The following is a 119,194-nucleotide window of genomic DNA, read 5'->3' on the forward strand; positions in this document are numbered from 1 at the left end:
GCCAGCCGGGCCCAGGCACCCACGGGGGACCCTCCTGCTCCGGGGCTCGGCCGGACCCCGTTGGCGGGGCCCAGGCCCCGCGGGCAGGTCGTGCCTCCATGCGCTTGCCTGGGCAGACCCCGAGTCGGAAGGCAGCCCCACGCTCGGCTGGACAGAGTTTGGGGTGGTGCAGCGGGGCTCCGAAGCCCGGGATGGCTGAGCCGGGGAGGGAGGCGGCCAGGCTTTGGCGAGCCGCGGCAGCGCGGCGCGTGGGGCTCCGCACCCAGATCACCATTTTCCTCCCAGTGGTCGGTTCGCTCTTTTGGCGGGAGCCAGGGCCCCGGGGCGAGGCGGGGGGAGGGAGGAGAGGAGGCGCCCTGCTCCCGGGTAGCGAGACCCCGGAGCCTTTGTGTATTCGGAACCGGATTCCCCACCTCCCCTCCCCGCCTCCCATTCCCGCTTTCTTCTCCCCTAACCCAAGTCTCAGTAGAGTATCCAGCAATTAGCACGTGAGGAGGGGGTGGAAGACGGCGGGCGGGCGGAGGTGGGGGCGGCGGGACCCCTGCTCCCCTCTCCCCACCGAGCCCGGATCAGCCCCGCGTTCCCGCCTGCGCTGCCTTCGTGCGCCACCTACCGGCTGCTTGGGGCCACTGCGAGCCCGCCAGAGCTGTTCCTAGGCAGATCTTGATCTCCGTGGACAATAGACAATGGAATTTTTTTTTTTTTTCTGAACAATGATTTATTTTGGGGGGTGGGGATAAGGAGGAAGGAGGGAGGGAGGAAGCAGCAGTGTGTTTGTCATCGATTTAGAAAATATCTCTGTTCTGTCATTGTTTCTGCATATCCATTATATTGAGGACAAAAGAATCCCGTTCTGAAACAACAAAGCCAAGGGAAATGTTTTCTGTGGCTGACATTTAATTGTGTGCACAAGGTGCTACATTATCATGCGGAGAGATTGTATAAAGGAATAGGGCACAGCTTCAGTTCAAAAGCCTGACTTTTCTGCTTTAAGGTGTGGACTTTCTTATACGAGTCCCATTTTATATTGCCTCATAGACCTCCGTGCATGGTATACACTGCACACAATTCTATGTTTCTGTATGGTTTTCCAACCCATCACAAGGCTTCCTTGCGGGTGATTTTCACACCACCTCCCAGCTCTATTCTTTTACAGCTAACAGGGATAATCATACTTTGCCTCACAACCTCTTTACATGGTCCCTACCAAGACAATCTTAATTTTTAGGAGCTATTAGCTTGGGGAACACTTAGTCTAACCTCTGGTTTTACAGATGAATGAGGGAGAATGCGTTGACCAAAGTCACACAAATAATTAGAGATAGAGGCAGGACCAGGACCCTTGTGTCCTGAACCCTGATTTCTATTATGATCTACTGTTTGATGTCCTGATGCCCAACACCCCTGACTTGCTCACCCTCATGGCCTCTTTTCCCCCGGGGGGGGGGGGGGGCGGTGAGGTGGGGAGAAGCCCACACACAGTGAGCTGTGTTGCACAAAGATGGGTGATAAGTTGGGGTGGTCGTGGGGGGATGGACAGAAGTATAAACATCCTTGCTTGGCAGTCTCTTTCACTCCCCCTCTTTAGTACTCCTTTCTCTCTGTACAATGAAGCAGGGGGCAATGTGGATATAAATTCATTTGTTTATTTCATTATTTTGCTGTAAGTTAATATATAAAACCTATGGTAATTATCTAAAACTCTCCAGAAAATGATTTTCCTTGGTTTCATGAAAGTCTTGAACCCCCAACCTGACCCAGGTCTAAACTGGTTACTAGGAACACAAGAAATGTTTTACATCTTTGAAAACCGCTCAGTGGTCTCTTGGCAAGAGTGATTTGCCCTTGGGAACCCGAATAATACAGATTTCCTTCTAAGGTTCATGAAAAATCCTTGGGGAGATGCAGATACCTGATCATGCTGTAGAACAGAGGCATTTTTCTTCTGCCGTCTTCTAAAACATGCAGACAGCGCACCCCCTTTAAACCCTTAACTGTGTCACGCTGAGAGAAGAATCAAGTCTTAGATGAGAAGCTCAGTAAACATCTTTGCACATCCAAAATGAGGCAGCCCGTCATAGAAGTCTGCTTATTTTAGAGGTTGTTCAGTCTGTTTAAAGCAAATAGACCAATCTCACAGTCTGCAGACAAGGAGACAACAAGCAGAGGAAGTTTCAAAACAAAAGGCCAGAACATTCCCTAACTCTCTTTAAACTGTCTTCTGAAAGCATAGAGAAGAAGAAAACACACTTAGCTTGCAAGCTGGGTTTTGGCACTTTAAGAACTTGGGTTTGTATGGGGGCCACGCAAAATGTTAACAGGGAGCTTAGATCTCCAAATCCCCTAGTTTTCATTTGTTTGTTCCTTTTTTCCCTTCCCACAGCGATTCTTCCTGTCTCTACAAAAAGCCCCACGGTTCAATGATATTTTAATATGACAACCACACACTTACAAACACCTTGCCTTGAGGATTTTGTGAGCATCGAATGTGATCAAATGAGGTGATGTAGGTGAAAGGACTTTTAAAAGTCTAAGGTACTCTTCAGATGTGAAGTGTTAGTCCCATATATGTGAGGTTCTCAAAGTATTGAACTCATTCATCAGAGCAGCAGCCTAACTATTCTGCAAAGTCGTGATTCGGCCCATTTTTCCGAACTTACGGTTACATGTCTCGGGGAGGGGGGGGCTTGGTGTTGGAAGCTTCATGTAAATTTTAGAATGTCCAAACCTCATTTTAAAGAATACCCTCACAGCATGTTGGAATCTGGTAAGTGCTAGAACACTGGTGACTCACTGCTTCCCCCGTGTCCTTATTTGGTAGCATGCAAATAAAAATGATCATTTTCAGATTTAGATTTTCTCAGAGCATGGTGTGAGCAGCTATTTTTGCTTTTGCTCCAGTCACCATTCTCTGTAGTAGAAAGTGCATTTAGAGTTGTAAAAACTGTTTTTCCACTTGCAGCCTAAATTTAAATAGGGAATAGAGCAGCTCAAGTACTCCCTTGATTGGATACAGGAGGCACCACGATGCAGTCCAGAAGTTCCAGCACATGGCCCTCATTTCTACCCATGCAAGGCCTTCACGTTGCTACTTCACAGGATGACTTCCGTGGCACCTATGCACGTGGCATCTCTCTTTAGGACACCCCAAGCGATCTGCGGGTGTTTGGTAACTCATTCTCTTAATATCTGTATTGGAGAGATAGGGATCGACTGCAATGACGCTCGGTTTGTGCAAAGTGAAACCTAAAGCAGTCAGCGGGCTTCTATATCACAGACCCATGAGGTGCATAGCCCTGTGCTGAAGAAATAAATGATTGATGCCACCCAAGATGAGCAAATCGGGGAACCCCAATTTCCCTAATAGTTGCTGTCCTGGCTTACTAAAACCAAGACTACTATCAAGTTTCTCCAGGGGTGCCTGGGTGGCTCAGTCAGTTAAGCGACTGCCTTCAGCTCAGGTCATGATCCTGGAGTCCCGGGATCGAGTCCCGCATCGAGTCCTGCATCGGGCTCCCTGCTCGGCAGGGAGTCTGCTTCTCCCTCTGACCCTCCCCCCTCTCATGTGCTCTCCCTCATTCTCCCTCTCTCAAATAAATAAATAAAATCTTAAAAAAAAAATAATGGTTTAAGAAGAAAAAAAAATCTATATCTGGGCGCCTCGGTGGCTTTGTTGGTTAAGCGACTGCCTTCTGCCCAGGTCATGGTCCTGGGGTCCTGGGATGGAGTCCCGGGATCGAGTCCCGCATCGAGCTCCCTGCTCAGCGGGGGGTCTGCTTCTCCCTCTGACCCTCCCCCTTCTCATGTGCTCATTCTCTCTCTCAAATAAATAAATAAAATCTTAAAAAAAAAAAAAGTTTCTCCAGAGGTCAATGCCCAAATTTACTTCCTGCTCATGAGGATGGCCACTGGACCCATTACCTGATGTAACCCCAGGCCCCACACAGCCCGGATCTTGGACCTGACTCAGCAGCCCGAGTCATGACCAGCTTCCTGTGAGCAGGCCTTCAGATGTTAGTGTCGATGATGCCCCTTCGAGGATAACCCGTCCAGGCTGGCGAGCTGCAAGGCTGATTTCAAGCTGGTTTCAGTTAAACCACATTCCGGTGTCTATTTCCTTTCTCTTTTAAAAGGAAACCTTCCGTGGCTCCTTGGGGCCAGGCTGGCGGCCCTAACTTCTTGGAAGCTTCTGTTTATGGGCTTTGGGGGGCAGGTAGATGAACATCATCTTGTTCTCCTTGTGCCTCCTTCACCGCCCTGGCCGCTGTCTCACGTTCCAGATCTTGGGGTGGACCAGAATCTGACACCAAATCCGGATGAAACACAGGACAGGGTATTGCCACCAAAATTGCCCTAATCGCAGGTGGCTAGAGGTGGGACAGAAAGAGGATGCTGGCAGGTGTTGCACCTTAGGCAGCTTGGGTGTGCTGTCCACACCTAAAGCCACCTGCCTTCCCCAGCCGTCCCCACCTGGGGCTTGGCCACTGGGGCCCCCGCCTTGGAGGAGGAGCTGGGCATGTGGCTGCTCACTCTTCCTCATTTCCCCTCCAGCTCTACCATCTGTACTGGGGACTTCTGTCCCTGTAAATTCCTGCAATGTAGGAAATGCCCAGTGGAAATGCAAAAATAATCATGTCATCTTTCACACATTTATGGTATTTTGGCAATGTTTCTAATAGCCGCTAAGGGACAAGAGTTTATCTTTTTATCTTACATCTCATAAATCTTTTCTTTTTCTCCCATCACTAGCGTAAATTGTGCTTAGTCCAATAACAAGGTTAAAATTATGGTGCTTTTCATCATTACAGAGATGGTCTTGCCTCTGATGGAGACAACGGCTACATCTAAAGCTTCGCAAATTTATTTTTTTCCCTTTGCCAGCAACAGGATGTCATCTGGACGACAAGATTTTCACTTAGCTGTGCATGGGCTTTGGTCAAGGCCTCTGTTTGTGAGTGTACACACTTATGGGAGAGGCCTGTAACCTGCAGGAGAGTCAGTTATGTGCCTCCGGTCTTCCCCTGAGTGTCTTTTTCAGACCAAAAAAACAAAACAAAACAAAACAAAACAAAACAAAAAATGGGAGCGAGTCACGAGGTGTCTGGCAGTGTTGAGGAACCCAGGCTATACATATAAACAAGCTATTTAACCTCTCTGAGCCTCGGTCTCCTCATCTGGGGATAATAATAGTGCCTCTTAAGTTTAGTATGGGGATTTAAAGGAACAGAATGCGTAAAGAGCTTAGTATGGTGCTTGGCACATAATAAGCACTCAGTAAGTATTTGCCAGCATCATCCTCATGACTGTTTCTACCCTCCTGCTTCCACGTGACAGCCTTCTGCCCTGCAGGACCCTAGAGCTGCCAGAAGAATCCATGTCCCATTGCTATCTTGTACCTGTGGCTGTGGCGTCGTGACTCCCCATTTCGGCTTCTGCTTCCCCAGGTAGAGAACATTCCTGGGCAGAACTGGCGACAAGCTCGTGGAAACTTGAATCCCAGGCAGGAACGAGGTCCTCACAGACTCAGCCTCTCCTCTCCACTAGTGACGGCTCCTTCTCCCCATGCAGGTGGTCATGCTGCTCTCCCTGCCAGCCCACACGCCCACCACGTAGGGGTCTGTCACAGAGGCCACCTGTGGGAGATGCTCTTTCCACCCTCTGCCAAACACTTCGGCCCCGTAGATGCTTTCCTCCTGCCCACATAGCTCCAGGAGGCCCAGACCCAGGTGCGCAAATCACCCCCATGTTCAGGCTGTGATAAGATGTTTATTAGCAAGCTTCCCTCCAGTTTTTCCTCATATCTGAGCTAAGGTTTCATCTTGTCCCCTTTTCCGGAAGTACGTCCTCATCGATCACTTTCTGCAGTTTTCTGTGGTTCTCCTGGAGGCCAGCGTCTATTGCCAACTGTCTAGGAGACCCCTCCCTCCCATCTCCATCACATGCCTAATTTTTGACTGAGGGTTAGGTTAAGATGTTTTCTGCATCTCTCTGAAGAAGACAATCCATCTAATCAGGCTGTCATCCCTAACGGAGGCACTAGCTCTTCTCTCTGGAATACAAGGCCAAGGCCATGCCGACCTCTCTCTCATTTGAGCTCATTACTCCAAGTTCCTTATTTCCAAACTTGGTCAGACATTCATTCACTGTAGAAGTGGAAGAGCCCTTCTTCCACTTTAGCCCTTCTTTAAACATCATCCTAAAACTGCCGTCTTGTTAAAACACTTAATCTTGTTAAAACACTGCTTTCTCCAAACTGCACTGACTCCCAATCCTCCAATTTCCCTGCAGGACAATGTCTAAAATTCTCGTGGCATGGCATTACAACCACCCCCAGAGGCAGGTCTCCAACTTACTCATCTACTTCCCACCTTTCTCTGTTAACCCCCACCCCTCCTAATCTAAAACACACTCGTGCCATTCCCATTCCTGGACACACCTTTCCTTTACCTTTCTGCTTTTCCAAATCTTCGCCCGTCTTAGAGAGGGGGCTCAAATGGACTCCCAGCTTGAAATGATCACTCCCCTCAGAATATCCTGATATGTTGTTTGCATGATTATTCACACGTGAAACAAATACTTTCTCTTGACTTTTCTCCTCATGTTTTGAATTGCTCCCCAATTTTCATGTGCTTATCTCTCCTAGCATGTCCTGGGTAGTGAACTTCTTGCAGACGGTTGAATTGTATTCCAAGTTTCTTCTAAAGTATCTTGCCCAGGCCTTGCACTAAGTAGGCATTCAAGAATATTGGATGTACTGCACAGAAGAAAGAGCAGCTGAAAAGGAAAACAGTCGAGCCATTTTCATCACCGGCACAGAAATGACAGGTCCAGAGTTTTGTTCCTGTGCATGTCGAATTTGAGGGGGATGATAGAGAATCTGTTTTTCAAAGTATCCAGAATCTTGTGAGGCCACCTTGCCCCATTTCCTGGCTCTATGCCATCTAAGACAAAGAGATCTGTCCTATGCTTCAGGACCCCAGAGTGAGAATACTTCTTGGCTCTTTTCCATAGCTAAGTGTCCGCCTTCGGCTCAGGTCACGATCCCAGGGCCCTGGGGTTGAGCCCCGCGTCAGGCTCCCTGCCCAGCAGCGAGCCTGCTTCTCCCTCTCCTCCCTGCTCTTGCTTTCTCTCTCTCACTGTCTCTGTCACTCTGTCTCTCTCCCTCTCAAATAAATAAAATCTTCGGGTGCCTGGGTGGCTCAGTTGGTTAAGCGACTGCCTTCGGCTCAGGTCATGATCCTGGAGTCCCGGGATCGAGTCCCGCATCGGGCTCCCTGCTCAGCGGGGAGTCTGCTTCTCCCTCTCACCCTCTTCCCTCTCATGCTCTCTCTCATTCTCTCTCTCAAATAAATAAATAAAATCTTTAAAATAAATAAATAAATAAATAAATAAAATCTTCAAAAAAGTGAGTTGCCCATGCTCATCTCAAAGAAGAACATTCAGTCATTTGGGAGTGGGGGCACATGAATCTGATAATTCTGATACAGGTGGTCTGGCGAACACACTGTGAAAGAGGAGAACTACTCTGATTTAATTTTTTTTTTTTTTAATTAGTTTAGGCCTATTACTTCTAGGACCATTTTCTGCAAACCTTAAAAAAACAGCTGATTAATAGTTTTTCTTAATAATTGAGTGTCCTTCTAGGAGTATTTTTAACCTCATCTATATTAAGCTCCGAGAAACATTTGCTGTTCCACACATATTTATTGAGCACCAGTGTGCCAGGCATCATGGTTATAAAGATGAATGAATTAAGTAATAAAGAAGGTAGATCCTCATTCTTAGGAAGCTCATGGTATAGTGAGTGGGAAAAGGAAACACTGTGATAGGGATGGCGCTGACCTATCACCTTTCATCTGAAGTTTGTAGACATTATATATGTCTGTGGCAGTTCAGCAGGGGCAGAAACTTGGGATCCATTGTGCATAACACTTGCCAGAAAGTCTATATAATATGTCCCCTTGCTTGCTCCTGACTCTGTGTCCCTGGGGCAAATGAAAAGAAAATGCCATCACCCCACCACTCCAACTACTTTCCAGAGGGGATGAACCTTATTCGTCAGTCAGTCAACCATGCCTTATTAAACATTTAGAACGACTAGCACTCTGTAAGGCATTTGGAAAGGGCATTGTTCCTCCTTCCCCCTGCCCTCGACTTTGCCATAATCGTGTTACAGTTCTTCTCCATTCATTTGGGGCCCTTTGATTTCACTGCCACCAACGCTGAAGGCTGAGTGTTCACTCCATTCATGAAATAAATATTTAGTGCGTATTCCAACGGGTAAGGCACTTGCTATACGATGTGATGATTATAAAGAGGAATCAAACACAGGTCCTACTCTGAAAGAACTTGCATCTAGTATAGAGATACATTGTGTACATAAATACCTTGTCCCAAAGTCAAATATAAGCAAATATACCACAGGGTTCCTTCCAGCAGTATTGGGATGGAGAAGACTTGGAGAATGGGAGGGAAGGGGAGTGAGTGGGTTGTGCCTAGGGGAGGCAAGTTCAGGTTTGGGTGTGTCAAGCCGGAGGTGTTGAGGGGCATCCTGGGGAAGATGACCAGTGACTAGTTAGAAAACGTGTGCCCAGTGCATGGAAAGAGGGAGAGGCAAGAGACACTGGTGGCATATGAAACTACAAGACTAGGTTTTATTATGAAGAGGCTTGCAGGAGGCAAAGGGGGAATTGAAACATAAGAGGTATGTCTCGGACATAGCATATTTTCTTAGTAGACAGCACTGTAATCGCTGAGAGGTTGAACTTGTACAATCTGAAAGATGAGTTTAAATACTTTATTTACTCATATAACTAATAAAATACATTTGATTTTTAACCCCTTTTTTCCCCCCCAGGAGATGAGCTTAAAATATTTTCTTGTAGTTTGACCAATTTCTCTACCAAATCTGTGAGGGGGAGACAATTTAGTATCAGATGAATACCTTTGTGTTTATTTGACTCGGGAGAAAACAGAAGGAAGGAGACATGGCATAAAAAAGAGACGAGAACAGGATCTCTTTCTCATGGCCCCTATATTTATTAACGACTGAGGAAAATATCATGTATTCTGATTGTGATGTGACTGGGATTATATGCTTTTTAGAAGGCTGGGTTTAGTCTCAGGGTCTCAAATGCTGGATATCGAAGACCCCTTATCTTTGACCTATTGAGTTAAAACTGTGATCTCCAAAAATCTGCCCCACAGTCCTCATGAGCTTTGCTTTTGGTTCTATCTTCTTTCTTGTCTTTTTATATCCTCTGCTATCTTTCTTTCTTTTCTTTTTTTTTTTTTTTAAAGATTTTATTTATTTGACAGAGAGAGACACAGCGAGAGAGGGAACACAAGCAGGGGAATGGGAGAGGGAGAAGCAGGCTCCCCACTGAGCAGGGAGCCCGATGCGGGGCTCGATCCCAGGACCCCGGGATCATGACCTGAGCCGAAGGCAGACGCTTAACGACTGAGCCACCCAGGCGCCCCTCTATCTTTATTTCTGATAAGGAGTGTCGGGTAGCAGAGTGATAGGAGCAGAGGAAAGTGGGGAAAATAGCCATTAGAGAACAACACCAAAGCATTGATTTGAGGACTCCCTTAGAGTCACTGTTATAGGCACATGCGAATTAAAGCCACGTGCATAATCCTGTTTGAATGCATGTGCGCCTTCAAAAGATCCCATGCAGCTGGATGCTGTCCTCGGAGGAGATCCTAGCGGGGGATCCTTGCCAGAGTAACCAGTAGATTTTCAAAGACCTTGAGACTTCAGTTTAGTTTCTTGACATCAAGTTCCCCCGAGGAAAATGAGCCCTTGTCTTCCACAACTTAATTTAGGACCATCGGTGATGCGGGGCCCACAGCCGCGCTGCACAGGAAGCCGACTCGAACGTGCTAAGGCAGAGCTGAGGGAGGCGTTGGCGCTGAGCAGGGCACTCTGCATTCTAGATCTGCTCGCAGACGCTCCCACTGAGCCACTCGCTGAGCAGCCGGGGGTGAGAGGCGAGCTCCTCGCTTCTGAAACACCCCACTTGGCCAAGCCGGCCTTTGTTTGCGATGACTCTGGGAGGAAAAGCGGGTTATCGTCGCTGTACCGGCTGGTCTGACAGAGCAAACGGAAGAGCTCCGCGAGGTGAGGAGAGGTGAAGAGAAAATTAGCGAGGCTCAAATGGGATAATTGGAAAAGCAGAGGGAAGCCAGTAAATGATGCCTCTTTGGCCTGGCTTAGTTATCATATCGCAAGAATGGATGAAGTGGGTCGGCGACCCGCAGATGAAAAGCAAGACGAGGAAGGGTCTCGGGGTGAAGGGAGGCCTGAGCTCTGAGCGCCCCGCCAAGGGCCAGCCCACACCGCTGGAGCACCACGCTCCGAAAGACAAACAGGATGCGGTAAGTAAACAGCTTTCTCTGATGATCCGGAGGCCTTTTTCATGTGGTTGGAGCCTAGACCTGTCAGTAGGAAGCAGGCTGGAAAAAGAGGTCTCACAAATGAAGACGCGAATCAAGAAAGGGAGTGGTAATGGTTCCTGCCGGTTCTGGGTGGCTTATGGTCCACCTCCACCCCCACGGGCATCCTTGTTCTGTGACCTTGGGAAGTTATGTAGCCTCTCTGTGCCTCAGTTTCCTCGCGTGTGGTAAGGAATAATTATGCCAATCACGTCATACGTCTACGGTTCTTAGAACCCTTAGAAAACACTCCCAAGGCTAGCTGATTAACACTTGAGAGCATGGTTTTCAAGGCTCTGGAGGGCATGCTGGAAATTTGGGGAAGCCTTTTGGGGTTGTTACAAGGTAGGGGGTACTACTGCCATTTAGTGGGTGGGGGCCAACAACAACAAAATTATCTTGCATCCCACATGACTTCTGACTGTTCCACGGGATAGTTCCATACATGAAAAACTTGACAAACATTCTGGTAACTTAGAACTTGACTCCGTTTTCAAAATTTACAAGAGGTCTTTGTGCATTGTTTTAGTATACACTGAATTTTATACAACCATATAAATCAAGAAGATGATTACACTCTGCTTTGTTCAGAGAATTGTCAAGAGTTGTTCATCATTTCAGAAAATCCCATCTACACATGTGGACAAACAGCCACCTGTATGGGCTGCATTTGTAACTCTCACGCTCCTGGGGCCTCTTGGCATGCGCGAAGCCTCATGACTTGCCGTGGCTTCCAATGCCACGGCGCACAGTGGCTGAGCGTTGACACATTGAAATACCCGTTATTTTATGATAGCGTTGTGTTTTTCTTTTGTGTCCGTTGAGGCATTGCATTGCTATCTTTCTGAAATGTGTGAAGATGAGTTATGTTATTAATTTTATTCTGGGTATTAAAGGGGCATTACAAAACAGTTGCTATAATAAAGAGGTGCTAGCTCTGATAGGTTTGAAAACCCCAGGTTTTTAGAGCCAAGCTCAGCACAACTATAACCATTGTACTTCCCAGCAATTGGCCCCAGAGACAAGGAAATCGAAACCCAAATAGAGGGCATTGCACTTGCTCTGAATTACCCCTGTCCTCTCTCCGTTAAGGACTTAATGCTTGTTTGGAGGTCAGAACATTTTGGTGTTCTGCCTACACTTGCCATCTTCTTGCCTTCTTGCCTTCATGATTAAGATGGGGTGATCTGTTGAGTTTCTGTAGAATACTTACCTTCAGAAGAAAAGACCATCTTTTCTTCTCCACATGTGACTTTTCTCTACTTCCTCATTGTGGGAGCTAGATCACTCCAGAAGACCTCTTCCTGGGTGTTCTGTCCCCCTTCCCTTTGGAAAGAGCAAGTCAGGCCAGCAGAAAGGACTGGAGGACTGACCCCCTTTTACTATGGCGCCTCTTGATTTGTCAAGAGCCATCTCCCCACCTGAATAACAGTCCCAGTTCCCTCTGAGTAGGCCTAATCAAATCAATTCAGAGTTGCTTTCTCTGACTTGCTCACTGTAAGGCTTGTCATAAGGGGAGGGAGTGAATCTGGTTACTCCCTGACGTGGGCAAAGACAAAGAGGAGCACTTGCAGGGAAACTCTACGGTGGAGAATGTGTTATACATACCGAGAATATGGTTGTGTTGCCAGACAACCATAGGGAAGATGGCAAGTGGAGTCAGTTTTCTGAGGGTAGGTCCTGATTGCAGTTTCTTTCTATTAATATATTAGAATATGTTAGTGGTGAAGGTGTTTGAGTCTAGTCTGTTGAAATCAAGAAAAAATAAAGAGCCATTATAAATATTTCAAGGTGTATTCTGTGATTAAGCTGTATGCAGAGATGTACTGTTTCCCAAAGATTAAGTTTTCCTGTCTCTAGGTATTATAAGAAAACAAAAAGGAGGAGAGGGAGGAAGAGTCAGAGGGAGGGAGGAAATCTTTGAGAAAAACTATTAATTAGGATTGAGGAGATCTATTAAGTCTCTGCCTGGGGCTGGTTGTATTTCCCAAGATGGCCGCAAAAATATCTCCCATCCCACAAGCTCTTCTGCAAAAAAGTAAAATCTAACCCCCTTCTCCCTTGAATTGGGCCCACCATGAGAGCAAAAACTCCACCTTCTGCTGGAGGAGAGAAAAAGTAGTTAAGATTTCTATGGTGAACAAGAGGATTATGTGACACCAAACCCAGACCATGCCCACTGGACCTGGGGATCAGCTTACAAAAATGGATCTTTGACACAAATTGGCAAAGATGCTCAAGAGACAGTGGGAACAAGAGTGAGCTAGGAGGCAGCAAACATGTAAGCAAGGAGAAGAAGCCCTCAGGGACCAGGGAGGCTTGGGGAGCAGTTGACCGAAACTAGAGATCTGACCAGGTTGGGGCCTTACAAAGAAAGGCTATTTGTTATTGGACAAGGTGACATCAGTGTAGTCAGAATAGATGTCAGTGGCTGAGACCTTCAAGAAGCTGACAATGACCTTGGGCGGAGGATGGATGTGTGCAGGGTCCTAGAGACACCACATAGAACTGAGTGCAAATAGTTTCATAGGGTTACTTCCGTGCACATTTTCCTGGCTGTTTTCCTCAGGTCTGTTTCTTGCTCTTTCCCTATCCTGTTCTGAATCAAAGGGTCTGACCCTTGTCGGTTGCTTTTCCAAGACTGGAGGATGGGGAGGCACGGACAGGTGAAGGTGGAGGGTGAGGAGAGGGAGAGAAAAACAGGAATTTCTTCCCTTCGCTCTCTGCAGCTGCTCAGCCCCTCTGGTTCCAGTTGTTGCCGGGCAGGTCCTGTCCACTATGGTTCCAGCCTCCAGCTGGCGACAATGCCCCTGAGCTCCAGAACTCCCTCCCCTCTTCCCACTGCCCTGTGGCAATGTCAGCTTTCGGTCTTTATGGTCTCTGGATTCCTCACTGTCCCCTCTCTGGCCTCTTGGCTCTCCCATCCTTGTATAACCAACCCCTACATCCAAGCCCTTCTGTTTCAAATTCTCTAGTGGTTTCTGTTTTCCTGTTGGATCCTGACTGACACACTGGTCTCAGGAGCTGGTCAGCTCCGATTCACAGTGAGCGCTGCTCAGGACCTGCAAGAGAACACCTTGCTGGAAGAGATCTGTTGGAAAGTGCTCGGTCTTCAGGACTGTGAGGGTTGTACCTGCCTCTCCAGAACCAGATCAGCTGCTGCCTTTAGAGACTTTAACAGACGTACTGAGTGGGGAAGAGAGGCTAGCTAAAAACTTCACCCAAATAGAAGCACCAAGGGTACCAGCAACAGGAGAAAAGTTATGTCAACTCAGTTTAGAAATAACCAAGGTGCTCTGGAGGAGGCTCATGAATTACTGAATTACCGTGGCCTCCTTGGGCCCCATATATTTGTATCTTGAGTCTCGTTTCAAACAGAACAGAGACTAATGTTGAGTGCCTCTAATTTAATATTCTGATAATATTTCCTCCACATCAAATTCCCACTAGGACAAATGTATACAAATGAATCATTACAATCTACCCCCCTTACCCCAGACAAGTCACTTGGGCCCCTGCTAAGAAATGATGATAAAAGTGATGAAAACAAAACAAAGCATACATTAAAATGTCATTTAAAAAAAAAAAGATTTCCAGGAGATCCTTTGTTGTACTGGAAGAGCACAGGTTGCCTTTTTAAATGACTTTTTTGTTTTCGCTTTTGGATAATCAGAGAGAAAAATGCAACTGAAATAACGAGCGGCTGCTGCTGAGGTCATCCTCGAGCTCCTGCTGACCTGTTGACCGGTCAGAGAGCCCAGGGTCTCCAAGGGGTAAGTGCAGCCCTGTGAGAGGAGGCGTCATTCAGAGAACAGAAGCATTACTGTTTGAATCGGGTTGTACAGGACCCGGTCGCCACGCTGGGGACGAGGACAGAGCATACCTCTGCTACAGGCACGCTGGGGACGAGGACCACAGTGGGAGAGAGAAATGCCATGTGAGACTGTATCCTTGGGGGATATGATTTTTCATGCTGTGTAATGAGCCTGCAGTAGGGAAGGGCATTTCATTGTGGGTTTTACTGCACTAGGCAATTCTGACAGGTATGGATACTTATTCCAACTCGCAGTCATGAGATGAAGACAGTAGTGCAGGGAAGCTGTCTGGCTTGCAATGATATATTTGGAGAGAGGACATAACATCAAAAGCTCAGTACAGAGATTAACAGAGTAAAATTATAAAGTCCTAGGGTCATTTGCTTATGTCTTCTACTCCCTTCACTAGAAACAGCGCTGTAGCCAAATATCATGTGGTAGTTTGAAAACATGGCCAGTAAATTCTTTGGCATTCCTCCCATTAAGATATGGGATCCATATGTTGTCCCTTGGAACTGGGTTGGGGGGCTTGTAAGTGCTTTCACCAATGGAGCACAGCAGAAATGACAAAATGGGACTTCTGGGGTGGGGTCAAAAAGGCCAACTTAGCTTTTCACCCTGTTAGCTGCAACACTCTTCCTTAGGGCCCTAAGCTGCCATGTAAGGAGTCTGACTGCCCTGAGGCCACCCCATGGAGAGGCCACCGGCAGAAAGCCACAGGAAGGATCTCGAGTTGACAGTCCCAGTGGGGACCCACCTTCAAGCCATTCCAGCAAGGTGTCAGACGTATGAATACATTAACCTCTTGCCCAGATAAATACCGTTGAGGAGCTTCAATCAATACCTCAGGTAACAGAAGATCAACCTGCTGAGCCCTGTCCAAATTCCTGACTCACAAAATCATGAAATATAATGAAATGGTTGTTACTTTAAGCCACTAAATTTTGGCGCAATTTGTTATGTAGCAATAGCTAACTACAACATATTCCTACCTAGACCAGTCTCTAATCTAGTCCCAAATGTATACTTACTAGGTATAGTTTACCACTTAGTAGTGCTTCAGTGTCAAATAACCATCAGCATCTTTAATTGAGTGCCTGTTGCAAACCCCAGTGATGTACAGGATATGAAGTAGAGGGGCCAGTTTCTGACCTAAAGGATCTGATAAAATAATAATTATGGGATATCATTTATTGAGCAATTCCTATGAATTAGGCTATTAATTCTCAAAGTTGGTACTGACATATCAGTGTCAGCATCACCTTGGAATTTGTTAGAAATGCAAATTCTCAGGTCCTTCCCCAGACTTATTGAATCAGAAACTCTGGGAGTGGGCCTGGCAACAGGTGTTTTAGTCAGTCCTCCAGGTGATTCCAGTGTGTGGTACAGTCTGAGAATCACTTCAGGAAGCATATGACTTACTTTATCTCACCGAATCCTCACTGAATCCTAGGTTTCTCACCCTTGCCAGGACTGACATTTCGGGCGAGAGAATCTTATTGTGGGTAACCTGTGCATTGTAGGATATTTGACAGTATTCAGGCCTCTACCCACTAAGTGCCAATAACACCTCTCACCCCAGTTGTGATAACTAAGAGTGTCACCAGGTGTTGCCATATGTCCCCTGAGGGTCAGAAATCACCTCCAGTTGAGAATCATTACCTTAACCCTATGGGTAGTGTTTGAAAATGTACCCAGAATTGATTTTAATTGGGTATGGTAAGACAGGCAGACATGGAAAGGACTGTCATAAAGAAAGAAGTTTTTATTCACAGTTCCCTAGAAACAGGAGGTGGTATGACACATCATGGGGAAGCTACATGGTGGAGCACCTGGGTCAGTAAGGAGGCAGAGGGAGCAGGGGAAATCGAGGGGAAAGAGCCTTTATTATGGCTTCTGTGCAAAGGAATGGATGAGGCATGGTAAGTGGGCAGAGGCGTAGGATTGGCTGGTTTGACTCATTTTAGCAGGCTCTGGGGCCAAGGTTCTATTCCTAGTTGCTCTGGAGTAAATAGGACATGGGCTAGTGGCCAGAATATGAGACCCCAATAAAAGAGGTGGTTGGGGGTATGGGGTTTGGATCAGTTGGCTCACACATGAAAAGTATGCTTGCAGGCTGGTCCCTTGCCAATTCTAAGAATTAGCTAGCCCTGAGAGGGGCAGTCTCCTAGAAGTCAGCAAGGCCCCAGATGTCAAAGCATCAGAATAAAAAGGCATGCTTGATACAGGTAGATACGGTTGCCCTACTTTATAGATGGCAAAGCTGAAGTCCAGAGAGGTAACCTGTCATAAGTCATCTCTCCCCCAAGGAGAGGACCTATTTTGAAACCTAAGTCTAAGTACCCCTTGAACCATGCTGTTACCTGTGTGCTATCCTGCTATTCATCTAGCTAATTAAACATACATGTTTGCATCTGTAACTATATAAAAAGATAACTGATGCAGCAAAGGAGGATGTTGAATCATTTCTACATGAAATAATTACACGAAGCAATGAGGAGAAGCGATGGCTTGTAGTGGTCGAAAAGGCTTTGTGGAAAATATGCCATTCTGACTGCTGGTACTGTTATGCTTGCTGGAAGGTCTTGAAAGCTGGAGAAACTGAAGCTAGGCAAAACTGTGGAGAAAGAATATTCTGAAAAGATGGGAAATGATGTGATCACAGGCTCAAAGGCTCCTAGGAATGTGCAAGTTCTGATGAAAACACCAAGTGTTAATAGGCTGCTTTAGTAACTTGAAAGTAGATTAGAAGGAAAGAGAAGAAAAGGGAGTTGCAGCTGGATGCCACCCACTTTAATAAGCTAAATCCATCAGAAGCAGTGCATGGATGCACAAAATATTCAGCACGATGAACTAAACATCGACCAAAAAATCCCCACTGAAAAGTAGTACCGTAATTCCAATACCTGGGCTCAACGAAATTTAGAGTAAGAATCAAGCTGGAAATTTCTACTCTGACATCTTGCAAGATAACAAGTCAGGCTGGGAATCTGTGACCAACAGAGAACACAACAAAGAAAGTTCTTTCCACTGAGACCGAACAGAGCGTCAAAGATTTTGGGAAGTGCAGTTGCCAGCCATTCATTTATTTAGAGGTTTCTGAGTGCCAATGCTGTGCCAGGCACTGCGCTGGACGATAGGGAGTTATAAATCATGAGTCATGTCACTAAAACAGGATTTCTGCCACTGGGAGACTAACAAAGTAGTGAGCTCATGGTTGCGGTAGCACCAGGCAGAGCAGAGGAGGTTTCTGTGCAGCCGGGTGTTGGAGAGGTACACAATGATTGGGCACCTGTCCATCCCGTGGACTTTCAAGAGGCACCTGCCAAGATCAAACTTCCCCCAGGTCGGCCGCTCTCCCCCAAGGCAGTTGTACCTGCCATCATCCCTCTCTTGATCTCAGAAGGTCTGAGTCGCCAGGGGAGTTTAACGGTGCACGCTATCGTGGGGCCCGCCCCCCCCAAGAGGTGCTGATTCCCTGGGTGACAAAGGGAGCACTACTTTCAATCCTTGATAACTCCATCAATACCTGTGTTATCAGTTGACATCTCCGCAGCAGGAATTAGCAAGAATTTTTTTTTTTAAGATTTTATTTATTTGACAGAGAGAGATACAGCAAGAGAGGGAACACAAGCAGCGGGAGTGGGAGAGGGAGAAGCAGGCTTCCCGCGGAGCAGGGAGCCCGATGCGGGGCTCGATCCCAGGACCCTGGGACCATGACCTGAGCCGAAGGCAGACGCTTAACGACTGAGCCACCCAGGCACCCCAGGAATTAGCAAGAATTTAACTGGAATGCAAGCTCCCAATGGGCCGAGATATTTGTTTCGTTCATTGCCATTTCCAGAGTGCTTGGCCCCTATTAGGTACTCAGTAAGTCTTTCTTGAATGAAGGGATTGGACACATACACACGGTGGAGGTAGGGGAAGGGAAGAAGTCAAGAAGAAACAACAAGAAAGGGGTACTTTTAATAAGGAAGGTGCAACGGTATGAAGTAAGAACTTGGCTTTTACCAAAGCTCTACTGTGTTTGCGGAGACGACTCTGGTCTTCACTCTGCTGAACTAGAATTATGAATTGAATGGCTCCTCCTAAACAATCATCCTAGGAAACACTGTGTTTATGGAAAAATAACCAGCCAATGCCTTTCAAATCCTGTAAAGGCTCCTGTCTGTGACTATTGCTAACCCTCAGCCTGTGCCACATTCAGAGGACACAACGCCAAACATTTCTGAGGTATAAGAGTTCTCCAATGGGACTCTGCATGCTCATTGCTCACATCCACCAGCTCATGTGGACTCAGGCCCCAGGAACAGCCCAGGAGCACCCTGCCATCATCCTCCTTCCTGAGGCCAGCAAGCCAGCTGGAAAGCACAGCTCTCAGAAACGGTGGAGGAGGAAAATCAGGACATCCCACCAAGTTAAGCAAACACCTAATCAAATGTATGGTGCGTTACCAGATTTTTATAAAATTATTTTCAATGGGAAAAGCTGTTTTGCTCCCTATGTACCAAACATTAGGTTTTCAATAGTTCCCCATGCCCCCACCCAACCCCCCACCCCTGCCAAGTCCTCTAAAAAATTCTCAGTACTGGTTTTGACTTGAATTCACGCCTTCTATTTACATATCTTCTTGGGAAAAATATTCTTTCTTTATACACCTTTTCTCCTTTCTTTTCTCACTTATCATTTCTGTATTTGGCCGAGTTCTTTTACTTCGGGCCAACAATGGGTGGGCCTCTAGAGGCAGGCAGAAAGGGAGTGGGTCTCTTTAACAGAACCAAGCATATCACAAAATGTCTGTCAAAGGAACACGTCTGCCTCAAGCTTCCCACACTGATGGGCTCAGTGCCGAGCTCTGATTTGCTCTAGTTAAAAAAAAAAAAAAAATTCCCCTAATTTTACTGTCAAGATTTTGAGAAGCATTCTCATGGTTTTAAAGAGATTATTGCATAATTTGTTCATGTTTAAAGAATTATATTGTTAAATAAATTTAGCTCTCCAGATTCTAAATGACAAAAACAAGTGAAGTTACATCATTTGAATTATGAAGTGATAATGTCTTCCAATTCTGCCCCAATCAAAAGTGTAACAGTTTAAAGCTTATAATAATCATGTTCAAACATATTCAGATTATAATTACTTTTCTTCTGATAATGATAGCCCGTCTGATTGGATGATTACCTATTTGACTTTGATAAGTCTCAGAGGTCAAAAAAGGGATAATTGCAGACATCTGTTTTCTATGGAAAATATAATCTCAGAAAATAGTGTTTAAAGTGACATCTGCAAATATGTGTTTTAGAAAGAAACTCGTTGCACATTTAAAATCACAGGGAAAAGAAGCAATTCCTAAGCTACTATGTATCACACTGTCTATGTAAATAGATGAACAAGTTTAACTTACTAGTATTCATGTATGCATAAGTAATTACAAGCAGGCATGATTATATTTTGTGCAGGTAGAATTAGAGATGGAAATAGACTATGAGAAAGGAATTTGAAAGGGTCTATGATATGGAATGATACAGAAGCTTTTTCTCTTTACTTTTGTTTAATTCAGTCATATATAAAGGTGCAACCGTTTTCCTGGTTGTTTTTAATTTGCAGCTGGAAGATTTTGTCCCCTGGCTATCTCTTTGTAGACAGCCTTCTCCACCTAGGAGATGGCTCTTAGTGGGGGGGGGGGGAAGGTTCACTCATGGCCGCCATGATTCTCTCTGCAGAGGAGATCCCAGTTTCTCCCTCTGCAGGTGCATCACCTTTCCAGCCCTTAGGGAGATGCCAAGAATCTCTCCCCCGCTCCAGCCAACAGCTGCATTTTGCAATAAAAAGGGAAAAGTTTCTTTAATATTCCTTTCCACACATGCTAAAACTCCCTTGGTTTTAAATCATGAACTTGGAATCTTTTCTAATTCATATAAGACCTGGGTAATCACTTTTGCCAGACTAAGCTTCCTAAAATAAAACTTTCACCATAGCATTTCCCTTCTCAAAAGCCTTCCATGGCTCCCCAGTGTCTATAGAAGGAATTCCAAACTTCACAGCAATTCACAAACCTTCATCATCTGACCTTAACCTATTTTTCTCAACTTTATCTTCTATGTGAGACTCTTTTGTTAAGTCCATCTAACACCAACGGGTGTTAAACTTTCTTGCCTCTAGTCTAAATTTCCCCCTCTACATCATCTTTGCCTAATAATCTTTTGTTGGTTGTGGTTCTTTAGTTTTTGCACCTCAAGTGCACAGAACTAGATAAATCATAAACTCTGGTTCATAACATACTAGTATGATGCAAGTGCCATGCAAGAGCCTCTTTTGTATTTATTCCTGCATTTCACAATTTTCCCAAGTGTGCCTTAAATCCTGTCTTTCCAGTAAGGTCTTCCTCTATACACATAGGGATGATCACTCTGCCAAGAGAGCTCTTTCTCTCCTCTGAACAATTACAGCATCTGTTACCTAGAGTCTAGACCTCCATTTGCATATCACATGCAGCATAGCACCATTGTTGTGTCTAGACATATCTGCAGCTGGAATTAGCTGTGTCCTGCTATGTGGTATGTGCTCAGGAGTTTGTCAGAGCTCTATAATAGCTCTTACCAAGTTGTGTTGTTTTTTTATCTGTGCCTGTCTTCACAGAAGAGTTAGTTCCTTGAGGCCAGACTCAGTTTCTCATTCATCTGAGCACCCCAAGCACCAACCATAGTGCCTGACAAGTTCTGTTTAGTAAGCAGCCATTGAGTATTTTAGGGAAATTACCTTATAAACTCCTAGGAAGCAATGAAGGAGCCACAGAATTTCAGGCAAGGGAAGGACCTCCTGAGTCCTATTCCTTCCAAACTCTCACTGTGCCTAGCAGGGTACTGAGCAGATGTAAGTATTCCGTGAATACCAATGATTGACTGATACTTAAACTTCTTCAGAAAATTAATGAGCCCTATATATTAGGGACGGTGGCCAACTTATCTCAGTTTCCCCTAACTGTCCTGGTTTTAAAACGAGAAGTTCCATGTCTGGGAATTACTCTTGGGCCTGGGTAAACCAGAACAGTTGGGCAGTCCAGTTAGAGTCTCACACACACACCAACAACATAAATGCTAGTAATTATTCTCTCTCCTAGTTAAAGACTTTTGAGGACCACTTTTGCAAACTTAACTGGAATTTCTGTATATTTGAAAGTGACTTAAAAAAAGTTTCTTGAAGATTAAGTCTAAAATTCAGGCTCTTAGAGAGGGAAACAAATCACAAGAGATTCTTAACTATAGAGAACAAACTGAGGGTTGATGGAGCGAGGTGGGGGGAGGATGGGTTAGATGGGTGATAGGTATTAAGGAGTGCACTTGTGATGAGCACTGGGTGTTTATGTAAGTGATGAATCACTGAATTCCATTCCTGAAACCAATATTGCACTATATGTTAACTAACTAGAATTTAAGTAAAAATAAAAAATAAAATAAAATTCAGGCTCCTCAGAATTAAACACTTTTAAATGTATTGTTATTCCCCTACTGTATTGCTATTCCCCTACTCTAAATGAGTAAGATTTCTTTTCTTTTCTTTTTTTTTTTAAGATTTTACTTATTTATTTGAGAGAGAGAGCATGTGTGAGAGAGCACAAGGGGTGGAGAGGGAGAAACAGGCTGCTCGTGGAGCAGGGAGCCAGATGCTGAGCTCCATCCCAGGACCCTGGGATCATGACTTGAGTTGAAGGCAGACGCTTAACTGACTGAGCCACCCAGACGCCGCAAATGAGTAAGATTTTAAAGGTAACTGGTACATTTCATTGCTGAGTGGGGGTTCTCTTTTGAGAGCATAAAGACACAGGGCTCAACAGAGATTCAAGTGTATGCCTTTTCAGCCAAGAATCAGGTAAGCAGAGGCCACACCCCACTAGGCTGCAGACCTCTCCCAGTGGGGGGCGCTGTTGCAAGTCAACCAGTCCCTTTTGTGTAAGACCAGCTTCCTTGGATCCTCTTGGAAATCTTTTATTAAATCTCTACGAATTTTCATATTCTCCACACTGTTCCATTTTATTCCATTCCACACCCATGGTTATTGAGGGAGTATTTACTTGCTATTGAAGGAAATCATGTGGATGTGTAGTCAATAATTTCATCAAGGAATAACTTTTCTTTGTGCTTTTGGTGGAAAAGGGAGGGAAATAGTTTCACTCCAACTAGCTTATGAGCTTTTGAAGAATATTTACACAGAGATATTTTTAGACAGACAAAGAGATTATTATTTTCCCATTTTAGTAGAAAGGCAGTATAAAAACAAACAAAGCCTGAAACAAAACAAAACAGTAGAGACATAACGAGAGAATGTGATGGCCACTGATTTCTGTATTAGTCACTTAACAAATACAACCCATGGAGTGTACATGCTTGTTTCTAGGGAAAGGCTCAAATGAGAATTATCGTGGATGTAACTTATATGATTAAAGATTTTCTGGCTTTCTAAGGAGAGGGAGAAGGTAAAACAAATACAAAGTTTAAAAAACAAACAAACAGCCTTTTTATTTTGTCAAAAGTGAGAAAACTTTTAGCAAAAGCAAATTTTTGCAATAGTGGGTTTTGAACTGCGGCACTTAAAATTGGGACATGATTTACATAATTCCATGGTTTTATTTTTTCTTCTCTTGAGATGTCTATGTGAACTGAGTCTAGCTAGCCAAAGGTGTGATTCTCTTTTATGCCAGGAAAACTGACTTCCAGCTAACAACCATCTTCATTCTGTGACATAACTCTGGTCCTAATGGTCATCATTTCTTGCTTGGGCAACTGCGATGATTTCTTTCCTGTATTCACTCTGCACACCCACACCATCTGTACTTCACAATACAGACAGAATCAATGTTCATTTGCATATATGATCATGCCATCCTTCTCCTCCCCCCCACCCCGCCCCATTCTCTGCTTCAATCCTTATTTGGGTATGAAGTACTCTGATGTTGAAGACCAAGATCCTTAACATGGTCTTGAAGACCCGTGTAGTTTGGCCTCATGTGCCTCTCCATTTCTTCATGCACCAGTCTTTCCCTGTCTCTCTGCACTTCAGCAAGCCCTCATCCAGTACACCTGCCATGTTACCACCCCCCCCAACCACAGGCCTTTGCACATGTTGTTGCTTCTACCAGGAACATTCTGTCTCTCCCATTCTCCACTTAGTTAAATCCTATTATTCCTTCAGAGTGCATGTCCTCAGGAAAGACTTCCCAGCAACCCTTATCCAGGTCAGATTCCTTTGAGAATACTGAACACTGAATTTAAACAAACTTACTCAACGGCCCTGTATTCAAGCAGACCATCTTGTCCCCTCCCTACGAGGAAGTGCCTTTCCTGAAGGAGGAGAGCAGAACATGCTTCCGGGAGACAACTTGTTCTCAAGAAAGAGAGGAGGGAGAGGCTAGCTGACACTTAGTCAGCTTCTTCCAAAGTCCCCGTTTTATTAAATCACTCTTCCCTGGGGCAAAATAAAAGGAGCGGGGAGGCCAGGAGCTTTATGCTAACGATTCTCTTTCCATAGGTATGGGGAAGAAGGGTTTTCCCCTAACAATAAAGAATGAAAAATTATTTCTGGTAATGAGTTCCTCATTTCTCTACTGGTTGAATGAACAGGTTAAGCTAGGTAAGCTCCAAAGACTTCTGCAGGCCCCAAATTTGTGAAACAATTCCAACTACAATATTCATGGCTTCAGATGTTGGTTATTTGAGTCATATGGGAAGCTGCCACAGGCAGTGCTCTATCTCCTGCTTTTTAGCCCATCTTTGTCACCCTGGGTCCCAGAGAATTTGCCTCTGCCTTGTCAGTCCCTTGTCCACTTAGCTAGAGCTAAGAAGCAGGTGGCCTTCCCCATGTCTCCAACTTAGGACCACTTCAGACAGGGGGACTGTGGGAAGGTTCACTTGAACACTCTCCCTGCTCCCCTAATCAGTTTACTTAGGAAAAGCAGGACAAATAGGAAATGGGAGGGTTGGAAATTAAGCCCCTTGAGCAACTGAGAAGTCTCTGGCAAACTGGGGGTCCCATCTCCAACCTCAGTTAGACCTGCTCTATGGTGAACAGTGCATTTTCTTGAGATCTAAAATGTATCCCTTGCAAATGGTAAGGAAATCGAGTGTCCTATATACATATAAATAGCATGCTTAATCATCATCAACCACATGCACTGTGCCCTCCTTATGATGTTGCAGGAAAACAACCAGGGCATGTCCATGGCCTGTAGAGGGATTTTCCTTGATTCTGTAAAGCCTTGAGTAATACTGAAGCTCTATAATAACACTGAGCTACTTTTGCATTTATTCTCGTCAAAGACTTGAACATTACAATTTTAGTTGTTTAAATTTTCATAGATTTCGGGGCGCCTGGGTGGCTCAGTTGGTTGGGCGACTGCCTTCAGCTCAGGTCATGATCCTGAAGTCCCAGGATCGAGTCCCACATCGGGCTCCCTGCTCGGCGGGGGGTCTGCTTCTCCCTCTGACTCTCTTCCCTCTCGTGCTCTCTGTCTCTCATTCTCTCTCTCAAATAAATAAATAAAAATAAAATCTTTAAAAAATAAATTTTCATAGATTTCAAGGTTCAGAAGAGTTCTGGGGGAGTCATTTAAATTCATCCCCCTGTAGGTCTCTAGGTAGAGCTGCAACTTGGCTAACAAAGACAAATGGTTTTCTATCTGATTTGGAAAGGTCTCCAGGGGAAGATTCTGTAACCAACCACAGTAATCACAGATCACTAACATGAGTGTGCCCTCACGTTAAGAAAACCCGACGTGTGACGCCTAAGTGGCAGGATAATTTATTGAGATGTTAATCTGTGCTTTGTTCTTTGTAATTTGCCTCTCCTGCCCTGTCTCCCTACCTTGTGGAGGTAGGCAGTTCTATTTCCCTTCTCTGGGAGGTGATAGAATTTACGTGTGCCACATCCCTATTGCTTTAGTAGACAGGAGCATGGAAAAATGGAGTGCACTTGCCCATGTGCTAATCCTAAAGTCAGAGTCCAACTCCTCAAGGATTGGTGGAGAGAGGCATGCTCCTTCGAGAGAGCGGCACTGCCCTAGGAGACAGAGGCAGGTAGCTAGAAGCTCTTAGAAAATGGTTTTTATCTCTTTGACCTCTGTTTGATCATCTGTAAAATGAGAGGCTGATTTAATGACATTTATATACTTCCCCACTCTTGATTCCATGGGATGATCAGTATGTTAAGCTGCAATGTCCTAGGACCCCTGTGGTGCATTTGTTTCAAGGCTTTTGGGGCAGGGTGGACAGCTTTGGCAAATCAAAGAGTATATGCAATATTTGAGACATACTAAAAAATTATTTGATGTTCATCTAAAATTCACATTTAATTGGGCATCCTATAGTCGACCTCATAACCCTATTTGGGGGCACCTGTGTTTGGGAGATAGGAGGCTGGGGGTGGAAGAAGCTGACGTCTATTCCTGCCCGCCAGACCGCCCCCAGTGTTCAGGAAGCAGGTGTGTGTGTTTTCTTTCCCTGTGAGTATGCCTATTTTTTTTTTAAGTTTAGAAGCAGACATTTTGAATGAGAACTATCCTGGGACAGTTTTCTTCAAAATCTTCAAAAACAACACTTAATAGGAAAAATATAATTGGGATCTGCAGGGCACCTGGGTGGCTCAGTCAGTTAAGTGTCTGCCTTTGGCTCAGGTCATGATCCCAGGGTCCTGGGATCAAGCCCCACATTGGGCTCTCTGCTCAGTGGGGAGTGTGCTTCTCCCTCTCCCTCTGACTGCAGCTCCCCATGCTTGTGCTCTCTCTCTCTCTCTGCCAAATAGATAAATCTTTGAAGAAAATAAATGGGATCTGCCCATTTAGTGAAGGCCCAAATTTTTAAACTTTATAGAAATTAGAAACCAGACCAAAGAACCCTAAAGCAAGGAGAAGCCAACTGCTCAAATGCTCAAAATGAGGGAAGTTCTGCCACATCACCTTTCCCAGGGAGGACATGACAGGTGTTATCAGGAGGAGTTATGTTTTTCGGCTACCCTCAAAATCTCTATGAAACAGGGAGGCAAACGGAGTCAAGGTTCCCATTGCCTTTTCTACAGCACAGTACGCTTTTTTAAAAATGTGCTTTTGAACTTTCCGTTCTTTATTTTGGAATTGCATTTAGTATCATTCTATGATTGAAGGAAATCATCTGTGAATTGAACCAACCTTGATGGCACAGGGTGTGCTGCCTGTGATTTCTTGACACAAAACAGGTCAGGATCTAAAACCAAATGTGGAAAGAAACCTGATTTATATTTCATCCAATTAGTGCATATATGACCTTCGTGTGAAAGGAACGTGGCGTTGGGTAAAAAGACTCTCTCATTGACTTATCCCATTTTTAATCAAAGAAAGGTATACCAACACACACAGGATGCAGTAACTCACAATCTCAAGACTGGGTGCTGTGAAAATTTGCAGGAAATTTAGCATCGAATATATCCTCACCCATAACAAGGAGATCACTCTGTTAGTGAGTAAGTCTGTAAACAAAATTAGAAGTCTACATCTACTTTTAATAATTTGGTGGAATCTGAAGCTTTGTGAGGATGACTGCCCCCTAATGCCTTGAGGGCAACTGTGTTGAGTTGAGATTAACATAAGTATGATCTTCAGGAAATAGTTACCCTTTAAATGGATGTGTGTGTGTGTGAGAGAGAGAGAGAGAGGGAGAGAGAGAGACAGACAGACAGAGAGCCAGAGAGCCAGAGAGCGAATTTGAGAGACTGCATGAAAGCAATTCATTTATCAATGTTCAGTTTTCTCGGTGTCAACCTGATCTCTCTTTTCATACTTTACAATCTAGAAATATGTTTGCTTTGAGTCATAGGAAGTGCCAAAATCCCCCATCTATTACTCCTAATTTGTTTTGTCAGGAGATTTTGCTTTACTTGGACTCACAGGAAGGGCACATGGAAAGCATTTCGGGGCCATTAGGCTGGGAAATACATGGGCATAGTCTGGATTCAGGAACCTTCTTCTAAAATGCATTTCAGAACAACCTAACACGCTCATGCATTTTCCAAGGGGCAGGACTATCCTGCAAAAAAGACAAAATGGTCCAACTTCAAGTAGGTAGACAACTGTTTAATTTTAAAAGAGAATTTTAAGGATGCTTAGCCTTGGCAAAGTTCTGATGCTAAACAGGGGAGGGTCTAGGGCAGGGCTGTCCCCACCCCAGGGGGAACAGAGGCTGGGTTGAAAGTGGAGAGAACTTGGATCAGATGTGATGTTGCTTAATCAAGGTTAAGCCTTAGGCTGTTACCAAGGAGAGGAAGAGTCAGTGAATCTGACTACATAATTGTTATTTACCTCTCTCTCTCTTAAAAAAAAAAAAAAAACTGGGAAAGAAGAGGAAGGAAGGGACACGCTTAGACCCTGTAGGTTATTTCTGAATAATGGAAATACTTTAAATTCTTGTTGTAATTAATCAAATCTATGTTCTTTCAGAGTAGAAAACTAAATGGATGCATCATTAATGGCTTAGTGTAAAAGTACAATCATGCAAATTTAACATGGCCTTTTCTTCATTCCAAGTGAAGACTAATGATAACAGTTAACATCTTGAGCTTTCACTGTGTTCGAGACAGACATCCGTGTTGCAAGCTCTGCAATGCATTATTTTCCTCCAACCACAGATGAGGAAACTGAGGCTTACGGAATCAAAGTGAATTGCCACATCTCAGAGTTTGTATATGGTGCAGACAGGACTGGAATCTCGGCGGTTCTACGCCAAAGTTGTGATCATAGCCATTGTGCTAGATTTCATCCCCTGCCTGCCTGCAGCAGACCCATCCTTGTAATCAGGGACAGGTTTTTCTTAAGGAGTCAATTTAGATGATAGGAGGAAAATTGTGGCAGAGCACACCCCTGTCACAGATAGCTCTTTGAAAATCCCAGGTGACTGAACTGAAATAAATGGAAACAATGTACTTATGGGATGCAGGGCATGGTTTACTGCTGTAGTGGAGTTGCAACAGGCAAGACAGACTAATGCTGAAGCCAGCAGGAAAGGAGCTCTCGGTCAGCGGTGTAAAAAGCTGGGGCATTCTGTGGGTGTCCCTAGATTTTAATTTTTGTTGTTTGACTAACGGAGATAAAAAGAGAAACAATATGGAAATGGGGCTTTTCCAAATTTCAGAACTTTAGATGGGAATGTAGCATTTCCCTTGTAAGAAAGGTGGGGTAGGGAAGGACCCTCTCCTGCTTTCAGCTGACCAGGACAACGCTGAGCACTAAGTACCATGTGAATGGCCCCACGTGAAAGCCACACAGTGGGGAGTGCCAGACAGACCTGGCTTCCCACTCTTGCTCCTCCACGCAGGCAGGCCCCTTAACCTCCCAGACTCAGTTTCCTTATCCACGGGACTAGGATGCTTATCTAAGTTGTCATGAGGATCGGCGATCACGTGCAGTTGTAGCTGGCACAGAGTAGGTGCTTGCTAAGTGGTCGTTATTACAGGTCCACAGTTTTTACTGAGTGGGTGAGAGAAGGCTAAACCAAGAAAGGAAAACATTGTAAATATAGGCTGAACAAGAAAAAGAGGGAGGGCGGGGACGACGGCATCTGGCCTGAGGGCCCCGCTGTTGCCCCTCCCTAACTGTCCTTTTAATGAGCCATACGCAGCTTCCGATAGATGAGATCTGGTGTCTGCAAAGGCAAAACAGAGCTAAAAGGCGATGTAACATGGAATTATAGACCACATTTCCCTCTAATGAGCCAGCCTGCTCGTTAAGAATGCAGCGCTGCTAGGAGCCCAGATTGGTGGTGTGTACAGTTGTGCGCCGGCCCCCTCCTAGCGCATGCGCATGGGTGGTTTGAGCACACGCGCGTGACTGCCAGTATCACGGCTGGTTAGTCCCCAGCCCAGCACTGGGCGGTGTGATGTATGCAGGAGGCAGGGTGCTGAAGCCTGCTTGTTAAGGACAACTATGGGAGTCACGCGGCCTTCGAGCTACTTGGGAAATGGCCTCTCCTCGGACAGTGATGCTCTCAAGATCTGGCGGAGGGAAGAGGTACTCTGGAAGTGAGGAGAAGAGGCACTAGCTATCCCTGCAAAAGGCTTCCTGCTCAGCTGCAAGACCACACGCACCCCACGTGCACTGTATGCACACGACACACATATGCAGACCACGTACAGATCGCACACACATACACCGTGCACCACGCGTGTGCACATCCCACATGCACTAAATACGTGTATACACAGGCATACCATACCCACGCACACACCCAACACACACGTCCTCTGCATATACCACAAATGTATCCACACATCACACATGTACCTATCACACACAGGCTGCAGACACACACACACGACTTAGCACACACACTTGCACATACCATTACACGCATGTACACACACACACCAAGCATATGCACACACACTACACCATGCCACATACAAGCACGCCACACACAGCACATATACATACATCCATCTATATCATTATGTACATACACACCCACCCCACACTATCCTCATGCACATATACCACACGCAGCACACGTTTGTACACATACTATGTACATAGATACCACACATGCGCACAAATCACCTATACTCCTCCTACACTTACATCACGTATACCCCCAGGTACGTACATGTACTACTCCCCAGAATTACACATATACTACGTGCATGTAAACACAAACACATACCACACATCACACACCGATGTAGCCACACCACACACATAAAACCACATTCCCACATGCGACACATATACCTACACACTATACACACACACAACACATATTTATGCCTTAAATGCACACCACACATGTATAGCAATCCTTCCACACCCCACATACATCACATACGTCCATATCGCAAACACGAACACACATGCCCCATCCATACCACCCACATAGTACTTAAGCATAACAAATACCACACATGTGTGCATACATACATATCCACCTACACATAGCACACAAAATACAAATGCCATGTACAATACAACTGATCATACCCCCCCACACAACACATACACACACTACCACACACACGTGTTACCTTTCACAAATCCCATAAACACACATGACAAGCACATACGGAATGTGCCTTCCTGTGTCCTCTTGCAAGAGCATGCCCCCCTGGGGACCAGGACACTAAACCCGCAGAGTTCAGAGAGGCGGGGACAGGAAGCACAGATCGAGGCAGGAAGTGATTGGGACTGGCAGACTCTGGGTGATGTGGCATGTCATACAATGAGGGATCCCATGGGTCCATCCCCTTTTTTCTTCACTGTGAAGTGAGTCCTCTGTGGGATGCTATGTTGTTAGGGATTCTGAGACTGTGGATCAAATACACTACAACACCCTGGATAGTGTGCTGACTGAGGCTCTGTGGGCAGGAAAGACAAATTCATTTTGTGAAGGGGAGCTGCTGATCCTTCAAAGATGGGAGAGGCCCAATGTAGGAGACTTGTTACCAAATGGACCACTGGTCTCCTTGAGGAGTGCCATATCATGGCCTCCATACTGATCTTTGTCGCCGACAGGCTGGGCATTCCAAAGGCAGCATCTAGGTCAGCCTCCTTAAGTGGAAGTCAACACTGTTGGGTCCATCCATGGTCTCCGTCTCTGTCCTCGTGGCCATTCCTTTAATGTGGCCATTATGCCAGTTCCGAGAGAGCTGATGATGAAGAATGCCTAACAGCAGCTGGCCAAGTCCTACTGTCTACTTGGTTATTCAGTACCTCTTCTGTGAGGATGCTTTTCTAGTGTGTATTAAAGTGTAATACAACAATCTTGACATTTAATGCTCAACCCCCTATGTCCACCCCAAGACTGCTCACCAATCTTCCAGTTCTTTCACTCCCAAGCTCTGGCTAGCCCAGGAGTCTCTGTACAATCGACCCTTGAACGACACTAGTTTGGACTGTGCAGGTCTACTTATATGTGGATTTTTTTTTTTGACACGGTACAGGACTCTATTTTCTCGTCCTTATGATTTACTTAGTAACATCTTTTCTCTAGCTGATTTTAGTGTAAGGATATAGTATACAATACATACAATATATAAAATATATATTAATCAACTGTTTATGTTATTGCTAAAGCTTCTGATCAACAATAGGCTATTAGTAGTTAAGTTTGGGGGGAGTCAAAAGTTACATGCAGATTTTCAATTGCACTGGGGTTCAGGGTCTCTAATCCCTGCATTGTTCATGGGTCAACTGTATATTCTCACCTCAGGTCACAAAATGGATGATCAGGTGCAATGCTCACTGCTCTGCCCATTGGAAAGCTTTTTCTTTTCCACTGTATTTCAGTGTTACCCCCTGAATATGGCTGTATTACAGCTGCCATTCATTTTTGGCTTACATCCCATATTGAGCCATGTAAGAGACAATTCTCCATGGGTCTCTTACTTCTGCATGTTTGCAAGGAGAAGCACTGACTACCCTTTTTCCAGATTGTCTTTTCCAGGATGTTTGTATAGTGAATGGGCTTGGAAAACAAAGACAGAGTCTTCCTTCAAAGCAAAAAACGGGCATGCTTATTGTCCATTATAGAAGACTTGGGTTTTGTAAGTTCAAGGTTTCTCTCCTATAATGCAACCTACTACATGTGCAGGTGTAACTTAGCACTTTTTACATTACTTTATAGGAATTGGAACTCAGGTAACTGCTATAAAACAAACAAACAAACAAAAAACCCCAAACACTGATACCCTGGCTACTGCTATTGTGCTCAGTAAGAAAGTTCTTTGTCTCTGACTTTCCATCTTCTGTTAGCCACAATAAAACTATGGCAGGACAACCTGTTCTTGACAAGCTGACCTGTCATAAACATAGCTTGGACTTTCTCTGTCTCTCCACCTTCAACTGGTCATATGGGACACTCCTTTGGCGACATGTGAGATGTTGGGATAGGCACTGGGGCAACCATGATGGGGTGGCAAAGGGGTCTGGGCTCTCTGCTCATGCAACTTCCTTATGCTTCTGGTTCCACTCATTTCCATCTCACAACAGATTACTTCTGAGCCTATCTGACTTCATGACTTGGCGGTTCGAAGAGAACCCAGATCACAATGGAGAGCCTGGCTGCAGAGTCATGTGATACTCCATGGTTTAGCTTTAGCTTTCCATCAGAAACATGCCCCAAATTATGCCAGAAGCCTTCTCAAAAGACATACAATTGTGTTGTAGATAGCATGGCCTTCTTCTAGAATCCCAGAGACCTGCATTATTGTTTTCTCACTGGGATTTGCCATAAATTCCATACTATATCTTTTTCTACTGCTGACACTTGCAACACCATAGGGTCTGTGGGATCATATGGCCTACATGGCAGGGCAGCCTGGAGCTGCCACAGAACCCATTCCTGCTCAAAGCCCCACTGAAAGCTGGCAGTCCTCTGTGTCATCTGGTATATGGGCTGGGAACAGTATTCCCAAGTGTGGAATGTGCTATCTTCAGAAGAGGCCAAAGAGACCGATCAGGTGCTGTGCTTTCTTTTTTGGAATAAGGATGCAAGACATCTAGACCCCTAGAGACTTCACTGCAGTTGCAGCTCCCCGATTCTTCGTATATCACCCCCTCTGCGATGTATGTATCTTCTTCCCAAGGCCTCCAGTGTATAGCAACCTCTTGCTTATCTTGCCTGATCAACATGATGTCATCCACATAATAGATCAATGTAACATTCTGCAGAATGTCCAGATTGCAAGGTCCAGATCTCCAGGGGCTATGTTGTGGTAGAGGGTGAGTGAGTGAGTGAAAAAAGCCTGAGAACAAAATTGTTTTTTAGTCACCAAATCAGAGGGTATGTACCATATACCTGAAGTGTATTAGTCTGTTCCAGCAATGAAATCACATGTGGCACAGAAGCTTTTATCATGATGACTACTTGCCTAAGTCCGAGCAGACAATAAACTATTCTCAAGGACCCAACTTGAGAATGGGGCCCGACTGGCAAATTTAACACAGATAGCTTGGGGACTACCACCCTGTATCCTTTAAGTCTTTAATGGGCACAAATCTCCCCTCCTAGGATATGATATTGCTTTTGATTTGCCATCTTAGTTGGAGATTGGGTGGGGAGTGAGGGCAATTTCAGAGCCTTCCATTTGGCCTTCCCTTCTGTGATAGCTCATACCCAATATGTCAAGGATCCACTGTGCGGGTTCCACCAAATGCCAACTATATCCATTCCTACTCATTGACTGGAGACATGACCATTGGATGGATCCACAGACCACATAGAGGACACCCTGTAAGCCAAGCCTTAGCCAGGACTGACTTTATTTCCTGGCCCTGTGAGCCCCAACTGTAACAGAGGGCTGTGATGACACATTAGGTCTCCAGGTATCAATGCCAACTCTAACCTGTATCTGATAGCCTCAAAATATTTGAGTATTTTCCTTTCCCCAGTGTATGTAGGTCCCTTTTGGAAAGGACTAGGGGAATCATCACGGTATATACTTCCCACGGTGCTGCAGTGTCATTTTGCCTAGCAATCGGGCCACCTCTTTAGTCAGTGGAATCCAGATCTGAAAATCTTCGCAGGTCCAGGAAATAAAGCAAATGGTGATGACTTTTTATCGGAGTGCGCTCTGCTACTGCTCCTCCATTCATGCCTTCTTCTGATTGGAGGTATTTATCAGCACCTTCATTGGCTGGCCATCATTTTGCCCCCAGTCTTACATTCAACCATTTTGATCAAGCATGCTCAAAATCTTAATTCCAGGGGTACTCCTCTGGCTCCTGCTGGTTCAGGCTAGCTAATTCTCACAGCTCCTTTGAGATATAGTCTCTATCTTTCCTTATCAAACCCAATATATCCTCAGCTGAATTACGCTGAAATTTAATCTTCATTTTTGGCATGGAAGCCAGAATAAAAGATGGGACAGCTCCTGGGGATGGAGGTGGGGGGCAACTGATACCTTGCTGAGGAAAGAAACCCTATGGTATCTTTCTGAATTACAAAAATACTAGCTTTTACTTGGGGGGGCACCTACAAAAGTTCTGAGGGTTAGGAGGGACCTGAGGAATCAATTTCTTAGGAATATCCGCTCAGATATCCCTGTCCCAGTTTTTAAGGTCTCACGCTTTCCCAACCAGGGCCTTTATCCTATAACAGATCTGTCTTGGCTGAGCAATTAAACATCACTGAGGTTTGCAATCCTAACTATCAGATTCTGAATTTGCTCCCCAACTGCGTCTGCTCTTCCACTGCCTGAGATGAAAGCCTCTTTATAAACTACCAATAAGGCCCTCTGGCTCCCACACCTAGCTTTTATCTGTATGTTAACTGCACTCAGTTTCTTATTATTCCCCTGCAGCCCACCAGTACAACTTAGTAGCAACCAGTAAATTCTACTGTCCTTGTAGGCCATGTTCCCCCACTATCTTTCAAATGTCTTAATCATTGCACAGGCAAAGGCATTCTCCCTTACTGAAATGTTTTCCCAGGCAACCACACATGAAATCTTCAACAGCTGAGTTGCTACCTCATGCCAGGGAGTATCTGTATCCCACATACCACTCAGGATGAGGTCCTCCTGGTCAGCCAGGTTGTGAGCAACCCAGTTGCAAAACCCATCGTAACAACAGCTTACTCAGACCACTCTTGGTGTCTCCTCTGTCGTTCAAGTGGCAAATACCCACGCAGGATTAGATATAGAAGATATTTATTGCAGTAAACAGTCATAAAGAATAAAAGGGGAGCAGGAGTATGCAGGAAGAGTCTTTAGACTCAGTGCAGTTCTGACCTCTGCGAAAGAAGACAGGGAAGGACGAGTTGAGTAGGAAGAGCTATTGACCCCACTGGGGTTCTAAGTAAGTCTTGGCCAGGTCAATGGGAAGGCCCTGAGCCAAAGTTGCTCATTAGACAATTCCACATTTAGGAGGAAGGAACTGGTCTGGTAACCCCACCATTCTCTGTCATTGATTGGGAGCAGTCCAGAAATCCAGTGGATCCAAAGGTGCAGGAGCTAGAGGCTGTCAATCAGCTAGGACCCCCACAGCAGGTTCTCTTAGAAGGAGAACTGAGTGATGCAGCTCCATGACCGCCATCATGGGAGAACAGTCCCTCCTATGGGATTGATGGGGATAGCTACCAAGAGAAGAGCAGAGCACAGACAGCCTCTGGGCACTCTTGAAAAAGTAAGGAGAAGCTATCCATGTAAGCAGAAAAGTTAGGGTGAGGGTCCCTGGGAACCAGCTTCTAACCCACCTTTCCCCTATTCAGTCATAACTTTTTACCCCTTTGGTTAGGTTGGGAAGAAGTTAAAGAAGACCCTTTAGGGTCCGAAATACTTAAAAAACAGAGGCACTTGTAACTGGAGTCTACAACCCATACTGGCAGGTGTGGTAACTACCATGGCTTCCAAAGCACCAAATAATGCTGAGGGGGGCAGTCTCAGACATCTATTGCAGATGTATCAGGCAAGATCACCCCACTTGGAATGCCCACCTTACTCCAACTTCCAGTGATCCTCTCCATCTATAACTAGGACAATAAGGCAGTGTCCACATCAAGGAAAGGTATTGAGGAGGGGGCAGTAACCTGCCAAGCAGTTCTCACTTTACCTGCCATGGAAGCACCTGATGCCAACATGAAAACCAAGTGATTCATAAGCTATTATTGCTTCAGTGTATGCATAAGCATAAAAGTTCCCTGCTCGAGTGAATGCAATTCTCCATCTAATTACCTAATTACCCAGCCCATTTCCAGGAAGGGACCTGGAGAGTTCATCTGGGCCCTGGAGAGCTCATCTGGGTACAGTGTTAATTGGCTGACCGACCAACTGACTGAATTCTCCTATTTAAAAACTTGGAGGAAATGAGCCCAAATTCTGCCAGCTGGAAATTTTAGTGGCTGTGTTCTGTTTCTTGGGCTAGTGGAGAGTATATTAAGGGTCACCCTCATCTCTAGGACCCACATCTGACCACTGGGTTTGCAGTTCTAGTTTCATGGCATTTCAAGGTCGGGAGGGACCATCCAAAGTCATCCCACCCCAAACCCCATGACCCAAAATGTTGACAATGTTGTCATACAGATGTACAGAGATGGTAATACCATCCATATTAACTCTGGTATCACATTTGCTTAACTTTCTGCTGATCTGGACACAGCTAGCTACTGAGCCACATTCTGGCTCTTACAATTATTTGTTGTCCAAGGTTTTTGGTGTCCAAATGTCTGGGCCCTGTGACTTGAGAGCTTGCACACTGTGCACAAATGTAGTTATGATAATAAATTTGAAATCAAATTTAATCCTAACTTCCCCCAGCCATCCCACACACTCCCATCTCACCATGCAATCAGCTGGCATATGGCTTAGGAAATACCAGCCATACACCAGTAAAAACAAGGCACAGTTAGGAAGCATATCGCTGTCAAGAAACCAGGCAATTAATTTCAAAGTAAAAAATAATTGGATTATCTGTGCTATGGTTTTCTTCATTAGTGCAGATAATTGGGAGATTTTAGTAGTACATTTCCTTCCCTCTCAAAGAAAATGCTTATAATATAATGATGGGGAGGTTTCTACTGGGTGGGAATTTGTAGGAGCCTATGTCTGGTACCTTTGACTGGTAGGTAAGGAATAAAGTACCAGAAAAAAATAAGCTGGGTGGCCCGGACCGTGAAAAAAAGAATCACTGAAGCCCTAACCGTCACCACACACCACCACCCCATGTGAACATGACATCTGCCACACACTGCCACATGGGGGTCGAAGCCACACAGACGCTCGCTCTCCAGAAGGAGTCAGTGGTCAGGGTTGCGCTGGCCAAGTGGGATCTGGCAACAGAGTAACAGAATAAATCCAAGCAGGAAGGATCCTAAGGGCAAGGGCTGAGAGTTAGCAATAACAGCAGGGAGAGAAAGTTAGACCCGAGATGAGAAAGGACACTGCTCGGGGCGCCTGGGTGGCTCAGTCATTAAGCGTCTGCCTTGGGCTCAGGTCATGATCCCAGGGTCCTGGGATCGAGTCCCACATCGGGCTCCCTGCTCCGCGGGAAGCCTGCTTCTCGCTCTCCCACTCCCCCTGCTTATGTTCCCTCTCTCGCTGTGTCTCTGTCTGTCAAATAAATAAATAAAACCTTTAAAAATAAATAAAAATAAAAGAAAGGACACTGCTCTGGCCTCCATGTTGAGCACTGCCTGCTGGCTGGGCTTGGCGCAAAGTATGGTCACAAGACCACCGATGGGAAAATGACCTGAGAAGCTTACAAAGATGCAGATTCCTGGGTCTCTGCCACAGACCTGTTTAATCAGCATCTTTGGGCTCCGAGCCCAGGAACGTGTATTTTAACAAATTCCCTGGGTGATTCTTAGACAATGAAAATTTCAGACTCGCTGCTCTGGGCACATTGTGCAAACCCCCGCAGGGGAGTTCCACCTGCCTAGGTGTGAATCAGTATCTGACTGTGGCACGCTCATCATGGGGGTAGGGGGGGCTTCTTCACGGCCCCCACCGGTGTCGATATTCACCAGGATCAAATCCAAAATGGGTTTAATGAGCATGTTCTTTTTGAGAAATGCTGTTCAGAAATCCCAGACCAGCAGTGGGCAATCTCTTAAGGCAGAAAGGCTGAAAATAAGCAACAATTTATTTTCTCAGAACTGGTAAGGGTGGAGCGGCTGTCTCTTCTAGCTGAATTAGAACCATGCAAAACAAATACAGTTCCCCCGGGGCCCTGCGCATGATTTATTTCCAGATTTAATGAATGGCCACATGCCTGGGTTAGTGGAAAATAACCCGCAGACCGGCTCATCCCCAAAGTGCAGTGGGAAAGCCTCCCTTCGCCTATGCCACTGAAGGATGCTGACCCATTTCCACATCCTAATCTCCCAGCAAGGCAGGTGACATGGCGGGCTGACAAGGTACGCGGGATGCCTGCTTTGCCTCTGAGAACACAGTTTCTCGACATCTATGAAATGTCTATTGATCTGAGCATGTAGCTCATGTCGACACCGATTGTCTGAAGGGAGGCTACTCAATATCACAAGGTCATGATGAGGGGAAAAAAAACCAACTAATAATTCACTAGCCTCATACACAAAGGACTGGGCATTGTTTTCTTCCTTCTTAATAGTATCTTTCTGTGGCGCTGAGTGACTCTCCCTGTCAGGCCTTGCTGTGGGGACTTAGGTCTCACATTCGCTTGTATTTACCTGTTTCTCCCCTGGCTTAACTTTTCAGATTCCTGTCACAGCAACACCTGCTTTATATGCTCTGTCCCTCCTGCAGCCTCATCACACAAAAGGGCTGATTTAACTCTTCAAGAGAAAGCCATTATTTCACAGGCCTTGGGACTTTTCGGAATCATATTTTCTACCTGTTAGGAGCACCATCTCCAGACTGAAACTGTATTTATCGATGCTTAATTGATTTAATAGGCCCTGTCTTGCAGGTGTACTGTTGGGCTTAATGAACTCATTTGTTTGTTATGTTCTGGGAGCTATGCAGAGGGAATGAGGTCTGGTGACTCCATGAGCACTGCTTGTAGTATTTGCTGCCATTGCCCACACAGCACCTAGAGCTGAATCACAGAAAGTGCCACACATCCCCCGGAAGGGCAGCCAGCAGGAGGAGAAGCAGGGCCCTTTGTAAGAGCACACACTTAGCTCTATCCTTACAGCTATTCCTCCCCCAAATGACGAGGTAGGCAAAGTTGGTATCCAAAAGTACCACTCTCCTTTTTTTTTTTTTTTGGCACATGATTTTGCCCCTTGATTCATTCATTCTCTCCTGCCCTCCCACAGCCCTCCTTCCCCTCCATCCATCCCTCACCCTCTTTCTCCCTCCTTCTCTTATCTAGGAAACAGTCCTCGCTTGCGCTCTGCTGTCAGAAAAACATACGATAAACCGATTCACATTAAGGACTAAATGACGAGTCAGGTTAACATCTCTCAATAGCATGTGTATCTTAAGAGGAAATTTTTAAATCAAAGGGGGAGAAATATGGTAATGGTGGAAATTCACACACAAGCACAGAGGGGACAAAATGTCATTGTTTCTGAAATCACAATACTACTTATATGCTTTTGCCTCTTCTTTAAAGTCAGTAGAAACCCCCGTTTCTTGGATCACATGTAAGAGGTATCAGTTTCCTTCCACATATTCAGGTGTGTCAGAAACATAATGCTTTGTTCACCTTTTTTTTTTGTTTGTTTCTTTTTAAGACTCCATTCCTCTGGGGTTGCAGAAATTTAATTTCAGTTAATCTGGCTTCTCTCCTCCCACTTTTCCCTGGATTGCATCTAAATTTTGGAGGCTTACATAGTGCCATGTATTGGAGGGGACATCGGGATCACTCACCATCCATGCTGGCCTCCCCCAGGTGTCCACCTTGCCATCTGGTCTTCAGTTATTGGTTCACCAGGTGGCCGCTGACTCATCCCTTGTTCCTGACCATGAGACGCCTTCACATCCAGCTTTCTCTTGGCTACATCCAGGACCTCTTGGGTACATAGGAGTCACTGTTTTGCTACACAATTCCGGGCATCGGAAATCTCCAAGAGGCTATGCAAAAATCTTTCCCCATTTTTTTTTTTTTTTTACTACTAACATAATCCCACCAGTGCCCCACACCATGTTGGGGCACGAGAACAGCATTATTTTATGGGAGCATGTTGCTTCCTGGGCTCTAGCTGGGAACCTGAAAGGCAGGTCCTTTCCTTCTCTAGGCAGAACAAACCAAGGTGCATTAAGAGGGCATCTGTCCTTCCTCCCCAGTCCCACACCAGGCTGAACTCTGGAAAGGGGGCAAAGGAATGTTCCTCAGGGACCCACCAGCCTCTAGTCCTTGGAGCTTTTTCCTACCTTCTTCCTCCCCATAGCTAATCAGTTATTCCCCTTTTCTCTAATTTCCACTGTGTTTTCCTTTTCTTGAGGCCAAAAATGCAAAAAAACGCCTGAAGATAGGGAAAGTCCAAGGAATGCCAGAAAAAGGTGGACATACTGATTTTATTTTAAAATATTCATCAAATTGTAAAATACTGCGCTAGCCCTTGTGAGAGATATACAGTATTATAAAGCATAGGTCTTGTCGGCAAGAAACTTATACTCATAAATGTAATGCTAAATACTGACTCAGAAGTCACGTGAATTTATGAGGAAAAAAGAAGTCAGTTCATAATTTTCCTCACACTTGTCCTTTTTTTTTTTCTTTTCTCATTTTTCCCTTTCAAGGAATTAAAACTCCTCAGCTGCCAGTGGGAATTTATTAGAGTCAGAAGCTAAATGGAATACCGGTCAGACTCGACATCAACAAATATTACTATAGCTTAAATCTGTGATTAAACTAGAAATATCAAAGTGTTACCATGGAATTTACTTACTCTGAGCAGTACTGGATACAAATGAATTCAAAGACTAAAGGATTTGAATACTGCTCTTAGAATTACAATGTCATTTGCCTTCTTTAAGATCTATTAGTTGGGAGACTTTATTTCTAATATAAAAAATTTAGAGCAGCAACCACACAACTTTAGGACTGGTGTGGAAGGAGATGGTCGTATTAGTCGGGATAAGTACGGCCAGCTGCTGTAACAACCACCTTTAGGTCTCCAGGCCTTAACACAGAGAAGGTGATTTTTCACTCCACGATCCATTGCTCCCCACAGTCATCTGGGGACTGGCCTCTGCCTTTAATGCATGGCTCCCCAGCTCACCCTGGGTGACACTGAGCCCACTAATGGAGATGAGCGAGCACGCAGGATGGTGCAGGAGGTCTTTATGGGCCTGCCTTGGAGGCACTACACGTTACTTCCTCTCATTTTTCACCAGCCGGAACTCATCACATGAATTAGGCTCCATCTAATTGAAGAGCGATGGGAAATGTCATCTAGCTGTGGGACCGGGAGAAAAAGGCAACCGGTTTGGTGAGCACATCACAGTTTCTCTGCCATATTTGCGAGCAAAACTCTCTGACCGCAGAATGCTCCCAGTGACCAGACCTGTCTCATATATAAAGAGAGCTAGGGTGTCAGAGAGGCGTGCTAGTTCTACCTGACCCCCCTCCCTCCCTTCCTTCCTCCCGCTCTGGCTTCCCCATCTCAGCCTGCCCTCCTTGAGAGAGTGGGTAGGCATGCTAAAGCCTGCATCTGCCCATTCGCAGAAAGCGGAGGCAATGGCAGTCAGAAGTGGGGTTCTCTTCCAGGTGCTCGGCAGCGTCCAGCCCCAGCTCGGAAAGCACAGCACATGAATAATCAGCACTAATCAATGTCAGCCTCGTCACTGGACGTTGGCAGAGGCTCAGAGTGGCATTGAAGAGAAAGCCTGGTAGCTATGCTGGGCTTGTGGGGTAGGGAAGGAACTAAGACCTACTGAGCCTGTGGGTGGAGGACTGTCCATGCCAGGAGGGAGCTGATGGAAGGTATTTTGGTCTTCCAGCCAAGCCCGGGCCCAATAAAGCATTCACTTTGTTGACTGAAAGGGAATCATTCTGAGGCAGAAAATGCCAACAGTGCTAGTGGGGATTCTGCTTTTGCTCTTTCGTGCCTAAGTGGCTTTAAGGAAATGGATTAACTTGGTGTTTTCAAATGAGATATTCTTCACTTCCTGTCCTCAAACACATCATGTATATAAGCAAGGCAGCCTTCTTCTGGAACAAACCATCACCGCAGGACAGAGGGCTGGCACCTCCTTAATGGCAGTGACATTTTTATCAATGGATCAAGCTTGAGGAGCTGGTTTGTTTAGGCAGCCATCTTCTTACATTACACACACTGCAAAAAACTGGGGCCTGAGGAAAGGACATTTGAGCAATGAGCCAAGCTTACAAAAAAACAGTAAGGGTATTTAGTTTATGGTCCAGGGAGAAGGGCACTCGTCACCCAATAGTGGAATTGAGGATGGAGAATAATAGAGAACTAATCAGGGCATTCCAGATGGGACCATAGGTGAAGTCCTAGGTGAGGAGGATTATTGCATCTGATGAAGAATGTACAGTACACAGAACTCTGTTGTTTTTTCCTTTTTACTTCTAGTAAGTTCTAAGGCAGTCAGGTTTTAAAATTTCCTTCCTAGGGCCTTTCAGCTAAAAAATAATCCATCTTCAGGGTGCCTGGGTAGCTCAGTCGTTTGAACTTCTGACTCCTGGTTTTGGCTCAGGTCGTGATCTCAGGGTCTTGGGATCGGGCCACATGGGGCTCCGCACTGGGCACAGAATCTGTTTGGGATTCTCTCCCTCTGCTCCCCCTCCCAAATAAATAGATAAATCTTTAAAAAAATAATAATCCATCTTCAATTCATCTCCACAAAGTCAGCAGGGGTGGAGTATATGAAATTTGGAAGTATCTTCCCTCTGACATTTCTATACAGATAGCCTTCAAAAATACTCAATCCAACCAACTCTTCACTGCTACATGCAATCTCATAACCCTTTTATTTACCAGAGCAGGTCAAGCTCATAATCATAGCTTTCCTCGAGATGGCAGTTGTGTTGGATGTTGACTCGAGAGAGATTCATGCTGAGTGCCTCCCAGAACTCTGTCACCCACACTGTTTCCTGTTGGAGTGAGGTCAGAGTCCTAAGAATTTTCTTCTAGTAAGATCTTTGCCCTATCCTGTCTAGTTCTGAACATCAAATGAGAGCCTGGGCCTCAGCTGTGTAGTTACAAACAGTTACAGTGGAACTCTGGTAATGGAAGTACGTGTTTTCTCGTACACTGTCAACCTGCCATGGAACCGCATAATCACTTTTTTCCCAAAGAATTATGTTTCCCAAAAAAAGCCTAATTGCAAAAAGAGGTACATGAAATAAGCTTTTGATTTCTCAAGCTAAATGTTATAATTGCCGGTTTGGATCAGCTGGGTTTTTTTCAGATTATAAAACTCTGAGACGAGGTCATTGCCCATCCTGACCACGAGGTCAAGGAAGTCTTTGTCATTTCATTTTCTTTTTCATTTTTTCATGCCCTCATCAATGATTTATTGTTGAACACTACTATGGATCAGGAGATAAATTATACAGGAAAGGAGAATCTTGTTGCCGAAAGGTATTGAGGAAATACAGTGCTCTGAGATTGTCTTTAAATAATTGGAGGAATTGAAAGAATAATCAGGAACTATAAATTTGGTTTTTGGCATGGGCACTGAACCAATGTAAGACCGTGTAGAGTTGGTTGACCATCCGCATGTTTTCATTTTCCCATTCATATGTAAAAGCCTTAGGTAAAGTGCACTAAAAATAAGCCAGATACTATTTTTAGTCCTGAAGTCATCCTGAACAGTATCTCCAGAATGGATATCATCCTCAATGAAAATCAGGTGATTTGCTAAGATTAGAAGGGGAAATAAATCAGCTAAGTAATGCTGATGTCATTCACAAGAAACCAAAGTGAACATCAAGAGACATTATGAAGGTAGGTGTTCCTATCCACATATAGTGTTGGGAGCCAGTAATGAAGGTAGATTGTAGATGCAGTTACCCAGTTGAATATTTAAATATGTCCTTATTTGACTGCACAATCACACAGCCAAATATATTCAAGGGTGGTTTCCTTTATAAGAAAAAAAGACTAAATGAAATGCTCAAAGATGACATTAGCTCAATTTTATGTTTGAAAACTTAATTGCACCCAAGTGAGAAAATACAAAATTAAAGTTATCACTGCAACAATCGAGCCTTATAGCGCCTAGTAACAAGGAGAGATTTTGCTACACATGTTGGAACTCAATATGATGTGTGTACTGAAACCTTGACTGGGAAACTGCCTGCAAACCCATGACTGCCCCTTTCCCAGAGCTTGAAGGAAAGCCTTCTTTTGAGATTATGCAGAGGTCTTATCTTGAGAGTTACACCTAGGATTTGCATTGTAGATTGCACCAACTGAAGCAGATGACAGAAGGTGACCACATACTGAATATCCTACGGGGGCGCCTCGGTGGCTCAGTCGTTAAGTGGCTGCCTTCGGCTCAGGTCATGATCCCCGAGTCCTGGGATCGAGTCCCACATCGGGCTCCCTGCTCGGCAGGGGGTCTGCTTCTCCCTCTCCCACTCCCCCTGCTTGTGTTCCTGCTCTCGCTCTCGCTGTCTCTGTCTCTGTCAAATAAATAAATAAAATCTTTAAAAAAAAAAAATCTTGAATATCCTACGGGATAGGAACTCATATGAATTTTATGTAAAAATAATTTTGTCTTTCCGTGTCCTCTATACTGTGTCTACTGAGACAATGCTATCAATTCAAAAAGATGAGACAAAGCCTATGTGATGTGTGGAAGTGTGGTCAGGCCCTGTGGTCTTACCACCAACCTTCCTTCGTTATTGGAGCACATGAGTGACTAGAGAAGCCACTGACTGTGGTGACCTTCAATCCTATTCAGTGCTTCTAGTTTAAATCCTGATCTGTTTCTTTCCTTTGGAGACTTTTTTTTTCTTTTTTTTTTTTTATTCTTATGTTAATCCCCATACATTACATCATTAGTTTTAGATGCAGTGTTCCATGATTCATTGTTTGTGCATAACACCCAGTGTTCCATGCAGAATGTGCCCTCCTCAATACCCACCACCAGGCTAACCCATCCTCCCACCCCCCTCCCCTCTAGAACCCTCAGTTTGTTTTTCAGAGTCCATTGTCTCTCATGGTTCGTCTTCCTTTGGAGACTTTTGGGGCCTTAGAAATGCCTGGTGTGGCTTCTTCACACCCAAACCAGCCCAGGAGAGCCCAGGTTCCTCTCTCCTTTCTACAGAATTGTCTCCTGAGTTCCTTGGGTCAACTGGAGCTGTGGGAATAATACCAGGAACTCTTACTGTCTTTCTGAAATACCTTCTAGTATCCAGGAAAGGGGAAATGAGCTCTGTCTTGTGAAATAAAGTCTGGAGACCTTTCGCCTAGAATTCCCCTGATGTGACTTAATCCCTTCCCCCCTCTTGTACGCTTTGGGGTACAGGCAATAAAGAAAGCAAACATTGCCTGTGTCACCACTGCTGCGTGCTTGTCCGTCTGTTCTTCAATCCTTTATTCAACAAACTCTAAGTCTACCATAGTGCTAGTCTCTCTAGGACATTCAAAGATGACTAAGGTATTGTCCATGCCCTAAAGGGGCTCTCACTAGTTTGAGAGATGATGTATGTACAAATACATATACATAAAAATCAGCTAGAAGGCACTGAGTGCTGTGGGAGAAACTCAAGTACCATGAGGGTTCAGATTTGAGAGGAGGCCTCAAGGAAGGAGTGACCGTTGAGTTGGGCCTTGAAAGGGAAGAGTATGGCGCCCTGGCATGGGGAGCCCCAAGATGCTGGTGCCATTGATAGGATGTCAGTAGATAAAGAGGAAAGACAGGGATTTGGGGGGGTGGTTGTGGTGGGTGGGTGCTACAGGCTGAGGCAGCAGGTAGGAGGTAGGGGAGAGATAATGCCCCTGGTTCTGGACATGTTGAGTTTGAAACTGTAGTTGGAGATTCCAGTGGAGTTTTCCAGCAGGCAAAAAGAGCAGTCCAGAGAAAGTTTAAACTTGGGATCCTGTCTGCATAAAGAGGCCTGCTGCGTTATTGGATGTTGCTTAGGAACTGGAGCTAAGCCCTACAGTGAAGCAATTAACACTAAGCAACAGATACTAATGTCTTCGTTTCTTACAGGCAGGCCATATACCAAAACACAAGGAGAAATTTGGTGTTTTAGAAATTTGGTGAGACTCCCTCCTAGATTAGAGCAATAAGGCTGGTCTCTGGTAAGTGGATACTGGTGGGGCATTTTGGTACAGTGATCCCCACGATTAAAAGCTGATCTGTCCCTTTAAATTAAAAAAAAAAAAAAAGAATGCTGCACTTTTCTCCTCATCCAGAACTGTTTTGAGGTTGACATCATGAACACCCCTTTTTGCTTCCTGCTATCTGGTGGACCCACCTCCTCCAAATGATGTAGATAGATGCATGTTCTAACCCTTCTGTGATTTGTCTGCTGCTGTACTATTATAAGCATTATCGATCACACAATCCATTAGGGCACCATTCACCATAAATAATTTATCCCTTCAGGCACGAGCTCGTCTCTGCCACAGATGCCATCAGCAAGAATCCCCTTCAGGAGGTTTGGGCTGGGGGAAAAACAACCGCATTCCAAATGTAGTTTAAACACGCAAGGCCCAGGGAGAAATAAAAATAATGACTGAGCAAACCTCGGACCTGGAGACTGGATTCTAGTGGGGATGGTCTGTCGAAGAGAGAACAGATCTGAGGTTTTTCAGACCAGCGCCGCTCCCACAAAAAGCATGCTGTCCTGACAAATAGATATAAGCCTATCCTCCTAGCTGAGGGAATTTGTTTAGGCAGCATATCAATATTTGTTGAACACACCAGAGCAATGCTAAATGTTATAATTGCTGGCAACTGGCAAGGCTGAGGGAGGAGTAGGAACAGGCAGCGGAAGAAACAGTAGACATGGTCTGGTAGCAGCAGAGACCTTAAAATGCTATTGGTCAAATAAAAAAACATGTGTAATTAAAATGACAAGATTTCTAACAAAAACAAACAAAAGAGTGCAAGAGCATTAAGTTCAGAGTGCATCTAAAACTTGTGGAGGGACACGGAACAGTAACAGAGTGCTCAGACCTCAGGCTTTAAGCAGGGTTGCAAAGGAGAAAAGCCATATAGACGGAGAGGTGGGGAAGAGAGATGTTCTTCTAGAGGAGGAGGACGGATGGGCAAGAGTGTGTAGCGGGGAGCTCCCGAATCATGGGTGCCAGCAAACAGATCTCAGCTGGGGCAGAAATTCCATGGTGTAAAAGTTGAGAGTAACAAAGCAGGATGGTAGAAGGGGGTTGCTAGGATGTGGCTTCCCCCCACATCACAGTCAGCGGGGCCTTTGGTAGGGTACACAAGACCTGGGGAAATTTCTTCACCCCTATGCCCCTTTGAGCCCTTCTTTTTTGAGCTCCCTAGGACTTCCCTGCTATTGTAGGTCTTGTAGGGAAATAAAAATCATTATAAGATGTTGTTGATATGCTAACCCTTGGAATAAGTCAGAGTCGAGACCAGAAAACAGCCCAAGTAGGGTAGATCACTAAAGGGAATTAATAGGGGAACTAGCCACAAATAGGTTGGAAGTGAAGAGCCAACAGGAGCTGGTAAGGCAGCGATTAGCAACAGCTAGAGCTGGAGGCACCAAGGGAGAAGAGCCTGGACTTCCTGGAGGACATGGAGCCATGGCCAAGCTGCCTGGTAGGAGCTGGGACCACAGAGGAAACATGGACACCACGAGAGATATCACCTGAGGCAGAGAAAGGGGTGGAAATACCACCACTTCTCCCCCACTCTTCCCCTGCCCTCTGACTTCCTGCGAAGGCTTCCCTTTGACCTAACCTAACTGGAAGCCAGTTGGTCAGGAAACATAGGCAAGCCATTTTGTAGATTTGTAGATATCAGTAGTGGAAGGGTAGGGAATGATAGGTATTCCCTTGATGATCAGTATAGTATTTGCAGATGACTCTCAAAGGAAAGCAAATGCCTCTCACTTGCAAATGGATTTAAACTGGTGGAATTAAGCATCAAGTGAGGCAATATTTAGGGGCATGATCTTCTTAGAGACTCTGCAATTTACACTACTCGGTCCACTGCCTGTTCTATAGCAGAAGAGCTGAAATCAGAATCGCAGCTGAACTGGGGAGTTGCTGAGGTCTCTCTCTAGAGGAGTGTGAGACTCCTTCCACCATGACTGCCCTAAGATTAGCTCTGGAGAAGAATCAGCCAACACCTGTCTGGCCCAATGAGAGGGCTGCAGGCTCAGTGAAAGCTGAGCAGGAACTGATCAGTCTATGGTCTCTGTTCCTCTGACTCAATTCCAGAGGCAAAGTCTGATGGCCTAGAACTCTCCAGTCTCCGGTTCCTTACAAAGGTCGTCTGATGTCATTTCTGGGCTTCTATTGTTCCTGGGAGACCTCTCACACTTCCAAGGAGCATTCTTGACTTGTCTGAGTCTCTTAGGCCTGATTTGAGTAACAGATGAAAGCACATACACAAGTTTTACCAGCGGGGCTCACCACAAAGCATTCCAAGGCCCAATGGATGCCCTTAGATAGTGGGTCTCACACAGAAATCCTGTCCCCAAGGAGATACTGAGTAACCTTTAGGGTTGTATGCCTTTACATTAAATAGTTCAAAATTTCAAATAGTGGTCACGACTAGGGATGATAAGAAGAAGACAGAAAGACTCTGTTTTGTTTTATCCCAAGAAGTTAATGTTGATGTACAACACATTCATTTAATATAGTTCACTTAATACGGATTGATCAACCACAGGGCAGATGGCCTTACAGAGACACGATCCCTGCCCTTATGCCAATTTAGTCAGGGCCAGGAAGAGGGAGTCAGATGCTTGCTGGTAGCAGGCTAGGACTGTAGAGGCAGAACACTGATTTTCAAGAGTGGGATATGATCACTGCATTGTTCCTCTGTTTGGTACTATTGCTGCAATTTGCTGATTCTTAAACAGACCTTCACAAAATAGGCTTGTTGTTAAGCCAGGCTGCTAATTGTGCTGGTAATTAAAAACTGGCTCTCCTAAGTTTCGCCCACGTTCCCTACCTCGAAACCTTCCAACTCGGCGTTTGCCTTTCACAATGAGCAAAACACCTGCTCTGTTTCCCCCACTCATTTTCAAAAACTTTCAAATGCCACTTTGCTGCTGCTTTCACGGAGCCTGGAAGGACGTCTGGTATTTCATTCAGAAAGATGGCATGTGCACTGCTGTCAGCAGGGCTATATATAGCCAGGGACAACTGAGGGCGACTGCTGAGAATGCTCCAAGGAGCTGAGGGCACGACTGTGCTCGCGGCCTCACCCCATCCTCCTGCCAGGCTGCTTTGATGACGCCACATTCCGTTCAGAGTTGCTGGCTCGGGCAGCCGGAGTGTCGGTTCCTGGAGGCTGAGGGCCATGTGGCAGTCCTCAGCTTGCAGGCTTGTCCGTGCATGCACGCTCATGCATGTACCGTCACTCAGAGTTGATGTGTCATCCTCCTATATTTATCCAGTTGCTGTTGTACTGGCTCTGAAAGGCATCCGTAAAAAACAACAACAACAACAACCCAAAGCTGCCTCCTCCTGCTAGGCAAGCTGTCTGAGCTCCAGAGACATGCTCTACTGTCACAGTCTGTGTGTGTGCAAGGAGGGGTTATGATTCCCAGAGTGCCTGGGTCACTGAGGAGACACACTCTCCCTCCTTCCAGCTGGTTGAGAGCTTACAATATAGGAGCACGCAGCTTCTGTGCTCTAGCCTGTCCTTGCTCACTCCCGGGTAGGTCTGATTGGGAGACGTATGATGTGAGCAGAATGAACATCTGGGCGGGGAAGGGAAGCTGGTCAGGCCTCTGGGGCAGGAAAGATTGGGACCAGTAGCTGCAGTGAGGAATGAAGACCTGGAAATTTAGTATGCAGTGTTAGAGCTGAAAGGGATCACTGATATCATCTACCTAAGACTGTTGTCTCATGGATAAGGAAACTGAAGCAAAGCAAGTAGATTCGTCCAGCACAGTGCTGACCCTGAAGCCCGGCACTTCTGAATCCCAGTACACTGACTTTCTATGACCCTGGACCCAGCAGTTGGAGCCTCACCTCACCTGCAGGCCATTCACCAGCAAACATCCTTCAAAATAGAAGGCCCAAAGATGATGTGCTGAAGACCGTTCACAAGTTTTGGCCAGGGAAGCCCATTAATAGGTAACAAGAAGTGTGTTGATGTAGAGTGACTAGAAAGGTTGTTGTCCGTCAGATCTCTGTCTTGTGCCAAGGGCCACCTGCTAACATATCCCTGTCACCACTCTGTGCTTGAGCCATTGTCCCATCCTGCTGTGCAGCCTGGCCACCTCCTGGGCACATCCTTTCAACAATTACCATTTTATACTTTGTGGACAATCTCAGCATCAGTACCCACAGGATGACTCAGTCTAGAAATATCCAAATGGAAAGATCTAGAGGCGCCTGGGTGGCGCAGTTGGTTAAGCCTCCGACTCTTGGTTTCAGCTTAGGTCATGATCTCAGGGTCATGGGATTGAGCCCCACATCGAGCTCCGTGCTCAGCATGGAGTCTGCTTGAGATTCTTTCCTTCTCCCTCTCCCTCCCCCTTTGCCCCTCCCCCCTGCTCACATGTGTGCTCTTTCTCTCTCTCTCTCAAATAAATAAATAAAATCTTAAAAAAAAAAAAAAAAAGATCCAAATAAATCTGGGCTTCTCTGCCATTCCTTAAAGCCTATTCCCTCGGGGCGCCTGGGTGGCTCAGTTGGTTAAGCGACTGCCTTCGGCTCAGGTCATGACCCTCGAGTCTGGGGATCGAGTCCCACATTGGGCTCCCTGCTCAGTAGGGAGTCTGCTTCTCCCTCTGACCCTCTTCCCTCTCGTGCTCTCTGTCTCTCATTCTCTCTCTCTCAAATAAATAAATAAATAAATAAATAAATAAATAAAAGAAAGCCTATTCCCTCATAATAACTTATCCAGGAGAAAAATTCATCCCATTTCAAAATCTTGAAGAGTGACAAAGATCTTTATTAAAGCTTTCCTTGATGCAGGTAGAGTTACTCAGAAGTGCCTATTGAAAACTTGCTGGAAATCACCTTCTCCATTCTGTTCTCCCCCAAATATCACAGCTCATAGAAGCTACTCAAATTTCTCTCTTCCTCTCTTGCAAAACCTCCAGCCCAGGCTGCCTCTCCCTTCCATCACTCCCTTCTTCCCCCTCTTTTGCGATTCTTCTGGGTCCTGGATGTTTTCTTTGCTCCCTTAGGTGGTTCTATGCCTTTTCCTATGTAGATCAAGTTACTTCTTTTCACTTTCTCCCAATTCTACTTTCCACCTACTTTCCTGACCAGCAACACCAAAGGCACGTGAACTGAGCTACCGAGACAACAATTGTCCTTAAAATTGGGGAGAGGAACGGTTATAAATTCTTATACGTTCATCCTTGCCACATGAAATATCAAGTCAAATTGATGTGCAACCAGTTGTACTTGGTTGGGTTCCTCCATTATTGAATTCCTAAAGTGCTGGAAGTAATACAGTATTAATCAAATGCTCCCTCAATCTGATGCATCCTTATTTTAAATAGGCTGTTGCTGCTTCGCAGACATGGAAAATAGCCAGCTTCTCCCCTGGACAGAAGTGATTTTAGGATGCCACGGTGGGTGCATTCCCAGCTACCTAACTGCTGCCAGCTGGATTCATATGTCCTATTTCGTGAGGTTATGGTCAAACCTTAAATCAATCCCAAAAAACCATAAACCCTTCAGGAACCTTCACTCTATGTGCAATAGATCTGTGTCCCTGTTTTACCCAAGTAGAAACTCACTGCCAAAAACAGCAACCAGCATACTCAGAGCATTCAGCATAATTTCTGCCATTTGAGGGAATCTTTCCTCTCCCTTGTAGGGGTCTGGCCTGGGACCAAATGATGGGAACTTTCACCCTTTTGAAAGGGTTGGAAAGGGGCCACAGCCCCTCTCTCACCCTGCTTACTCTCCCCTGAGGGCCAAGTAGTCCCTTATCTGCTTGGTGAAGTCAGAAGCACTGAGCAAGAAACTCGGCCCTTTCTCCTTCTTCTCTGGATCTCCTTGTCAGAGGATGGGTGTGTTTTGCTTACTTCCTGTCTCGTGGGTGGCACTCAGGAAGGGGTCAGAGCTCCCCTGCCGCTAGGGCCAGCTCTGAAGACCCTGCTCTCACCTTGTTCCAATGGAGGGACACAGTAGATGCAGCTGTTTTGCTCTGCATGTACTTTCTACAGAGCTAGCCCTCCCTTGGGGGAGATGTACCAAGTTTCAGACTTGGGAAAGAGCACTGGGGAGTCTGACTGTGACCACAATGAAGCTCTGCTCGTCAATCCAGCTTTATCATTAATAAAACATACTCTTAAAATCTCCATTTGTCTGATTTCTGCAATTGTTTCTCAGCAGCACTTGTGAAACCATAATATCTGCATTCCATTCAATTAAACTAAGATTCAACTACCTATTTTGTACATACCCCTAGGGAGGGAGCACATTAACTCATTCCCTTAAAATGAGTTCATCTATATCATTCAATTAACATTTCCCAACCATTCACCATGAGTGAGTCTAAAGCCGAGGGAAACGGTAGGGCCATCCCAGGTAAGTTCCTAGGATGCTATCAAGGGTGAGGATGAAGACAAGCTCCTTCCATGATCCAACTTACAGTGGATTTTTATCTCAATGTGAGACAGCCTGTGAAACTCCGCCCTCCTCCTGGTGAACCTGGACATGCCCTCAATAAACGTTAGTGATTAGTAGTAGTAATAAAATATTTTTCTGTCACCAAAAATTTCCCATCAGGATGGATCTTTAGAATGTGTCAATGAAAAAAAATGTGCTTTGCTTTCAAAATAATTGTGTTATAAATATTTTAGAATGAATGCTTTATTTAAGTGAGAAACAGCTACAGTGCTTTCTAGCAAATATGAATTGGAATTTACTCATTAAAAAAACAAAAATACCATTTTTATCACTTTCCCCACCCACACCATCTCAAGGAACATTTCTTAGCTGCTTTTACCCAAAGACACATGTCAGACCTAAGATGTAGTGACAACTACCTCCTGAAAGTCTTGACATGGGCCCCTAAGTGGGGGCATTTCTAATTTTGAAATGAGCTATGTGGTTCAAAGCTCCATGCTTTCCAACAAGTAGATGATTGATAAGACTTTCTCGTTCACTGATCAAGCTTGGTAAAAAGGAAAAACAGGAACTAAACATACAGTTTATGTTTGAACTAGGGGCACTGAAAGTAAAAGGAGACCCAGATTTATATATGTGATTACATAATTATATATTTAACTGGTAGTCTGGAGTAAAATTATCCTTAAATCTAGGGATTTTTTTGTTGTTTCGTCCCATAAATTTTTAGTTGTTATTACCACAGAGCTGAATGCTTTTTGCTGATGTTTTTTTAATTCAAGGTACTGGTCATTCTACCATCTAGAAATTTTGCAACCTAGAGAACTACCAAGAAAGAAATTCATTTGGATGTTATATCAGCCTTCATGTGAATTCTCTACAAAACTGAGATGACATCTTACGTTCACTAAGTGTAAGGTGACGTAATAAATGCTGGTCATGTAGGTTCTATTCCTCCCTCCAGCTGGAATGCCCAGGTGAGAGTCTCCTGAGAGTACCTCCTGATGAGTCAGTTCTCCGTCTTTTCATTCCAGGAGAGCCTCATGTCATTTGATGTATTTGTCATAAATTGTTGCATTTCTCCTTGAACAAATAAACTGTCACTAGCCTGAAGTTTATCCTGCAAGCAAAAAGTTACCAAACTGGAAATGTGTATTTTAAACTTAGCCTATGAGCTAATGTGGAGAGTAATAAGAACAGAAAATTCATCTGTTTTATTGCAAATCTTCCATCTGCACCTAAGAGATAGGAGTCTCAGATTCAAGTGCCTAAGCTAGTATCCTGGGGGAGGTGACCATTAAATTTAAGACTCTCATACTAATTTATAAAGCAAAGCCAAGGAAAAAGCAGTAAGTCATCATTTCAGGAAAGAATTGGGTCCCATTCTTTATGTATTTTGGGGAGGGATTTTAGGGCATCCCATGAGTGAGAACTCAGCCCCATAATAGAAGCCTTATACATCGGAGGGTAATAAAAAATATCCCAGGCCGATTCTCTCCTGTGTATGAATCTCAAGGAGAGAGGGAAGCAAAAGCAGCAAATGGAGCAGGTGACAGAGCTGGCCAGCTGTATGACGGAGATGCTAGTGTCGGGAGCAATCAGAAGTTGGTCTTGGAGGACAATGACATGACCAGGGCCAGAGGGGCCCCTGAGACCTGAGATTCTGTATAGTCATGAATGTCCCTCCAGTTCTCCAGGAGGGATGGATGTGGCTGCTGAGATGCTTCCTTGCCATTTTTTACTCTCTTGTCTATTCTTACAATAACCCCCTACCACCAAATAAGTCTGAGTCCCTTGAACTCAAGAGAATCAAACACTGGATCATACTTTCTATCAAGAATCTGAGGGTTAGCTGGCAAGTCAGTGTTGGGACTCCTATAGAAATTACCTGGTTCTTTGACCCCAAGAAATCCCTTAAAGAATGTGATATTCTCTCTTCTCATCGAGTGAAATAATAAAAATGCAAATCTCTAATCTTCCCCTGGATGTCAACAGACATTCCTTTTCTAGGAGGAAGTGACCTTTGAGTAATGGTACAAAGTAGTAGACTGTAGCGTAAATATTTTAGAAGGGGAGAGTACGGCTAACAATCTAACATTTATTGTGTACCTCCACAGCTTCTGCACTCTATTACCTAATCTGAGCCCCACAGTAGCCCTTTGTATATCTTCATAACTAACTGGAGGTCATAAAACGAGGAAGTGGCAGAACTGGGATTCAAACTTGGTTTTAATTCCAGAGCTTGAGCTCCTAACCAACATGCTGTAATAGGAGCAAACTCAAAAATATTTCATCCTGTCTCTGGACAGGACATCTTCTGTTTCCAGTAACATCTCTCATTAGCAGGTCCAAGCAGTAGCCTACACCCAGCCTCTTTGGGCAGCAAATAGGCCCTCTCAGTGTGTCTACATTGATACCCACACTGTCTGGTGAAATTTCGCTGATTTTCTCTGTTCCACTGATAAATCACAAGGGATAACCTTCTCTCTGCATGCTCTTTGAACGCTTTAACCTAGATTTTTAGAAGTTTCTCCTTTACCCGCTTCTTGCTTTTTGCTTCAATTTCCAAGGGATTCCTGGTTCCAGGCCTTTCTCCCCCCCGCCCCCGCCCCCACCAGGGGAGAGAAGAAGCGCTATAATATGATTGTGTTAGACATCAGAAATAGGCACCACGTGGGCAGCAGCTTTGAGATACCAGGTTCCTGGGAGCCTTTTGTGGTGGTGAAACATTGCCCAAACTCAGAAAATGAGTCCCACAACCCGGCATCTGACAGTAGCTCTGGAAAACGTCAGACAAAATGCGCCATCCCCTCGAGCTTAGGCCCAGTCAGTCGTGGTCTCACTGGCAGAAACACCAGCTAAAAACACACATCTCTGCTGTGGTGATGTCAAGGACCTCTCATCAATACACCAGCACCAGGGCCCTGGTCAACAGAACTGAATGGGAGAACTGCCCTGAATTCTCTCAGTTGCACACTTTGGGGACATTTTCATGCAGATGCTTATCTGTGTTTCACAGGATCCTTCTTAAAACCGCGCTAGGAGGCTGGGTCAGGAGAAGGACAGTTTCCTAAGTCAATGGCCGCTTCCCAAGGAGGAAATCCATGGATTTTTTCCTCTCCTAGCTATAGATTCACAAATATTCTTTTTAAAATTATTTTTAATTTAAATTCAATTTCGTTAACATATAGCTATTATTAGTCTTAGATGTAGAATTTAGCGATTCATCGGTTGCATACAACACCCAGGGTTCTTTCCATCACGTGCCCTCCTTCATGCCTATCACCTGTTACCCCATCCCCCACCACCTCTCCAACAAATATTCTTTTTTTTTTATTCTTATGTTAATCCCCATACATTACATCATTAGTTTTAGATGAAGTGTTCCATGATTCATTGTTTGTGCATAACACCCAGTGCTCCATGCAGAATGTGCCCTCCTCAATACCCACCACCAGGCTAACCCATCCTCCCACCCCCCTCCCCTCTAGAACCCTGTTTGTTTTTCAGAGTCCATCGTCTCTCATGGTTCGTCTTTTTTTTTTTAATATTTTATTTATTTATCTGACAGAGAGGGACACAGCGAGAGAGGGAACACAAGCAGGAGGTAGTGAGAGAGAGAGAAGCAGACTTCCCGCGGAGCAGGGAGCCCGATGCAGGGCTCCATCCCAGGACCCTGGGATCATGACCTGAGCCGAAGGCAGACGCTTAATGACTGAGCCACCCAGGCGTCCCTCCCACAAATATTCTTGTTTGTAATGCAAATAACAACAACCATTTCAACTTATGTATATAGCACTCTGCGTTTTCACAGAAATAGGTTCGTGTAAGCGAACCTTTCTAAGAATACACCTCCCACTTAAAAGAGTCAAATTGTGCCTTTGTTTCAGTGTCTTCATTGAAAAAAGTGCACATAGACCAAGAGAGAAAAACGGGGATTCTCAGGGAAGCTCTAGGCAAGGGGTGCTACTGGGGAGTGGGGTGGGGAGGAAGTAGTTTTCAGAACACCTGAGGGATTTATTCAAAGCGCTTTTCCCCTTGCAGCCTCCACCATCCTACCCCACTTCCCCCTAGAGGGAATCATTAGAATTGAAGGCACATTGAAGCCCTCAGATGCACCCAAGTGGAAAAAAATCTTTAGTTACTAGAATCCAAAACATTTTCAACAAAACAGAACGGTAACCAGGTCCCTGGGAATTGAATCCTTTAGTAGCAGGCATGATTCTCAGTCTACAAATTAAGATGTGCAAGCAATATTAAATCTCTATTTTCCAGAAGTCTACTATATTGACTTTGAACTCCAATCTCTCCAAACTCGTGTGAAAATATAATCTCTGTCATTATCGAATACCCTACTCCCTCCCTCCCTCAAGGTCATGTAGGGTGTCCAGCATATTCTGCAATGTGAAGTTATCTGTGGAGGTGGAGAACTCTGGTATTAGTCATCTGTCCCACAGGTTTCCACTAAGACTTCCATTGTCTTTGCTCCTAAGGGCTTTTCAGGACTGGTGGCACTCTATGCTTCCAAGTCACACTAAGACAGGGGAATCTTTTGTGAGTTAGCCCAGGGGTCTTGTCTGCCTAGGTAGCTCATGGGCTCCTGTGGCTCCCATTCCAGCTCTATTCCAAGATGTCCCTTGATCTCCAGTCCTGGTCAGGAACTACTTTCTAGTCTGGGAAAGAGTCTTTGTCCTTCTGTTATCCTCGTTGCTTCCTATAAACCCTTGTGCTCTTCTTTCCCTGCAAACTTTCTAAGTTCTACTACAGGCTCACGGTTCTGGAAACAAAACCCAGAAGTTCTTGGAAGTTACTTCTCCTTTCTGTCCCACCACATAACTCTCCCCCACTTACCACCAATCCCCCAAACTTGAGGCACTTGAGATCCAAGTCTGAGTAATAGAAACATACAGAAAACATATACATACACACAAATAAGTGACCCAAAATATCCCATCACATTTTTATACTCTCTTCATTAGTGATTCCCAGTTCTAGTTTCCAAATATTCCTAGAAAGAGGTCTTTGGGCTATTATAAAAATCCTCTAAAACTTTTAAAATCAAGTTAATGCTGATAAAGCTTAAATTTATTTTATTTTATTTTATTTTTCATCATGGTAAGTGTAGTTTCTAATCCCCATCACCTATTTTACCCATTCCCCCACTGCTCTCTCCTCTGTAAGCATCAGTTTGTTCTCTATCGTTAAGAATCTGTTTCTTGGTTTGTCTCTCTCTCTCTCTCTCTTTTTCCTTTGCTTGTTTGCTTTGTTTCTTAAATTCCACATATGACTGAACTCATATGGCATTTGTCTTTCTCTGACTGACTTATTTCGCTTGCATTATACTTTCTAGCTCCATGCATGTTGTTGCAAATGGCAAGATTGCATTCTTTTTTATGGCTGAGTAATATTCCATTGAAAATATATACCACCTCTTTTTTATCCATTCTTTAGTTGATGGACACTACCATAATTTGGCTATTGTAGATAATGCTGCTATAAACATTAGGGTGCATGGATCCCTTTGAGTTAGCATTTTTGTATTCTTTAGGTAAATACTTAGTAGTGAGATTGCTGGATCGTAAGGTAGTTTCTATTTTTAATTTTTTGAGGAACCTTCATATTGTTTTCCACAGTGGCTGTACCAGTTTGCATTCTCACCAACAGTGCAAGAGGGTTCCTTTTGCTCCACATCCTTGCCAATACTTGTTGTTTCTTGTGTTTTTTATTTTAGCCATTCTGACAGGTGTGAGCCGATATCTCATGTCCAGAATTATGATACCTCCAGTTCTGTTTTTCTTTTTCAAGATTGCTTTGGCTATTCAAGGTCTTTTGTAATTCCATACAAATTTTAGGATTGTTTTTTTCCGCTTCTATAAAAAATGCTGTTGGTATTTGTTAGGAATTGCCTTAAATCTGTAGGTTGCTTTGGGTACTATAGGCATTTTAACAATATTTGTTCTTCCAATCCATAAGCATGGAAATGTCTTTCTATTCCTTTGTGTCGTCTTGAATTTCTTTTATCAGTATTTCACACTTTTCAAAGTACAGGTTTTTCACCTGTTTGGTTAAGTTTATTCTTAGATATTTTATTGTTTTTGGTGCAACTGTAAATGGGATTGTTTTCTTAATTTCACTTTCTGCTGCTTCATTATTAGCATATAGGAATGCAACAGATTTCCAGATTTTGTGCCCTGCAACTTTACTGAATTTATTTATCTGTTCTAGTAGTTTTTTGGTGGAGTCGTAAGGGTTTTCTATATATAATATCATGTCATCTGCAAATAGTGAGCGTTTTACCAATTTGGGTGCCTTTTATTTATGTTGTCCAATTGCTATGGCTCGGACTTCTAACACTATGTTGAATAAAAATTGGTGAGAGGGGACATTTTGTCTTGTTCCTGACCTTGGTGGGAAAGCTCTCAGTTTTTCCACCATTGAGTATTGTGTTGGCTCTGGGTTTTTCATAAGGTCTTTATTATATTGAGATGTATTCCCTATAGACTTACTTTGTAGAAGGTTTTTATCATGAGTGGATGTTATACATTGTCAGATTTTTTTTCTGTATCTATTGAAATGATCATATGGTTTTCATCCTTTCTCTTATTGATGTGACATATCATGTTGACTGTTTTGTGAATATTGAACCATCCCTGCATCCTGGGAATAAATCCCACTTGACTGTGGTGTATTTTTTTAATGTATCATTGGGTTTGGTTTGCTAATATTTTGTTGAGGATTTTTGCATTGATATTCATGAGAGATAATTGGCCTGTAGTTCTCGCTCTCTCTCTTTTTGTGGTGTCTTTATCTGGTTTTGGTGTCAGGGTGATACTGGCCTCATAGAATAAATTTGGAAGTTTTCCTTCCTTTTCTATTTTTTTGAATTTTAAATCTTATTTTATTTAAGATTTTATTTTTAAGTGATCTCTACACACAATGTGGAACTTGAACTCACAACCCCAAGATCCAGAGCTGCATGCTCTACTGACTGAGCCAGCCAGGCACCCCTGGAATTTTAAATTTTAAAACATGACAAATGGCTGTGATTAAAGTCCGAGATTTAAGAGCTGGAAAAAGCATTGTTCCTACCATTACAATAAGAAGAAAAAACTGAACAAGCTTCAAATGAACAACTTTTCTTGTACCTATCAGAGAACTAATATTGCAGGCAAATAACTAACTTAAAATGAGAAAAAGACAAGGGCTTGCAGGAAGAAACAGGATTCAAGCATTTGCTTACCTGAGACAGATGCTGCCGAAACCCATAAAAGGTGGTAAGAAGATTAAACTAGAAATGTTTAAAGAATTCCTAAAGGCCAAATGTGGGCTAGCATGAGAGTGTGAAGTCCCAGGGGGCTGCAGACATAGAATGGTTCATACCCTCTTGTAGGTTGTTCCTCTGGGAACACCAGGTGCTCACAGGAAGATCAGGGAGAATCCTAAGAAAATGTCCTGTAAGGTGCTAGCTGGGGAAGGAGAACAGCAGCCATTGTCCACTGCCCAAATGTCACCCTGATAGATCTCCTTTATCTCCCCTACCCAACAAAGCCTTAATCTACAGCAGGAAGAGGATCAAAACTATACCCTGAGAGTACTGGTAGAAACTGACTCTAGCTAGAAGGGGAGAATGGAGGGGGAGGGGGAGAAGTTTCTCCACTGGGGGAGGGGTGAGAAAACTTGCTAGGGCCAGCACTACAGCTGGAGAAGGGGCAGGAACACCTGAGACCCAGGTTTCCATTGTCTGTCTAGGACTGAGGCTTCATGAGAACAAAAGAGGTCAACCCTCTGCCATCTACTACCACCATGCTAGCAAGAGTTGCTGTATAATATAGCTGAGAAAGCTACAAGGTACACACCTTCTCTGGGAATCGGCCTAAATGAACACCCCAAACTCTCACATCAAAGGCCTAGCAAAAAGGAAAATCTTGCTCCTCTCTGAGCATAAAAAACATTGTTTTAGTATCTATTGTCATATACACCTTTCAATAGAAAAAGTACACAGCATACAAAAGGGCAGGAAAAAACGTAGTCTGGAAAAATAAAGCAATCATCACAACCAGAATCAGACATATGTTGGATTTATCAGACAGGGAATTTAAAATTACTATGATTAATATGTTAAAGATTCTAATAGGAAAAGTTAATAAAATGCACAATCAGATAATTTTAGTAAAGAGATAGAAATGGTAAGAAAATCAAATGAAATGCTAGAAATCAAAAACTCAGTAACAGATATTAAGAATATCTTTAAAAGGCTCATCAGTAGACTTGACATAGTCAAGGAAAGAATCAATGAAGTTGAATATACATCAATAAAATGTACCCAAACCAAAACACTAGGAGAAAAAAAAATGGAACAAGGTACTGAAGAGCTATGGGACAATATTAGACAGTCTAACATATACATAATTTCGAACCTCAGAAAAAGAAAAAAAGAAAGAATGGACAGAAAAAATATTCAAGAAATAATGGCTGAGAATTTTCTAAATTAGTGGCAAACACCAGACCTCAGATCCAAAAGGTTTAGAGAACCACAAGAAAAATTTAAAAACAAAAACAAAACAAATAAAATAACCAAACAAAAACACTAAGAGATACCAAAGACAAAGAAAATCTTGACAGAAGCCAGTGGAAAAACACATTACCTATAGGGGAATGAAGATAAGAATTATAGCAGACTTCTTGTAAGAAACTGTAAAATAGAATGATATCTTCAATGTGCTGAAAGGGGAAAGAAGTGTCAATTCAGAATTCTACATTCAGAAGAAATGTCCTAAAGTATAGAAACAATAAAGATTTTGTCAGACAAAAATGTAAGGACCTACCTACAAGCAGCAGACCCATCTTATAAGAAATATTAAAAGACATTCTTCAAGGCAGGAAAAAATGACATACATCAGGATATTAGATCTGCACCAAGAAATGAAGAGTATCAGAAATGGAATACATGAAGGGCTTATAAAATCATTTTTGTCTTATTTTAATTGCTCTAAAAAATAACTGACTATTTAAAGCAATAATATTAACAATAAACTGTGTGGTTATAGTATATGTAAAAGTAAAATTATGAGAGGGAGAGAAGAATCAGAAATATACTGTTAGAGTTTTTGGAACTCCATGTGTAATAAGACAGTATTATTTGAAGGTGGATTCAAATTTTTTAAAATTTTATTGTATACCCTAGGGCAACCATTAAAAAAGCCTTTAAAGGTTGAATTAAACCCAGACAAGGCAGAAAAAGGTAAAAAGAAATAAATAACAAATAAAACAAATTAAAAAACAGCTAGTAAGATGGCAGATTTTAATCCAATCATATCAGTAATCATCTTTAATGTGAACAGTCTAAACACACAAGTTAAAAAGACAGAAATGATCAGAATTTACTAAAAAAACAAACAAACAAACAAAAAAACACCTGGATTCAAGTTTATGCAGTCTATGAGAGACCCATTTTAAATAAAAAGACATATTTAGGATAAAAATAAAAGGACGGAGAAAGATAAGTCATGCAAATACTAACAAAGTATTTATGATAATTTTAGACAAAGTAGACTTCACAACAAGTAATATTATCAGAGACAAAGATGAAATTACATGATGAAAAAGAAGTCAATTCTCTAAGAAAAGATAACAATCTTAAATTTGTATGCACCCAAGAACAAGCTTCAAAATACATGAGGCAAAAATGGGTAAACCTTAAAGGAAAAATAGACAAATCTACAATTTTAAATGGAGACTTCAACACCTCTCAAAAATAATAGAAGTAGGTAGAAAATCAGTAGAAAGAAAATCAGCAGAGCAACACCATCAAACAACTTGTCCCATTTGACATTTATAGAACACTGAATCCAACAGCAGCAAAATACAAATACTTCTCAAGTGCACAGAGAATATTCTTAGCCATAAAAAACCTTTGCAATTTAAAAGAATGAAAATATATGAAGTATATTCTCAAACCATATTGAATTGATAATAATAGATAATAACATCAATAATATCGATACATATCACTCAAAGATATCATCTATCATAATGATATAATATACATATATATCAATATAATATTGATAGAAAGACATCTAGTAAATACCCAGATATTTGGATATTAAGCAACACATGTCTAAATAATGCATGGGTCAAAGATTAAGCCTTCAGGGAAATTGAAAGTATTTTGAACTAAAAGAGAATAAAAATACAACTTATCAAAAATTTGTAGGATGCAGTTAAAGCATCTTTAAATGGAAATTTATACTTAAATGCTTATATTAGAAAAGAGCAATAGAAAGATCTGAATTCAGTACCTAGTCTCCCACCTTAAGACATTAAAGGGGATCAAATTAAGTCTAAAGGAAGCAGATGAAAAAAGGGAATATGGAAATAATATAGAACAGAAATCAATGAAATTGAAAACAGAAAACCAAAAGCTGATTCTTTGATAAAGTCATAAAATTAGTAAGCCTCTGGTCCAGCTGCCCAAGAAAAAGAAAAAGACGCAATTTGCCAATATCAGGAATGAACTGATCTTATAGGCATTAAAGTGAAACAAGGGAATATTACAAATAAGTCCATGTTCATAAATTCATCAGCTTAGATAAGATGGACCAATTCCTTGTAAGGCCCAAACCATTAAGACCCACTCAAGAATAAATACTTAACCTGAGTTGGCCCATATCTATTAAAGAAACTGAATTTGTAGTTTAAAACTTCCAAAAAGAAAACCCAAATGATTTCACTAGTGAATTCTACAAAACATGTAAGAAATAAATGATGTCAATTATACATAATATCTTCCAGAATACAGAAGGGAATATTTCCCAACTCATTTTATGAAATCAGCACTCCCCTAAGACCCAAACCAGACTGTATATTGCAAGAAAAGAAAACTATAAACCAAGATACATCACAAATATAAAATCAAAAATTCTCAACAAAATAGTAGCAAACTGAATCTAGCAATATATAAAAAGGATAATACATGACCAATTGGGATTTATCCCAGATCGTAGGAATACAAGAATTACAAGAATACAAGGCTGGTCAAAATTCAAAAATCATTCAACATAATTTCCATGTTAACAGCCATATCTATCTATCAATCAGTATCTATTCAATAGAAAGAAAAACAAAATTTAACATCCATTCATGACAGAACTCTCAGAAAATTATGAATAGAAAGAAACTTCCTTAACCTTATATAGGGAATCTATGAAAACCCTTCAGCTAACACTATACTTAAGGGTAAGATAATGAATGCTTTTTCCCCTAGGTTAGGAATAAGACAAGAAATCCATTCTCACTATACCTATTCAACATCATACTGGAAGTCAGCCAGTGAAATAAGCTAAGAAAAATAAATAAAAGGCATATGAATTTGAAAGGAAAAAGATAAGACTGCCTTTATTTGAAGACGATATGGCTGTCAATTCCAAAGATCTACAAAAACACTCCTGAAACTAGTATACCTTGATCTTTTACAACTTACTAGTAAAAGATCAACATGCAAAAGCCAATCATATTCCTATCTTCTGGCAATGAATAGTTGGGATGTGATATTAAGAAACAATACCATTTATAATTACACCAAAAAGTTAAGTACTTAAGTATAAACTTAACAAAAGATTTGGGAAAGATGCTGACACTATACTGATGAAATATATTAAAGAAAATATATTGAAAAGTATACTGTGTTCAGGGTTTGGAAGCATCAATATTAAGATGTCATTTCTCCCCAAGTTGATCTTACAGATTTAATGCAAACTCAATCAAAATCCCAATAAGCTTTTTATAGTTGATGACAAACCAATTCTACAATTTATATGGAAAGGCAAAGGACTTAGAATAGCCAAAACAATTCTGAAAAAGAAAAGAAAAGGTTGGAGAACTCACACTATAGGATTTTAAGACTTACTATAAAGCTATCATAGTCAAGACAGTGTTGTATTGGCTAATGGACACATGCATAGAACAATGGAACAGAATAGAGAATTCATACATGGACCCATAGAAAGATAGCCAACTGATTTTGCACAAAGGTGTCAGGGCAATGCAAAGGACATAGGAGACTGTTTTCAACAAATGATGCTGAAACAACTGGACATACACATAAAAAAAAAACCCCTCTACATATATTTCACATCTTGAAGAAAATTTAACTAAAGACAGATCATAAACCTGAATATAAAATGCAAAACTATAAAAGTCTAAAAGAAAACAGCAGAAAGTTTGAACGACCAGGGGTTTGGCAATGAGTTTTTAGATACAATGCTAAAAGCACAATCTACAAAAGAAAAAATTGATGAATTGGGCTTTATTAAAACTGAAATCTTTGCTCTGCCAAAGATATACTTAAGAAAATGAAAAGACAAGGCAGTGTCTGGGAAAAACTATTTACGAATCACCTATCTGACAAAAACTTGTATCCAGGATTGATAACATCTTAAAACTCAACAATAAGAAAAGAAACAACCCATTTTTTTAAATGGGCAAAAGATCTGAACACATATTTCACCAAAGAAGATATTAATGGCAAATGAGCATAAAAAAGATGCTCAACATCATTTGCTACCAAGAAAATGTAAATGAAAACCATGTTGTGATAGCACTGCATACTTATTAAGATTGCTAAAGTGAAAAAAAAGCCTGACAGTACCAAATTCTGGTAAGGAGGCAGAACAGGAACTCTCATTCATTGCAGTTGAAAATGGAAAATAGTACAACCATGTTGGAAGACAGTTTAGTTATTTCTCATAAATTTAAGTATATACTTAAAACATAACCAGAATTCCCACTCCTAGGCATTTCAACTCCAAATGAGTTGAAACACATAGGAATGTTTATCACAATTGTATTCATAGTCATCCTAAACTGGAAATAACCAAGATGTACTTCAATGGGGTAATGGGTAAATTAACTTGATATCCATACAATGGATTATTACTCAACACTAAAAATTGAATGAGCCGGGGCGCCTGGGTGGCTCAGTCGTTAAGTGTCTGCCTTTCGCTCAGGTCACGGGCTCCCTGCTCGGCAGGAAGCCTGCTTTTCCCTCTCCCACTCCCCCCGCTTGTGTTCCCTCTCTCGCTGTGTCTCTCTCTGTCAAATACATAAATAAAATATTTTTTAAAAAATGAATGTGCCATTGATTCACACACACTAACATGTATGAATCTTAAATGCATTGTGTAAATGAAAGAAATCTGACCCCAAAGGCTATATCTGGTATGATCGCACCTTTATAAAATTTTGGAAAAGGTACATCTGTGGGGGTAAAAAACAGGTCAGTGGTTGCCAGGGGTTGAGGGAACGGGGAGAGGTTTTCTATAAAGCGGCTGTCACACCAGGTAATTTTTAGGGCAGTGAAATGCTCTATATGATACTGGGGTGGTAGATACATGAATCTATGCATTTGTCAAACCCCATAAAACTGTGCACTACAAAGAATGAATTTTACTGCATGCACATTGAAAAAAAAAATCAACCAAGATGTCAGGGAGATCCCCAATAGGAAATACAGAAAAAAACTATTTGCTGAGTAGCAACTTTTAAAGAATGTCAAAGAGTAGAAAAAACAAACACCAATAAATGTGGTACTATGACACAAATAAATGTGGTATCATGACTTCAAAAAAGTTGGTGTATAACCTTGTCACTCTTGTCCACTGTGAGGAATGCTGTGTTAACGTCCACTCCTGAAGAGCAAGGCCTGTGTTTGTCTCCCTCTGTAGGCCTAAGGGTTACAGTACAGTGTTTCTCAAATGGAGAATATACAGACCCCCCTTTTAAAAAGAAAAATTTCTCATAGGTTGTCAACTTATAATGTTGACATCTTTTATCATCTTGTTTCAAGAATATAGTATAAGCATACAAACATATAATTCTTATGCTTATAATTCTTATGCAACTATGAAACCAGAACAGCAAACTGTAACTCCAATAAAGCTCAATCTAATAACATTAAAGTGGTGAAACCCAATCACTGCTCACAATGTGGCTGGGTCTTCTGAGGTTCACAGCTGGACTACTGTTGAGACTCATCAATGTTCCTGCCGCTATTTTCTCTTCAATTACACAGCCTCATTTTTTATAGCATACCTTAATGTCATATAAGATGGCCTGAAGAGATTGGGACTCACTTCCCACGTTAACACCATCATAATTACTACTAGACCCTGTCATAATTATTCTACTCTCATCTGTTCCTAGTCTGTGATAAATAAATTCCATGTAAGTTAAACTTGGTCCTTGTCGTCTGAGGAGACTAAGTGTGAAGATATCACAGTGATGCACATGGACATAATCTGTCTATGTTTGAGGAGAAAGACTCTGTTGGCGATTATGAGGGAAGGCTCAGCTATCTTTGTCCCGAGTCTTTGTCTGCTTTAGAAAATTCTGACAGGAGGAAGACGCAAACACCACCTTCAGGTGGGATTTCAAAATCTTGCACCACTCCACTGATCTGTTTTGAACTATTTGGAATTCCCTAAGGTTACAATGCTTTCTACTGTGATTTCAAAACTGAAAAAAAAATCACTTATAGATGGCAATAACTTAATAACATAACACGTCAATTTAAATAGAAATCTACAAAAAATTGTTTGACACCTGGTTCTGTTGATTACCTGTGATTTGGAGAAATTCAGGTTATAACAATGGATAGTCAAGTGTGCACTGGAGTAATATTTGATATATTTCATATAAAAAAAAAACCATGCCTTTGAATTTTTACCACGGTGCCACCAGCTTTTGCTCAAGTCTGTAAGATAGCAAGTTGGGGGCTTGTCTAAGTCTGTGTCAGAGGAGGACAATGATTGGCATATTTTCCTGTAGTGTTCAGTGTGACTCCTGGTTGAATAGTTCAACAGACAAGACAGTCAAAGATTTCCCTGCTCCCTTCATTCCCTGCACGTGCCTCCAACACCACGCTTGAGAAACAGCTACAGGGAAATGGATGCACGTGTAGGTGATGGCGCCAAGTCCTGGCAGCCACACTTACCGGCTATATTGTCCTTGGGCAAATCACCAGCCTCTCTGCGCTTTCATCACCTCATCAGTAAAGTAACGGTAATCGGGACGAGGTTCCAATGAGGAGATGCAGGTAATGTCCTGAGAGAAAAGCTTGATACCAGGACATACTCCATAAATGTCAGCTATTATTACTATCATACTTAACACATTGGGTTGGGATCACCCATTTCCTTGTTTTGCTTTAAACTCAATGGTTCTAAGAGTCCTTGGAGGACAGGGACCACAACTTCTTCCTCTATGTACCCACAGCTCTGACCACACAACACTCCATCAAGGTGTTTGAACTGAAGAGTACGAATTGAATTGGAAAATTATTCATGAGAGAGCAAAGAGATGGCGACCAAGCAAAGAGACAAAAATGAATAACTTTCACTTTGGAGTGGAGGATAGTAAGACCTGTGTGCCACTTCAGGCTCAACCTCTGTAACCCAACATATTTTCATCTCAATGCATTTAACAAATTATTCCTCGCAGTGCCTTTGGGTGGGCTAATGACAGTGATTCTCTACCTACAATTTGTTTTCTCTGCTGCAAAATAGACCTGAACGCTAATAAGCGAACCAATTTTTAAAAAGCCTTATCCTGGGGCGCCTGGGTGTCTCAGCCATTAAGCGTCTGCCTTCGGCTTGGGTCATGATCCCAGGGTCCTGGGATTGAGCCCCGCATCAGGCTCCCTGCTCGGCCAGGAGCCTGCTTCTCCCTCTCCCGCTCCCCCTGCTTGTGCTCCCTCTCTAGCTGTCTCTCTCTCTGTCAAATAAATAAATAAAATCTTAAAAAAAAAAAAAAAAGCCTTATCCTAAGGTGCTAGAAATGTTTTGGTCTGAATGTTGGATATGTATTATATATCTGTAATCTTACAATTTGCAACTTTACTACATAAATTTGCAACTTTACTACAAACATAAACTACATATGTTTACTAACATATAAGGTACAACATATATGTTATACCTTAAAATAAAATTTTAAAAAGCCTTTTGCCCATCGATAGCAATTCCACCTGACACATACTTACAAGATCACCCTGCCACCCTGAGTGTCCTTTCCTTGGTCCCTCCCAACCTACTGCTCCCAAAGGCATCCTGTTTATACACAGCATATAATCATGGGAAATCTCCTGTTACTCACTTTGAATAGGCAAGCCCTCAGGGCTTCAAAACACTTAAGCTTTTTGTTACAGGAGCACCCAAAATTAATGTTCCTGTGATCTATCCACCAGAGGGAGCCAACACAGCCAGAATAATAACATGCTGACCTTAGCAAACCACCAATCAAGTTTTTCAGACAAGGACTGCAGAGTTTCAACACATGCGAGTATCAATTTCTTAGTGCCTAGAAAAGCATGTGAAATTTTACTGAAGTCAGATTTCATTCATGGCTTCATTTTTCTCCTCAAAAGTAGACATTTAATAATAGGCAATTGACTTTGGAGGCATTAATGCTAATAAATGCCTACTAAGGATAAGGATGTAGGGATCAGGATAGCTCACCTTTGAAAAACACTTTACAGATTATGAAGAATTTTCAGAAATGAGAAATGAGTTTTGGCAATTGTTCTTCTTAATACAGGAATCTAATTTATAAAGATAGTTTGCACCTGTTGGAGATGAAAAAGCAGTGCCCATTGCATTGATGCAGGGCTATCATTAGCATATATGCAAATTAGACCTAAGAGGTCTGGAGCATGGTTTTTCCAGCAGAGCATGGGATGGATTTCAGACCCCACACACCCTACCAGACAGCTCTGTCTGGAACAAGTACACAAGCACATTTGCAGTTCCAGAGTCCGGGCAGTGGTGGCCCCAGGGGATGCTTTGATAAGGCCTGCTCTTTGATAAAGACGGTATTTTCTTAATCTCATGTCAAATGCAGTTCCAAGACAAGCGGGCAACTGCCCCCTTCCAATAAGAATGCTGACCTTGAGTTCTTCCTCTAGAGAAATTCTGGATCCACTACTGAGCTATGGAAATGAACATTTTCCATCCTATTCTTCTTTGCCTCCAATCTACCCTGCTGGCAAGGTCTTGCTCATATTTTCCAAATTGCCTTTTTCTTGATAATTTCCATTTCCGGATCACTCTTCATCTCCTTATTTTTGTAGCCATGAATTTTTCTCATTGGCTGGAAATGTTTGTAGGAGGAAACTGAAACCAGGCATTCACTTAAACATCTTGTATGTGATCATTTCTCAGTCTTTACCTTATTTGACCTGACAACAGCTCTTAACTCTGTTGGTCACTCTGTTCTTAGAGAACAGTTTCTTCATTTGGCTTCCAGGACATAGCTCTTTGGATTCTCCTTCTTCCATGCTGGCTGCTCTTTCTGAGCCTCTGCCCTGATTCCTCTTCATAGTCCTGATTTCTAAGGGTTGACATTCACGAACCATTCTCTCCTCTGCTCTGTCTACATGACTGCCTAAGTGATCTCACCTGGCCTATGGCTTTACACACCGTCTATCATGAACAACTCCCAAGTTCCTATCACCCCCAGCCTCTGCCCTGAACTTCAGACTCATATTCGGTTGCCTACTCAACATCTCTATTTGGATGTTTAAAGGCATCTTGAATTGACATGCCCCAAAGCAAACTCTTAATTTTCTCACCCCACCATGTGCTCTTCTCACAGTCTTTCTTCCTGAGCAAATGGTATCTCCTTTTTTGGTTGCTTATGCCAAAAACCTTGGAGTGATCCTTGGCTCATCTCTTTTTCTCACTCCCCACATCAGCAAATGCTATTGGTTCGCGATGTGAAATATGTCCAGAATTGGACTACTTCATTACCACCTCCACAGCTATTGCTCAGGTCTAAATCAGCACCTCCTCTTGGCCTGGATTATTGCATTGGCTTCTAATTCACTTCCCTGGTTCTGCCCTTCCTCCCCTCCCCACTCTCCAACCAGAGTCAACATTCTTTACTACAATCAGAGTAATTCTAAGTGAACCTAAGAGAGATCATGTCTCTCCTAGGGCATAATGTGTCCCACCTCACAGAATGAAACCCAAAAAATTAGAAGACTCTACATGGTCAATGAACCTTGGGTCAGTGATCCCAAAGCTCTAAATGGACAGCCCCGTGCCATATTTCTGGATATTGCTCAAGCCCCACTGTCCTTTGTGCACCTTCTTTGAACGTGTCAAACCTGCTCCCACCTCCAGGTTTTTGTACTTGCTGGTCTGTCTGTCAGGAATGCTCTTCCTTCAGATTTCCTTACGCTTGCTCCCTCAATTCCTTTAGTGTCTGCTCAAATGTCACCTTAACAGATAGGTCTTCCCTAACACACTATACTAAATAACACCACACTCCTATTACTCTCTATCTCCCACACCCTGCATTATTTTCTCTCCTAGCACTTCCTAACACCTCTCTCCATTGTATGGATATGTGTTTAGGTATATATATTTGTACATACATGCAGTATATACATTTGTATATGAATGTGTGTGTGTGTGTGTGTGTGTTTGGTCACTGTCTGTCTCCCCACCAAGAATGTAAGCTCTATAATAGAAAGTATTTTGTTTCATTCATTGTTATATTTCCCAGTGCCTAGGAAAATGTCTAGCACATAGCAGATGTTCCATAAATATTTGTTGAATGAATGTTGAATAAATCTAGGCAGTTTATATACTGACTAAAAGTTACATACAATATATAAAATAAAATGTGTTAAAATTTGCCTTAACTTTTCTTGTGTTGCCCAAGCAGGACTGGGCATCTTTAAAGGCATTTAAAGAGATACGGTATTTACCCTTGAAGCACAATGAAGCCACATAATGGTTGATGAATATTGAGGTGAAATCTGCCATCTTTATGCTCCACGAATAGATTGTCTAAAGGTAACTGGGCAAAACAAGAGCTGTTAACTAACATTACTTAACCCTTTTTGGCCTTGTGTTGAATCACAAAGCATTATCTTTATTACATGTTTGTTCCTTTTTACCAAGTGCCGTCAAATTCTATTACTAAACAGGATGTGCATACATGTGATATGCTCACCTAAATGCATATATTATGAATGTCATTGTATATTATTGCAGATGCTGAAGAATCCAGGCTGATGTCTTATGAGGGAATATCCATCAGTGAAGTCAGCAATTGTTTCTATTTGTCACCCAATTGCCAAAGCTAATTGTTTATGTAAAAATTCCTTGATGTGAACTGTTAGCATATTCAAGTATATTTGAAATTGAATATCTGATCTAAATGACATGTAGTTTATACTTGTGAAAACCAAAAGATAAATTCATTTAAAACAGGGTATAATTAAGGAAAAGTTTCTACTTAAAAAAACCACACTAATAGTTAACCTGGTGTATAGTATCCTAAAGAAGAATACAAATCTAAAATCTCCTAATATTTCCTTTCTTACATATTTCAGTGTTTGATCTTTATCTTTGAAATGAACATGTAGAGGTAAAAATACAGTATGAATCAGATAGGATATTTTAATGCTTATGTAGTTTAGAGGCCATGCACCAGGGTGGTTGGAGCGTGGGCTTTGGACCTGACTGCCTGGGTATAAATCCCAGCTCTGCTACTTCCTGACTGTGGGTCTTAGGCAAACAATCTTGTCCACATGTTTCTGCTTCCTTATAGGGCTGTTGTGAGGAATAATGAGATGGTTACTGGTAAAACACTTAGACTATCACTGAGTGTAATCACTCAATAAATACTAGCTACTATTATCAGCTATATATAATGAAAATAAAGTTCTGCCATCACATCCCCCTTTGTAGCTAATGGCCTGAATTAATCCAATTTGCACTAATTTGTCAAAAATATCCAAATAGTCTCATGTGAAATTACTACTAAAGAAAGAGAACCTTTTATACAGCAGAGGAATGCTTAGCACCTTCTTTAAAGATGCCAATTTCTCTCCAGGAATCTGATTACATACACTTCAGATGACATAATTGGTACTCAGGGCCCTTAGAGATGTTTCCCAGGTTATTGCTTTTAAAAAGCTCTGAGAAAGCCAATAGTAAATACTAGCTTCCAATGTGTTTCATTATTGATATTGATATTTTGAGATCATGACAAAGGCAGTGAGAATCCTTAGTTTATGAATTCTCTTCATTTTATGCTTTCTTTAGCTCTGTTACCCCCAACACCCACTAATGTGCATACACACACACATTTGTACCTCACACTCCCCTCTTAAAAAATGGGAGAAGATGACTTGTTATATACCCATATTCACTTTAGTGTTTACCTTTTGAATCCTGTTTTAGGGTAGACTGTATTATAATAAAGATTTATGTCCTTATCTTAACTTTTCTAGGCTTATTAATTCTGTGAGATGTGGTAGATATGATACAAAGGTTTATTCTAGTCCTATTAATTCTATGACAGATTATAGACTAGTCTTATGTTGAATTTGAAATTGTAAAGTATGTTATGATTTGGGGTACTTAATTCTCTCATTCACATTATAGAGGGACAGACAAACCATGGATAATTTTTTTTTCCTAATTGAGTTTTCTTAATCTTTTTTTAAAAAATTGAGGTGAAATTCATATAATAAGCAATTAAAAGCATTATAAAGTATACAATTCAGTAGCATTTTGTATATTCCCAATGTAGTTCAATCACCACCTCTCTCTAGTTTCAAACTTCTCATCATCCCAGAAAAATACCCCATACTCATTAATCACTCCACATTCTCTCCTTCCCCCATCCCCTATTTTCTGCCTCTGTGGACTTTCCTATTCTGGATATATCATATAAAAGGGATTGTACAATACGTTACTCTTTGTCTAGCTTCTTTTACTTAGCATAATGTTTTTGAGATTCATTTATGTTGTAGCATGTATCAGCACTGTGGTCCTGCTTGATTAACAATATCCCATTGTATTTGTATATCACAATATGTTTATCCATTCATCCACTGATGGGCCTTTGGGTTGTTTCCACCTTTTGGCTTCTATGAATAATGCTTCTATAAACATTAATATATAACTTTCTGTGTGGATATATGTTTTCATTACTTTTGGATATATACTCTGGGAGTGGAATTTCTGGGTCATATGATAACTCTATGTTTAATTTTTTTAGGAACTGCCAAAATATTTTCCACAGTAGCTGCATCATTGTACATTCCCACCAGCAATGGATGAAGGTTCTTATTTCTCCATAACCTTGCCATTATTTTCAATTTTCGTTATTGTTGTTTTTATTAATGCCATCCTAGTAGCTGTGAGGTGGTATCTCATTGTGGTTTTGATTTGCATTTTCTTAATGACCAATAATACTTAACATATTTTCACGTGTTTATTTGCCATTTGTCTATCTTCTTTGGAGAAATGTCTGTTCATGTTCTTTGCCCATTTTAAAAATTAGGTTGTCTTTTGTTGTTGAATTGTATGAGTTCTTTATATATTCTGGAAATTGAAGTCTTATCAAATATGCAATTTGCAAATATTTTATCCCATTCTGTAAATAGCCTTTCACACTCTTGATAATATCCTTTGATATGTACACTTTTAAAATTTTTATGAAGTCCAAGTTATTTTTAATTTGTTGCTCATGTTTCTGGTGTTTCTAGGAGTCCATTGCCAGATCCGTGTCAATCCTCAAAATCATATGGAACTTCAAGGGACCCCAGATAGTCAAAACATTATTTAAAAACAAAGTTGGAGTACTCATACTTCCTGATTTCAAAGCTTACCACAAAGCTACGGTAATCAAAGCAGTGTGGTACTGACATAAGGATAGACATATAAACCAATGGAATGGGACAGAGATTCCAACACTAAACCCAAACCTCTGTGACCAACTGATTTTTGACAAAGATGCCAAGACCATCCAATGAGGGAAAAAATGTTCTCTTCAACAAATGGTATTGGGGCAACTAAATATCCAAATGCAAAGAAGTGAGGCTGCACCCCTACTTTACTCCACATGCAAAAATTATAACAAAATGGTTCAATGACTTAAAATGGAGCTAAAACAATAAAATATTAGGAAGAAACATAGGGGAAAATATTGAACATGGATAATTTCAACCCACAGATAATTCTCTACTCCAGTTAAAAGTGAACATCTCCAACATAACTGTTGCCCAAAGACTATGGAGATAGTAGCAATGCTGACTGACTTGAGTTTTATCTCTTTTCATTCCCCTGTCCATTAGGATACTTCATAATAAACGACCTTTTTAAAAGGTAATCAGAAAGAAGGCAAAGAATCAAGGAGCTAGGCTAATTATAGCAAAAAGTACAATTGGCCATGAGTAATAAAAATAAAACCCAAATAAGCAATTTAAACCAAATGTGCCCTTTGATTTCTAAATTCTATTTTTTAAGATTTTATTTATTTATTTGAAAGAGAGAGAGAGCATGAGCAGTGGGGGAGCGGCAGAGGGAGAGGGAGAGGGAGAAACAGGCTCCCTGCTGAGCTGGGAGCCTGATGTGGGGCTCCATCCCAGGACTCCAGGATCATGACCTAAGCTGAAGGCACATGCTTAACCAACTGAGCCACCCAGGGGCCCCTGGTTTCTAAATTCTTTTGCCAGGTTGACCAATGGCTTCTCTTCCATCCCCTCCCTAATAATTTTATTAGGAGTAGTTTATATAGTGGAGCACAGACCCTGGACCCTTACCACTCACTTAGCTGCTTGTCTTTTATTTAATCTCTTTTCATGCCTCAGCTCCCTCATCTTTTAAATGGGGATAATATTAGTGGGGTTGTTGCTTAGCACAGAGTAACCATTACTTAAGTGTGTGCTATTATTTCTAGGACTAACAGAGGATGGATCAGGCAAGAGGTATTTCTATGCTTCCTAAAGTATTGGTCCATGATTATATAGAGAACTGCTAGAAAAAGCAGCTTATGTGGTGGCCATGAGTATGTGCCTTGCAGACCTTCAAGTACAGAGAATGCAACTGACCAAGGCCTCAGTTGATGTGCTCTGAAATCCATTACCACGTTTGCAAAGAGACCTCACTTCTCACCAGTTGCTCCCAGCCAGTAACCAAGTGCTGCAGGAATGTCAAGGGAGGCCATTCCTGGGAGGCACAGGACTGCTCTTATGGTCTTTAGCTTTGACTAAAGTACTCTTCGACAACCTTGTTGAAACTTCCTTAGTGTGAAAGATAAGCTAGACCTTCCCTCCTGCTTTCTCCTCACTGGGTTAGTCTTGCATCGTGGTCTGATGGCTCTCCCAGCCTTTCCTTTGCTCCCTCCCTAATTTTTCTCACCCTTTAAATCCCATCTAAGTGTCCAGTTCTTAGAGGACTTGGACTAACACAGTCTGGCATTCAAAGCTCTCTTAGATATGCCTTAACCTATATTCTACCTTGTCTACTTCTTAGCTACCTATGTCTTCCGCTCATTTCCTATATGTGCCTACGACTTTCCCATCTCTGAGCCTTTGTCCATGCCCCTTCACTGAGAATTCATTCACCATCTGGCCATTTTTGCCTATTGGATCCCACTTGTCATTGATCATGCATCTCAAATGTCACTTTCTCTAAGTTTTTCAAGATCTGCTAGCTGGACATACTCTTTCCCTTCTCTAAACCTTCAGAACTCTTGCCTTTGAGTTGTTTTATAAGCTTATTAACAGCAATAACCATCTGTTACTTTGAACCCTCCAAAGTCCCCAGCTTGTATAGAGTAGACACTCAATATTTATAGACTGTAATTAGAAAATTAGGGGGAATTCTATTCTAGTGAATTTAATTTTTAACATGAAAGATTTCTAACAGTTTACATCCATTTCACTTGATATAGCAACAATGAACTCAGGTGAATAAAAAAAATCCTATGTATCAAAGCACTTAAGGCAGAACTTATTATATAGTAACTCAATTTTGATATCTGCTTAAAATTCTTCATCAAACTTGGCTGATTTTTTTTTCCCTGAAAGAGTGATGACATGAAATTCTAAAATAGTTTTGGGTTTGTCTATGTATCTGACTATGGATGAGGTGACCAAGAAAAATAGTTGTAAAATAATGCTTCCTCCTCTAACAAAGGGCCCTTGGCCTAAGGGCTGGCAAGGCTAGCATGCCCTCCCTTGGGTTCCAAAATAGAGAAGGGACATCTGTCTTTTTTTTTTTTTAAAGATTTTATTTATTTATTTGACAGAGAGATAGAGAGAGAGCACAGATAGTCAGAATGGCAGGCAGAAGGAGAGGGAGAAGCAGGCTCTCCGCCGTGCAGTGAGCCCGATGTGGGGCTCGATCCCAGGACCCCAGGATCATGACCTGAGCCGAAGGCAGACGCTTAACCGACTGAGCCACTCAGGCGCCCCGGGACATCTGTCATTTTAATAAACTTTCATAGGATCAGGTATAGACACAGTGATATGAGAGGATACTGATGAGCTCACTACATGGTGAATTTTATTTCCTCGCATATGTCTGATCATTTGTGGTCCTTACTGTGGTTGACATTTATCAAGTGAATGTTACTCACTTTTAATCCTTACAAAAGATTTATCATCATATAGGACAGGAAACTGAGGCTCTGTGACCAAGTCATGCTGCTAGGTCATTGACCAAAATCCTTGACAAGTTTATTGTAGGTGTCCCCAAAATATGCTAAGCAAACAAAATTCAATTTCTTCCCCCAACCTCATTGCAGGATTTTTTGGGGCAATGTTCCTGGGCAATTCAGTTCAAGCAAACAGTCATTGGACTGAAAGCTAGGTTTGGCCTTTAGCCAGAGTACAGCAATAATGCTAACTCAACAGCTTCAGGTAAAGGGTTGTAACTCTTTAACTTGGGTCTCTGACTATTTCCGGTTAGGTAACCGGAACACTCAGGTAAGAACCTCTCAGGTGGAAAGCAGGAAGAAGGTGGCTAGTGCAAGGATCAGATACCACCTGCCTGGATGCTCATTTATTAATGATTTAACAAGGGTGATCACAAGGAAGAACAGCCATCTTCCCTGCCCTCAATTTTCTCACTCACGGGCCAGAAAAGTAAACAAGATGGAGGGGTCCAGCAAAGAGGAAGAGGAGGACAGCACATTCATCAACATTTCTCTTACAGATGACATAGGTAAGGAAGAACTTGATGAATTCTGAAACATAAAATTCAGCAACTGCTCAGCTTTTAGAAAATATAACTTATTATTTTTATTATAATGGTAAAACATTACTCATTATAGAAAACTTTAAAAAATATAGTTACAAAAATAAAACAAAAAATTTTTATTTAAGAGCTATTTTTCTTTACCTTTTAAATTAAGTGATTATTTGGAAAGTTTCTGTGGTAGTATTATATCTTCTTTTAAAATAAATCAACAAACAAAAATACAAAATGTTTATATCCAAAAGGCCAGGAACTATCACCTCAAAGTTGTGACTAAAACAACCTGTGGTATTATCAACATATTTTGTTCAATTATAGTCCATTTCTTCTCTATTTTGTAAAATAATTTTATCATCTCTGAAAAATGAACTAGAATACGAATTATTTTGGAAAATGCCTTGTTTTGAAGCAAGGACAAAGTTTGGTGAACTCAACACGAGAGAAGCAAAAAGGGGAGGGTAGTGATTCTAAAATGCTGATGGGAGGGATAACTATGGCTCATTCAACATCCCAGAGAAAACAGACAATGCTGAGTTGCACAGTGTTAACTGGAAACACTTCAAACCCATAAGCACCCACATCTTGGGGTGTGTGTGTGCGTGTGCGTGTGCGTGTGTGTTGTTGGCATTGTTTTGTATCCAAGTTTCTTTAGCACAATCATAGCAAGAAGCCAGCAAGACAGCAGCTAAGCAATGGGGGTTAGTGATTTTGATTAACAGAGAGCAGAGCATGAATATTTAACATCAATTGCTCTTTCATACAGCCACGCTTCTCCACTTTCTCCCTAAATGCTCAGATTCAAAAAGCCTCTTTCTAAAGTGCAGCCAGACAATTAGCACAAACCGCCAGCCAGCCAGCCAGAGCTAAGCTCCCCCTCCTGGCACCGCATCAACATGCTGGGGGCTTTGGAAATCAAAGAGGAGCATTTTCAGCCTTTATGAGGAGAGGAAAGGTACAAGGTACAGGGGCCGTTGAAGAAATGGGATACCGCTGGCCTGAACATGCTCCCACCAGGGTGTTCTAGCAAATGACAGGGCTGCAGAAGGCAGTGAAGGAAACAAAGACCCGGGGAAACCTGTTTCTTAGCTTCTAGAAGGCACCATGAGTGAGGAGCATGTGCGTGAGGGAGCCGTACATGCTGTGGGCGGGTGCAATTCATATAGAGTGCTTGCCTGCTCTAAATTCACCTCAATCCAGGATTCTTTCTGGATGGTAGCGTGGGCTGGGCCTGAAAGCGGGACCATGGCTGTGGCTGGGAAATGAGGCTTTATGAAACCACTCTCTCTCTCATCTAGCCCTTGGCATCGCCTCAGACCTGCCTTCCAGGGCTCATCTTCGGCCACCCCCACACTGGCAGTGCAGACAAAGGCAGACGAGGGTGGGGGTTAAATTCAGGTGTCCTGTCCTCTGTTGGCAATGGTTTTGAGAAGGACTCCGTCAGAGTCTGAGCCCGTGGGTGTGAACACTGAATAAACGGGGACAGGAAGAACAGGGTAAGCAGTACTCCCAGGCTGGTCGCGAGAGTGGTGGTGGCCCGAGCGGTGGGGTGGGGTGCTAGCATCTCCTTGCTCCCGCTCGTGACCTCCTCCTCCTTGGTTAGAGGAGGCAGAATCTTAGCCTGCAAAGGGCCTTCAGGGATGGGATGGTCCAGCCTGGTAACCAGCGGTGGGCTGAGGGACTAGTACTAATTTGGGCTGTTTCACTATTTCAAGATGGCAAATGGAAATTGTTCATATACTTGTGACAGAAATGCACTGAAGCACCATGTTTTTTTGGCTTCTGGAGATCATGCTATCAATTTGATGTGGTAGCACTGGTTTGCTATTGTTAATAAGAGGTTCTTGGCCTTTGGTTAATAAAAATAGGAAAACAAATTATTATGAAATAAATGCAGTTTATTTAGTAGACATCATTCAAATCATGGAGTCTGTATAAGAGGAAATCATTAAAAGGGTATTGCTTATATTATAAAAAGTTTAGTCCAGTTTCTTACTTTTCTTTTAATATATGATATTTGTATCTTACTTTTCTTTTAATATATTTGTGTATAAACACACACATGCGTGTGCACGTGCGCATACACACACGCACATATATATATATGGAGGAGGCCCAGAAAGGTTAAGTGACTTGTCCAAGGTTCACAGTGGCGAGCCTCATGTGGTATTTGGAGTGGCTAGGTAATGGAGGTCCTCATGCATGGTCTTTGAGCGCACGGTCAGGCCTCAAGTACTCTCATGCAGACTCCCACCGTGGCTGCTTTAGACCCAGTCACTGTCTCCTTTCACCCCCCTCCCCGCCCCTTTACCTTGTTTCTTTTCTAATCAGAGGAAGATTGGGGAGAGCACTGAAGTCCATAAACTTCAGATTTATTTAGGTAATCCTACTTCCCAAGTTAGTATAAAGCTATGAAAACTAGCAGTGGCAGTAATTATTCAAATCCCAGAAGCCAGTCATACTCCATAAATTCATTTGCAGTTTAGTTGTGTGGATTTCAGACCAAATGTCTCCACAGAAACGCAGTTATAAATGATATGATTCTAGACCAGCTCATATTGTCTAACCCCACAGTTCCCAAACTCTGTGCCAAGGTGTCTCAGGGCACTGAGCAAACCTATGGGGCTCTGTGGGGCATCTCAACCTCTATCAGACATTGTGAGAACAGCTAGCTAGAGACTGTTCACAATTTCACATGAGATAGAGGTACATTTCTTTCCATGACATCTCTTTCCACGCTGGGTTTACTGTAGTTGCTATGATAAAAAGCAAGTTCTGTATAAAAATCGATGTAGATCAGTTAATGAGGGTGTCAGTTTGAGAAGGTTGGAGAAGTTGTACAGTGCCCAACAGGGGCACACATCCCATAAGTAAGTCATTTTGTTTAAGAATGAAATAAAAAAAGAAATTAAAATTTCTTTCAGGGGTAGTATTTTTTCAAGTGATTACTGAGTTTTAAGGACATAAAGACTTAACATATTTGGACCTAAATACTTAGTACATGGAATTGTCTGGTATTGCTCTTGGCCTTGGAGCACTGTGAAAAAATTACTTAGACTGAAGGGCATTGGGAACCAAGGTAGTGTGGGAATCTCTGGTCTAAGCTATACTACAGCTGGGGTGGCCTCCCTGCTGGGTTGGAGACATACAACTCCCTCCCTTCCTCCCTCCCCCCCTTCCTCCTTCCTTCCTCCCTCCCCCCCTTCCTCCTTCCTTCCTTCCTTCTTTCCTTCCTTCCTTCCTTCCTTCCTTCCTTCCTTCTTCCTTCCTCCCTCCCTCCCTTCCTCCTTCCTTCCTTCCTTCTTCCTTCCTTCCTTCTTTCTTCCTTCCCTCCCTCCCTCCTATCCTTCCTTCCTCCTTCCTTCCTTCTTCCTTTCCTTCTTTCTTCCTTCCCTCCCTCCCTCCCTCCTATCCTTCCTTCCTCCTTCCTTCCTTCCTCCCTCCCTTCCTCTTTCCTTCCTTCCTTCCTTCCTTCCTCCCTCCCTTCCTTTCTTCCTCCCTCCCTCTTCCTTCCTTCCTCCTTCCTTCCTTCCTTCCTCCCTCCCTCCCTCCTTCCTCCTTCCTTCCTTCCTTCCTCCCTCCCTCCCTCCTTCCTTCCTTCCTCCCTCCCTTCCTTCCTCCTTCCTTCCTTCCTTCCTCCCTCCCTCCCTTCCTTCCTCCTTCCTTCCTTCCTCCCTCCCTTCCTTCCTCCTTCCTTCCTTCCTTCCTCCCTCCCTCCCTCCCTTCCTCCTTCCTTCCTTCCTTCCTCCCTCCCTTCCTCCTTCCTTCCTTCCTTCCTCCCTCCCTCCCTCCCTTCCTCCTTCCTTCCTTCCTTCCTCCCTCCCTTCCTCCTTCCTTCCTTCCTTCCTCCCTCCCTCCCTCCCTTCCTCCTTCCTCCCTCCCTCCCTCCGTTCCTTCCTTCCTTCCTTCCTTCCTTCCTCCCTCCCTCCCTTCCTCCTTCCTCCCTCCCTCCCTCCCTTCCTCCTTCCTTCCTTCCTTCCTTCCTTCCTTCCTTCCTCCCTCCCTTCCTTCCTCCTTCCTTCCTTCCTCCTTCCTTCCTTCCTTCTTCCTTCCTTCCTCCCTCCCTTCCTTCCTCCTTCCTTCCTTCTTCCTTCCTTCCTTCTTTCTTCCTTCCCTCCCTCCCTCCTATCCTTCCTTCCTCCTTCCTTCCCTCCCTCCCTCCCTCCCTCCCTCCCTCCCATGTTTCTGCTCACTGGATTTGATGCTATCACACTTCTCAGGTTCTCCTTCAGCCTCTCTCATCTTTCTCAGGCTCCTTTGGGAAACCCTTTCCTCAAGTGTTTCCCTAAGATTCTGCCCTTGGCCTACTTTTCTTCTCTCTCTAGACACGCTCTCTGGATGAGCTCATCCATGCCTCCTAGTTTCATCCTCATGCCTATGCTATGTACCAGTGACACTACAATAGAGGTTGCAAATTCTAACAACTGTAGGGCCAGGCAATGATTCATGGTATATCGTCATTTATTTCATTTAATTTCTAAAAAAAAAGAAAGGCTATTGAAATTTCAATCCTTCTTTCAGTTTTTTGGGTTTTTCATTATGCATCTTTTTTTTTCAGTTTTTTAATGTGGTAAGAGCACTTAATATGAAATATACTCTCTTAACAGATTTTTAAGTGCACAATATAGTATTGTTAACTATAGGTACAACGTTATACATCAGATCTCTAGAACTTACTCATCTTACATAACAAATTTTATACCCATTGATTAGCAACTGCCCCTTTTCCCTTTTCCCCAGGCCCCCTTCAACCACCATTTTATTCTTTGCTTCTATGAGTCTATTTTAGATACCTCATATAAAAGGAATCATACAGTATTTGTCCTTCTGTGACTGGCTTATTTCACTTGGTGTAATGTCCACAAGGTTCATTCATGCTGTGGCATGTTGCAGGATTTCTTTCTTTTCTAAGGCTGAATAATATTCCATTGCATATATATACACATTTTTTTATTTCTCCATTCATCTGCTGATGCACATTTAGGTTGTTCCCACATCTTGACTATTGTGAATAATGCAGCAATGAACATGAGAGTGCTAATATCTCTTCAAGATCCTGATTTTAATTCTTTTGGATAAATATCCAGCAGTGCAATTGCTGGATCATATGGTATTTTTGTTTTTAACTTTTTTTTTTTAAGTAATCTCTATGCCCAATGTGGGGGTTGGACTTAAGACCCTGAGATCAAGAGTTGCCTGCTTTACTGAGCCAGGCAGGCGCCCCTATTTTTAACTTTTTGAGGAACCTCAATACTGATTTTCACAGCAGCTATACAATTTTACATTCCCACCAAGATAAAAGGGTACCACTTTCTTCACATTCCCCACCAACACTTGTTGTCTTTTGTGTGTGTGTGTTTTTTTGATAATAGCTGTCTTATCATTATGGTTTTGATTTGCATCTCCCTGATGATTAGTGACATTGAGCATCTTTTCACAGACCTGTTGGCCATTTGTAGGTCTTCTTTGATGAAATGTCTATTCAAGTCCTTTGCCCATTTTTAATTGGGTTAATAATGTGTTTCGTTATTGAGTTGTGGGAATTCCTTATATATTTTGGAAGTTCACTCTTTATCAGATATATAATTTGCAAATACCTTCTCCCATTCTGTAGGTTGCCTTTTTACTCTATTTAGATTGTTGATTGTGCAGAAGCTTTTTAGTCTGATGTAGTTTCATTGGTCTATTTTTGCTTTTGTTGTCTGTGCTTTGGTGCCATGTCCATGAAATTACTGCCACAACCGGTATCACGAAGCTTTTCCCCTATATCTTCTTCTAGAAGTTTTATGGCTTCTGGTCTTACATGTAAGTCTTTAATCCATTTGGAGTTGATTTTTGCATATGGTGTAATGTAAGGGTCCAATTTTATCCTTTTGCATGTGGAAGTTCAGTTTTCCTGACACCATTTATTGAAGAGATTATCCTTTCTCCGTTGTATATTCTTGGCACACTTGTTAAAGATCAGGGGAACTTGTTTCAGGGTGCCTGGGTGGCTCAGTCAGTTAAGCGTCTACCTTTGACTGAGGTCATGATCCTGGGGTCCTGGGATTAAGCCCCACATCATGCTCCCTGCTCAGCAGGGAGTCTGCTTCTCTACCCCTCTACCCCTCCTCCCCTGCTCATGATCTCTCTCTCTCTCATGCTCTCTCTCTCTCTCTCAAATAAATAAGTAAAATCCTTAAAAAAAATAAAATTGGCTTCACAATGGTGTCTTATCTTTAATTCTTTCCAGAAGGACACGCTTTGTCTGCATATCAAATATATAAGAACATTCTTCATTTATCACCATTTTTCTTGAAACACATAGTCCTCTGCGACTAGACTTCATTTACTACTTTTAATTGAGATAAAGGAAGAAGAAAAGTTTACTTTGCTCTTAACTCTACTGTAAGAAAGGCAACAGAGCAATTGTGCTGATAAAATGGTAACCAGTGCTGAGCCTCAGGGCCAAGAGTCCAGCCAGGTGAGGGCTCAGGCTCCCTGGACAGCACGTGCCCTGCCCAGAATTCAGAGCTGCTTCCCACTTCTAGACTGTTGCCATGAAAGAAAAGAAATGCAAATAAGCAGAATTTTCAAGAGACACCAGAAATAAAGATTTTTGTGTGTGTGCAACTTCCTGATTTTTCCATGGTTTTTACCTAATTCTAATTTTAGAAGCGATATCACAGAGGTCCAAACAAAACACTTCTGCAAGACAGATGTGACTGCAGAAAAAACTATTTTCAGACTTCTGGTCTTGAATCTTTATTCTTTATATCACCTGTCTTTATCTCTCTTCCTAAGTTTCCAATTCATAATCCAACTGCTTGCTAGGCAACTAGATATGTCCCAGGTGTCAAAGGAACTTATCTTCCCCCACCCTCACCCCTAAATCTGCTCATACTCCTGACTCACAATTTTAATGAATGGTCCCATCATCCACCCAGTTCCTTAAGCTAGAAAATTCATATGTCATCATTCCATTCTCATCTCTCACAATCCAATCAATCACTGATTCCTGTTCACTTGACCTTGAAACTGTTTCTCAAATAAATCTGGCCTTCTCTATCCCTACCACCACTTCCCTGAACAAGGCCTTCATTATCTCCCACATAAACCACAGCATCAACCTCCCAACTGTTCTCCCTATTTCACTTCTTATCCCTTCAAATCAATCCTCCACACTGACCATATCATTCCCTCTCCCTGCAGAGAACAATCAATGTGTTACATCCCCTGCTGGATGAAGTCCAAGACTCTTAGCATGGGATTTAGAGCTTCCCTCTGCTTGGCTCCAGCTTTCTCTTCAGTGCCATTTCCTGCCACATGGTTTGGGCTCAGTAGGAAACCATGCTCCATGCACACACTATGTCATGCCTCTGGACTTTGCTCATGCTGTTCTCTTTGCCTGGAATAATACCACTCACCCTTCTTTTGCCTAGCTAATTCCTATGCATCCTTTAAGAACCCACTGAGGCACTGTCTCCTCTAGGAAGCCTTCTCTGACCTTCCCAGGCTGAGTTAGGTTTCCTTTCTCCTTCCTGAGAACCCCAAGCTTACCTCTACCTATATTTTTTCACAGCATATTGTACTTGATGTATATGCGCCCTCCCCAATAGACTGTGAGCTGCTAGAAGACAGAGCCTGGGTTTTAAAATGTCTGTGCTTCCAGAACCTAGCACAGTGTCTGGCACAAAATAGACAATACATTTTCGATGTAGGAAAGATGTTAGGGTTCGAAGCCGACAGCCTAGAAAGAATTCTTGAGACATCTTTGGTGCAAAAAGGTGGTTTTATTAAACCATGGGACAGGACCCGTGGGCAGAAAGAGTTGCACTGGGGTCATGAGGAGTGGCCCATTGTATACTTTCAAGTTGGGAGGGGGTTAGGGATAACATAAGTCTCTAAGGAATTTTGGAAGCAAGGTTTCCAGGACCTTTAGTGGGCTAGCTATTGTTGGGAAAAGGTCATTTATTACCATCTAATAAAACATTAGTCATGAGACCCTTCAGGTATATACTGGTGGGCCATATGCTTGGGGGATAATTGCCAACATGTACCTTGGGAGGGTTTAGAGATAAAGGAAATTTCTAAAGGAATTTTTATATGTTAAAGTAGACTTACAGGATGGGAGGGCAGTGGGGGGAGGGTCGGGCTAGGATTGCCTTTTGACCTTGGCAAAGTGTCAACATGGAGGCAGTTGAGTCCCTAGAGGAATGTCATTCTGCCTGTTTCAAAGATTTGTCAGTGGGCTGTAGGTAGTAAGGAAATTTAACAATTTTTCTTCTGTTTCCCACATTAGTTTTTGCCAAAGAATTCTGACTGAGTGTATGTGTGTTTTGGGGTGAGGGCCGGTTAGACAGTCCCTAGCTGAAAATCATCTCCCACCATTAGCTCTCCTAAGTTATTTATACTTTTTAGAGTTTATTTCCTACCTTCCCTCAGTGGGTCAGTTTAGTGCTGCTTTCAGAAAACACTTATTGAGCACCTACTATATCACATGCCAGGTAGTAGACAGGACCTGGCTGTTCAAGAATTGGCTCAGGGTGGTGTAGGGGGAAGGCTTGAACTTTGGAGTCAGAAATGCCTGGATTTGAATGTTAGCCTTTTTTTTTTTTTTTTTTTTTTTTTTAGATTTTTTCATTTATTTGACACAGAGAGAGGGAGAGAGGGAGAGAGAGAGAGAGCACAAGCAGGGGGAGTGGGAGAGGGAGAAGCAGGCTCCCTGCTGAGCAAGGAGTCCGATGTGGGGCCGGATCCCAGGACCCCGGGATCATGACCTGAGCTGAAGGCAGTCGCTTAACCAACTGAGCCACCCAGGCATCCCAAGAACCTGTTAGACTTTAAGCAAGTTATTGGACATCCCTGAGTCTCAGTTTCCTCCATTCCAAGTGATCGTAAGAATAGATCCCAGGATTGTTTTGAAGACTAAATGAAATAATAAAGGAAGCTTCTTGAACTCGCCTGGCATACAGTAAGTGTTCAGTACATTTTAGTTCCTCCTCTGCCCACTTCAAGGAGCTCACACAAAAGTTTCTTTAAAGGCTCCAAGATTTGGCCATATCAGTTGTCATGGTAACGGCAGCGTCCTGTGGCCGCTGCTCTGTGAGCCAGGACTGCCCGCCACGTCCTCCTGATAAGGAGGCTTACAGAAGGAGGAGGAGGTGGATGTGAACGAACTGTAAACAAGAGCATGAGGTTTTTTTCTGATAAAAATAATACAGCTCTTCTGTTTCCTCTTCGTCCTGGCCCTCACGTCCTCCCTGCTACTACTGTTCGTCCCGTCACTGTTCTCCTTTGTGCCTCAGCCTCCTTCCTGACTCCACTCTCCAAAACCTCTCCTGAATAATATTCAAAGCTGCTTCTGCGTCTGCTTTTGGCATCAGCCAATTAGTCCTCATTGTAAGGTTGTAATAAGCCTCCCAGAGAAGTGGCACAATTGTTGTGTGCTTTTATTCCGTGCCGCTTCCTACCACTCTACGGAAAATGTAACAATACCCCCCTCATGCCCGGCTGAAAGCAGCCTGGGTTTGAAAAGCTTTCAGAAGGCCATCTGCCATCCCCTCAGCCAAGCAGAAGATCAGACACGAGGCCCCGCATTAGTTAGCACTCCAAGGAAAAGGTATCAAGGGCCTGTATTCCTTTTCATCTCACCCGCCATTATAATACAGCGAAAGAAGGAAACAGACTTGTGGCTCTCCAGCTGGGAGACACACTGAGCCATAGCAAGAGTTCTGTCCCTGAAAAGGGAGCCGGCCTTTCTTTTCTGATGGTGAATGGAGCCAGCACGGCGCTCCTGAGTGTAGGCTGCGCCTCTGGTGATGGCTCAGCTAGTTACACTGGACCTCTTGGGAGGAGAGCATGGGGGTCAGAGTCCAGGAGGGGAGAAATCATCGCATAAGTACACGAGGATGAGGCAAGCGTCTGCACGTGCGCTGGTCAGGAAGCGTGAAGCTCTCCCTACGTCATCTCTGTGTACCCTCTCCAATAAGTTTGGCCATGAATATTAAATCAAAAGATGATTCAGGCACCCTTAGGGATGTCGAAGAAAGATCTTCTCTAGCATGGTAGAAATGGTCTTGTAAGAGAATTGAACAAGTGTATTCACTGCCGGCAATGGCAGAAAGTTTCAGCAAATCTTAATTGGCATATGGGATCCATTTAAGTAGAGATAATGGCCTTGGTTGAGTGGGATATCTGTTCCTGTAAGCTGAAGATAATATGGACAGTGGCATTAGGAATATGTCCCCTGGCCCAGCAAAATGCCTTAGAGACAGCATAAGAGATTCAGTGAGAAAAAGGAGATTAACTCTGCTTCTCAGTAGCTTCTGAGAGTGGCACGGCTCTGGGGTCACTAATGTATTGCTAGAAATTTTAAGTGCTCCATCTGTAAAAAATCTTCAATCAGAGGAAATCCACTTAACTGAAATAAATTCTCTAGCATAATGCAAAAACTAGTTTTAATAAACAAGCTTAAGAAATAGAGTGTTAGGACAGTATCTAAGTGTTTTCAGGAATCTAGAGTGTTCTCTCATTTTCTCATCAAAGGAGAAGTATTAATATTTTGACTCTTCCTTTAAAAGACAAAACCATCCATCGGTTGCCTTGTATCAGCAATGTGTTTTTTTATTCTTCATTAGGTTAATAACAAAAAAGGGAGCAAGAATCTTTCATGTTGTTTATACCAAAATCCTTCATAATTGTGCTAATTTTTTTCTAAAGACAAATCCACAGGCAATCTCAAAAAAAATCAGGAGTGAATTTTATTGACCTGAGCTCATGACCCAGTGAGATGCTGACTTTTCCCTGGTCCTTTTCTTGTGGAGAAGGGGGTGAGGTAGCTGTTTTCCAACATCGGAACCTCCCTCTCACCAAGTCTCCAGTAGGGTTGGATCAGCTTTGGACACACTTCTTCTTACAGGTCTCCTGCCTGCCTGACTTGTTCAGAATTTGAGGGTCAGAGCCTGGTTTCCTTAAAGACCCTTGGAGTTCCCTCAAGCAACACTTTGAAGGTTCTCTTTGGGCCTTCAAAGAGAATCTAAAGTGTATAGAGAGGGAGGATAACTCTAACAGAATAGGACAAACTGGATGAACCAGCTTCCATTGAATTCCTCCACTCTAGGAATAAAAATTTTCAATGATCCAAGAGCTGTAAGTGACCCTACTGGAAATAATATGTACATCAATCACAGAACCAGACTTACTGTGAAAACTGTTCCAGAAAGACATGTTTTGCTTGCACAGATAGACATTAGCATTCATTTTCAATCCTTGACATTGGAAACGGAAGGGACTCCATGGCAGCCCACATGAATGGTTCGGGAGAACAGTGAGTCTCCCTTGCTTTCTTTCTGTTCCAGTGACCTGGGTCTTCCCTCCACCAGCCTTCCCGGGTTGCACGTGGCCAACAGCCGCTTCTTTTCAGCCCTCACTGGCTTTCTTCCCCATTTAATCATTGTTCCCTTGTTTCTCCACACACACAATTCATTGTCAGCTTAATGACTTTGGCTCAGAGTACTTGGCTCTGCACGTGCGTAGTACTCTCATGTCTGGTAGATGTTAGTAAAAGCTGTTTGAAAAAGCTTGCATTTTAATACACATTCTTCCTTTTTTATCCCTCCTGAGAATCCTTACTACCTTTCCCCAGGGGACAAAAGACTACTATGATTTGTTCATCCATGTGAAATTTTGCTTTCATTTTCCTTCTTAATGGCAAGGTTAGTGGGTTTTTCTAAGGTCATGATAACTCTTCAGAAAGCTTCACTTATAAAAATATTTAGATGCTTTTTCAACAGTGTTTCTTATCCTTTTTTATTCTAGAATTTTAAACAGCTTGAGCTTTGTGCTATTATAGTGCTCAACTTACACAGTGGAATCCTGTCGCTTCTGCTTTAAAATGGTGTAAAAAACCAGAATTTCTGTAAATAAAGTATAATTGATATATAATTTGAGAGACTCAGTCACAGTTAGCAGTGACTGTTGGCCCCTAAACACCAAATTTCTCAGCCAAGTTCTCTCTGTTATATAGTGTGATCCCCAAACACACAATTGCCCAGGGAGAGCCTATATTTCAAGGAATTTCTCAAAGAATAGTTTTTTGCAGAATGTTTATTAACACAAACAGTAGCTCCTTTATTGGCTCATTTTGTAAGTTGGGACATTATCCTTTTTCCATTGTATGTAGTCATCTGACTGTGAAGGAATTAGGCAAATTCATAGCTAACTGATCACTTTTTAAAAGCAAACTATATGTGTAATATTTCTGTCATGTTCCAACGATTACATCTTTTAAGAGTTTTGTTTTGTTTTTTAACTACTTCTTCTTTTTCTTTTTTTGGTGGGGGAGGCAGTAAAACCAAAGCAGGTGTTTGAGAAAGAGGATTAATCAGCTGTCATTCTAGTTTTCCTACAGGTTCTCAATTCCGGTGATGCTTTTTCTTTAGAAATCCTAGTTAACTCTTTGGATGCGTGATACCATCTAAAAAATAACCCACCATTCCTCATAACCAAGAGAGTCATGAAATTAAGTACTTGGAATAAGCCCACATTTTACTAACTAGTCATGTATCTCCTAGATGAATAATGATAACAAACATTTACTGAGAACTGAATCCATACCAGGAACTATGCCAAGAACTCCACATTCATTATCTCATTTAATCCTCAAAAATACCCTGTGATCAATACAATCCCTATTTTTCAAATTGAAAAGTGGGGCTCAGAAAGGGTTAGTAACTTATACAAAGCAGAGCTGGGATTCCAGCCCAGGTCTCAGGGACTTCAAAGCCTTTGTCAAATGACAATGCATCTGGATAGAAGTTACTAGATAGAAAGCATAACCACATTATACTGACTAGGTAGAAGCAATAAGGTGCCCATGCTGCAGCTATTGAAAAATGAAATGTGGTCCCCTAGTTATATTACGAGGTCAGTGTTTCAAAAATGTAATCATAGAATCAGAGGGCAAGAGGAGCCCCAGAGGCTCTCTGACAATATTGGAATATGTTTAGACAAGAAAGGTAGAATATAAAATTGTATCTATGTTGTGATTATAGCCAGGTGAAGATAATTTATATATATGGACTAGGATGGGAAGAGAACTCGGAAAAATGTATTTATTAGCATGAAGGGATTGTAGGTTATTACATTTCCACGTTATATTTATGCAATAATTTCTTCTTTAAAAATAAGATTAATATGAAGAGTTTTCCTACTATGCAGAAGTAAGATATTAATCCTAACATGAGTGCTGATCTTGAAAGGCATGTGAAATTACCAATGCTAGATTAGAGACATCCATCAAAACATCACTAACTGCCTTTTGCATTTTTAGTGATGTGCGCAAAAAGTTGTCTTAGAAAAATAACATGTAGAAAGTGGCAAACTTGGGCGCCTGGCTGGCTCAGTCGTTAAGCGTCTGCCTTCAGCTCAGGTCATGGTCCCGGGGTCCTGGGATCGAGTCCCACATCGGGCTCCTTGCTCAGCGGGAAGCCTGCTTCTCCCTCTCCCACTCCCCCTGCTTGTGTCCCCTCTCTCGCTGTGTCTCTCTCTGTCGAATAAATGAATAAAATCTTAAAAAAAAAAAAAAAAGAAAGTGGCAAACTTAAGTATAGGACACAGAGGGCAAAGGACACACACGGGCACAGAAGAGCAGGGAAGATGAGACAGAAATTATAAGTGCCACCCTTCAGCACAGTTATATCTTGCTTTAGGCAGACGCCTAACCAACTGAGCCACCCAGGTGCCCCCAGAGTAGCATCTTTAATTCATTGTACCTCATGCCTTCTCTTTTTCTCCCTTTTTCCTCATTCCCTCCACAATTTTTTTTTTTAAGATTTTATTTATTCATTTGAGAGAGACACAGCAAGAGAGGGAACACAAGCAGGGGGAGTGGGAGAGGGAGAAGCAGGCTTTCGGCTGAGCAAAGAGCCCGATGCGGGGCTCGATCCCAGGACCCTGGGACCATGACCTGAGCCAAAGGCAGACACTTAACAACTGAGCCACACAGGCGCCCCCTTCCATAATTTTTTTAATCCACTCTGTTCTTTATCTTTACCTTGCCTTTTATCCTCTCTTGATTGCCCTCTGGGGCCTTGTTTTTCCCTTCCACGCCTTGTTCTATCCTCTGTCCCATCTTCTCTCTCACACATCTACGAGGAGATTCTAGGTCTTCCTTTTATTCTCCATCTTGATCTCATGGCCTGACCTTTGCACTTTTTGTTCCTCTCAATTACAACACTGACCACACTCCCTATGTTTGGAGATAAAGGAATACCTCACTAATCTGAGTTGAATAATTATTTTTGAAAAGTTTCAGTTTTATTATTTTAAGTACATGGAAAGGAAGTCTGTGGCTCAGGTAAATTTAGGTTTAAGCACTTATAATTTGCAATAGTTGCAATCATTGCTGCTAAGTTTTTAACTGCTCACATACAAACACTGCTGCTAAGGGTTGTTTGTTTTCTCTTGTTTTTCATGTATGGAGGATGCCTTTTCTTTAGGCGGCACTGAGTAATGATTAGTCCCCAAGCTCTGCAGCTGAAGTCTCTGTAATCAAACCCTGGCTCAGGTGGCCGTGGTAACACAGGGCAAGTTATTTAAGCTCTCTAACTTTGGCTTCTTCATCCAGAGTATGGGGACAGCAAGCGCCTACCTCATAAAAGTGTTGTAAGAACTAAGTAAGATAGTTCTTGTGAAAAGCGTGTGGCACCTAGTGAAAGCTGAATGAATGTGATCTGTTATTATAGATGACACTAGATGGTACAATTTTCTTACATGGTTTTTGTACACACACAAAAAATCTATTTATAAATATAGTGAAAATATTTGTGCTATATAATGGAAAGTTCTCCATAATTAATATTCCTGACTAAGCAAATTATTTTTGAAGTTTTTAGAATTCTCATTGCTAATATGCAAAAAATAAGCTCAAAATATGAACTTTGTATTGCAGTTAGCTAAAATCCACCCACAATTCTTTGTAGTTCTACCTGAAAGAGCAGTTATTTTTCTTTTTCTGTCACCTCAGTTCTAATAATCCCCCTCAGTAAATTCCATGAAGTTTTAAATATATAAAGATATAGGGACACCTGGCTCAGTTGGTAGAGCATGCAACTCTTGACCTTAGGGCTGGGAGTTCGAGCCCCACACTGGGTATAGAGATGACTTAAAAATAAAATCTTAAAAAAAATAAAAATATAAAAGGTGAATGACATGGTTGGGAGGCGGTAGAAACTTTAATTTCATCAGCTTGGTGAATGACCTAAAGGAGTCTGCAGATGTTCTGCTCAATGCCCAGAACTCCCCATTGAAATGTCACCACGAGGTAAGCCCTTCCCAACCTCCATGGATTACAAAGCAGGGAAAGGGCATCAACCCCAATGGGGGGAAAGGGGAAGTACTCAGCGCTTCAGGCAAGACCTGTAGAGCCTTGGAAATTCTGGATTGTCTACATAGTGGTACAGTGTGACCAACCGGCCAGGTCTAGATTCTGGAGTCATCATTATATGAAGGCAAAGTTCCTGATGGAAGAGAAAAATCTCTCCAAGAAAATTCTTTATAGAGAAAACAAACAGAAAAGCAAAACAATGAAATTCAATCAACTTGGCCATCAAATGGTCTGAGAGCTCAGAGCTAGGAAATTACTTAGCAAAGTTAGAACTTTGAACCAGTACTTTCGTGGTCACAGTCAAACAGTTTTTTTGAGGTGATTTACTAGACCAGCGAAGGACAAGGGTGAGTAGACTAAGTAAAGGTTTCACAATTTTCCAAAGGAAATCTTCTGCTAAATAATTTTAGCCTTACTCAACCAGGAAACGAACCATGGAACACAGAAAAGGATTTGTGACTACTTTCTCAACACTCCCAGGAATGGCTTATAACTAGTACCTTTCCGGATGCAAGGAGACTATTTATTTCATACAATGGATACCTTAGGGGGCTTCGTTCTCCCTCAGAATCTTGGGCTAAAAAGGACTGGAGGCACCACAAGCTAACCAATCCACAGGGTAGAGTTGCAACAAGATACCCTCATTTTTCTAGAACCTGAGGCTAAAAACCAGTCATCTTTGACCCTTCCCTCACCTTTAGCTGCCGCAGTTGATTTAATCTGTCAACACATCCGGCTTTTAATTTCTGTAAAATTTCTATTTGATAGAAATGTCCTCATTTTGATCCAAATATTTAAAATTTACATATTTAAAATCTGAAGTCTAAGGAAGGGAGGAGAATTTGTATTTCTATCAATTAGAATATGTGTTCATTTTGACCAAGAGCTCTTTGATTTATTAGAGCTGTTATTATTGCCTGTTAATAGATCAACTGAGGTTCTATGAATATTTGAGAAGCATACATCACTTTGTCTTTTTCAACAGGTATTTTTTGTAGAATCCAAAAAAATTCCTAAATAAATTCTTTGTTCTGATAATTATTGCTGTGTGATATACTCCAAAACCTAGTGTTGTAAAGCCACATTCACTTTATTTTGCTCACTATTTTTGTGGCATAGAGATTCAGGAAGGGCTTAGCTGGGTAGTTCTCCCTTGGGGAGTGTCTCATGCTGACGAGGTCAGAGGTCAGCTGGGGGTGCAGTTTTCTGAAGTTTGGAAAGATCCTTAGACTCATTAGACTTTTAGTCCCACCCCTGAGGTAAGACTTCAGGCAAGTCACTTTATTTCTCTGGGGCTCATTTTCGGCACATCATGAAATAAAACCAATAAATCCTTTTGAGCATTCTTTCAGCTCAAAAGTTCTGTGATTCTATGAAATGCAAAAATAATATTTGGATATTAACAGATACAAGTCACTGTGCATAATTCACATTATTCTACAAACAGAAAATATTACTAAATGAAGGGAAAACATAGGATTGAGGTAATGAAGTAAAATTTTTTGTTGTGAAAATAGAAACATCTTGAATCAATTTTGCCACTAGAGGTCACTAGTGTATCATCTCAAAGCGAATACATGCAATCAAGTCACCCGCAGTTCCCTAGCTACTTGGCCCCAAAATGGCATTCGTGGTGTCTTTAGGTTTATTCTGAATATCTGCTGACAGTTGTCAGAGGCATATGTTGGGATGAGGTCACATTGGTTGTCACTATAGGTGATGTTTCATATGTGCCTAATGTTCTGAAAGTGTGAAGAGCCCTGACTAGAACCACAAGGAAAATTACTTCTTTGGCTATTCTGGCCTCTCACTGGGATATGATAATGAGCAGTGAGGTGCTTTGACAGAAAGTCAAATGAGCTCTGAGGTGGAAAGACATTGTGGAAATACAGTATCATCCTCTAATGCAGCACAGACACGTCTGCTTTTTATTTTTATTTATTTTTTAAAGATTTTATTTATATATTTGACAGAGAGAGAGAAATAGCAAGAGCAGGAGCACAAGCAGGGGGAGTGGGAGAGGGGGAAGTAGACTTCCCTCAGAGCAGGGAGCCCGATGTGGGCCTAGATCCCAGGACCCTCGGGGCTCGATCCCAGGACCCCGGGATCATGACCTGAGCCGAAGGCAGACGCTTAACGACTGAGCCACCCAGGCACCCCACGTCTGCTTTTTATAAGACAGAAAAAGTGGTAGAACATTTATTCATTCATTCATTCAACCTGTATTTATGGACACACATGTAGGCACCAGGATTGGCAATGGGGCTACATTAATGAAGAGGATCAACTGGTGCCCTCAAGGAATTTAAGGAATCAGGTATAGGAGGTTTTAGATACAGTTAGTTCTTACAGACCACCATGCCAGGTAAATTTCCCTCAGCTATTTTTATTTTGTCTTCCCAACAGACCTTTAGGATAAGCCCTATAATTCCCATTCCTATAGATGGCCCCTCGCAGCACAAGAGCCAGTGGCTTTTATGAGGTGATGTTAAGATCAGACGATACACTTTCACATCAAATCCAAAACTGAACGACAGAGATACTTGCAAGAAATGTTAAAATTCTGAGTTGGGCTGTGGCCAGGGATGCTTGTTAGACAAAAATATTAAAATCTATTTCAACAGAAAAGCCTTTGGAAGGGAGGAACAATGCTCTAAGTGAAATTAATGCCCTGACACATAAAGATCCAGAGAGATCACCTCTGAAGAAACTTCTGTAAGAAGGATGAACTCTAGAGTACATCTGATGGCCATATCAATTTTCTCCCAAAATGAAACCTACATTGTATTTTCTTACAATTTGCTTCCTGTCATACATAAAGAAACTCAAAACCCATAATTCTCTCATTAAGGATGAGTAACAAGGCATTCTGGGCTCTTTCCATAACTTGAGGACCTATTTCTTCTACAGTTTTAAGAGGACTTGAACTGATTTAAATTAGTTGTCATCAGACTGTAGACCAGACATAGAGGATGTTTCTGAGCAGGGACACAAGCAAAACCATCATCCCTGAGTAGCAAGGCTTTCTCTTGTTTTCTGCCTTCACTAGAAAAGAAGAAAGGGAGCCTGGACAAATCTCTGCTTCAAACTGAGGATGCTTTGATCTGCTTTTGTTGTGATGAGTATCACTATCCTGAAAATTATTCATTTTAACCATTATTTTAAAACAAACTACCAACAGGTTTGTCCTTCCTTCTGATTGTTGCAAAGTATGGTGAAACAGTGAAAAAGAAAGGGTAGGACTCCAAATTAGCTACAAAATATGACTTGATTTATTTTAAAAACATGCTTGTTACTGTGCCATTGACTTTCCCACTGATGCTTCTTCCATGCTGGCTAGCGTGCTTCTCTTCCACTTCGACTTTGAGGCCTCCCACCATCACTTTACGAGACAGATATCTTGTAGTATTTCCCTAAAATAATTGTGTGAGGAAGGAGGAAGGAAGATGGGAATTTGTCATAGAACTAAAGATTATTCAAGTTAGAGGTGTGCGGGGAGAGGCAGTCCGAATTGAGCCCTGAGCGTCAGGACATGTTCTTGCTGGTAGGCCAAGAGCACACAAGGTCTTTACCCAGACCAGTTCTTGGGGTGTGTCTGCAGAGAGCTACTTTAAGGGTTGAGGTAATGTCTCTCCCTGGTTAAAGAGCAAGCTTGCTTCCACTAACTGTAAAAGCAATAGATTCCCTGAGCTCAATGTTCCTCCCTGTACCGTAACCCACTGTGTATGCAGGCACCCATCTGGGCCCCCGGCCTCTCTACTGTGGGACTTGGGAGACATGGAGAACAGAAGCAAACCAGCACGAAGCTCATGCTGCTGGCGAGCTCTGCGTAATAAAGTCCTTGGACTTGGACCAGGCACCTCATGTCTCCTTCCAGCATTCATGAGTACGTAACAGGCTAACTTGTTAGCTTGTAAGTAATGTAAAATCTCAGGGGCGCCTGAGTGGCTCAGTTGGCTAAGCATCTGCCTTCGGCTCAGGTCATGATCCCAGAATCCTGGAACTGAGCCCCGCATTTGGCTCCCTTGTCAGTGCGGAGCCTACTTCTCCCTCTCCCTCTGCCTGCCGCTCCCCTGCTTGTGCGCTCTCTCTCTCTCTCTCTCTGTCAAATAAATAAATAAATAAAATCTTTAAAAAAAAAACAAAAAAAGGTAATGTAAAGTCCCAGAGTCTGAGAGAGGAGCTCTCCCAAGTTGGTTATTTTTAATGAAACAGTTACTAGAGGAACAGAAGACTATGAAAACTATGCCTGTATACTGGAAGTAAGAAAATCCACTAGCACTTGCATTTTAGGGAATTGCTAGCGACGCATGTGCATTCTCATACAAAACATTAGTTTCACTATTACCCTGACTCCTATGCCCTTCAAAGAATCACTTTGTCATATTAAAACAGAATCCCCTTTATGCTCCCAGAGCCCAATGATTAGTGTTGATTTTAAAGCAGATTGTTTTATAAAGATTTCGTGGAACAGGCACCCAGCCCAAATGATTGATAATGGTAGATTTCTGTATAGAGAATCATAGAAACCCAAAATAATAAAAACTGGAATGGAGTGGCCCCAAAATAAATCACTCGAGAAAGCTTTCAGAACATGGCAGGCATGTTACCAAGGGCTCGATGGCCAGACACAACCAAACCATCACAGGTTGACTCTTAAATATGGGAAGCATCCGTTATCACTCACTGGTAGTGTTATTTGATAAATTCAGTGGTATTTTATGTAATATTAGAGAAGCAGAATGAACTTTATTACAATCCCTCATTTGAGGAAACAGGAGTCTATAGTAAAGTGACTCATCCCCCACAGACTTACGGTTAATTTCAAATTTGGATATTCTACAGTATCTAGCTCATAATGAACATTGAAATAAATTTTTCAATGGTAAATATATGAAGAACTGAATGGATGAATATAGGTTGAGCCAGAACTGGAACGTAGGTTTCCTCTTCTTTAACCAATGCTTGTTGCAAGGCTGATAGATCAGGCTTTCTAAGCCAGTCATTTGCACACCAACATCACACTTTTTGCCACATTAAATTAACCATTTAATTAATATATATTTTTTAAAATTATTTTTAAGTAGGGTCCACACCCAGCATGGAGCCCAATATGGGGCTCGAACTCACAACCCTGAGATCAAGGCCTGAGCTGAGATCAAGAGTCAGATGCTTAAAGACTGAGCCACCCAGTTGCCCCATAAATAACATTATTTTTTAAATTGGCTTTGTTCTAGGCAATGACATCAGCAAGTTGAGGGTTGGTTGTATTATTCATATTTTTTGATTACAATAAAATATGCAATGATTTTTAAAAGCTAATCTTGTACAGCCAGAGATATGAGCACCAATCTTTGAGAAACTGATTAAACATTACTTTGTGTAGAGAAAAATAAGCATCAAGACTGTATAATCATTCCCAATTACTTTCATTTTTGCCATAAAGTTCAAAGCTTGATTCCATGAAGACCCTGAAGTCCTTCTGAATTCTCATTTGAGAAACTCTAAAAATACACTGGTAATTTCTTACTTTTTCTCTATTAAACCAATGAATGAAAATAACTCTTATCAAATTAGCCAACTACTGGTTATCATCAAGAAATTATAATCTTGAGAAAAGTATACATGAACAGCTTAATTTACCAAATAGCAGTATGGTATACTATTTTTTTTTAAGATTTTATTTACCAATTTGAGAAAGAGAGAGAGAGAAAGAGAAAAGCAGATTCCGTGCTGAACACAGAGCCCAAATAGGGGCTCGATCCCACAACCATGAGATCATGACCTGAGCCAAAATCAAGAGTCGGACGATTAACTGACTGAGCCACCCAGGAACCCCAGTATGGTATCCTATTAAGTTTTGAAATCAATTTTCAACAGGTACAGTATATTCTTTACTCACCAAATTTAGGACAGCACTCATTCTCCAATGAATTCAATAACCTTTCAAGGGAAAAAAATAAGTAAAAAGGAAAATGTGAGTTCTTATTTAGGAATGAGATGAAACATATTTTGCAAATTAATGAGCTTAAAGTATCAGGGAACACACCTGGTTACACTTGAAAGTTATCAAAATGCCTCCGTTTAGCATATCTCACTTTAAAATATCCACAGTATGTTTAGAACTCTCTAATTACTTAAGACAAGTTAGAAGTTTCACGTTCATGATGAGACTATGTCAGTTTGGAACATCAAAATGATCTTGGAAGTTCTCTACTATTTATCATTTCTTCCTCACATGATACATTGCTTTGTAACAATAGTTTTCAATTTGGAGTTCTCCATTCTCTATGAAGAGAATTTTAATTTTATGCTTTTACTTAGATGTTTTATAATATTAACATATGCATATCCCAGATAACAAGTGTTCTTCTTATAATTAAATATTTCTGTGTAATTTCAGTGGTTTCTTTTTGTATGTGTGTTTGCCTTGCTCAGAAGAAGGGAAGTTTTATGGTTATTTTAAAACCATTTTTAATTGAAAAATATAATGCAAATATGGAATACTGTATAAAAATAAATGTATAGCTTAATGAATGTTCATTTCATGACTAGTTTGCTAAAATTTCAACTCCCTTTTTATATCCACTTGGGTGTACTGTTCTTTTTTGTCACATTTTTGTTATTTCAAGGATTTTTCTATATTCAAGGGCAGATCTTAATTATTAGCAACACTGTTTTATCAAATTTGCAACATTCTGTGATTGATATATTGCTCTCTAACTTTATGGTTATCTTTGGTATGTTACATTTTTTGAGATAGTTCATCTAAAAACTTCCTTTAAAGTCTAAATTATCTTACAAGATATATGCTTCGTCCCAGAATTTTTAAAAAGGTGAATACTCTAATCATATTCTACTTGATGGCAATCATTTTCATGCATCTTTTAAATGGCTTTAGCATCCAAAATAAACCTAGATTTTTTGGTCTGTTTTTAAAAAGATGTATTTTAAGTGTCCTTTTATCTATAGGTTTCTTTCCATTCTTTTTCCCCCCAGTGCAATTTATTTTCTTTTTGTTGAAGAAAAGGGCTTCTTTTTTTTGTTTTTGTCTTGTTTATTTTTCCATAGCCAGATTTTGCTAATTTTGTCCACGTGGTAGATTTAATATATTTCTCTCTGCCCTCTGTATTTCCTGTTAAATTGCTACATATTTATGGGCTTGATCAGGTCAGGTTGAAATTTCTTTTCCTTTTTTTTTTTTTTTTTTTGCAAGACTCTTTCACAGGTGGTGGTACATTCTTCTTCCATCTGGAAATAAATGCTGTCTAATGGGTTCTCTTTGTGATGTTAGTGATGTTTGTGCTCTAGATTAGTGTTTCTCAACAGTCTTTTTCATTATACCCCATCCCCAGAGCCTTTGAGACATTTTTTTCCTCATCACACCCATTTCTTATGAAATTGTCTTTTGTGAAGCTTGGAAAACCATTATTTCTTCAAGTATTTTTCAGAACCATACTCTTTCCTTTCCGTCTGGGACTCTGATGACACAAAATGGTATCTCTTTTATTGTCTTTCATTCCTGAGGTTGGTTGGTTTGTTTTTCCCAACATTTTTCTCCCTGTAGTTTAGACTGAATAATTTCTACTGAGATTTCCTCAAGTTCACCAACTCTTCCCTCTTTCGTCTTCATCCTACCACTGATTCTTTGCAGTTTTATATTTCAGTTATTTTATTTTTCAGTTCTAAGGTTTCCTTTTGGTTCTTATTTATAGCTTCTATAGGGTTGCTTATACTCTCAGTTATAACTTCTGTTTCAGGATTTTTAATGATTGCTTATTCAAGTAGTTTTTAATAGTTGCTTAAAATCTTGTCCAGATAATTTCAACATTTGTGCCATCTTAGTGTTGGTATCTGTTAATTTTTTATACTCATGTGAATTGAGATTTTCATGGTTCTTTATAAGCTGAATAATTGTGGATCCCGTCATAATTGTTACATTATGATACCATGGGCCTGGTTTAAGGCCTATGGAGAATGTTAATATTTTTGTTTTAGTAGGAATTTGAATTGGTTAGGTTGAGGCTGCAAGTTCCAACCCACACTTTCTTTGGGCCATGGTTTCAAAGTCATTTCAATTTGGAAAGTCTTTGCAGTGCCTTATTTTTACTTAATTCTAATGATCCTAGTAACAACTCAATAAAGTAGGTTTTATGATACTTAACTTTACAGATAAAAAAGATAGGTTTGAATTCAGCCTAACACAAGCTATACGATATTGGACAAGACACTCTTTGAGCCTTAATTTCCTCATCTGCAAAATGAGTTTGATAATACCTACATCATTGGATTGTTTGAGGACTGAGTAAAATAATACATGTAGCATATTTAGCATACTTCAAACCCTAAAGAAATCATGGCTAGTCTTCTCATTTAAAAAAAATCAGTTTCACTGAGGAAAAATAATATATAATCAAATACAAACAATTTAAGTTACAGAAGATTAATTTTGACAGTTGTATATACTGTATAACCACCAATAAAAATATTATAGAACATTTCCACTCTAACGGAAAGTGCCCTCATGCCCCTCTGTAGTCAATTCTCTATCTGTCCTCAACCCCAAGCAACCACTGATTCAACTATCACAATAGATAAGTTTTGTCTGCTCTAGGGTTTTATATTAATAAAATCAGACAGTCTGCACATTTTCTGTCTGGCTGTTTTCACTTAGCATAATATACTTCAGATTCATCCATATTGGTTTGTTACTTTTTATTGCTAATATTCCATTATTTTACAGGGATATTTTTTACTATTGATTGAAAAAGTTCTTAGATGTTCTGAATTCAAGTCCTTTTTAAGATCATGTATTATGGCTATTTTCCCCAGTCTATAAATTGTCTTTTATTTTCTCAATGGCGTCTTTCAAAGAGCAGAAATTTTTAATTTTTACCAAGTTCAATGAATCATTCTTTTTCTTTTAAAGGTTTGTTTGATTGGGTGTTTTGTTTTGTTTTGTTTTGTTTTGTAACTGTTCTCAAAAAAATATTTTTTTTTCTTTGGCTTCTTCTAGAAGATTATAATTCTAGCTTTTATGTTTCAGTTTATGATCCATTCTGAATTAACATTTTTTGTGTATGCTAATAACGAAGGAGTTGAGGTTCAGTTTCTTTTCTCCATACTGATATCCAGTTGTTCCAGCTTATTGGGAAAAAAAGCCTATCCTATCTCATGGAAATACCTTGGTACCATTGTGAAAATCAATTGACCATATTATGTGTGGGTTTATTCCTAAATTCTATTGTTTCATTTATCTATGTGTCTGTAACAATACTCCATTTATTTCATTGCTTTAGCTTTATAATAAGACTTGAAGTAAGGTAGTATAAGTCCTCTAACTTTGTGGTTCTGTTACAGAATTGTTATTCTGGATCTTTTGTTTTTCCATATGAATTTTATTTTATTTTTTTATTTTTTATTTTTTTAAAAGATTTTATTTATTTGAGAGAGAGAGAGAATGAGAGAGAGCGAGTACATGAGAGGGGGGAGGGTTAGAGGAAAAAGCAGGCTCCTAGCTGAGCAGGGAGCCCAATGCGGGACTCGATCCAGGGACTCCAGGATCATGACCTGAGCCGAAGGCAGTCGCTTAACCAACTGAGCCACCCAGGCGCCCTCCATAAGAATTTTAGAATTAGCTTTAGGCCATAATCTATGAGAGAAGTGAAATTCATGGGGCCAGAATCACAACTTTCTAGGCTCTCTGTCTAGGGGCAATTGTTGGATTTGATTTCCTAAAAACATGTTAAGGACTTTCGTGTGTATGTTCAGTTTTATGTCTTTTAATGTCTTTGTCTGGTTTTGGAATCAAGGTAACATTGTTCTTATAAAAAAGGTTGAAAAGTATTCTTTCATATTTTATTTTCTCAAAGAGTTTGTGTAGAATTTATATAATTACTTAATTTCCAAATTTTTTACAAATATCTTTGTTATTAATTTCTAGTTTAATTCCCCTGTGCGCAGAGAAAATATTTTATATGATTTCAACTATTTTAAATTTGTTGAGGTTTGTTTCATGATAGTGAATATGTTCCATTTTCTTGAATATTCCATGTACATTTGAAAAGAAGGTATGTTCTAGTTATTGAGTGGAATTTTCTGTATCAATTAGGTCATATTGGTTGATAGGACTGTTAAGGTTTTCTATATCAATAGTTCCCAAATTTGCCTGCACTCTGTTGAAATCACCTTTGAATCTCCTTAATGCCTATATCCCAACCCTAGAGATTGTGATTTAATATGTATGGGGTGTAGCCTGTTCTTTAGAATTCTTAAGAGATTCCCAGGTGATGCTAATGTGTAAGCCAAGCTTGGAACCTGAGTTCTGTATCCTTACTAATTTTCTGTATATTGCTTTACAAATTACAGAGAGGGGAGAGATGAACTCTCCAAATGCATTGTGGGTTAGTTTCTTATTTCAGTTCTATCAGTTTTTGCTTCAGTGCTATTTTATAGCACTATTAGGATTTTGCATCTTCTTAAAGGAACTGACCCCGTTATCTTGTTTTAATATGAATTCCCCTGATTACTAGTGAAGGTGAGCATTTAAAAAAAGATCTTTCTGGTTATTCAGTTTTCCTCTTCTGTGAGTTGCTTATTTGGGTTATATGAATAAGTTTTTATATTAAATTGTTAGAATTCTTTATATTTTCAGAGCTTAACTATATTCTCCCAGTCTGTGGTTTGTTTTTCACTTGATTAAAATTATCTTCTCTTCTGTTTTGAAAACTTTTATCTCTTCTGTTTATAAAACAATCAAAATTTAATCTTTTTGATTAACGAATGGTACTGTTTTGTCTGGTTTAACAACTTCTTCCTTAAGGTGATGTCATAAAGACATCCGTTTTCTAAAAGTTTAGAGGGTTTTTTTCACATTTACTTCATTTGGAATTGAGTTTTATTTGTGGTGGAGGTCAGAATCTAATTTCATTTTTTATATGAATAGCCAATCTAACTAGAACCACCATCATTTGTCTTTTCTATAGCCAATTAACATAGTTATTATACCGGGGCACCTGGGTGGCTCAGTTGGCTAAGTGTCTGACTCTTGATTTCAACTCAGGTCATGATCTCCAGGTCATGGGATCAAGCGTCCCCACATAGGGCTTGGCACTGGGTGTGGAGCCTGCTTGGGCTTCTCTCTCTTACTTTCTGTATGCCCCTCCTCTCTCTCTTTCTCTCAAAAAAACCAAAAAAAACAAAAAACAAAACAACCACAGAAACAACAAAATTATTGTACCATTTACACTTTCAAGAGTCATGCATAGTTCTTTCCCACAACCTGCCCAACACTTATTTCTTATCAGACACTTTTAGTGTATACCAACTTCCAGGTACAGGTACTCTAATTTCTTTTTGTCTATTCTTGTGTCATCACCACATTTTAAAAAGTTGCTTTTAAAATAGAATTACCATATAATTCAGTAATTCCACTTCTGGATATATACCCAAAAGAATTGATGAGAGGGTCTCAAAGAGATATTTGCACACATCATGTTCATAGTAGCATTCACAATAACTAAAAGTTGGAAGCAACCCAAGTGTCCATCAGCAGATGAGTGAATAAACAAAATGTGGTATATACCTACAATGGAATGTTATTCAGCCTTAAAAAGGAAGGAAATTCTGACACATGCTACAATATGGATGAGCCTTCAGGATGTCATGCTAAGTGAAATAAGTCAGTCACAAAAAGATAAATACTGTAAGAGATTCCACGTACATGAGGTACCTAAAGTCGTCATATTCATAGAGACAGAAAGAATGGCAGTTGCCAGGTGCTGGGGGGAGAGATAAATGGGAAGTTGTTTTTTAATGGGTATACTTTCAGTTTTGCAAGATGAAAAGTGTTATGGAGATTGGTTGCACGACAATGTGAATATATTCAACACTACTGAACTGTACACTTTAAAATAGTTAAGATGATAAATTTTTTGCGTTATGTATATTTTACTCTATTTAAAACTAAAAAGAAAAAAAAGGTGCTCTAACAACAAAAAAAAAAGTTGCTTTTAATAGTTCTTAGTCTTTGGTGTTCTGCAGTTTCATCAGGATATATCCACATATGGAATTCTTTGTTTTAAACCTGCTCAAGAATAAGTGCTTCCTGAATCTGAGCACTCAAATATTCCACAATCCTGAAAAATTCTTAGTTATCATTCTTTGAATACTGCTCACAGCCATTCTCTCTAGTTTCTCTTTTTGACACTCCTATTGGATATACCCTGGGCCTTTCTTTCTTATTTTCCATTTATTTAGGTCCTGTGTTGCATTCTAGTACATTTTCTCAAATTATGTATCACAGTCCAGCCAAACGTATACTTCTCAAATACTGAATGGAAGATTTTTTATATATTCCTTAAAAAGATTAAGGCGGTATGTCAGCAAACTGAAGCAGAAGTGAAAAGTCAAGAAACAGACAGACACAGGCTCACCTCTACAACGCAGGAGAATGTGCCGAAGCCAAAACAATATAGTATTACTACCTTGTACTCAACAAATATTAAGCACAAGCAGGATGCCGCTTTGTGTCAAGCGCTAGATATCAATGAACGCTATCAAGCCAGATTACATTACATGCCAAAGCCTGGCCACAGCATTTCACACTGCATGTATGACCTTGAGCAAGGCATTTATTCTTAAGCTTCAGTTTTTTTCTGTGGGTTGCTGTGAGAATCAAAATGAGGTAAGGTGAGCGAAAGCTCTATATTAAGGTATTTTCTCAATTCTAAAATATTCTTAAATGGTCAAGTGCACTATAGATGTAATAATCGTTTGGAAAGGATGTGGAGATGAACAATCCACTAGGGGTGTACTTACGAACTTTCCGATTTGGGACGTTAAAAAATACGGAAAAGTCTGCTTTTAGAATTGAGGTACCTCGGTATTGTACTGGCTTTATCCATTATGTCCACAAATGCCCTTTTCTTAAATTTGAATGATTTCCCTCTCCCCCAGCGTTTGATTTTACCAACCTCCTTCCTGACAGCTGTCAAAATTTTCCATACTGGCTTTCTGATCCCAATTTTCTGGCTCCTGCTGAGACTGAAGAGCCGCTTTCTTTGGACTGGTTTTCTCACGCTTAACTTCGCTTCTGTACTGTCATTGGCTGTTGCTTTTACCAGACCCGCCCACAACAGCCTCAATCCTGATTGGATGCCAACGTCCTTTTTGTTAGGGCAAAAGGTGGATCCTCGGGCTTTGACAAAGGACGATTGGGGCGTCGTACTGCTAATGCGCAGGCGTACCTTCTTGAGTGGGGATTGGTGGGCGACGGGGCGGGACGGGGCGGGACGGGGCGGGACTCCCGACACGGCGCACGCTCTGTGGGCGCAGAGGGCGGGGCTGCCGGTACCAGTTGGTCCAAGTGTTGGGGCCTGAGGCGTCTTCCCGATCCCTCCTACTCCCAGAGCCTTCAACGGCAGGTGAGGGCAGTCGTGGGCAGCGGAGGGCCTGGCCCCGGGCGACTGGAGTTGCGACCTCGGTACAGCCGAGGAACTGGAGGGCGGGGAGGGCTGGACGCGGCCCGGGGCACCAGGCGCCCGGGAAGAGCGGCCTGGGCATTTGGTGGGCGCCTCAGGCCTGACTCCGTGAAGAACCTCTGCGCAACCTCCTCATCTCATTATTGGGCCCAGTTGTTCTTTGGGGGAGGGGTTGCTCCCGTCCCTGAGGCGGACCTCCCGCCGCCTTCTCCCGCCTCTTAGTCGAAGGCCGCTGTCCAGCCTCCCGCTCTGAATTGGGACTGCAGAGGGGCGTTTGGGCGGGATGGACCTGGCACGCCTGCACTTGTCCGTGGTTGCTCTGCCGAGAGCCCGGGAGGTGGGAGGAGAGGACGCCAAGGCGGGGAGGGTGGCGAGCGAGCGGTAAAATAAGGGCTGGCGACAGCTTTCCTGGCACCGAAAGGAGCTCCCGGGTTAGTTTCTACTTGGGCTTCCCTCAAGGATCCTGCCGAGCAAGTTTTGGGGAGTTAGGACCGAAAAGGAGAAAGAAGGTGCCTTTCGAAAGGCAGGACTTTTGTTATACAATATATCGATTCCACTACTATGACGTAGCAATGTTAAGGACCTGCTGTGCTATGTCCCCAGCACTGTATGTCTGTGCCTGAGGATCCTAAGCTATGCCTATATATTCTGTGCCTGTACTCACTGATTAAATTCACTGTAGCTAGCCATTCTCTGGGGATCTAGCTTCCGTTCCAGTCCTCATTTGGCCAATCCCTTAATCTTGTGGAATCTTGAAACTGGATTTGTCTGACCAGAACAATTCAAAACTTGAACAGACAAACCATTTTGAAAGTTGATGCAGCTTGAATGGAATGAAATTTATCTTCAGTTGCTTCGTAAAATATCAAAGGAATGTAACATCAAAGATTGCAAAATATTTGGCAAATATAGATTAGGGCTGTATTTCCATTATACAATGGAAAAAACAGGGACTTTATAGTTAGACCTGCTTTCAACATCTTGGTACAAACGTTGGCTGTGAAGTCTAAGGCAGATACAGAGCCTTTCTGAGGTATAGTACCCACAAATATAAATCACAATGCCCTTCTGTTGATTGGATGAACTAATAATATATGTAAAGCATTTAGTATATTAATGAGCAATGACATTATTTTAGTAGTCTTACTTGTTCACTAGTAAGCGGATGACATGAAAATCAGTTTTAGATGCTGAGAAGTTGGGTGGTTGAAGTTGGATGGATATCAGGAAAAAGTCTCAAAATCTTAGGTCTCAGAGCATACCTGTGGTGGTGTGATGGAAAAAACTAGCCTAGTAGTGATTTTGGGTAAGCTGTTATTATCTTTGGCCTCGGTTTATTTGTAAAATGAGGCAGCTAGACCAGATGATTTTACCAAAATTTCTTTTTGTGGCCTGAATTAGAGCCAAAAGGTAGAGGAGATAATAGCTAACATTATTGAATACCTTCTATGTATGAGATACCATTGCAAGTTATATATATCAACTCGTTCTTACAACAAAAATATGAGGTACATACTCTTACCCTCGTTTAACAGATGAGGAAACTGAGGCTGAGATGTTAACCTTGCTCAAGTTTCCAGAACTTATAAGTAGCAGAGCTAGGATTTAAGTCCAGGTAATATAAATTTATGTCCTTTATCACTGCACTAAACTGCTTCTTAACAGTGGTACTGTTCAGGGTACTATAAGAGAAGGTAGAGGTCTCCTTTGGTAAAACAGTAGTCTTTGATCACAGGTATGTGGGCATGGAAAAATGGGTCCATCCTAATGATTGTCACACTTTCTGACTCTTGTTCTCTCCGTACTTTTTGCTTCCTGGACTTAAATTACCAAAATAATTCTAGATTCTCTTCTACCAACCAAGGCTAGATGAAAATAGGCCCAGAACGTACTGTGATTTTTGATAAAAGCTTTTCAGATTCAACCCAGGCTTAGGTCAGAGGTGACAGATCTGGGAGAACCATATCCATTTCGGAATGAAGGCAGCTTTAGGATAAACAGATCAGCCTTAGAACCCCACTCTCCTTTCATTGTCCTCATGCTTGAGATACTTTGGTCTGGATTTTCTTTTCACATCGGCTTTGCATTTTTGTACAGGAACAGAAGGAATTGAAAATGAACTCTTTTTTCTCTTTCTTTTCTTTTCTTTTCTTTCTTTCTTTTTTTTTTAAATTTTTTATTAAGTTGGCTCCACGCCCAGTGTGGAGCCCAATGCGGGGTTTGAAATCAGGACCCTGAGATCAAGAGTAGGATGCTTAACCAACTGAGCCATCCAGGCACCCCAAAAATGAACTCTTAAAAGCACATTTCACATGAAATTGGATTGATGTGATAGCAACTATAGACTGAGAAAAAGACTGAGTTTTATAGTTGAAAAACTCAGTCTGGTATTAAGTGCATATTATGACATAGTACCTGTGCCTATGTAGACATTGTGAGGTTTGAGGATTGATCCTATTTTGAAAGAAAATCTGTGGCTAAAATACTTTGATATAAAGAGCTCAGTAAGGGGCGCCTGGGTGGCTCAGCCATTGTCTGCCTTCGGCTCAGGTCATGATCCCAGGGTCTTGGGATCGAGCCCCGCGTCGGGCTCCCTGCTCGGCGGGAAGCCTGCTTCTCCCTCTCCCACTCCCTCTGCTTGTGTTCCCTCTCTGTCAAATAAATAAAATATTAAAAAAAAAAAAACTCAGTGAACCTTCTGATCTTATATATATATAATAAATCAGCTTATTGCTCTAAATTTACTGGAAGACCTTGAATATATACAAGAATAGCATTTTGAGGCTAGCCTGTTTAATCACATCAGAATACGAGAAAATTGCTGTTTGTCTTTCTTACCGCGCAGAGGTAGCTGGCAGTGCTCTTGTCTGCTTCACTAAAGAGTCATGAATACCCTTTTGCACAGGGCTGCCACAGAGAGTTGGCAGATTTTGCACTGTACAATCCTCGAGGTGCAATCTTACACAGACTATGATGTGAATAGTGTTCTCTTGGGTTGTGTTGTATATCGCATAGCACTGTCCTTGTGCCCACTGGGCTTTTGTGCTCTTGCCTCCACCCCAGTCTTCAATGTGTGTTTCTAAGCTTCATTTTCCCTCTAATAAGCCTCCTCCACCCCATTTTTCTGCCTTTTTTTCTTTCATTTTTTTTCAGATGAAGTCAAACTGTTGATAACCATACAAAGATTTTCTATCGTTTGGGTTCCTTGTGGCCAAAATTTCAGAAACTGGCTTCATTATTACATTGATCAATTTGGAACACTTTACTTTTGTAGAAGAATTTTTGGTTTAATTTTAGTGTTAGACTGAAACATAGGCAAAAGAAGTATTCCACATCCCTATACTAAACCTAGTTTCAAAGTCAGTTGCATTGATTGCATGATTACATGTTGCTTTGCTTGTGTATTTTATAACTCTTCTCAGCTGTCATGAAAATTTTGTTCTGTATTCTTAAAAACACTAAATATTAGGATTTTGAAGCACTTTTGTATATTATTTAGCAGGGGAAATAGCCAAGCTGCAGGCTACTGTTGCTGAGTACTCCCAGGATCACTTTTGCTTTTGGCTGTTGCCTATGTCATCCATCCCAGACCTGTGTTAGCCAGGTCAGTAGCTGAAATGGTAGGAAAAGTGCTCTTCGCTATGTCAAGTGCCAAATAAAGTTTTCACTGCTAACACACCACCTCTTCAGTTATAAAGCAATATGTTGTCGACTGAATGGAGAAGGATAATTTTTGAAGTTGAATAATATAAAGAATTTTTGAAGAGATTTTTAGTAATCAGTCTACTTGGATTCATGTAGATGTACTAATATGTATTACATATTAATATATGTTTATATATTACATATAGTATATAATATATATGTAACTATATATTACATCTTTTTCACATGGTTTTACTTCTCAGGTTCTTTGTACTTCAGAAAAAGTTTATATGCATATTACATATTATGTACGTGATATATTACATATGTATAATGCAGATGTAACATGTATATAGTATGTACATATTATATCCCATATATATGTGTGAACTTTCTCAGAAGTACAAAGAACCTGAGAATTAAAGCCATATGAAAACAATTTGAGGGAAAGTAGCTCTAATGCTAGATAAGTAGATAGATGCTAGAAGACTCAGAGTAGATAATTATTAAACATTAGGTCAGTTTTATACCATTTGTAGCTAGCTAATTCTTTAATAATGCTATGTAAAGGATGTTTACATAGACAAGTGATCTCTTATTTCAGAGGTAGTTTATACATACACTGAGCATTTTATTTTCACGTTCATGCTAGTATCTGAAGTGTCACAATTTTATTAACTGAAACTGTGAGGGAATATTCAATACACTGATAACTCTTATGATTCTAGTTCTAGAATGTAGACATCCTTGTTCAGTAGGTCGGGGTTCTACTATTTAGCATATAGAGGCATAAGAATGCTTTGGTATAAAAGGTGCTCTATAAATAATTTGTTGAAAGAGTAACAATATTGACAGGTCTAAATTGCTTCAGTGAGTAGATTAGATTGCTTACCAGATCTGTTTCCAGTAATAATCTGGCTTATTTAAAAATCTTGAGCACACTGAATATGAAATGAATGTTAGCTATAGAGCAGAACATGTTTCACAGGAATTTTATGTTTTAATATTTTGGAAATTTTTAGAGAGAACACATCTGTGGGTGGAGGGTTGGGCAGAGGGAGAAGACAGAGAATCTTAAGCAGACTTTGTACTAAGTGTGAAGCCTATCACGGGGCTTGATCTCATGATCCTGAGATCAGGACCTGAACCGAAATCAAGAGTTAGATGCTTAACCAACTGAGCCACCCAAGTGCCCCAATATTTTGGAACCTTTTACAGAAACAATAAAATGTTGATATTTATTTCCTTATACACATCCTAATTAATCTGTTTTAACCATAACCAGGAGGTAACAAATTGATATTTTTCATTTTTCCCGTACTAGTGTTTCAGATAGCTAGTATTTTTCTCTTGAACTTTATTAAAAGTATTAAACGGCATATGTAAAGTAATACTTTATTTTTTAAAGATTTTATTTATTTATTTGACAGAGAGAGACACAGCGAGAGAGGGAACACAAGCAGGGGGAGTGGGAGAGGGAGAAGCAGGCTCCCCGCTGAGCAGGGAACCCGATATGGGGCTCGATCCCAGGACCCTGGGATCATGACCTGAGCTGAAGGCAGACGCTTAACGACTGAGCCACCCAGTTGCTCCTGTAAAGTAATTCTTTAATAATGAAAAATATTTTTAAAGAGATTTGTCTTTATCCCTATCATCATCCTTAACATAAGAGCTTTTTTCATTTTGCTGTTCTCTTTATTTGTATTTATGTGTATTTTACATAATTTACATCAGTGAATACACAATTTTGTAAACATTCTTCCATGTTATAGTCATCATAATTATTTTTAGTAGCCACTAGATTAGAAACTACAGTTATTAACTAGACTCTGAATGGACAGTTTCTGTTGTTTCCAATTTCATGGGTTGTAAATAAGGTTGAAGTGAATTTTTATGTATATAATTTTTTCCTTCTTTGTAATTTTCCTTAGGTTAAATTTCCAAGAACAAAATTGCTTATTAAAAAATATTTAAATGTTTTTGTGAGTATAAGTTATTACCATATTGCTTTCCAAGAAGATAACATATTTAAAATTTCTAATATTTTGTATTTGTTCTTCCATAACTTTGATCATTATCTCCTTTAAAAAATTTAATAAATGTACAGTGGTATTTTATTGCTATATGTTTCTGTTTCTAACTTTCTCTTATTGCAGACCATTCATCAAGGATTTTGTACCCAAGACCCAAAAGCTTGTTACCCGAGATGATGAATGCCGACATGGATGGTATGTGCTTTATTTTCCTTTTTCTGAGTTCCTGGTTTTGTGGATGCTTTTGGCTTAATTAAGCAATGGAAAGAACAGAGAAGCAATATTTAGAGGCTTGGATTTGGCTAATTTACTTATATCCTTTCTAGTTCTAGAAAGGATTGATAATGGCAAAACAATTTATCTTCACCTTGGTGTCCTTTTCTGCCATGTGGGCATCTAACTGTTTCCTGTACAGGGCTCTTGTTTAAGTCAAGTAAGATAATGAATATAAAAAATTTTGCATATCTTTAAGTGCTACACCACACAGATGGTACCTAATGTTAATTAATAGTAAATCTGAACCTTTGTATTACAGCAGTGGATGCTGAAAATCAGGTGGAACTGGAGGAAAAAACACGACTTATTAATCAAGTGTTGGAACTTCAACACACACTTGAAGGTTAGCTTCCATTTTGTAGTTTTCTTGGATAGTATCTAATTAGTTGAAATGGTAAGCATTTGTTTTGCTAAATTTTGTTAGCGTGTCCCCAGTTTTTAAAAGTATAAACTTCAAAGTCCATTTCAATAGTTTCTTTTCCCTCCTGCCTGCAGCTTTGGCTAGTGATTTGAAAGAACAGATGTGCTTCAGTAAGAAAGTCAAATAGTGTTCCTGTGCATCCCTCTGGGGTTAATGTAATGCTGTTTATTACATGAGAGCCCCTTCAGCCCCTGCATTGTGTTATTACTAAGTCCACTTTAATAAAGCTTATACTAAAGTTTTTACTTTAAAAGTGTTTTAGCTTCAGAGATTAAAAGTGGGTTGATCTGAGTTTTTTCATTTTCTGAATGTCTTACATAAAATTAATACTACCACTGAAACATCTTGGTTTTTAATGAAATTAAGAGGTTGTGGGTGTTTTGTTTTAATAGCAGGGTGAGCAGATCATGTCATTTCACTGGCTTCCTATTTCACAGTTAATAAAAGCCAGGTTACTCTCTGGAAATCTGTTACCTCCTTTTACCTTTCAGAGTCAGTCATGTCACACTCTCTGCCTCATTCATTCTACCTCAGACACTGACCTCCTTGCTGTTCTTTCAGCAAACTTCTACTGAGGGTCTTAGTGGTTGCTGTTCTCTGCTTGAATCTCTTTCCCTTAGGTGTTCGCATTCTATATGGCTCATTCCCTCATTTCTTTTAGGTCTCTGGTCAAATTCCCTTTATCAAAATATCGCTGACTATATGAATATAAAAAGGCAGCTTCCCTTTTGCTTCCTGGGACTCTTACCCTTCTTTTTTCTCCTGACCCCTACTTGGTTGGAGCCCCCCAAATGCACATGTGCCCACATGCACATTAGAATGTAAGCTCTGTGAGGGCAAGGGCTTTTGTTACAGTTGCCTCTAGAACAGTGCCTGGCTCTTAAAGGGCACCCAATACTTAGTTGTTAAATGAGTGAATGGAGAGAATGTTTTATTTGATCATTAAGAACTATGTCTTTTGAATTTCTTGCAAATGTAAAAATACAAAATGCTCAATTGCTTGGAACAAGCATATTGACTTTCCATATCCAGTGTATAAATTGAGTTGTATTTGCCTGCCACATTTTCTTAAGCATTTCTAACAAAGATGTTACAGTTTTTTTTATGTTGGTAAGACATGAGTCAAAATTCACATTTTAAAAACCAAGTCCGTATCTTATGGAAATAACCATTTTAAGAAATAACTACTCAACATAGATGCTATTTACCAACATTTAGTCTAATGTGAAATCTCTTTTTAAGAATTTTGGCTATTAACTTGCACTCAGTTTACTTTGTTTACCTTAATTTCTAAAGTTACCTGAATTTAAAAGCAGAAAATTTAAAGATTGTGTTCTCTCTAAGAATGAATTTTAAATCTTTTATAATATGGAGTCATTGCCATCATCTTATTGATACTGGACTTTTTTATTCTTAAATACAGACCTCTCCGCAAGAGTAGATGCAGTTAAGGAAGAAAATCTGAAGCTAAAATCAGAAAACCAAGTTCTTGGACAATATATAGAAAACCTCATGTCAGCTTCTAGTGTTTTTCAAACAACTGACACAAAAAGCAAAAGAAAGTAAGGGATTGACATCCCTTCTGTTTTATGGAATTGCTGCTGATCTTTTTTTCTTTAAAACCTGGATAGATTTAAAAAGTTATAGTACTTTTGTTTGTGGCTTAATTGAATATTTATGAAGATAATGTCAGATCTAGGCAAAATTAAGAGCATAACGGAAGACTTCATGAGTTTGTGTATAATATGTTAGTCTATGAAAACGTGCAAATGTAGAGACTTTATAATTAGAAATGCATATATTTATGAAACTTGAAAATGAATGTTTTATCAAATTTGCTTTGATTTATAAGTTTAGCACTGTCTTTTATTATAGGCATAGTAAGAGATACAAGAAAATAACCACCGTGTTGTGAAAAGTGACCAAAATCATGTACTGAACGCACAGCTTTATGTACCCTGTCCACCATGTTGTGCCTCTTCTCCATTTGCTTCTTCCTTTCCATTTCCCTTCCCCTAAGGAAAAAATTGGTTTTACATTTGTAAAAGTAATTTTAATAGTTAATCATCTGTGAGAGTAACCTGAGCTTGAATTGTTGAAACTTACTAAAATAAGATACTTTCTCAGTTAGGGCTTCTCATAGTTAATAATAAGATAGGATTGTTGGTTTCTCTTTAATCAGTTGAAAACAGAGGCTATAAATATGAAGACTTTTCTTTGCAACGGAATTGTCAAATTGGGAAGGTTTGGTTGTTAAAACCTTCCTTTTGCACAAAACGTGGAGAAAGATTAGTATCTGGAAAGATGAGCTCTGGTTATACATTTGGAATAGAAAATTTTGAGAAAAACATTAATAGGATGGGAAAGGTACCTGGCAAACAGTAGTAATCAACTCCAAATTGTTTTTACTCCAGATTTGTGTGATCTCTGACACAGACTAGATATATGTATATATATATCTCTCCGAGAAAGTAGATTAAATGTGACTAACCTTATGTCAGTCACATCTGGAAGAGAACAGTTACAAAGAGTTTAGTCTTAACCTTTATTTGTAGTACCCAGCAGATCTTTTGCAAAGTCCCTTTAGGGTGTATTAGTATCGGAATCATGAATAATAAAATGAGGGAGTTTTACATGTATACTAGAGAATTTTCTGTAAACCTAACTACTTGGTTTGCAGAGTTTTAGTCACTCTTTTACGGTTTCTAAAAATTTAGTTTGTAGATTCCATCTGGTAAGAAAATTAGTATCAGAAGTAGTGTTAAAATGTTAAATAGGAAAAGAGATCCACTAATACAGTTTTGGTTGTTAGATTTGGGCTTTTAATCCTGGAATAATCTTATGTTTGTATTGGTGTACGATTCAATGAATGACTTTAGCTGTATGAATATAATAGTTATACTGCAAATATTTTGCATCCCTTTTGTGACCTAATTTACAAACATTTAAAATTGTGTTGCAATTTTGCTTTGCTGTTTAATAAAAAGCTGTTTCAGAGATTGTGTGTGTGTTAATATAGTAACTGTGGTGTGTATAATGGTGTAGTGGTATATCCAGGGTTGTTCAAAGCCACAGGGTTAAGTAGCATATCTTGTTTAAGTACTAGTTACTGTATGTGTAGGGGAATATTTTTATTAAAACAAATGTTATAGGATATTATACATTAAGTTTTTGAAATAAAACAAAGAATTCGGAGACAGATCCAGGATTGCCAGGGGAAAGGTGGTTATAATTTTTAGGTTAGGCTAAGCTCCTGTAACAAGAGATATGCTAATAAAATAATATAGAAGTTTCTCTCCCAACTAGTGGTCTTGATGTTAAACACTGCAAGCTAGCAGGCTTTGTTCCACATAATGATTCAGGGACTTGAGTTGAGGATAGCTCTGCCATTTTCGGCCATGGCTTCTAAATCACTCTAACTAATCACTATTCTAATTTACAGAGAAACTACATGGGACACGTATGCAAAGTTTAAAGGGTTAGGCCTGCCTGGAAACGGCACATATGTTTTCTTACATTCCAATGGTGAGGAGACTTAGTTATATCTAGATTGCAGGAGCTGAGAAATGTAGTCTTTGGCTAGAAGCCATATTCCAGCTATAACTTTATTACCGTAAAAGCACATGGAGGATTCTGGTAGCGACTAGCAGCCACAGCATTCTTCTCTTGCTATTAAGTCTCTGTGCACAACCTTCTTCCCATGCACAGAACATACTCAACCCCTCCTCACCAGTTACTGATTCAACTCAAAATCCAGGATCTTCATCAAGGTCCATCAGTTGTAGATGTGGCTTCTAATAGTCTGACAATGTCTAAACTGATGGGCAAATTATTTCCTCTCACCCTTAAGTCTGCCCATTTATAATGGTGTAGTGAGGACAGGAAACCCAAATAAAACCTCTCAACTTGGAAAATGGAATAAAGGGAAACATGTATTGATTCAAAGCGACTGTGGGGATATTCCTGGGAAACCCTAAGAAGAGTGTGTCCCTGATGATAAAGAAGTTCCTTGGGACACGTGGGTGGCTCAATTGGTTAAGTGTCTTCTGCTCAGGTTGTGATCTTAGGATCCTGGGATCAAGTCCTGCAAGGGGCTCCTTGCTCAGCGGGGAGCCTGCTTCTCCCTCTCCCCCTGCCTGCCGCTCCCCCTGCTTGTGCTGTTTCTGACCAAAAAAAAAAAAAAAAAAAGCTCTTTGATCAGACCCTGATTCTGCTCTCTGGCAAGAGACTCCCTTGTTCATTACCCTCAATGGCTTCCACTCCGGAAAGTTATTCTTATCCACTTCTTTCCATGGCTCTGTCTGAAGTAGAGGCTGGGAATTTGCCCTTTATGGGAGTTGTGAAAATAGTAGTGCGCTTATTGCTGGCATGAGCTTGGTGCCCATTGTTTTAAGGCCAAGCTCACGTTTCTTTGGAAGTAAAGTTCCCTCAAAAATTCTTGTTTCTAGTTCCACCTGTTAGGAATCACAATCAAGCACTTCTCTAGACCAAATCTCAAAGTATGCTTTCATCATCACAGGACCCTGCCTCTTTAGTGGAGGCTACCTTGAGACCAACTGAAAAGAAGACTGCACTGGGAATGCTAACACCCAGATGATCACTGCAGGGATGGATCCCTTTGTTTGGCTTACCATGTGACAGAGAGGTCTTGCTGGGCTTCCCCCTCAGCCTCCCACAGCTCAGAAAGAAAACAGACCTTTTTTTGGTATAGAAGGGTACAGAAGCATTACCTTTCTAATCCTTTGAGGTTCCTAATATCTGATGTTTCTCTATTCCATCTCCACTTGGGAGACTGGTCAATTCTTTCTTGTGATGCCTTGCTAAAAACATCAAGGACCAGGCAATTCATTCAAAGTCATTCTGACTTTTCCAACTGCTACCCATGGAACTATCAGCTCAGTAGGTGACAAAATATTACCTGAAATGCAAGTCCCAGCTGTTTGTCATGTGAATTAGGTAAGCCAATGCTAAACATTGTTTTCCTTATGACAGTATCTCACTTCAGGCTATCAATTTCTACATTAGAAATATAGATGGTAAACAGTGTGCACAGGGACTGTGTCTAGCTTCTGACATAGACTCTCTCCGTGACCAAACTTTAACCAGCCTCTTCTGAGCCTTCTTTTCGACTAGACCTCAGAGGCCCTTCTCTGGCCTGACTGCCAGTTTTCCAAAGAATCCTGCTAAGTCGGTTTAGAAGGAATTCCCTCACTCTCAGCATCTGATCACCCTGGTTTTCCAGGGTTAAATCAGTTTAGCAAGCATCCCCTACCCTTGATGTCTCCTTAGTAATTTTCCCTCTCCCCCGATTTTGCTCACTGACTTTAAATCCCAGCTGTCTTTGCTGTATTTGGAGTTGAGCGAAGTATCTCTCCTCCACTGTGACAGTCTTTGGCACCTATTGTAGTAGCTAGAATAAGGTCTTCCTCACTGTTTTAACAAGTGTCAGAATAATTTTTTCTTTAATACTTCTAGTCTAAATGCTGGTGGAATGATTGGCAGGAAAATCAGCACACCTCTTTCCTCAACCACCTCTCCCCCAGTAGGACCTCCCTCAATACTGATAATAGCATTCCATTCAGAATTTGTCCTCTTTATATTCCCTTTGGACTTTATTTATAGCCGATTAACTATATAGATCACAATCCCTTATGTGGAATTCTGGGGACCAGATGTTTCAGAATTTGGAATTTTTCAGATTACATAAAGAATTATGAATATGGTTTGGGACAGCACCTGTAATCAAATACATTAAGATTTTTGTAACAAATATATGAATTTAATACTAAGTATGATAAAGGCCTGTCAGGGAGGTCAGGTTTGGCTGCTAAATGAATTTTTGTGTCAAACATGAAAACACTTTAGCTTTTCACAGATTTTTTGTTCTTTGCAACAAAAATTTTTGCAGAAAAGTTACCAAAATCATCTAAGCATAGAACCCCCACTAGTTTATAATGTCACATTTCTATTCCTGTCCATTACTCTTCCCCTTTGAGCGTGTCCTTCTTCCAAAAGAAAAATGAGAGGTGAATTATAGAATCCAAAATTAACTTTGTGGTCCAAAGCAAAGCAAAACTATCTTAATTCTGAAGAAAGTAAAACCTTTCTTCACTTTCCCTGGTCAGTTTTTCCCTCTGGAGTTAACACCCTCTAGTGGTTTTCAGGCAGATATTTCTTCATTCCTGAAACAATCAAAATTACCAGCGAAGACCAAGAGATTACTTTAGTTAAGACCGTTTGCAAATCATGAAGGAACAGAAAATGTGATCACATTCAAGTTTATTTAAGAATTGGTAGAGAGAATGACTTAACAGCCTTTTAACTACTCTGGCTGAAAAACAAAACTGTAGTTTATTTCTCTTAAATCATAGAGACTTCATGGCATTTAAACACAAATTTACCATAACAAGAACTTTAGGTTGGCCTTAGGATTGAATTTACCTTATAATGGAGGTGGATGGGGAGGAGTGATGACAGAAGCTAAAGTATTACATCAAATCACTTGTATAATGTATTTACTGTATTTTAGATTTTATGTATTATTTTTTTTTTAAGATTTTAT

General features: G+C 41.6%; 1 protein-coding gene and 1 long non-coding RNA gene across 4 annotated transcripts; one reads left to right on the forward strand and one right to left on the reverse strand.

The window, feature by feature from the left end:
• Positions 1 to 602: 602 nt before the first annotated feature.
• On the reverse strand, positions 603 to 105,933 carry LOC123848222 (uncharacterized). 3 transcript variants are annotated; one of them, XR_010409571.1, is made up of 5 exons: positions 105,751 to 105,933; positions 98,679 to 98,719; positions 12,046 to 12,134; positions 1,913 to 2,141; positions 603 to 853 (listed from the first exon to the last, which is right to left on the reverse strand). It is a non-coding gene; the product is annotated as an uncharacterized LOC123848222 (long non-coding RNA). The 3 variants fall into 3 exon arrangements; XR_010409570.1 differs by lacking the exon at positions 603 to 853 and adding an exon at positions 11,651 to 11,763 and having other exon boundaries at positions 1,631 to 2,141; XR_006791712.3 differs by lacking the exon at positions 603 to 853 and having other exon boundaries at positions 1,631 to 2,141.
• Positions 105,934 to 106,009: 76 nt separating this feature from the next.
• On the forward strand, positions 106,010 to 115,629 carry SCOC (short coiled-coil protein). The gene is given in 5 exon segments (XM_064585084.1): positions 106,010 to 106,048; positions 106,050 to 106,200; positions 112,059 to 112,130; positions 112,471 to 112,554; positions 114,056 to 115,629. Coding segments are annotated over 5 exon segments (489 nt in total). The 3' UTR covers positions 114,199 to 115,629.
• The last annotated feature ends 3,565 nt before the right edge of the window (positions 115,630 to 119,194 follow it).

The sequence above is a fragment of the Mirounga angustirostris genome, unplaced genomic scaffold (genome assembly GCF_029215605.1).
Source record: "Mirounga angustirostris isolate CCGP_5_RB_7025 unplaced genomic scaffold, mMirAng1.0.hap1 SCAF_2, whole genome shotgun sequence".
NCBI classification, from domain to species: domain Eukaryota; kingdom Metazoa; phylum Chordata; class Mammalia; order Carnivora; family Phocidae; genus Mirounga; species Mirounga angustirostris.